This window comes from Harpia harpyja, chromosome 5 (assembly GCF_026419915.1).
Source record: "Harpia harpyja isolate bHarHar1 chromosome 5, bHarHar1 primary haplotype, whole genome shotgun sequence".
Classification (NCBI taxonomy): domain Eukaryota; kingdom Metazoa; phylum Chordata; class Aves; order Accipitriformes; family Accipitridae; genus Harpia; species Harpia harpyja.
In genome coordinates this window covers 79,572,407-79,715,794 of record NC_068944.1, presented here as the reverse complement: position 1 = coordinate 79,715,794, position 143,388 = coordinate 79,572,407, and the positions used below count along the sequence as shown (strand labels likewise).

Here is a 143,388-nt window from a genome sequence, read left to right as displayed (position 1 = left end):
CATATTCAACTCGTAAGTCTGAAGAGTTACACTCACCTCTTAATTTGTCAGAATTTCTCCCTTTTGTAAGTGAGCAGCTTAGATACAAGCCTGTTTTTATTCATCCTTCCATTTAATTTAAACTGAATCAACATTCAAATGGAGATTTTTTTTTTTTATGGTCAGAGTTACAATAAAATCTCTCTTAGCAAAACAAAATTTTAAAGTATATCCCTTTCTACTGGTTCTAGGATTATTCTGTGAGGAAGTTGTTGGTTATCACCTGTGTGTCTGCTTAGACCCAGCCATTGTTACTACCATCTGTTTTCCAATCTGTGTCTGGGAAGTTAAGGATTTTCGTAATTTTCAGTAGCATCATTCCTCTTTTAATACCTCCTGATAATGTATTTATGGATATAAACCTTTTGATGCTCTTTGCAAACTGCTGGTAGGCTCTCAAATTTATGTGCACCTGAAGAGATCACTTTATCCATTATTTGGTTTATTTACATTATGTGGTTGCACATATAATTGCTGCCCTATGATCTTTACCTTCATTTCCATCTTCCTATGCAGAAAATATCTTTTAAAGTCGTGCTCCAGTTACGATTATTATATTTTTATTGTCATCTTACAATGCAGAGTTTTATGCTTAAAGCTTGGCCTGTGACTATTTTTTGTGCTTCTTAGGTCTCCTAGATTACTGAACAGATAACTCCACACTTGAGTTTGGGATACTCATGTCCAAATCTGGCTTTAGGGTGCTTGAAAGCAGACTGGAAGGCTTCAGGTGTGCAACACAGCTTCTGCATAGATTTATTTTGTTTTATTCAGCCACTGTGTCTTCAATTTCTTCTTCTTTGTATTGATCTCCTGCAGGATGCTAGAAAATGGAGATGCATAGACAGTAGGGAAGGAAGAAACTACCTGAAGGCTAACATTCACGGTTGAGGCAGATCTATCAAGGTAATGATTCATCAGTTTCTTGGCTTTGCTTCCTGTGGACGGGGCATTTTTGCTCTCTAATAGAATGTAGAATTTTATTTGATTATTTAAATCTTTGAGATAATGTATCTTTTCTGTTATCAGGAAACTGCAGAGGATCTTTTTTGAGGCCCAAAAAAGTGATGAGATTGCTGGTAGTGTCTTGGTTATGATATGGATGTTTAAGGCAGAATTTACCAGGCTGAACATTGGTGACTGCTACGTAGGTGTCTACATCAGGGCAAGTCATCCCATTCTCATTTGATAGTGTTTGGAGGGCTTGTCAATATGTCTGTGAATTCAATCCAGACCTTCAAAACCAGAAAGATGAACTGCGGCTAAACCCCACTGGGTACAGAGGGAGCCAAACCATCTATCTTGGATATAGACACCTAAATTGAGATCGGATAAACAGCACTCCTAGTCTGAAGATGAGATTCAGAATGAGTTGAACCAAACATGATTGTAAGGAAAGCAAGTTTCAATACGAGTTTGGGGCTTTTCCATGTATGATACTGGAAATATGAATTCTTGAAATCCCCCCAAAAGTCAAATCTAGATTGTTTCACAAAAATTTTCTACAAGATTTCAGTGTGTGGCTTTACAAACCTTTTATTCCTTAAATAATAATGATTTGTAATAGAGCCTAAAATTATCTGTAAAGGAACTTAAAAATCCATGTGAACTTTGGCTCTAGATTCTATCAGCAAGCAAGGTCCTACTTGAATTACTCTTCTTGGATATTTGTTACTTGAGGAAAATCCCAGTATAATGGCATTTGCCTTCATAGAGTTTATGGTCAAAACAAACTCTTCTGTTTCAGCCTTCTATGTCATACCGTACATAGAATTTAATCTAGTTAATTTTGCATTGAGTCTGATAACCTATATTTGACTAAAGTATTTCTCAGTAATGTAACTAAAATAAACATATCACCTTTCAATCTTCTCTTTAATTTATTAAATCTCTTGTTTTCTGTTTCCGCCTATCCTTTAAACTGTATTTGTGGACCTTTTTTGTTCCAGCTTTTCAAAACTAACTTAAAAATCTGATTAGCAAACTCAACACTTACTTTTACTTTTAGGTTCACTGTTGCTGTATACATCACCAAAATTATAGTGCTATTCCAAGGTCTGTAAACTTTATTTGAGTACGTTTGACATCTCCTGAGCCAGTTTCCATTGCACTCTTGAGTGAAAATTATCTAGAATGGCTGATTTCAAGAAGGGTATTCCTGATGGTCTAAAAAGGCCTTCATCATCACACTATAATATGATGATATTACCTACATCTTTCCAATTGGTAATCAGTAATAATGTTTTGCTGCTTTTTTATTCTGAAGGTTGGTTGTGTTTATTTTTCTATATTATTTCCAAGATAATATGGGTTATTTTTAAAGAATCCTCAGCCATTGCATTCACTTGTAAATTTTGTTTGCTTTTTTTACTAATTATAATGTACGTATGCATTGTTATACTGGATTAGTTTAGTAATGCATCTAGGTAATTACTATTTGTAACTAATGTCTTCACCAGGGCTCTTTTATGCTAACTGCCTTCAAACAAAGAGCCAGTACTAAAGAGACATTTGCTGTCCCAGATTGTTTATAATCTGGGTTAATGACATGATGCGACGGGGATAAAACAAAGAGTATGAAATGAATGAACCTAATTTCAGATTGTAGCAGTTGCTACAGCTGTTAGACTTGAGCACTCTAAGAGTAAGCAGCAAATGACACTAACAGTGAACACCTTGAAAAGGCGGGCAGGCCACTGCATTCTGCTCACACCAGTCCAAGAGAGCTTGCTACTCCATCCTAGAGAATTTTTTCTGGATCTGTATTGCAACTTGGTGATACATTGGGCTGAACCCAACACATAGCACAGGCATGTGTGTGATCAGTAGTGGTATATTGGGTTTACGTGGCAAGGTTTTGGTAGCTGGGGGACTGCAGGGTTGGCTTCTGTGGGAAGAGACCAGATGCTGACACCATGTCAGATGGAGCCAGTTCCAGACAGCTCCAAGACAGACCCACTGCTAGCCAAAGCTGAGCCCATCAGTGACATTGGTAGCACCTCTGTAATAACAAATTTAAGAAGGGGTAAAAACTGCTGTGCAACAGCTGGGAGAACTTTGCTGCACTGCTCTTTTAAGGAAGCAACACAGCACACAAGGTTGTTGATCAGGCACACGCTAGAGTATTTCTGTGAACTCCATTGTTGGCAATAGCCTGAACAGAAGTCCTATTAGGGATCCCAGCAGCATTTAGGAGGGTATTGCACAAATTTGTGTTTTGAAGTGCCACAAAATTGACACTTGGATCTTAAAAGTTTGTGCTCATTTGGCAAAAAGTGACTCTTTTTTCCTTTTTGCTTAGGGACATTCAGGCTTCTAATCTGCAAAGGAATAAGTATGCATAGTAAATTGCACACACATTCACCTCAACGAGTTAAATAACAGCAGCGGCGGCAGAAGCATAACCAAAACCGATGCTGTGGCATCAAGTAATTTTGGTGAAGTTACATTGAGTTACTTCTGTTGTAAAATAAATGTATATAAAAACACTCCACTATCTTATGCAAATGAGCCATACAATTAAAGAGTCCATGAAGCCACAAAACTTCCATTGCTGGTTATCGCTGCAGTACATAGGCTTACCAGAGATGGGGAGGATACTGAAAACAAAGAAGAATTTGAATAGCTGAGATGCCAACATTATGCATAAGCTGTAAGTCAATGCAGGAAACCCAGACCAGGGTAATTAGTTGAGAGAGAGAAAGAATTCATCCAAAATTTGAGGAAGCTGCTTGAAATATCATTATTCCATCAAAAATATTACTGGCTTTCCTTGGGTGGTCCACAGTAATAAAGATGCTCTGTATTATTATATACTAGATTGCATCTTGTATTTCATTGGAATTTTTTTGTTTCTAACAAACACCTGCACCTATACATCTGCCACTTCACCTTAAACCTTGTTGAAGTAAAATTTTTGTTTTAAACTTTTTAAAATTTGGAATTGTTTCCTGATCCAGTTCACATAATGGTTCCACAAACTAGTGCATTGGCACAACTGGCAGGAAAGGAAAGAAACATAACATGGGAATGCATGTCCAAGGGTGTCTTGTCCTCAGTCCAATTCTAGATTTTTGTTAGCATAACACGTAGATGAACCTGGCTGTCACGGAGGAGTGATTTAGATCGCTTGAAGAATCACCATCAAAGGTATTAGCAAAAGTGATTTTAATATGATGTTGTAAAAGTGTGACTAACAAGGTTCTTTGGCAAGGTTCACTCTATTACTTACTACATGGAAGAAACATACAAAGGAAAATCAAATTAGAATTGAGCTAGAATGATTTACACAGAGACTGGAGACACAAAAGGGTAAGGGAGACCCACCCATTAAGTCATGAGGTTCAGAGTGGACCACCTTGCTTTCTAAACTCCTGATGGAGCTTAGGTGCAGCTAGGTCCAAACTTAGTCTCAGACTTGGTCAATGGTTTATGCTTAATGGAAGAGATAAAAAGGGTAAGGAAAAACTCCCATTGAGTCACAAGGTTCAGAATGGACCCCCTTGCTTTCTAAACTCCTTCTCAGAGAGGAGTCTAGGTGCAGCTGGATCCAGACTTAGTCCCAGACTTGGTCCATGGTTTCTCTCTAATGGAATTAGCTACATGGATTTCATTAGTGTTGATTCAGCAGGCTATCAGTCACTTACCAAGGCTCTGTTGTGAATAAGGGGTCTCTCTGCCTTGGGTAAGGAAGGATCTTTTAGTCTCTGGTAAGGAATCTCAAACCTTGAGAGGCATCCCTGCATGCAGTCCAGTTGCAATTCAGGGAGAACTCAAACCGACCTCATGCAACAATCCGTCGTTGGTAAAAGGTCTCTCTACCTTGAGGAGCAACCTTGAGAGGCATCCCAGCTCAAGGAGGGATCACCACCATGCACAATGCTAGACAGTGTGTAAAAGACATCGACACCTGCCTCTGGGGTATTACTGTTCATCTTTCTCCTTTGGAAATCACAATGGACTGGAAGAAAATGACAGCCTGTGCTTGGAAGGACTACTGCCTCTTAACTGATCAAGGTGAAATCTGTGGCCAGGAAGCCAGTTGTTCAGAACCATTCTCATCAGTGATTTATTCTGGCTGGATTGCATCATGAAAATCTGGCCTGACAGGAGCTTGTCTTGTACCGTGTCCTCGCTCCCTTAGTATGCCTCTCAAGCTTCAGGAACATAGCAGTTCTCTCATTTTGACCACTGCCTGTCCTGACCGAAAACTGTTGTTAACAAGTTAGGAGGGAAGTAGAAACTGGAAAGGCATTAGTTTTATTCGTAGCACTGTTGTCATTAACTTATCAATCATTTCATTTGTTTTTTTCTTTGTAATTGAATGGTCTTTGTTCTTGTTTGAAGGGATTATCTGTGCCATTGCTCAGAGCAGCTGAGAGGTTAGTGTTTGTTCTTTAGAAAAGACAGTTGCCACTGGTCTTCTACAGCAATATGCTGGCTAGTAGGATGTTTCTAGCTGTGGGGAATTAACAGTTTTCCTAGAGGAGAAACTGGAGAGAAGGAAAGTGTGGAGATTTTCAGTGTTTTAGAGGGTAGGATGGAATAGGCCCTACAGTTTTCTTATTTTGGACTAGCCGAGAAGATCTGTTTTTGTTTTCCGAAACACTGACTAAAGGTGACCTGCAGAAGGGACTTGTGTTTTGCCCTGAACAAAGTGCATTCATTAGTTTGTATTTCTAGATGGTGTGCGATCCCTGTCATGGTTTAACCCCAGCCAGCAACCAAGCACCACGCAGCCACTTGCTCACTCCCCCCCCACCCAGTGGGATGGGGAAAGAATCGAAAAAAAACTTGTGGGTTGAGAAAAAGGCAGTTTAATAGGAAAGAAAGGAAGAAAATAATCATAATAATAGTAATAAAATGATGATAATAATAATGGTAAAAGAACTGGAATATACAAAACAAGTGACACACAATGCAACTGCTCACCACTCGCTGACTGATGCCCAGTTAGTCCCTGAGCGGCGATCCACCCCCACCAGCCCCACTCCCCCCAGTTTATATATTGGGCATGACATCACATGGTACGGAATACCCCTTTGGCCAGTTTGGGTCAGCTGTCCTGGCTTTGTCCCCTCCCAACTTCTTGTGCCCCTCCAGCCTTCTCGCTGGCTGGGCATGAGAAGCTGAAAAATCCTTGACTTAGTATAAACATTACATAGCAACAACTAAAAACATCAACCTTATTCTCATACTAAATCCAAAACATAACACTATACCAGCTACTAGAAAAAAAATTAACTCTATCCCAGCCAAAACTAGGACAGTCCCGCTCTACATGTTGCATCGTGCTTGGCTGCCTTCCTTCCTATCTTTTTCATTTCCCTAAAACTACTTAACCATATCCATATCCGAGTTAGAATCTGAACCTTACAAATCTCATCATTTTATAAATGGAGAGCAGTGACAATGGGATCATTCTCAGATGGGAGGGACATTTTCATGCAATATCCAGAGGAGAAACGCAGGAAGAGAGAGGACTAAACATGAACATCCAGTGTAACCATCAGGGCCCTGAGTGTACAGGTAGGCCTTAATGGCCCCCACCAGTCTCTCCGATGGCCTTTACCCATACCTTCTGCCCATGGGCTCAGGATCTCCCTTCCAGCTCGAACCTGGGCCTTCCGTCCTGCTTGAGCTACATCATAGGAGTACTGGTGTCCAGCCCAGCAACAGCCATGCCTGTGCCTGGGTATGGCCCCCACAGATCTGGGCCCCAACCCATGGCTGCCTACCCAGCTTGATCTCACACTTCCCTTGTCGTTATGGACCTGCCCGGGTATCAGCTGTGTCTGACCCTGGTCACCATCACTGGACCTGACCCTGACCAGTGGATTGACTTCCCAGTTTGCCCTCAGACCTGCCCTGTCACCGCAAGCTTGTCTGGTGGTCTGGACTCTCAGCTGACCATGTCTGCCATCGTCACTGGGCCTGCCCTGCTCCAGTTGCCCGGGCACTGTGGGACGGAGCCCTGGCTGGTGACACCCCGATCCCGGCTGGTCAGACAGTACGATCACACTTGGCCCCTGGCTGTCTGTCCGTGAAAGAGCAGTGGGCCCTCTGTGATCACCAACAGTATAGAAGGAACAGATACAATATCTGCCTCAAAGACACCATAAACAGAGACAAGCCAAGGTGACCTGAGACCTGGAGAACAGTAACTCATCTTGTTCTTTGAGTCGCTTACGTTAGCGTTGCAGATCCCCTGGACTCTGTTATAATGGAACAGAAGATGGTGAATGCTCCTTTTGACTTAACATCTGTGACTAATCATGTCTGTCACTTGCGGTTTTGATCTGTTCCGGACACTTTATTTGTATATATTAGAGCCTCTGGGTTAAGTGCAGCTTCGCTTTCTCCCTTCTATCTATCTAGGCTGAAGTTGTTTAACAAGATCTTCCTGTTTTTATTCCAACTCAGTATCAAGAAGTGACAGGTACTAACTGGCACTCAGCACTGAAATTATTTATCACGCAGTGAATGCATGCTCCATGTATCACTGAAGAATTCCTAAGTCTCCAGTCTTTGATTTCTCAACATTGCTTTGCTGAGATATTGAAGAAGTCTCTTCAGAAGCTTGCCTGTTTCATTCCCCGCCCAGTTCTTCATAGCAATTTTTTATTGTAAAGAACGTTTCCCCCCCACCAAGTGTGACTGTGCAGAAGTCCAAAATTATTATAATGAGCAGGACTGACATCTGAAGAGAATTATGGGAGTGGGAACATGAATGTAGTCTTGCATAGTTTCATTATTATGCTTATAAATTGTTTGTTTTTTTTAATGAAAACTGCCTTAAATTAATGGGCTAGATGGGGAATAAAAGAGGAAAAATCGCTACTGTCAGTATCTTTTGTATAGCAACACTTTTGGGTACCAGCATGGGTGTTTTTTTATTGTGGTGGTTTCTTTTTTTCTTTACCAGAGTGTTCAGCTACTACTGCCATCCTTTCCTTCTGGGGAAAAATGCAGGAGGTGACCTAAGGAATGAGGGTTCCTATGATCAGATAACTTGGCCTTAACCCGTGACTAGACTGGTAAATCCCAAGTGCAGACAAGGAGGCATTCAAGTTCAGTGTGGCTGAACATCCAATATGATCTGATTAAGAGAAAACACATATCTGCTTGACCTGGCCAGTTAAAAGTCTTTCTCCCCACACGAAAAAGGCAGGAGGAACAGATCTCTGCTGCCCAGAGCTCATCACTCCATTTGGCAGAATCTCTATCTTCCGTTACAAAAGTTGCATTTAAATTTCTAATCTAGCCGTTATTTATACAAACCAATATTGTAGCATGTAGAGAAGACGAACAGATTTTAAAGTCAGGAGATGTACTGAGCGTCTCTTCTGTCCTCCCTGAAAAGATGAGAGAAACAGCATCACTTAGCAGTGGATGCCCATTTTAAAAGAATGTTGGCTTAAAATAATTAAATAAGTGAAAAGTCAGCAAAACCGCAGGTAAATAGTTTCTGTAGTTCAAGAACTGCACCTTTTTATTGTCTGAAATTGTCCAGTTTCCAACTGTGTATCTCATCGGGTCTGTTGCAGACCTGTTCCTAGGAGTCTCGGTGCATACCAACACTCAGTTCTCCACCCCGCGAGCTTATTAACTCAAGCTCCCTTTTTTCCTGTGAACACTCCCCCCAGATTTTCCAGTAAGCTTCGAGGAATACTGTACCTTTATTGCAGATGTGCCTTTGTCCTTCACAGAGACGTAACCTGCACTGAGGCCGACTGAAACGCTTTTGTTCCGACACGCCGACGCTACCGGGACTCGGCGGCTGAGCACGAACGTGCCACGGTCGCAGCCCTTCCTCCCCCCCTCGGTTCTGCTCCCTTCGGAACTGCCAGCACCAAGTCCAACCTCGCTGAAAGCAAACGCTGCCCCTGCGCGGCAAGGACCCCCGGCCCCGCGGGCGGGGCGGGCAGGGGAGCGGAGGAGAGCGGAGCGGAGCGGAGCGCAGCGGGGGCCCGCCCGCTCCCCGGGACCCTGGCCGAGGGCGCGGCGACGCGGCGGGCGGGGCGGCCCTGTCGCGTCACCTGACGGCGTCACCTGACGGCGTCGCGCCGTAGCCGGTAGCCGGTAGCCGTTCCCCGTAAGCGCGGCGGGCGCCTCCGGGCTGTGGTTGCGTAGCGGGGCGGCTCCGACCCGACCCGACCCGACCCGACCCTCGCCGCTGGGGCCGGTCACGGTCCGGCTCCGGCGTCTCCTGCCCGCTCTCGAGTCCGCGGCCCGCGTGTCCCAGCCTGGCTGTGGCGGCCGGGAGCGGGTTCGTGGTGCGGAGCCGATGACCCGCGACGCAACGGCGGTGCCCGGCCGGGCGGGGGACATGAAGCCGCCCTGTGCCCCTGCCCGCCCCCCCTCCCCGTTCGGCGTTAGCGGTGAGAGGTGGGATGCTGCGTGCGGGCAGCTTGAGCCTCCACGGGAAGGCTTGATGGCATCAGCATACGAATAGTTTCGTGCCCTTCTGCAGCCAAGGACTCTGGGATCTTTTGAAAACCTGAATCAGCAGTACGGTACTCGCTGTATCAGAGGCCAGTCAGTTCACAGAATCATAGAACATGTCGAGTTGGAAGGGACCCATTCAGGATCATCAAGTCCAACTCCCTGCTCCTCGCAGGACTACCTAAAACTAATCCATACGACTAAGAGCATCATCCGGACACTCCTTGAACTCTGGCAGGCTTGGTGCGGTGACCACTTCCCTGGGGAGCCTGTTCAGTGACCGACCACCCTCTCGGTGAAGAACCTTTACCTGGCGTCCGATTTGAACTTCCCCTGACATGGTTTCACGCCATTCCCTCGTGTCCTATCGCTGGTTGCCAGGGAGAGGAGATCAGCACCTCCCCCTCCGCTGCCCCCCCTTGAGGGAGGTGTAGACTGCGATGAGGTCCCCCCTCAACCGTCTCAAAAATGAGCCAAGTGACAGCTGCCCCTGGTAAGTCTTGCCCTCGAGGCCTTTCATCATCTTGGTCGCCCTCCTCTGGACACAGTCCAGTAGTTTGATGTCCTTATATTGAGGTGCCCAAAACTGCACACAGTGCTCGAGGTGGGGTCACACCAGTGCAGTCTAGAGTGGGACAAGCACCTCCCTTGACCAGCTAGCGATGCTGTGCTTGATGCACCCCAGGACACGGCCCTTCTGGCTGCCAGGGCACACAGTTGACTCACAGTCACCTTGCCATCAACCCACATCCTCAGATCTCTTTCCGCTGGGCTGCTCTCCAGCCTCTTGTCCCCCAATTTCTATGCATAACCAGGATTACCCAGTCCCAGGTGCAGAATCCGGCACTTGCTCTTGTTAAATTACATATGGCTGGTGATTGCCTAGCTCTCTAGTCTATCCAGATATCTCCGTAAGGCTTCTCTACCCTTGAGGGAGTCCACAGCTCCTCCTAATTTAGTTATCATTGGCAAACCTTTAATGTACATTTGATTCCTGCATCCAAATCATAAAGACATTAAAGAGCACTGGCCCTAAAATTGAGCCCTGGGGAACCGCACTGGTGACTGGCTGCCAGCCTGATGTAACCCCATTTACTGTAATTCTTTGAGCCCAACCCATCAGCCAATTGCTCACCCAGCGTATTACGGACTTATCTAGCTGTATGCGGGACATGTTGTCCAGAAGGATGCTGTGAGAACCAATATCAAAAGCTTTGCTAACAATCCAAAAAAACCCACATCTACTGGCTTCCCTTGGTCAACTAGATGGGTGAACTTGTCATGAAAGGAAATTAAGTTAGTTAAACAGGACATTCCCCTCATGAACCCATGTTGGCTATGATTGCATTGCCCCTCCAGTGTTTTTCAATAACTCCCAGAATAACCACCTCCATAATTTTACCAGGCACTGAAGTGAGACTCACAGGCTTGTAATTACCAGGGTCTTCCTTCTTACCCTTCTTGAAAATTGGGACAATTTTCTCTCCAGACTCCCAAGACTGTTGAAAAATAATGGAGTGGGGTCCCACGATAACATCAGCCTGCTCTTTCAGTTCCCTGGGAGGAATCCCATTGGGCCCCATAGACATGCATGTGCAGCTGGAGGAGCAAGTCGCAAACAAGTTCAGGGTCGGCTGGGAGTTTATCGTTCCTCCAGTCACTGTCTTCCAACACGAGGCTCCGGGGGTCCCAGGGCCCATCATCAGTGTTGAAGACGGAGGCGAAGAAGCCATTGAACATCTCTGCTTTGTCTACGTCCCTATTTGTGAGGTGACCGACCTCATCAAGTAACAGACCAATGTTACCTCTGATCCTCCTTTTGCTGTTAATGTATTTTAAAAACCCTTTTTCTTGTCCTTTACAGTACTTGCCACCTTGAATTCTAGTCGAGCTTTGGCCGCACAGATTTTCTCCCTGCAGTGGCGAACAGCATCTTTGTAGTCCGCCCGTGTCACCCGTCCTTGCTTCCAATGTTCATACGCTTTCCTTTTCTGCCTGAGTTCTGGAAGAAGATCCCTGCTCAGCCAGGCCGGCCTTCTGCCCCACTTGCTTGACTTCCGACACTTTGGAATTGCCTGTTCCTGCGCTTTTAAGTTAAACCCCTTAGTGTGTGCCCCTATGCAGATTAGTACCTGATTTTAAGTTCTGAATTAAAGTTGTGACATTTTACCTATGCTTCCTTCCTTTTTGTGATGTTCCTTTAAATTTGTCTCTAATTTTTGTTCTCAGTCTTACCTCTGGATAATGTAGTCTTTCTTGAAGTGCTCATTTAAGGCCTTATCGAGAAGCGTACATGAATACAGTTACTGTCCTCACTGTGACTGCACACATTTGCAGAGCTGTGCCATTGGACCATGAGGTCTTTAAGGCAGGTGTTACGCATGGCTTACAAGGAAAAGAGTAATAAAGCTGTTGACCTGTATTTACTTTCAGGAAAATGAATGTCAGGAAAGCATCAGAAAAGCTGCTACTCATAAAGCTGAAAACTAGCTTTAATAATGGGGAAAAAAAAAAAATCGGGAAAAAAAAAACAACCCAGCTGAAAAATCACTAAAATAGATGGTGCTGAGGTGGGATAGCTGGAAGATGTATTGGTAGAGAATGTTTTTCAATGACTTGCTCCTACATGTAGGCCTCCTTTGGGAGTAAGTTGGAGAACGGATTTTCTTTCTTCAGGAATGGTGCTACAGCAGATAAGGTCAGTAGCCAGTCATTTTAGCTTTGGCAGTATGCACCAGTTGTTTCCTTTTTTTTTTTCCTAAAGAGAAAGAATATGTATGTGCAAGTGGTGCAATTTTGTAGCTGTCTTGGAGATTTGTGTTCTGAATGCCAATGTTGGTTATCACCAGGAACAATGAAAAATGTTTGTGAAAACAGTTTTAAAATTCATTGGAACAAATGTCACAAGGGTATTGGTGATGACAAGTAACAGCAGAAGCTAAAAAGAATTAGTAATTTGTGCTTATTAGGGAAAAGAAAACTAAGATGTACTGAGCATCATGGAAGTACCGAATCCTTTTGTACTATTCAGTGAGGTAATTGCAAAGAAAGTACTTGAAAACATTAATGTGTGTATTAGTAAGACATACAAAACAGACTTTTCAGCTTTCCTGTGAAAAAACAGGAATTGTCAACTATTCCATAGGCAAAAGGATTGTCAGTGGATTTAGTAGGGCAATATTAGCAGCATAGCTGAGTACTTTGTAATAGAATAGAATTCTCCCAGAACATCTCACTAAAAAAAAGGGAATTTTTCCATGTCTTTTAGAAAACTTGCTAATGAAAATAAATGATTTGTCTGAAGTTTTGCCCAGTAAATCTGTAATGGAGCAGAAACTTGAACACAAGATTCCTTAGTTATAGGCCCTTACTTTAACTATTCCTCCATCTCCAAGAAGGTTGAAGTAAAAGCACTCCAAATGACTCTATTCCATTCTTAAAGTCCTATGAATAAAGGGAAGCAAAACCCAAACTACTAGAGATGATTAGCTGTGTGGCTGGTGTAAAACTGCAGGCTCTGTTTTAATGTAGTATTAGGCCGCATTCCTTTGGGAGGGGAATGTGGGAACACTGTACTGCCAGAATAACAGAGCAGGTGACCTTCTCTTCTGAGCTGAAGACTGCTTAGAGAAAATAAAATGATGTTCAGTTAATATGATAAGACAATGCTAAGAATGCAAATATGTTGCAACTTCTTAAAAATGTATGAATGTGATTAAATATGTATGCTATCCCTTTTCACATGACTCAGCAGTCTGTACTGTGACCTCTTGTCCCCTGATCTTTCTTTCTGGCTCTATGCTCAAGGTCCCACTTACAGCGGGAAGGGGCTTTTTTTTTTTTTTGTCTCTTTGCTCAGGTGGTGTACCAGGTAAATTAAAGCTATGGATTCTTACCTGGTGTATTTAAGTTACTTAAACTGCTGGAAGTCTTTCAGACCATTTTTTCCTTGCACGATGAGATAGGTCTTGCCTTGGGTTGTTTTGCTTTTGCATTTCCATACCTCAAAGATGGGTCATATATGAACATACACCTCTGAAGTGCTGTAGGGAAGCCATGTTCTCAGAGGCTTGGATAGTACATTTTAGTAAAATGCTCACTCTTAAACTGATCACTAGCTTTGGGACTTGAAAGGAGTTTTCCTTAGAGTGGGGACCTCGGTAGCCTTTTGTTTTCCTCTCTAGGCTGGAGTATGGCTTTCTCCCTAGGATTCTGTGAATGTGTTTCACCTAATTAATTCTCTTCTGTTGACAACACATGGGTCTTGTTCTCTGCTTGAGGCATCTGGTGGTGTAATATCTGGAGAACGCAAAAGCTTGCAGGTCATTTGGTCCCAAATACAGTTAACAAGGGGAAGTGAAATATGGAGTGCGAGACCACGTTTTCACAGTTTCATAGGCTTTGACTGGATTCTGTGGGAACAGAAGTATGACTTGGACTATAATGTGAGGGGCAGAACGCATCAGGCATAGAATAGAAATCCTCAAATACTTTTAGAATTCTAGGCTTTTATACATTTTCAGTTTGGAGACAGTCATGTCTCTGAAAACTGTGACATTTCTGGTTGTGTCAGCAGGCTGCTAAATTGTTACTCAGGAAAACTTCTAAAAGATGCATTGTATTTTGAATAGAAGCTCTATTTTTTTTCTAGCACAGAAAATTCAGCATGTGATGGAGAATAAAAAGGGATATTATAAATTTAAATGAAAGAAGAATAGATACAGAAGCTAGTATGGAATTTTAGCAACTCTGTTCCTACTTTGGTAGTGCTCCATCAGCCAGTTTTCTGCACCACAGTTGTTTTCTTTATATAAACCAGGTCAGGTGGCCTTGTTTAGCATCCCTCCTGAAAGCAATAACACTCAAAAAGAAAAACTGATTGTTTAACTATCTGGCAAATGAAGCATTGGGTGTCTTACAGTTAGAGGAGGAAAGGCAGGGGATGAGCCCTTCTCTCAGTTTCTGTACTTTCTTTTCCTTCACTTTAACTGAACTTTGTATGCAAGGTGAAATAAAAGAGTAAAATGAGATCAGCGCTCTGCAGTAATTAAATATTGCAGTGAGTGCTTCAGATAAAATTGTTGGATAAAGAGATGATGAGATAATCACAAAGGAATACGGTGAAAACTGGTAATATAAGCCAGGCTGCTTGGTGCTCAGCCTAGTGCCTGTTTCTTTCTTGGAACTGATAGGACTGGTATTGAGTAGCACAGTGCAGCAAGATACTGAAGGGTGATAACCACATGATGAAGGGGAGGAAGGAATTTATTGGGTTGCTTGAAGGAAAAGCAGGAAACTGCTCTGGGGAAGAGGGGAGTTCTCCAGAGTGTGGGAATGGTGCCATATGACTTAAACAGGGGCCAGGGTCAAGTGATTATTGTGCCACTCAAGAGGTAATATGATAAAATTCCAGAACTGTAAGGGGAAAAAAACCCATGATATTCGGAAGAGGACTAGGGGTGAGCAAGCATTTTTAAATAACTTATGTTGTAACACTACACTGGAAAGGTTTCTTAAAATATTTTTTTATATTTGGATTTGTGATTTAGTGTCCCATCCCTTCCAAATTCTGTGGTAAAATTATGCAGAAGCTTATTGGGGATAATAGGATTCTTGAATTTTTCTATACATCCAGCAAGGTAATTCCATTTCCTATTATTCATTCCCATTAGCTGGCTTGTCTTTTTTTTTTTCCACCTTTTGAAAAGCTGAGGCAAGGAGCTTATTTCTTGAGTTACACTTTGCAATGTATAGTAAGTTTGATTTGGGGGGAAGTTTTCACTTTGTGTTTGCTCTTTTTGATCTTCTATATGCATAGCTTGATTTGAGCAGTTTCTTTTTAATTTCTTGTAAATTCTGCTATTTCCCAATAGCTCTCCTGAGAAATAGTCATACAGTTACATTTCAAAATTAACTTTGTACATTTTTCTTGTTTGATTGGGGTACAGATTTGTGGTAGTCTTAGCATTTCTGTTTTGAAGAAGAGCTTCTTTGATATTCAAGTCAGCCAGACTGAAGAACTCAAGAGACAAAGCGCCTAACTGATTTCCTTAAAGTCTTATTTATAGATTTTAAAAAATTTATTCTTTCATTTAATTTATATTGAGTAATTTGATTTATAATAACTAGAATTTGCATATTAGAAATGATACAGATTTGTAGGTAGAGGTCCTACCATTTATTAGACAAATTAATAGAAAAGGTAACTTGAAACATTTAAGGAGCTTTGAAATATTTGCTATACTTGTAGCTTTCCACCCTAAATTAAGATGAATGAACTCAGACCTTTGTCCTTGAGATTGTTTTTGTGTATATCCAAAACTTAATGCCTGCTTGACTGTGTAGATCTAGCAGAGAGAGAAAACTTTCTTCCACAAAGTTGAGTTGCAAATCTCCTGTTCTCCCTGCCCCCACCTCTTTCTATCCTGTTTCTCTTTGTTTATTGCTGTGGTTTCTGATTTAGCGTCACTGGGAAGTTAAAAAGAAAAATCTGCTAAATCAGAGTGGAGCTAACCCAGACAAAGGCTTGGAGGCTTTGCTAGAAAAACGTGACACTTCATTTGATCCTTTGTTGAGGCATGTTTAAGACAAAGTTAAACAAAGTGTTAGAAGAAATATGACTGAAAGAATGAAATTAGTGTTCCTTAAAGTATTACTTTTACCTCTGTTTTTTGTCTTCCTCATATCTTTATGAGAGCCTGCTGCAATTTCCTAACCCCTGTTTCTCTGAACACTCTCTTGTACAGTCTCCTTCTGAGAGGTATTGGAAGGAGCAGGGAAAGGGGAATATCATCCTCTCCTGTCCCATTTCTCCCAAAAGAAGGTTCTGTAGTTCTTGGACTGCTTTGACCAGATAACGATTACCCCATCATTTATTTCAGTTTCTGCAAAATTACTGAGATGGTGTTACTTTCCCATGGTTATGATGTGGATGAATTCATAATACTTGAGGGTTGCTAAGATGAGGAAGCCAATATAGGCAAGCATCGATGTAGGAAAGTCTATTGGTTACCTTGCTAGTGCCCTGGGAATATCGGTATCCACTAAAGACCTTCTAAAACTCTTGTTTGTGGTTGGTTGTTGGTTTTTGGGTTTTTTTCCTTCCAAAACAAGTGAAATTAAATAACTTTGACTCTTGTAAATGTTGTTTCTTCTCTGGGAAATGGCCACAGGCATGTTTGCTTGCTTCTGCCTGTCCTCTCAGAGAGTGGAAAAATGGTTAATACGAAAAAAGAATGCAAAGTTGTGCCAGACCACACTTGTTTGTGCTGGCCTCATGCAGGGGCTCTGAAAATCACTTTTGCTATACCAACGAATAAATCATTCTCAGCTGGATATCGTGGAGTGCAAGAATTGCTCATAAAGCAAAAATTAAGGGGATAAAGCAGCTGAGAGTCTTTAAGATCCAGAACTGTTGCTCTAGTGTGTGTGCTAAGGAGGGGATTTGTTACCAAGTTTTTAAAAAAAATGAAGTGTAGATCATCTGCTATATTACAGCATTGGTCTAAGAAACCTCAAGGGGAGAGACTTGGCTACAATATGAAAGGAGCTTGTATATCTAACCTATTTAGATTACCACGGATGGTGGTGATAGTGAGAGACCACTTTGTTAATAAAGCTTAAGAAATTTCTTCTGACAGAAGCCCTGGGACTGTCCATGTGCCTGCGTCAGTAATTGGTAGTATTTGTTGCTGTTACAGTGTCCACTGACTTTGGGCAATGTACTACCCTTCTGCCTTCCTTTTTGAATTTACATACCTTTTTTTCTTGAGGCTGTAAGATGTGTAAATGGTTTCAGCTTAAGACACAAATTCAGGTATTGCCATGTGAGATGGGTAACTCCTGCTATACTCTAGAGCAATGTACAGTCAGTGGATCAGAGATCAATTTTCAGTGTCAAAATATTTAGCTGAATCATGCTTGGACTTTTGTTACTTCTATTAATATGGCCTAGCATGCTTGTCCTCCATTTTTACTTTTCTTTAGCCAGTTGCTTTAATGAATACAATGACTTAGTTAACTGTCTTTGGACATTTGTACTTCATTGTCTACCTGGACTTCATTAAGGCCTTTGACACGGTCTCCTGTAAGATCCTTGTAGCAAAGCTGATGAGGTATAGACTGGGTGACCGTAGAGTGAGGCGGGTTGAAAACTGGCTGAATGTCTGGGCCCGGAGGGTGGTGATCAGTGGAACCAAGTCTACTTGGAAGCCAGTGACTAGCAGTCTACCCCGGGGTCAATACTGGGCCCAGTCCTGTTCAACAGCTTCATTAACGACCTGCGACAACACCAAACTGAGAGGAGCGGCTGATACGCCAGAGGGTCGTGCTGCCATCCAGAGGGCCCTCCACAGGCTGGAGAAATGGGCCAGCAGGAACTTCTTGCAGTTCAACAAGGGGAGGTGTGAAGTCCTGCGCCTGGGAAGGAATAGCCTCCTGCAGCAGTTTGTGCTGGAGAACCACCAGCCGGAAAGCTGCTGTGCTGGCAAGGGCCTGGGGCTAATGGTGGACACCCAGTTGAACATGAGGCAGCAACGTGCCCTTGCTGCCAAGAAGGCCGGTGGTACCCTTGGCTGCCTTAGGAGGAGTGCTGCCGGCCGTTGGAGGGACGTGAGCTTGGCACTGGTGAGGCCACGGCCGGAGTGCTGCGGCCAGTTCTGGGCCCCTCAGTATGAGAAGGACAGGGACATGCTGGAGAGAGTGCAGGTAAGGGCCACAGGGATAATAACAGGACTGGGGTGCCTCACGCATGAGGAAAGGCCAAGAGAGCTTCCCGCTCCTGATTTTTTTTTTTTAGATTTAGATTTTGGGGGGGGGGGGGGGAAGACTGCTGATTTGTAAATTTTCATTATTGCTTTATATCAGTTATTCATTTCCCGCCTCCTGACGATGCTAGCTAGTAATACCTACCATTTTACATGGGTATACAGATTTTTGTGATATCTTCCATGTCTTCTCTCAAGCAGGTTTTATTTTTGTTTTGATCTGGTGTGATACTAATCCAGTAGTTTTTTTCCTACTACATTTTAAGGCATCAAATAAATTATTCTAAACAACTCACCATTACCTTTCTCTCTTTCTATTTACATATGCTTTTCCTCAGGTGTGGTTTTTTTCAAGTGTTCATGACAAGAGGATTCTTCTCTAAAGAAATTTTTTTCCTAGTAATTGAAGTTTTGTATGATGTGCTGTGTAAAACCTTTCTGAACTAGTATCAGCCTTTCATCTGAAAATGTTTAGATTAAACCGTGAGTCTGTCCAAGCTATATGTCTATGCTAAACTAAATCTTGACAGCTGGAGCCGGCCTTGGCCAAGGTACCATTTTTAAATCTGGTAAAAGCTCTATAGCTTTCCTTAACTCAGTCTCTGCTGAATTCCAGCCATCGAACTGTACGTGGCAGTTCATCTTTCTGTCAGTAGAGGTCACGCTGAGCCGTATTTTTTTTAATGTACACTTTTCAAGTCCTGTGGAAAGATTACCATTATGCCTACAAAACAGGAGAAAAAAACCTTCTGAATATTTCCATTCATGATCATTTAACTCTTATTATTAAAATGTTACTGCAGTAGTTCCCCTTTACAACTGACAGATGTGTTCTTAAGCAAGTTTGTAAATTCACATAAATTAAATTTGGGAACTAATTATTTGAATGGAAACCGAGTATGTTTTCAAGCTTCCTACTGCTCCCATACATACTTTTGTCCATGTTTCCATTACTGATACTTTAAAGTCTTCTATTTTTATATTTACTGCTCTTTAGCAAATTGGTCTAATTAATTTTCCGGTAACTCTTCTTCATTCAGTTCTCTAAGTTCTTGAATATCTGTCTCTTTCATCAAACTCAGCTTTTTCTGCAACATTTACTATTGGAACTACATCATCCTCTCATTTCTCAAACCTTTAAAAATCATGATTATAGTCCTTCCATAGTGCCTTCCAAGACTCATTCATTGTCTTGCTACTTATTAAGTCTCATGAAGCAAGAATGTTTTTCAAGGCAAGTTGCAACTTTTCAAAAATTCACACACTAATTGTTTGATTTGTCATTTCTTTCAAATAATGTGTTTGTAATAAATAAAACATTTTGAAATTAGCACTCTTGTGCTACCTCAGTTTTAGAGCCACTCAACTTAAATGTTTGGAGGCAAATCACAGAGGGGAGCTGGTTGGCTGTTTGCTGAGAATCAGCCAGATGATAAGTGCTAGATTATCTGGGTGACTAGAGCAATTCAGTAACCAATCTTCTATAACATCCAATCATGGATGTGTCTCATGCCTTCTTATCTGAACAGTGGTGACCAGGTAACGTAAGTAGGGTTAAATGTTTCAGCACCCCCAGGTTTCTTGAGTGGTAAGCTAGTAGGGGTTTACATTTGAAGTTGCCACATAAATTACCACATAATATTAAAATGGGGTGGTTTTTTTCATGACCTGAGATTCAGGAGCTTGCTTCTCCAGAGCAGTAAAAGCTTTTGATGGTATGTGTTTCTGAGTTGTGTGTCTTCCATTCTGAACGTGTTGCAAAGCATAGCCTCTGATACCTCTTTCACCTGCTTGGAAAAGCATCTGCAGCCTTGCAATCAACACTTACTCATTCCTTCCTAAACACCATTATAAAGAGATTTGGATTTTGTTTTTTAATTTTCATAGCCATCCTTGATTGGTTTGAAAAGCCTTGACTGTTGAATATTCACCTTATTCTTGAAATGGATATTTATAATTTTTCATTGGGTTTTTTTGCCAGGTAGGACTGGAACTTAACGCATGGAATTCAGTTTTCTGTGCCCTCTGAGAGCATTTTTCAGTCAAAAGGGTTCCATATGTGGCCAGTTATCTTCAGGGATAGATCATTTGGATTTTACACTTATGTTTTTTAATATGATTTGTTGTTATGTTATATTGAACTTATGTTACCTTCTTTCACAGTAAACATGACCAAGGACTGTTGCCATTGCACAGTTCACCAGGCTTTACACTATTTCGGAATTTGTTTCTCATGATACTAACTTTCATGGATTTTTATTAGTATTATCTTTTGGCTTGATCACTATTTTGTGATGCGAGTGCTATTTTCAGGGACACTGTATGGTGAAATAATACTGCAAAGACAGAGCAGTCTCCTAGAAGACACGGATGCAATTCAAGCACTCTGTGTTTACCAGCAAGTTCACATTTTAGCCACAGTCCTTTTTGCACTGTAATTGACATATACAATACATGCTGTCACAGTACAGTAGGACACATTCTACTTTAAAAACAACCTAACAAACAAACAAACACTTTAACATAGACCTGGAAGTAGAATTTCATTGCAAACTGAGATAAATTATATAGACAAATATCTGTGTCTTAGAAGAAAATGCAGCAATTAATTAATCAAACACCTGTCTCTCATATAGGGGTGCAATAAACTAGAAGAAAACAAGATAGTATTTAAACTGCCTCTGATGGGAACTGTTTGATCTGCAAACAGCTGACTAGGCCACTGGCCAGAGACTAAGCTAACTTGAACAGGACATGAGACAGTACTGGACATGATGTGAGAAATTGCTGGATCTAACAGATAACAATGTGAGAAGCTGACAAAAGTTGCAAATAGTGCTGGGAGGGGTGGCTGGATTTCACAGGCAGTTAAAGGAAAACTATGTGAGGAACAGAGGAATGCTGCAGATAACGGGAGTACTGGGGACCTCCTGGAGTAGAATCTTGCTAGGCTGAAAGTCCTTAGGTTACCATATCAGTAATACGATATAAACATATGGTAAGTAGGTAACCTTACCAGAAGTACCAGATTTAGGGATGAATGTAACAAAACTGAGACCAAAGGGGAAGAAGTAATTCAAGGCTGGTTGTTTTTCTGGAAGGAGACCAAAATGAAGAAAAGGAGGGCTAGGCAGAAAAAGGGATGGTAAAGAAATGGTAAAGATGATAATAAGATATGCAAATAATGTAATCAAGGCCATTCAGGGGTACCCATCAGGCAGCCCTGCCTGGTCACTGCAGCCTGGAGCAGGACAATAGACCAAACCTGTTTTTCTGACCACAATGTGTGTCAAACCTGCGTTTGCAATCAGGAAGACTAAGGAAGAGTAGATAGTGCATAACTTGGCTAGCAACGGAACACTTGGGATGGCTGGCTGGCTCAGGCATTCTGGTACCACCATGTCCGTGCCCATTCCAGGCCTGTTGTTGACATTAACATCTTCCTAACTTCCTTAGAAAAATCTCACCAGGATGACATGTCATAGAAATAGTATTCCCAAAACTATTCTGTCACTGAAGTGTAGTGCTTGGTATTGTAAATACCAGTGATAGCTACCCATGCCAGACTTTAACAGATGTTTTCATTGAGCATAATGATTCCTTCTGCTTTTTTTGTCCTGAGTTTTCCTGAATAAACCCAGTGAAAACTTAAATTGTTTCTTTTGGTGAGCATTATCTTGCATTTATATCTGTAAAATTCTATCTGTCAGTGTGCTATTTCATACTCATATTGGGTTATAGTCCATAGTTCTTCAAGCTGTGTTGCCCGCAGAATTCATCTGCCCAAAAAAGGCAGCACTAAAATTACTGTGTGCCTTCTGCCACATCCTGGTGTGGAGAGAGGGGCAGCTGAAAGAGCAGGAGTGCAATAAGGTTCGTAATTTAGCCTCTTTTTTTACTGTTTTGTATGGAATACAGAATTCTAGTTTCTGCATAGAGAGATGTAATCAGAAGATAGATGATGTGCTACTGAAGGTGTTGGAGACAAAAGCCATTTGAATGGACAGTGAGTTTGAAGTCATTGTATCAGTATATGGTGAGCACTCCCGTCAAGCTTGCATCAAGCAGAAAGGTTGCAACAATACTAGTAATATAGAGAAGAAGAGACCTCTGAGATGGACAAAAAAAAAAAAATCTCTCTGACAGCCTACCTTTCAAGCAATCCCAATAAGGAAGACTTTTTGTGTACCATAGTAGAAGAGGTGGGGGAAAAGATCAATCATTTATAAGACTAATTGTTCTATTATTGATTTCTTGTATGTATGAAATTTGAGATAAGATATATGTTCATGTATGAAAGATCTATAGGCTGTTTTGGAGGCTCCTTCCTATAGCAGTATGTTATTACAGTCTGATGTTTTGCTAGTGCTATCTCAGATAAGATACAGGTACTAAATTACATGAACACTTATTTATAGACTGCTTTCAGTTCAAAGTGAAATAGGTTGATTTGAACTAATACTTTAACTATATCCTTCTTATACACTTGTGTGGTTTTCGTACAAGGTGCAAAATTAGTTTGTGCTTTGGTTATCATGCTTGCTAAAAAGAAGAGGAAAACTCAAAGAAGGAGAATGAGGTTGGGGTGAAGGCAGGTGTTGTCTGACTGCAGAAAATAAGGAATTGGCCTTAGAGAGGGGATATATACTTGCTCTTACCAGAAAGGGATGCACCTTTGTGATGCCAGATCTCCATTAGTCAGGAAGGCTGTTTGTGGCCTGTCACAGACTTTGGTATGGGACACTTTATTTCTGGTTTAGGTGGGTAGTTGATTTGTTTCTTTAGACAGACAGTATCTGCTTTTATCCACATGCAGTTGGCCACTGATTATTATCCTTTGGAGAAACTGCAGCTTTCTTGTGGTGTCAAGACACGATTTACCAGAACACACTGTATTCAAAAAGCATGGACCTGGAAGCCAGTAAAGTGGCTTTGTCTAGGGCCCTGAGGTGCGCAAGCCGAACTATAGTGATGGAGTGGCAGTCCCAGCTATAGCATAATGGAAATGCTACATACCTGGAGACAACATGCTGGACTAGATGAAGCTGTAGTTTTAGCTCAGTACCACTTTTGCTGCTGCTACTTGTATTTTTAGTTGACTCTATGTTTACAGATTACATTAGTGACATACATTGTAGATGAAGTAGTGAAAGATCCTAAAGATAGGAGCTCCTTCCCCTAGAGAGTCCATGATAAGTTTTACATAATCCACAATGCTCCTGAAGTATCATCACCATAATCTCCTCCTCCTTCTTCTGTGTATCTGGGTGTTTATTACTTATCCTACTTCTTGTCCTAGTCTTTCATGCTGAAACATGCCCTTAACCATATAGTGTCACAAACCAGATAGCGTCACAAACCAGATAGCATTCCGGTCTACATACTTGTGCCACATTAACAAGTTGCTTTTTAGATTCTTTTTTATATGCATTACTGTGTTTTTTATTTAGCTTGGTGTAGTTCTTTCCCATTGCTGTCTTCCATATTTCAGTATCATTTGCTCCCTTCCATTTGCTTTTAACCAGATACGGTGGTCAGCTATGTGGTAATCTCCAGTAAAACTACAATGCTCAAAAATCAGTGTTATGTAGAGCAGGTTTTACTTCATATCTTGCAAGTTGCACCTAGAGCTATGTTCCAACATGACATTAACTTTGCCTCCACGCTCCCAGTAGCATGTCGATTTACTGTTGCTATACAATGCATTTAGCTGCAAGATTATTTCTTGCAAACCTTCTACCTAACCAGTTGTACTCTATTCTGTATTTGTGCAGCCTTGAAGATCTTTGCATTGTCCCTATAAAATTGAACTCATTTTTTTTTGTTCCTATTTATAGTAAAATCTCCACCCTAAATAAATTTCCTAAGTTAAGTTAATGAAGATGTAAGAGCATCCTTCCAGCACACCTCAAAACCCAGGGAAGCTATAAAGTTCTGAAAAATATTTTTTGGTTGTCTTTCTCTGTCTTTACTCCAATAGCAACACCTTACCAGAGGCAATTGCATGCTAGCCCTGTGGATACTTTGAGTAGCTATCGTAATCAGACACTCTTGCATGAACACCTTTTCTGGACCTTCATCTAGTAGAGCATTTGGAATTAGGCCCTACTCCCTTGCTTCTCATCAACAGGTTCGTCACAGAATCAGCAAAGCAGCTGGACAGATTTTCTAATTCTGAAACTCTTCTGAATATGCTTGCTGTTAAGACTTCTGGGCCACCTTCCATCACAGCAATTATCTCTATCCTCCTGTCCATACCCTAACTGGAAATGGGGCCTGTAACATGGACCCTTTGGGGAAATCTCAATTGCAGATAAATGGGTGTGGATTTCCCATCCTGCCCCTGCCCCCTACAGTGCATATGCAATGGATGGGTACCTTATGTGAGGCTTTCAGGCTTGCATTTTTATGAGGTGTGTATGTTACTATGTGCTTTTGTCTGAGAAAAATTATGCTAATGACCTGCTTCAATTCCTACAAGGACCCTGATTGTGGGATACTTGGAAAGTAATGGGCACACAGTGAACAATCCAGACTCGATAGAATTGATCAATTTGTGAGCCAAGGATGTTTTGTAGGCAGCAGACTTCAAGGATGCTTTGCTTGTGGACACATATTTAGCTAACGGTAGTAAGAGCATTCCAGACGCCTTTAGAAGGCCTTGAACAGAATAAACAAGACGACAAAAAAAGAAAGATACCAATTAGAAGAACACAGGTGCGCATTCCATGATAAAGGGAACTCGGCACAAAGAACCTCAATTCGGCAGCTTATCTTGACCAATTAGACTGAGACAAGTTTCGCATGTTTTAGTTAATACAACCAATTATGCCTTATGTTTATGCGCGTGTACAGTGTTGATATAACCAAGCATTAGGTGTAACTAGGCGCGTGGACAGCTCATGCTAACCAATCTCTAATTTGCTTATGCGTGAACAGTAACTAGAATGAACATATAAACCGAGCTATCTTGGCAATAAAGTGGCATCTGCTTGATCATATTGATTGTATGCAGTGTCCGTGACTTCCGTGTCAACACCTGATGATGTTTACTTTCCTCTAAAGTGATAACTATTGCGTATGTCCTAATCATAGCTCAGTTGTGTTAGGCGATACATATGCATAAAGTAATAAATGTGGCCCAAGAAAACTACAGTCTAAGTGGGGAGAAAAAAGATACATTGAAACAAGATTTTTAAAAATTCCATTTTATAGAAAACCTGTGCAATATATTGAGTCTGTGTAAGTCTACACTTTAGACTCTTGAACTCTCCAAGCTGAACTAAGACAAGACTGTTCCTGTGGTACCATGTGACATGCCAAGGTCCTTTTTCCATCTGTCCCTGCAAGTCAACAGTTGCAAAGGATGGGGAATAAGGCCATGGTCTAGCATGACACTGTCTCCAGAAAAAGGAATTCTGCCCTCTTCCCACTGGGGCTGCTTTTCTTTCACTGTGCTGGCACCTCTTGGTGGCCATCCATTGATCCAGACTAAGGAAAACTTGTTTGGGCTACATGATATGTGTTAGTTTTTTAATATTTAAACTATGTTTTTAAAAGCTTTAATCATGTAAACAAAATAGCATTTATTTTTTTTTAAGCAGGGCCAAGTAAAGAAAGCCAAGAGGCTTAAGATCTTGCTGGTGTCACTGCTTCATATTACATCAGCTGATGAGCAGGGCTCAGGCTGTGCATCGCTTCCAGGCTACTCCTGTAACAGCCACCTACTGACTCATGTGTCCAGGTCTTCCATCATCCACACACACACAGACACACACGCACTCCCCCCCACACTCCTGGCAGCTGGTCAAATGGAGCCAAACCCTTAGGGCTGGTGCTCCATGAGCTCACCCACACCCGTGAAGCAATGGGCCGGAGGAGCAGGCACTGCAGAGCTCAGCAGCGGCAGGAGGAACCAGTCCTCACTGCCACAGACGACAGCATCACGCCAGGCAGCCTTTACTGACAGAGCCCAGCCACGAAGCGCACGGGCACCACAGCACACAGGGACATTTTGTGCCTAATCAGCCCCTTGTATGGATGGAATTAAGAGTCCCTCTGCAGCTAGCATCAGTACTTGTCTTAAAGGCTGTAACACTGAACAGCACGTTAGAGCTCATTTTCTCATTTCTGAATTTACCTCCCTCTTTTGTATGCCATTAAGCAGGATGTTGTTTTTTAAACAGATGTCAGTGATGAACGTGATAATTAAACCACTGTATCGAACATGTATCATCTCACCTGTTTGTCCCCATTTCCTTTCCCGACCACTACAACTTCTCTGGAGCTGAAACCTCTACTCTCCTCCCTGCCCCTCAAGAGTGAATCTGCTCTTCCTCCCCTTTCAGCATAGATGCCAGTTTTCTACGAAATTTACACAAGTAGCATGTGCTCATCTTGACATTCCTGCAGCTGGCATTGATTAATTTCTGCATCCAAAAGCAGGAAAATCACTAGTATGTTTGCTAGACTATAAGGTGGTAAGAACCAAAGTGTTGATATAGAAATTGCAGACCTCACACAGGGCAAACCACATTAACTAAAGGTTCTAAAATGTAAAGTAAACTTTATTATCCTTGAACCACAAAATAGATTTCTTTGGTTGTACAAATTTCACTAGTTACAGTCTTGATGCGCTAATTTTCCCTCAGAGTCTCTCAGGAGAGAACGGGAGAGAACCCAGAGCCTGGCACCAGGTACCGCAAAGGGAAAGAAAAAAAGAATCACAAGTTAGTCACCAAAACCAATCCAGGATTGTTTCCGAAATTGCTGTTGTTAAAAAGCAAATGCTAAAATTAGATTTAAAAAGGAAAAGCTCAAATTGCTGATGATGGAAGCAGCCATAGCTGCAGTTTGAGATTATCAGAGTTCCCCCTTCAAAGCTCTGTAAAATTAAACCATATGAAGTCAGTTAAAATGATCCACTGGATTTTGGCATGAAGGGAGATTCTCAACTAAAAGAAACTGCATCCAGTTCTTTCATTCAGCAAATATACAAGCAGAAGTGCCTGTCGCTCCCAAGCCACTTTGAGTCACTGAAAGGCTTAAGGTCCAACTCTGGTCTTACTGCTGGAGGGGTTCAGCAGAGAGCACCAATGTATCAGGGTAGACAGATCAGATTACTGCCAAGCTCAGATGCCTTTCTCCCTGTTAGAGACATTAAAAAAAAAAAAAGAAGAAAAAAAAAAAAAAGAAAAGGGATGGTTTATTTCAGTAGTCGGCAGCAGAGACTGATTTCAGAGCTATAGGCAGCATCTGTCTCCTCCACATCTGCAGAGCTCACTTGATACAGAATCTGTTCACAGCCCTTGTCCACTCGTGGAAACCATGAATCACACCCCTGCTCCTTTTCCATTTTTTTCCTCTTGCATGGGCAAGCATGTATTTTCCTTGTTCTACATGGAGAGGGGCCTGAAGCCAACAAGTTGGCAGAAAGTAGAATTGTGTAGTTATTGCAAGGCATAGGCCAGACCCATCCTACTTCATTGTGCTCCCTGCCTAGCAGGTGCTCTTTGAAAGCCCCACACTGGGCACCCCAGTAATGTCACATTTCATTTCACCGCTAGTGGGCAACATCATGGCCTCACCCACTAGTATCCTCCTACCTGTAAGACCCCATTACTCCTAACCTGACCCCAGCAATGCAACTTCCTACCCTTCCCCATTTCCTGAATCCTAACGCACTATCTTATCTGCTGTTTACACCTCCTATCTCTGCCACCGTATCCTAATCCCCAACTATTCTGCTCTCTATTGCTGTCACACATGCACACTGCTACACTCTTGCTACAGCTGCTCAGCTCCTTTCTCATTTCTGCCCCAGGTCACCAATTCAGTCATGGTGCTGACAGAAGACAGATACCTGGCCTCCTCTGACACTCAGTACAGTGTGCTTGTAGAGTGGTTCACACTGCACGCATGACATACACACAGTTACGTGTACATCTAGGTAGGTACCTGTCTCCCAGAACAACACAAAATACTAGCAGGAGCAGTTTCCTACATGGGATAGATTGCTGCGCTCACCACCAGAGGCAAGCGGCACAGAGCTGGCACAGGCTCCTGCTTATTCAGTTGTCTTTGCTTGAGCACATAGGTGTCAGTGTCAGAGGGAGGCACTTCACTGAAATTCCTTTTTTCTTTTTTTTTTTTTTTTTTTTTTTTTTTTTTTTTTTTTTTGCCTCCAAGCTACCCATTTCCACATACTCCCAAAAGAAAGTGAGGTGACACAGTGCAGGAGAGTGGAAGGAGATGCTTTTTGGCAAAAGACTGGAAATTAAATAGGAGCAAAGGCAGGCTGGACCTTCCTTCTAACTCATACCGGAGTAGAAGCTCCCATATTAACCACTAAACAAATCCAAGTTGAGGAAATAACAGCTGGAGCCCAACACACTCTCACACTCATATGTTCTCCCTGTCCTACCCTTCCCCCACACACAATATTTACAGGCTAACAAGCTGCAGCTGCCCACTGTCATACCCACACCTCCTCTCAATTGCCATCAATAAGTCTAGTGTTTGTCCCATTTTGTTTAGGACATGCCCCAGTGCATTATTGGGTGAGAAACAAGGGCGGTTCACAGCCTTAAAGGAAGTTAGTTGGCCACAATGCTCCCTGGGGTGCTCAGTTCCCATCCAGAGTCCAGGAGGCAGCAGTGTGGGCAGTCCAGTGCTGTCCCTGGAGCACAGGAAGCTCAAAAGCCCTGTGCTGGGCTATTCCATCGCCCAGGTGCACCAGATCTTCTACGTAGGGACAGCAGCCTCCAAACTGCGCCGGCTGTGTCGGAGTTTGCGTTTGCTGCTGTACAGGGCCATTTCTTCAAGTGCTGATGAAGTAGGTGTTGATGAATCACGTGTTACTAACATTTCCTCTTCCTCTGGCTGCCCATCCTGCTCCTGGGGAACTGTGTAGACAAGAAACATAGTTTTAAAGCGAAAGTGCTAGGTTAAGTATATAGCTGATACAGTTAACGTAGACACAAGGGTATACCCAGGTGCTGAATTTGAGATGGCACTGAAGTCTTAGTGATATACAGCAATCCCGTGCCCAGGACTTTTAGGTGATCTCTGTTTCAATAGAGTAGCACGCACTAGCAAGCAGTGTGACCACCAGCATGGTATGCTGTAGCTAACGAGAGGTGAGTGTTTTGGCCTTGCTTAACGTTGAAGTTACACGACTAAGTCCTTTCTGTAAATTTAGTCTGTGACTTGGCTCCCTCACCAAAGGAACTCACCAGGAAAGATACTCTGGCAGGGCAGACTCTCAGTTAACTTGGTCTCAGGCCTTTTAGGATGTGTTCTGCACCTAAAGTACACTTGCTGTTACAGTGGCTCCTTACCCTCCTGAAAGGACCTAGTAGAGCTTATCTGCTGTGCTTCGACATACACCTGGAACATCTGCCCTTCGCAATAATTTGGCTTGAGCAACTACTGTGACATACTTGTGTAAAAAAAAAAAAAAAGAAAAAGTTCCACAAAACCACAGATTTTTCCCTTCGAGTGCAAACTGGCTCTTGGGAAGCCTCTCTAAAGTCTTTGAACATAGCAGAGAACCTCAAATACAGAAATCTATGAAGATCTATCAGGTCAAAGGTGCACAGTCTGCTGAGCTGTACCTAGTGGCCCACGCTATGCTCTAGAACCAGACTCCAAGATGCAATATTCCCCTTGTTACAGTACCGAAGTATGAGTAGTCATTATAATTCAGAATCCTTCCTGAACTATTAACCATAGCATTAACCTGTTGTTTGAAAAGGCCTCAGAACCAAATGAATGTAGGTGACAAATCTGACATCTTGAAAGGATACTGGGATTGGCAAGCAGATGACTGACTTCCAAACAAGGCAAATAGGTATAAAAGAAAGGCATGGGCACATGCAGATAAAAATCCAGATGGGGGGTGGGATGGGGAAGGAAATCAGTGTGGCTTAGAAGGAAGTCATTCCTTTTAGACCCTCTTAGACTAGAATTAGCCAAAGGAACCATCAAACATGCAAGTTAAGTCATCTCAACACAGCATACTGAACTTTTAAAAAACCTTTTGATTGTTCCTCAGCCAAAGCTATTAATGAAAAAAGCTGCCATGGGATAAGGCAGCACATCCTGTAGTGGGTAAGTAGTTAAAACACAGAAAAAGTGCAGGAGGATATTACCTGCTATCACAACATAAAGCAGCTATCCGTATTAGGGTCAGTATTTGGTAACTAATGAGAAGGAGTAGAAGTGATAAAGACTGTCTTGAGAGAAACTGCTGATGATACCAAGCTGTATCTCAGGGTAGTGAAATGAAACTCAACTACAAAAAAAGGTATTAGGATTTTACCAAGTTGACTGGGCAATGACACGGGAGGTGAAATTTACTGCAAATGTGAATAGATTCAAGAAAGAAATAAAAAACTCTAAAATTAAAGGCCTCTGGCTTAGAAAGTGCTAAAACACAGATTGTTGTAGCCTAGAGTAGTATTTTGGAAAGAATCACTTTATGCTTTTCTTCTTTTATGCTCTTTTCTTGGCATTCCCAGTGGCTTGTATCAGACACAATATCAGACTAGCCAGAACCTCATGCTGACTTAGTAAGTTTATTTTTACACTATTGGATGATGCTTAAGCTCAATAAAAGTAATATAATCCCAATTGCATATAAAATGCAACATCCTTAAAATGAGATTATGATTCTGTAGTCATTAGGGGGAGCTTTCTGAAAACACTGGCACGCTTCTCAGCAATACCATTTCACTTTCGAGGATTAGGTATTGGAAAAGATGGGAGAACATACAAAACACCTTCTGCCACTGCATAAACTCATCATATGCCCACATTTGCAATACTGCATGCAGCCCTGTTCTCCTTCTCTGCCTTAAAAATGGCATAGATGAAATAAAAAAGGTCCAGAGGGGTGTAGGAACAATTCCCACGAAGAAGAACTAGGATTCTTCAGCCTGGAAGAAAGATAACTGATACAATACTGGCCTACATGAATGGTACAGAAAGAGTGAATAAGACATAGTTATTCACTGCATCCCAGAAGACCCAAGGACATTATCAAGAAACAGAATTAAAGTAAACAAAATGCCTCATTATGGAACTCAATGCCACAAAGCATCATGAAAGATTAAAAAAAAAAATCTAGACAATGTTATAGAGGATCATTCCATTCATGATCTAGATACAATACCTGGCTCAAGACATTCCTACTTAACAGGTGATTACAGAAAACCAAGAATATGCATCTATGCAAGCTCATTTTCTCTGTTTCTTACAGTCTTTCTTCAGGAACTCACTTCCAGCCAAACAGGATACTGGTATATTCTGAACCAGTACAAGCCTCCCTTACTTGCTTCCTATCCTATGAGAGAAATCCGAAAATACTGGAAGAGAGCACAGGCATTGCAACTAGTATGAATTCAGAGATTCTAGTTTTGTGACATTTTGGTGGGAAAGAATCTGTAAAATGGAAGTCTGGAGAACAAAAGGGTTGATGCAAGTCTTTGGAGTAGAGATATGGCTAAAAAGGCTGAACGGGGTTAAATTAACAATACAAGAAGGTGAAGAGATCACCTTTCATTCCTATGTGTATATGAGTTGCTGAGCTGAGTTCTAGACAAAACTAATAATAGAGTAGTGATTAGTCCAGTGTAGGATAGAAAGATACCTTTCCTGTATAAGTTGCTGTAGACACTAGACATCCCAGGTGGACAAAGACAGTGAGGACAGAAGTAGTTTCTTACACACCATAAGTAGGTATCCAGTAATAAGTGCAATACAAAGTTATCAAGGGTGTATTTCTGAAACCTGATGGTTGTAAGATTGGAAGGCAAAAGACGCTGGCTCTATGTGATCTGGAAAAGTTATGTCATAAAGCACACACATAGCATGGTTCCACCCTAAAAATGCTATTATGTAGTTCAATAACTTCCTGGCCTCTTGAAAACCTTGGAATAAACATTCTGAAACACATTTAAAAGATGATAACCATGAAGTCAGACCTGAGAAAGGCAAGAAGTATTTCTTAGAGCCCATCTGCAATGGACAAGAAAAAAAAATGGTGCGCTTTGAAAGATGTTCAGAAGAGATATGCTAATGCTTTCCTGCAGTCAGCAGTAAGATATCCTTTGAGGTTCTGTTATAATGCTTTTCTAGCATAAAGTTTAGGAATTGCTTATGAGTTTACTGTATGATCAAAAAGCCATAATTTCATGATCAAGGATAATTCTGATTAAAATCCCAGTGTGTGTAGAGGTGTACAGAGAAAAGGTGTCACTAAATGTAGCAATTAGATCTTTTTAAAGGTGTATTAAATACACACAGAAGTGAAAGGCCTGATAGGATATGTCAAATTGGTGCCTGAAATGCTGGGAGTTGCAAATGAAGGAGGCGGGGCAGTAGAAGAATGCACACGCATAGTGTTGTTTTGAACTAGTTCAGCATATACTCCTTTGATCTTTGGTGACTGGTTTCCCTTCCTTTTCATTTTATGGTAAAGAAAAATGAAGTAAAAATCACTCCAATTCTCAAGTATTTTCCCAGAGAAGTATTTCTTTCCAGATATTTACTCTACGTGTTCTGAGAAGGATATCTGAAAAGAAACAAAAGCAGGCCTAGCAGGAGGCTGGAACTGATGCAGAAAAGGATAATTTTTAAAATTCCTCATACAGATGTTATAACTTGCCAAAATCTACGTAAAAATAAAAATCTATATTCGCTGGAATGCTACACTGCCTGGCAGAATGAGATGGGGGGAGGGGGAAATCTAAAAAAAACCTTGAGCTTTGTCTCATGCCAAAAGAGCTTAGCTGCATCTCCATCTGCTGAAGATTTTGGAAAACCTGCATTTTTTTGGTGCCTCACACACATCAATGCCTCATACAGTGGTGACTCAAGGATTACTTAAAGACTAAGGACTGGCTTAAAAAACTCTTGATACAGCACCATACACTTTTCTTTATGGCTTTTATTCTATTTGAGGGCCCAAGAGACCAACGACAGGCAATGGTGAGGCCTGAAGCCCCTAAGCAGTTGATTATTTCCCGACCCTTCAGTGACCTCCTAGTTATGTACACTGACTGAATGGACTACCTCAAGAGAATAACCCAGGGTTGAGAGGTTTACTCCAAGGGATGAAGAACAGATGTTCTCAGGAAAGTAAGCTTTTCTTGAGTATCTCTGCAGCAGAATCTCCTTCTGGAAATGACCCATAGATGGATCAGCTGTCTGGAGGGCAGCCTTTACTCAGAGAGATTTGCCAAGATAAAATTGAGAGACGAACTGTTCCTTGTGTAAAATAAAGGGGGGGGGGGGGGGAAGCTGCAGAACAGCTAGAAGAAAACCAGCATCAACTGTTGAAGGAAACAGAAGTACTACTAAGGAGCAGGCAGGCCCTGCTGAGCTCCACACTATTACTACAGCCACCTAGAATGAAGTGGGAGATAGTCTGTCCATTACAGCTGGGGACAGAAAGACATACCATAGCTAGGACAGCCGGAAGAGATACAGCAGTCAAAACATTAATTACTCTTTAGTTAAGTAGTTAAGTGACTGTGCACACAGATCCACAAGCATAGACTTGGAGAGTCACCTGGGTACTCAAGCACCCAAATGCTCTCAAGTCTTAAACCAGGATGAATTTATCTGCAGCTGCCTGCTGCAGGCAGCAAGATTCTTTGCTCTAGCAAAAGGGGCACAAAGCAGACCCTGGACAATGGATGTTATCCACTTACAGCAGGTGACAGAGGCCAAAACTTCCCACCCACATTCTACTACTACCCTTTACTCCAGAACATAAAACCAGAAGAAAACTGAGCATGCTTGTTACACACCATTCTCAGCAAATTAGCCATCACTAAAGCACAATGCAAATATCCTACCCAAAACTGAACGTGGCGACTTTGGAGGTTTCATTCTAGAAAGGACAAAATAGGACAATGCTTCAAGCAGCAAGAAGTTGAAGTTCTCAGGGTTGATTCCACAAGCAGGCAAAGGGGAACCCTCTAGAACTGTGGTGGGAAGCAAGTAGTACAAAGACAACTCCTTTGGCTATGAGCTTACCTGAGTTATTTCTGTCATCTATGTATCTGAGGTCATCAGCTGCATCAGGTGACTGGAAGAGAACAGAAGACATGAGCATCCACCTCTGTAACACTAGTGCCAGGTAATTCCCCACCTCCAGCCTTCCAACACACTACAGAGAACCTTTTGCCCTCAAAGGCGCTGATCATACAGCAGCTGGGGCATGACCCTCAGTGAATGCACAATTACAACATTAATCCTTTGTGCTAAAGTCAAGCAGCCCATTGCCTGAATTGCAGGATGAGGTGTGTGTCTGCCCATCAGAGTTCTCCTCCTTTTACTTTGTGTGTATAGGGAGGAGAGGATAGGAAGTGACATGAAAGGCAGAAAGCGTAAAGACTACAGAAAATGAGTAGAAACATGGGAGGAGAGCAAAGACATGAGCTATGTTTCCTTGAGAGTCCTGGATCCTAATTCTGCATCTGCACTGTTCCCAGGCCTAGCTTCTTACGCAAAATCAACTTTCTTCTTTATATTCAGGTATGTATAGAGAACTGATGTGGGATAGGAAGCAGTTACATCCCAACAGGTGGCAAAGACAGCTTTGGAGAAATGGCTAAGTGATAATCATGAAACTCCACCAGTTCCTCCTAATTGTAAAGCCTTCACAAAATGAAGACCATTCCAACAACTGGAGCTGTCTGTAGCTCATCAGACCAGAGTGACAACACCATGAGAAAACAACTTTGTTCATGGTCATGAACTTGAGGTGGCTTGAAAATCTGCACTACTCTGGGGACAGGCATAGATGTCCCAAGCCCTACGTATTTTGCTGAAATAGAGAATTTGATCTAGCTGTATATAGTGCTTCAAGGATAGAACGGTCAAAGTATTCTGTTGAGGTATTCTGTTTACTTCAAAAGTGGCTGCATGTGTTACTTCTACTATTCTTTCTAGGTTTGTACAGAATACTTACACTGAGCTCAATGCTTCTCTGAGCTATACAAATGTAAGGATAGGGTTTCAGAAGAGCTCAGTATTCAGCAAGTTTAATAAAGCCAAACCCATCTCAAAGTTCTGGCTACTACTGATCCAAATCTATCTTTTAGGGGTCTTCTTGCTCAGCTCAAGAGCACAAGTGAGGAGTAGCTTAATTTTTCTTTAGTTGTAGGATAAAGGATGGCAGCTCTATACACTTACATGGAAAGCATTAGGGAAGTTTCACAGCTGTGAGAGTGCAAGAAACCCACATTTCCATATAATCTGGACTATTTTGTGGAAGCAGCAAAATTGGAGGAGGCAGGAAAGAGGGGGAGATGATCTCAGCCTATTTAGTGCTTTAGAAATAAAGCAAATGTATGGTAGAAGTCATGCTCTTCATGAAGAGTAGAGCGCAAAGCACAGGGGGCTGTGATGACTTTGGCATGCATTGCTGAGGAACACAGCCCAGCCAAACAGCACTGCACTGATCCAGAGTGAGTGATGTAGTTGTGACTATGGCCAGGAGGAAATACAGTCTCTTAATTACTGCACTACTGAGAGAGGTCCAGAGGAACTGCCTGATGATTTGGAGGTGTAGCCTCCTTTGGAGGCACCTTCTCTGCTGCATGAAGACCCAGTGCTGCACTGTGGCCTCAGCAGAGGCTTGGGGAAACTTGGGTAGTCCAGAGCTGTCCCTGGAGCTTGAGTGGCCAGCCCTCTAACTCACTTGGTACAGAATCTGGACAGCTGCACACCCCAAAAGGGAAGGGATTCTTAGAGAAAAACATGAGTGACTACCAACAGCTGAGCAATACCACCAGTGAAAGGAGTCAGCCAAGAATATGCACCAAATCATGTATAACAGCCTGAGAATCCTCAAACTGCAACTCTGCTAAAGTAAGCCTGGCTTTGGGGATTACACCTTGGACCTGGGATCTTTGTGTCATGACAGCACATTAAAGCCCAACATGTCAGTACTTGCTAGCTCTCCGTACACAGCACAAACGTAACTGCAGGTATCTGCTTCATTGTCTTTATATAAAAGTAAAAAAATACCTAAAAAAAAAAATATATTACAGACATACAGTATCTGCTCAAATCAGCTGTCACAAATGCAATCAGTTAATGACAAATCCAGACAATATGAGAAAGGCAGTTCACATTCCTGGGCAACTGGTTCTAGGTGGCCCTGCTTGAGCAGGGGGGTCAGACAAGATGACCCCCAGAGGTCCCTTCCAACCTCAAACATTCTTTGATTCTATGACAAAGCAGCTTAAATGAAATGAGGTTTGTTCAGGAAGGAGAAGAACCTCGCCATGGCGCTCACCCTCAAAACTTGGTGTTCTCTTACCACGTGATTACTTCACAGTTCATCTACAGCAGTTACAACATATGAAAATTGTCACCACAGCTGCTTCTTGGGCAGGATGCTGGATACATTCCAGTTTGAAGTTAACATTTGCTCCAGTGTGCAATTTGTTGGCAATCATTTCTATAGGCTTTTCTTCCCTTTTAGTTCTCATCTTTCACTTCAGAATATTTCAGGACCAATTAAGGTGAAGATGTAGCTGCTTTATATTTGCAAAGCTTTTGTCATTAATTTTAAAACCATCCGGACCAACTCTTTCACAGTTCCACTTGATTGAAGTCTCCAATAAACCCTCAGTTATACAGCATGGCTGATTGTCATTGCCTCCCACACAGACAAGGCCTTGGAAGAGGACTTCCTCAAGTCATTCACCCTCTGCTCTGAAGGTCATCACTTCATGTGCAGGCACTTCCAGCAAATCAAGCCCTAACCAATCTAATAGATGGTTCAGCATGCAGTTTATACCTGGATTTCGTAAACAGGTTTGGAGGAAGGAATAGCAGCAAATTCCCGGTAGTCAAACTTCTTTTCAGACATGGACTAGAAGGGACAGCAAAAGAGAAGAAACAGAGAAGAGAGAGTAAGGGGAGAGAAGTGGATGGAAAACCAGCAGGAAGCTAAGCAACCTATGCAGAGATAAAAGCAGAAGCAGAGCACCATTCTCAGTTAGCGCCAAGACTGCCTGAATACAGCCTCTGAAAATGAGGCATCTCTGGGACGTTGTCGTCTTAGTTGTTTTGGTGTCAGGACAGGGGTTCCAAGTTGCAGAGAAAACATGATGTGCTCCACTAAAATGCACATGCACACCAAGTTAGGTAGGAAACCTATTTTCATGGGAAAATTCATGGCAAGATTCCTGATGGCTGTAGCACAGTCAGGATTTCAATCCAGAGTTGGCTGTATTGTGTGACCTTGGGCAAAACCAGTCCCCTCTCTGTGCAGCTGCTCCCACTCTTCTGTTTGTCTTACTAATTTTGACAGTTCTCTGCAACAATGTCCTGCTGCATTTATACAGTACTCAGAAAAAGGAAAATAGGATTTCAGCTGAAGTTCTCAGTTTTATGCTGTTGAGGAAACAAGGGGCCAAAGTCTCTGAAGTGAAAGGCTTTCTGAAGACAGAGATGAAGAACCAAGAAAAGGATGAAATAATAAATCAGGGAAACAGAAAACAGATGTTACATCATAGTGGCAAAAAAGGGGGGATGCCTCTAGCAATGGGCACAGTAGAGTTCAATCCACAGTGCCCTCTTCACAATTCTGTATATCGTGGAGCCAGACCCGGCTTAAGTATTTAAGTAGGGATCCCATGGCCCAGATGCACAGTCCACACCCAAGCTGAATAACCAAGAAATCCCAGGATTATAGGCAAGATAACAAAAGCAAGCAGAAGTATGTCATACCAGCCTTCCCGGTGAAGTGACGTTTCTGGGACTGCAATCTGCAAAAGATGACAGAAAAGCACTATTTAGTGAATGGCTGTATTATATGCAACACTTCCCTGAATCTGCCCCTTCCATTTAGCAGCATTTTTTCTGCTCAGGAAGGACACTGCCTTCTCAGAACAAATGCCTCTCTCCTGTTTTTTTAAAAAGTCATGATGCTGGTTTTATTTCTGCTCTGGTTCCCTGGAACCATACCTCAGATGTTCTCTCATATTTGCTATAGATCAGGCCCATTCCCTATGCTGAGAGATGTCATATGCCCCAAAGGACCTTCCAATCTAGGCTGAAGGAGGAAATTGCTTTCAACAGGTCTGCTTTCAAGCAAGTTAAGCTAGAGAAGCATTAACTGTTTTCCTCAGAGATAGCTATACAGTACCTTCCAGTGGTGTTGGTGATGGGGTAGGAACAGGTGAAGGTGACTCTGCCAGCTGCTCCAGTGTGCTGCGTTTTTTCCCCTCCTTGGACTTGGCAATAACCATTTGGGCTTTAAGAGCATCCTGTTCAAGCGATTTCATCCTGCCTCAGAAATGAGGGAGGGAGAAAAAAGACATCAGACATTGCCTTCTTGATAAGAGATAATGCCACCTTCTGTGCCCAGCAGCTAGACCACAGTCAACAGGCTGAGTGCAGAAAGGCGAAATTAAGCACCTGTGGTTCCCTGAGGCAGACAGACTTTCAAAGCAGGAGAGGAGAACAGCTTGGTTTGCTGTCATCCCGAAACACACATGCCATCATATGTGTTGAACAGACAGAGCCTAGAGCTAAGCATCAACGCACTGAGAAGCTGCAGGCCTTTCCAGAGGTACCATATACGATGGGAGAGCAACCCAAGCTGGGAAAGGAACTGCAGGGGCTCAAATAAATAGGATCAGTTCTCAGGGCTTTACTCTCCTCTGTGCTCTCAGTGTGTTGCATCTTAACCCTCTTCAGCCATCAGGTTATGAAATAGCTAAGCAAAAGTGGGCTCAGCCCTCAGAAATGTCTGCTCCCTTCTCCCAATCAAACAGACCCAGCATCCCCCCTCATTCTCATTGGGACAACTGCCAGTAGTCTGTGGGACCTCAGGGAAATGAACACCAGCAACCACTAAAATTGCCTCCCTACCCCTAGCAGGCCACAGCTGGGAGCACTGCATTAGGATGTAGGGATACAGACAGGGCTGTTGAGCATGCAGCTGGCAGGGAGGGGGCTGTGCACACCTGGATTGGCTTCCTGACCCAGGGATTCTTGAGGCGTGACTCTGCATTGGACTAGACATCTGAGCTGGCCTGGCCCCGGGAGCAGGTGCCCACTGTCGGGACTGGTACAGCTTCCTGGCCAGATCCTGCTCGTACTGTTTAATACTGTCTTCAAGAGCTGAGGATCTGAGGAGGAGGAGGAGGAGGAGGAAGAGGAGGAGGAAGAGGAAGAGGAGATGACGGTGATGAACATCGCAGCGGACAAGCGCAGGGAAAGAAAGAAACAGATACAGGAACATACCCTGGCAAGGAGAAATGTGGGTCTGATATAGGGGTAGCCTCGATTAAAACAGGCTCCTATATCTGATCCTGTCCAACACCAACTGTTGCAGAAGAAGCAGGAACCTTCAGAGGGCAATCTGGGATGATGTGCCCAGAAGCATTAGCTTTCAGAGCCTCAGCATCTAGAGAGTGCCCTCCTCGTAGGCTAGGAGGAGAGGACTAGAAACACCCAGCAGACCAATGGAAAAGGCCTAGGAGGTAGTTACAAAGAAGTGTGTATGTGTGAAGCAGACTGAGGGAGTACAGGGCATGAGTGAGTGTGTGTGCACGCATTTGATAAGTCTCTTAGTGTACATTTGCATACATATATCTGACCACCTGTTACCATGCACCTTTCTTTGACCACGAGAAAAGGGGAAGCAAAATGGACAAGCACATTACGAAAGGTCTGTTTGCCACCAGCCCTGAACACATGCAATTGGAGAGGTGAGTGCATCTGTAAAATAGCGTGTGGCATGGTAGGAAAACTGCCAAGATGCATATAGCACTTGCTGGACACCTGCCCCCCTTGATATGTGCCTGTACCTTCTTAATCACACTCTTCCTACGGCACGAATGCCAGTGGCTGTGTGCGCCCAGAACACTTATGTAGCGTGGGTCCCAGTGTGTTTGTCCCAACAGAGCACAGGGGTGTGTGCTGGGGGGGGTGGGAGGGCTGTGGGCAGGGGAAAGGGGGGGCGCATCACATGTCCTGGCAGAGCACTGATGACACAGAGAGAAAAAGGAAAGCCCAAGAAGGTGCAAACTGATGGGGTCACGAGTGACAGCACACAGACCAGAGAACTGGAAAGAAGCAGAAGATAGAAGATTAGAAAGAAAGTAATAAAATCAGTGGCATGCACTTAAAGAAAATACAGGTTAGTGAGGCTGCAGCACCACGTGCAGGGCAATACAGTCCTCCCTCACACACAGCACATGTAGTGCTGCCTGGGGGCCTCTGGAAATAAGACCTGAGCCCTGGCTGCCATCATGTCGCTGTGCCTGCTCTAGCAGTTATAGAAGAGACATCCTAAGAAGACCAGGTCATCACGGGAGATCTGCAGTAGCAGGGAAGAGTCCGTCCTTGTCTTACAAAAAGGAGCACATTATGGTGACTGACTGATTCCTGCCAATTCCAAAATAAGCATGGCCTTAACCCTACCCAAGGAATCAGCCAGGCACTTCTCCAAGAACTGAATAAAAAGCTACACCTTGGTATCAGAAGTGAAGTAGAGCCGAGGAGCTGGTCTGCAGAACTTAAAAACAGTACACTGGATCTGATAACTAAAAAGCAAGAAGTTGCAAGAAGCTTCTCCTTGTCAAGTATTCTTACCTCTAAAAGGCTCTCCCTTCACTAGTTCATTTTCCATGAACAAAACATGCTTAGAAGAGAAGAGACTGAAGGTTTGGAATGCAGGGAACTGTCTCCTGCCCATAGTGGACAAAACCACTGTACTCAACAATCACTAACCCTTCTACAGCGTAATGTAGAACTTTTACTGTGCCCTAAGTAATTTCAGCAAAATCCTAGATAATCCAAAACTTAGTCAGATGTACAGTAATGTTACAGAAGCAAATCATGTGGTCACCTAAAAAAATCCTGCCCCCACTCCGCCCCAGCATTTTTCAGATTTCTTTATCTGATGGCAACTGCAACAAGTTCACAGAAGAACAGAGTCCTGAGGCAAGTGGCGTACATTCTGTGACGTGAGCAATGTCCTCGTAAGGGTTTTGCTTTCAAAGGTTTGTGCAGGCAATGTCATGTTTCTCCTCTCTACACCCATCTTAAACAAAGCTTTTATTATAGCGTTCCTTGGATATGTTAATGCTTAAGCTTAGGAGGAATCAGAGCTGACATTACCTCATAAAGCCTGCCCCATTGTATGAAGAAATATGCATGGGAAGCAGAGGTATGAGGGAAAGAAAATCCTGCATATCTAATAGGGAAGAGATGACAGATCAGTCCCTACCACCTCTCCAAGCACAGTGATGTTGATTTTCAGGAGGAGAAGCCCGACAGACAACTTCTGTTTTGTTGGATCAAATACAACAGTGGAGCTTTTTTTTTTTTACATGTGAAGACTGAGCAGCAATTCTGTGCAAGATGTCTACTCCTGACAACACTGCGGTGCTTACACAGCATCATACTGACAGTCAGTTTTTAATGTATTCCACACTCATAGCCTTCCTGTGAGACAGAGAAGTGCTATTACAGTCCTCTCTCCATGCATCTGCAGCACAGAGAGACTCGGTGATCTGTCCAATGTCATAAAGAATTATATGCCAGAGCAAGAATTTGGATCTGGTCTTCTCAGTCCCAGCCAGCCTCTTCTAAGTGATGGTTTTGTAAGCACACATTTGGCTCCACAACACCTAGGCAGCTTCTAGCCCTATAACACAAGGGCAAGGTGTCTGTTTTGGCAGGCATTGTTAACAAATTCTCTTCCACTTGTATTTTTGTAAAAGGGTTGTTACTGGCTTAATGTGAAAATACAGAACTTCCACTTGCAAATAATGCCACCTGAAAAGTTGTGACACAGAAACCATGGGAACAGCATCAACTAGAACAGGCATGAGATGCCAAATACAGCAGAACATTCAGTGAATCAGAGCAGCAGACAGAATCCCACAATATTTGGAGCACGAAACAACAGCACAGGGTGGAAACAATCCTGCCAGAGCATACTCTGTTGACATCCTGGTCACCACTGTGCCTGTATGCAGGCATCCTCATTAGGGGGGAGCTGGGGAAGAAGAGATTACTAAGTATAGACTCACAGAGTAATTCATGTTGGAAGGGACCTCTGGAGGTCATCTGATCCAAAAGCCACTCAAAGCAGGGCCAGCATCAAAGGTCTAACAAACATGCTACAAGATGACAGAAATCAATCTCTTCCAAAACAAGGTTCCATATAACAAACAGGATTTCCAGTGACCTGCTCAGCTTTCTGACATTACAGGGCAGTGCAGCAAAACTAAGGCAGTGCTTCAGAAAAAAATTTCCAGCTGAGAAGACCAGGCACAGGACTCATCCAAGGCAAAGAGTTGGAGCATACCAACAAAGTTTTTCTTGAAGGGCAAAAGCCCTGGTACTAGGAACATTAGTCCAGCTCTGAATAAACCACAAGCAGATCTGTTACGTAATCAAGTAACAATAGGAGGCTTTGTACCCTCAAAGCCCTAGATAATTAGCCAGCTCTCATTGAGGATTCCACTATATATTTCTTCATCCTCAGAGCCTCCCCAGAAGATGACAGCACCATTAGCATCCATGTCTAAGCACAAACACTGGAATTGCCAAGTGGTATCACAACTCATGGTAAATCCCTCCAGCTATCTAGCAGGCTGGCAAGGATGAGTCGCTAGCAGCCCTGTTGCTCTAAAAGCTCTCATTCAAATCCCAAAAGAGACTGTTTCAGATTGTCCTTTGAATGTCTCCTAGAGGAACATTACGGGAAAACTGTAACTAGTTATGGGAGCAGCTGGACTAATTTTTGAAAGGAATTATACGACACGGTAAATGCCTGGACTAGCTTCAAGTCTTAAGTTCTGAGCTAGGAAGTTCTCTTTCTTCCAAAACAATTTTTAATCACTCTTTCATAGCTGATGAAACAGCTTGTGTGGATAAGAATGACCTCATCTTGCTAATTTCTTGGCTTCAGCAAGTTTTCCAGTCTAGCAATACTGAATATGTGCAATGCTCTTTCCATTTTTCATTTTGAATACGTCACCTTGCAGTTTCAATAAATATCATCTTTTCACGTGTTACAAAGAAGGTGGGAAGCTGTGTGCTGAGAGGGAAGGAATACATTCATCATCACGTAAAGGTGTTTATTTTTTTTATAAAACTCCACTGCCTTCATGATTGTGCAAGCACTGTTGACATGTAAGAGACATCTCACCCATGTAGCTGTCAGAAGCAGATGAGCTTAGCCAAGCAGCAGATGATTTGCACTGTTTGAACAGATACTATATAATCTCCCCTAACATCTGACTTGGGAAGGCTTGTTTATTCCCTGTTTTTAATAACATGTAATCCAAAAGACATGCAGCAAGTCCCCTTTTCCTGAACTAGCCTAGTAAAGAGAACAGTGAAGGTTCTTCTGTCTCACCGTGCTGCCCTCCACATTGCTCGTTTCTCTGCCTCCAGAGCACGTCGTTCTGCTGGAGAAAGCTCCTTCTCTTGACCACTCGGAAGCTCAGGACTCTGCATTCGCAATCGCTCCTGGTGCCGCCGTTCAGCTTTGGCTGTCCGCACAGGTGCCACTGGATCGCCTGCTCCAAGATATAATGGACTCAACCTGGGCAGAGAAAGAACAGTGAGAGGTAGGCTGGCCTGGTCCACCACAACTCTTACCTGCCTGTTTTAAAGATAAAAGGTGATGACCAAGACCCCCAATCAACTGTTCAGTACCACATCCAAGGACATCACCTTGGGAGATGGAAGGACACATAACAGAGGTGAGTTTCTCTTAAGAAGTTTCCCTTTCTCTGCTAAATCATTCCTTTTACACCTTACGTCTGCCAAAAAGGAGGAGCCACCTGCTCCATCATCTGGCAGCTGCTAGGCAAAGGACATTGCTGATCCACTTACCCAGACATAGAGTTGGTTCTCTGTTCAGGCTTGATTCCCTCTTCCAGTGAATTCCTCTGTGAGCTGCTGTTCTCATTGACCTCAGAGGGCCTAGAGCAAAACAAGCACATCAGCTAACAGTACCACAGGCTGGCACACCCAAGAAAGGTTCGGAACAGATCCAAGCCCCAGAAAGCAACTGTCGTGGTTTAACCCCAGCCAGCAACTAAGCACCACGCAGCCGCTCACTCACTTCCCCCCTCACCCAGTGGGATGGGGGAGAGAATCGGAAGGAAAAAGGTAAAACTCTGTCCTGGTTTTGGCTGGGATAGAGTTAATTGTCTTCCTAGTAGCTGGTATAGTGCTATGTTTTGGGTTCAGTATGAGAACAATGTTGATAACACTGGTGTTTTCAGTTGTTGCTCAGTAGCGTTTAGTCTAAAGTCAAGGATTTTTCAGCTTCTCATGCCCAGCCAGCAAGAAGGCTGGAGGGGCACAAGGAGTTGGGAGGGGACACAGCCAGGGCAGCTGACCCAAACTGGCCAAAGGGGTATTCCACAGCAAGTGACAACATGCCTAGTATATAAACTGGGGGGAGTGGGGCTAGGAAGAATTGCCACTCAGGAACTAACTGGGCATCAGTCAGCGGGTGGTGGGCAATTGCATTGTGCATCACTTGTATATTCCAATCCTTTTTTAAAAATAATAATAATAATAATAATAATAATAAATGTTGTTGTTGTTGTTATTATTGTCATTTTATTATTGTTATTATTATCATTATTAGTTTCTTCCTTTCTGTCCTATTAAACTGTTCTTATCTCAACCCATGAGTTTTACATATTTTTTCCTGATTCTCTCCCCCATCCCACTGTGGGGGCGGCCCCGGAGTGAGTGAGCGTCTGCGTGGTGCTTAGTTGCTGGCTGGGGTTAAATCATGACAAACTCATGGGTTGAAATAAGAAAGGAAAAAAATAGGAAATAAGAAAGGAAAGTTCCCCGAGCAGCGATGTGCTTCCCCCAGCCAACTCCCCCCAGTTTATATACTGGGCACGATGTCACATGGTATGGAATATCCCTTTGGCCAGTTTGGGTCAGCTGTCTTGGCTGTGTCCCCTCCCAACTCCTTGTGCCCCTCCAGCCTTCTTGCTGGCTGGGCATGAGAAGCTGAAAAATCCTTGACTTAATATAAACACTACTTAGCAACAACTGAAAACATCAGTGTTACCAACATTCTTCTCATACTGAACCCAAAACATAACGCTGTACCAGCTACTAGAAAGAAAATTAACTCTATCGTTGCCGAAATCAGGACAGCAACAACTAGTTCCATTTGAAGACACAACCCTTAATGATTTTGCTCAACAGCACCTTCTCCATTGCTGCAAACATTTCCTTGTTGATTTCATAAATGTTCACACTCTCTAACATCAGAGCTCATTTTCTTCATTTGGAGATCAACCATCCACTAACACACACACACACTCTTCAAATGTAAGGCATCGTGTTTGCTGACAAGTTCTTGCACAGTTCTAGCCTGGCTCTTTCCAGCTACCATTACATGATGGGTAGCCTGGCTGCTTCCAGCTTTTTCCTTTGCTGATGTCAGATATGCATGAATGTTAACAAAGGATGACCCTCCCGGGCTGTAAGTGAATGCACATCTGGGCTAGGGACGAATCCTGAGTGATCTCAGAACAGTGATTCTCAATGTAGCCACTGTATGCACAACTGCTTGACACATTGAGGCTTTATGCTCATAACCAAATTACTGCAAAGATCAGCAAAGATCAGATCAGCTGAGCTGTAGTTACCATCTGCACTCTTAAGTTGTGCACATGCAGATACTACTCAGTTTAATCTGTAATGAAAGGAGGTCACGCAAGCCTGTTTTCCACAGGTTAAGAACATGCACACAGTTACTGTGGCTCAGTTGGCAGTGAGAAAGTTTATCATGACTCTGAGCCCTTAGTTTTATGGCTCAAGTTTATTTTGATGAGATTTCAGTTTCTATTCTAGCATGACAAAAAAAATATTTCAAGAAACACGAATTCAGTCTATTCCACTGCCTCGCCTTTGTTCAAGCATAAATAATAAGCAACTGAAAGTCATCTGATGGATCGATCCAGCCTTACTGTTGTCCTACATTTCAATATGAAAACAGAAGGGATAAGTAGGCTTTCACATGAAACCAAGAAGCTGGTCTGCATTTGGCTGCTGTCCTTCCTTAGAGTTGCCCTGTCAGCACAGGAAGTGGAAGGTCTCAGTGCATTCATTATGTGAGAAGTTCCTCAACAAAGACTGGACAGAAACAAGGGAGAGAAATGAGATTCAAAGTGACAGGATAAGTGTTTTCAGCCTCTGTAAGACTGACAATAGAAGCGTTTGTGAAGAGAAGAACATCTGTACCAAAGACTCAGAAGAGAGAGTCAGGTAAGGACAGCTTCAGCTTTATTCTAGTGCAGCCTTATTTTTATCAGAAGTCTTATGAGAAGCCTTTTCTCATTCTATGCCCAAGAATTAGAAAAACAACATCAAGGCAACCTGGAGGACGAGTCCAGGAGAACCAGGAAACAAAAGCCTAAAAAACCCCCAAACCTAGATTCAGCATCAGGGCTTATCTTGAATTAGCTACCTCTAAAAATCAACATCTCTACATACCCAAGTACACAGCTGAAGCAGCTATTCTGAAAAGAAAGAGCTGGAAAAACCTGCCCATTTCTATGCTAAAGAAGAAATTCTGCCCAGCCCTCTTCCCTGAAAATTACTGATACTGGGACACTTCTGACACATGTAGGTGGTACTGAGCTACCAGTCTTGTCTTACCGAGTTGCTGGAGCCTGGATGCTCCTTCCATTTAGTCTCTCAATCTTGTACTCAACTCCTTCAATGATGACACTGGACTGCATGCTCATCTCAGGCACCTGTTTTGCCATCTCATCCTCTTCCGCCTCTTCCTCCAACAGAAGGGTACGTTTCTGCTGCAGTTTTCGAGCTGCCAAAATAAGACAGGCTCATCTTACACCACAAAGCACTTGCTAAACCCCCACAAGGATGCAGCCTCTGGGCAGGTCCTTACGCTCATCATCCCTGCAAATTTGTGCTGTTTTAAGTCCATACCCTCTCCATGGATGACTTTGTTTCTCCTCCACTCCACTAATGCTTCAGATGTAACAAACTCTACACCATTCCCCCAGTCCCTCCTTCCTTATTCACTAAACTTCCACTCCTGGACACTCTGTAGAACAGATGTCCAACAGTTCATCATGCTGAGTGTACTCATCCTCCAACTGGAAGTTGTGTGCAGACTCGCAAACTCTTCTGCCCCATTCCCCAGAGCGGACAGCCCTAGGAATCTGCATACATGTTCGGAGTCTGATCTTCCCACTTGCCTCCTGGAGGGACCAAAGCCTGAAGTGCTGGTGACAGGCCTCCACACATGGCAGTGGAGTGGGGGAACCATTAGGCAGGCAGACATACAGGTCACAAGGGGATCAGGGAGAAAAGGGGCCAGAAATCAGGCTGCTCTCTGCAGGCAGGTATTCTGCAGGTGACCAGTCACCAGTGGTGTTCCTCAGGGTTCAATTCTAGGGCCATTTCTGTTCAGTATTTTTATCAACAATCTGGGTGCAGGAGTTGAATGCACCATTAGCAAGTTTGCTGATGATACTAAGCTGGGAGGTGCTGTTGACTCTCTCAAGGGACATGAGGCCTGGCAGAGGGATTGGGCAATCATCAATGGCATGACATTTAACTACCACAAATGCCGGATTCTGCACCTGGGACAGAGTAATGCCAGGCACAAGTGTAATTTGGGAGAGGAGTGGCTGGAGAGCAGCCCTGCAGAAAGGGATCTGGGGGTGCGGGTCGGCAGCAGGCTCAACAGGATTCAGCAGTGTGCCCTGGCACCAAGAGAGCAAACTGCATCCTGGGGTGCATCAAACACAGCATGAGCAGCAGTCACCTTGAATACTGTGTGCAGTTCTGGGCCCCACCATTTAGGAAGGGTATGAAGGTAGTTGAATGCATCCAGAGGAGGGCAACAAAGCTGGTGACAGGGCTGGAAGGCACATCCTATGAAAAGTGGCTAAGAACTCTGGGTTTGCCTAGTTTGGAGAAAAGGGGGCTGAGGGAGGGGCAACCTCATTGCTCTCTGCAGCTTCCTGAGCAGGGGGAGTAGAGAAGGAGGTGCTGATCTCTTCTCCCTGGGATCCAGGGACAGGACACCTGGGAATGGTTCAAAGTTGCGTCAGGGGAGGTTCACACTTGACATTTGGAAGCATTTCTTTACTGAGAGAGTGGTCAAACAGTGGCACAGGCTTCCTAGAGAGGTGGTCAATGCCTCATGTCTGTCAGTGTTTAAGAGGCATTTGGACAATGCCCTTAATAACACTTAATTATAGAATGGGTTGGGTTGGAAGGGACCTTAAACATCATCTAGTTCCAACCTCGCTGCCATGGGCAGGGACACCTTCCACTAGACCAGGTTGCTCAAAGCCCCATCCAACCTGGCCTTGAACACTGCCAGGGATGGGGCATCCACAACCTCTCTGGGCAACCTGGTCCAGTGCCTCACCACCCTCACAGTGAAGAACTTCCTTACATCTAATCTAAATCTGCCCTCTTTCAGTTTAAAGCCATTACCTCTTGTCCTATCACCACCTGCCCTTGTAAAAAGTCCCTCTCTGGCTTTCTTGTAGGCCCCCTTTAAGTACTGGAAGGCTGCTCGAAGGTCTCCCCTGATCCTTCTCTTCTCCAGGCTGAACAACCCCAACTCTCTCAGCCTGTCTCCATAGGAGAGGTGCTCCAGCCCTCTGATCACATTTGTGTCCCTCCTCTGGACTCGCTCCAACAGGTCCATGTCTGTCTTACGCTGGGGACCCCAGAGCTGGATGCAGTGCTCCAGGTGGGGTCTCACCAGAGTGGAGCAGAGGGGGAGAATCACCTCCCTTGACCTGATGGCCATGCTTCTTTTGATGCAGCCCAGGATACGCTTAGCTTTCTGGGTTGCAAATGCACATTGCTGGGTCACGTTGAGCTTCTTGTCAACCAACACCCCCAAGTCCTCTTCCTCAGGGCTGCTCTCAATCCACTCATTGCCCAGCCTGTATTTGTGCTTGGGATTGCCCTGACCCATGTGTAGGACCTTGCACTTGGCCTTGTTGAACTTCATGCTTTAACTTTTGGTCAGCCCTGAATTGCACAGGCAGTTGGACTAGGTGATTGTTGTAGGTCCCTTCCAGCTGAAATATTCTATTCTATTCTGACCTGCCTACCATAACTGCAAAGTAATAATGCTGCTTGGCCTCTTTTATTAAATATTTTTAAAATTAAAAAATGCAAACAGAACATTTGTGCAAGTAGGTGTGCCTATATGCTGAAATTTCTAATGCTGCAGTTTGCTAGCAGTGGGAGCTCAAAGCAGCAGAAACCTTTGTGTAAGTGCTGGAATTACAAAGATCCAGAGGATGTAACTTATCACTTTGAGATATTTGATTGGGATGTTTCATCCTGAGTGAGCTAAAACTTAATTTATTGTCTGGACAATCTTCACTATGGGATCTCACTTTCCCAGATGGATTTTTTTTTTTTTTTTTAAATTCTAGTACTTGGAGATATCCTGGTTAGAGGTGATGTTCCTCCTCATCTACCCCACTTAAGAAATCTCAAAAAAAGCTGAAATGCAAGCCTGAAACTTGTTATTACTCTACAGTTTCTCCTTCCATACTTTGTATCTTGATCTTTGTGTCTCCTACATCTCTCTCTTAGCCAACAGTTAGAGTCTGATGTACCTAGATAACTTCTTATGTTGGACCTGTAATTCTTTTGGCCACATTGCATTGAAGAAACCCCAAATGACAAGTTGCAATTTCTTTTTCTTACCTTCCTTTCTATCTTTTATGAGCTTACTCTTGTCTTAAAATGTATTCATGTTCCTGAACTACTAAGTGAAATGAGAAGGCTTCTAATGCTCTGGACAAATTCACAAACAGCCTCTGAAGAAGAGTATAGGAGATAAGGTGGGAAAGAGAAGACTAGCTATTTATAAAATGAAAAAACCAACCAAACAAACAAAAAAACAACGCCAAAAAACCCCACCACAAAACAAAAACCCCCAAACCCAACAATTTACAAAAGAAATTCTATGATAATCTTTGCAAGCAACAGAGTCACAGCTCCCAAACCCAGGAGTCCAATTCCAGCTGTATTTTCTTATGGAACAGGACAGGATTTCAGTAGAAGCCCTTTTTTCCACTTAACATCATTCCTCATCACCTTTTAAACCAACTCTCAAGCAGGAGGAAATTACATCAAAAACTATAGCAGTAATTTTCCCTCCTGTTGCAAGCCCTGTGCAAAATCAGAGCACATACTGAGCAATAAAAGCTCTACTGTCAGTTACTATGTAAGGATGCCATGGGGAGCCCCATGTTGCTGCATATCAGCCTGGCCAGTTTACAAAGAAACATCATCATTTGTAGTAGCTTTTTAAAATTTTATTAAGTGTTTACCAACTAAAGGAAACCCTGACACCACAGCACTTCCAGCAGTCCACATAGTAACAGTAGAGCATCCACAAACTCCTTAACATTCAATTATTTTGAGCTGTTACCAGGCCTTATGAATAACCACCCATGGGCTTTTGGAAGTGCTGGATTTCTGGTGTGTGTGCTCTCTTATGCCTCCCATGGAGAAAGAATTCGCTCAACAGGCCGAATTTCCTTGCACAGATTCCAACATACCTTCCTCTTCTTTCATTTTCTTCAGATCATCCTCTCCTACCAAGGAGACACGCTTGGGAGGCTTATCCATCTGCTGTTGCTTCACCTCAATTTCGAAATACTTCTGCCTCTCGCGGAAGGATCTCTGCTCAGGGCTGTGCAGTCCACTGGGGCTGTGCGTGGCCACCTGCGAGAGCCACACTGGCACTGCCCACAGATCGATCGAGCCAGACCTCCCTCCCCACATCACCCCCAGTGCGTGCCCCACACCTGCCCACCCCAGCCACATGCTCCTCACCTTTCTCCTCCTCCCCACCCCTCCCCTGTGTGCCCACGCTGTGATCCTGTCTCCACATCCACAGCCCCGAAAGCCTGAATCCTCTGCGAGTCCCCATCCTACTTCTAGCTCCAGCCACCAGAACTCACCTCCGGGGCAGTTTTGGAATTCTCTGTGCTGGTCTGACCAGGCAATTCCTAAGAATACAGAGAAATGGGCACGTTCTAAAAAGAAAGTTTTCTACCACCGCTCCTGCCCTCCAGCCAAGTGTCACCAATGCCACATAAAAAGCAGCAGTCCCAGACATTAGCTGATAGACTGGTTCACAAAGCAGTCCCAGAATTAACACAAGACGATGCCACTTTAGGCTTAGCAATCATGAGTAATAAGGATTTACGTTAGATTGAGGGCAAAACAGAAACAGATGGTGACAACTTTTAAAAGGGCAGAAACTGAAAAACATGGGGAAATAGGTGAAGAACAGGAGCAGAGGGCTTAGCTTAAGATGGAGAAGGCTTGGACTTTCTTTAAATCAGACACAACTGTCGAAAATTTACTTCTAAGAAGTAGAAATACCGTCAGGAAAGGAAGAAATCTATATTTACCAGAATAAATAACAGAATATTGGATTAGTAGAACTACAGGGGACAGAAAAAGAAACCGATCCACAAAATCCATCTATGAACCAGCAATCAGTAAGGGTAAAGTGAGAACTGCCAAAAAGTTATTAAAAATATGAAAGTTTTTTAATTATACAAATGAAAAGGAACCACAAGAAGAGAGTGAATAGACTATCTTCAACTTCAATTTATTCAAATGCACTCCAAAAACTAACAGAAAGTTTTAATTTTATAAAAGTAAGGAGCACAATAACAGAGAAGGGAAGAAGGGGAAAAAAAAAAGAAAAGAAAAGAAAAAAGAAAAAAGCAGCTTCTATCTAAGAAGCGAATGTCTGGAAATAGAAATTATTGCTGCTAACACGGAAGAAAACCTAAGAGCTCAATACACTCATCTGCAGGGACAAGATAATCACTGTTCAACAATTCTGAATGAAATGACTTGTGAAACTTCAAGTCTGACAAGCATGGATTTTTAATTGACTTGTTTAATTGGGTGGCAGTTCATGTCTAAAAAATAGCTAATATATTCTTAAAAGTCAAGAAGCAGGCAAAAATAATTTGAGCAGCGGAGCTATCAGTCTGTCCAATTTCAACAGGACAAATATTCATGGATGAATATAATTAAAACAAAAATAAATAGAAAAGATTAAAATGGAACAGGTGCAAAGAAGATTAATCTAATATCCTCCTTTGACAATATAAATAATTTTTGAAACAAAGGAACTGCATAGATTTATCTGAGACTTCAAAGATCAGTTTTGTGACCAACCTTGCTTAACATTTTCATTGCCAAATTTGACTCAGAAACCAGGAAGGTGTGAATAGAATTTCTGAACAGCAAAGACCAGAACACAGATTCACAGAAATGCAGAGCTGTCCGAGACCTCTGCAAATTATTTCATTCATCCCACTCCACTGAATGGGGACAAGCATTGTCAAAATTCAAAATAGTTTGGAATATCATCCTGGAATGACCGGTTGATTTGAGGAGGATGAAAAGAATTTAATTTAATAGTGCAGAATACAAGGTGATCTACTGCAGATCAGTAATTGTTTCTTAAACCACAATACATCAGTTAGAGACTACGAAGCTGGAGAAACCATCTGTGTACAAGATACAAGCTGACTTGAACTTAGGTCATCTGGTGGGTCGCAGGTGCCAGAGACAAGTTCCACTTCCTTTTTATCCTGGACTTAGCTAACAACTTCCCTGGGTTTCTACTGACAGTCATCTAACTCTGAGTAGATCAGTCTATAAAGCTAAAACGGCCAGAAATCAACCCTACACACGGTAAAGAACGACCTGTGACCCGTATTAATTTACCAAACCAGATCAATATGAGGCCAGATGAGCACTAATGCAGGACAAGGTAGACAGTGGGAGGACAGGATTAGCTTAGATAACACAAAGTTGCTGTCACAAGTCACTGCAGAATAGCCATAGGTCCCAGTACAGCATGATTACGAAAAAGGTAAGCGTGATCTATGGACATGTAAGGAAAGGTAACTGACAATTAAGATTCAGGAAGAAAGAAAGAAAGAAAGAAAGAAAGAAAGAAAGAAAGAAAGAAAGAAAGAAAGAAAGAAGGAAAGAAAGAAGGAAAGAAAGAAAGAAACAAACAAACAAACAAACAATACCTCAGTAGAAAGAAATCTGTGAAACAGGATATCTCCTTTGCATCAAAGATGTGCCAGCAAGAATTCAGATAGGAACAGGTGAAAAGGAAAGCAGTAAGATGATTAAGAGAACAGTGGGTCCCTCCAAACATGAGGTGTCCAAGGGGACAGTGTCTTGCTGCTTTAGTTTAGTAAATGAAGTGACAGTATGATTGTCTATAAACAGACAGCTCCACGAGATCTCGCGTAATTGGAGCACTGCCATGCACGGATACGAGCTCTTCAAGAAGGACAGGCAGGGAAGACAGCATGGGTGATGCCTCAACAGCACGCTGAACATAGGTCAGGACAATGCCTTTGCAGGGTAAGGGCTGGCCACACACTGGGCTGCTGGAGTGCAGCCAGCAGGTCCAGGGAAGCAATCCTTCCTCTCTATTCAGCACTTACAAGAGCAGTGTGCCCAGTTTGGGGCTCCCCAGTACAAGAATGCCACTAACAAACTGCAGCATGTCAAGTGGAAGACCATCAGAATGATTTAGGGGGCTGCAGGACATGACATTTGAAAAGAGGCTCAGAAGGCTGTGCTTGTTCAGCCTGGAAAAGAGAAGGCTCAGGAGAGTGGGATCTAATTCCTGTACTCAGCTTCCTAGATGGGGGTTACAGAGCACAAGGTCAGACTTCTCAGAGGTGCACAGCAAAAGGATGAGAGGCAACAGACACAAGTTGCACTAAAAGAAATTCTCATAAAACATATAGGAAAAAAAAACTCTTCACAGCAGAGATGGTCATACACTGGAAGAGACTGCCCAGAGTGACCTCAAAATCTCCATTTTTGGAAATTCAGAACTCAAGTGGACTGGGCCTGAACAACCCCATATAACTTCAAAGGTTGCCCTGTGTTGCATGGAGGACCAAGGCAGATGGCCTCCAGAGGCCTCATCTAGCCTGAATGGTTCCATGATTCAAATACATGGAGGGAGAAGGAGTAGTTCCAATTAAGTTAAAGACCAAAATCTAATAAAAAGTTCCTCAGAACAGGTTTAGCCTGGCCCTAGACTCTGGAAGTTCAGAGAGTTTCTTTATATCAGAACAGCACAGTTATACAACAGCATCCTAATGTCCAGGGAGAATAACAGTGACATGAAATTCAATGAGCTTTCAGGATTCGGTATGTTTATGGACAGGACTCTGCAGGGTGACCGTCCGCAACATGAATAGACTCCAACTTTCAAGGCGACCTCAACATGTCCCTCCTTCACAACAGCTTTCTTTGGAGGAAACAAATCACTACCTCCTTCCTGTTCTCACACTTCCTTTGCTCACCTACAGTGATCAATCTTCTGTTTGAACCACTGTTTCTGTAGCATCCCTCCCAGCCAGCACTAGTTACCTGTGTCTCAAGCAGAGGGTGTGACAAGGGCACTGCTGCAAACGTCTTGTATGCTTGCTTGACATTGATGGGGATCTCGTCAGGAGAAGGTGGTGAAGGTGGCTTTTGCTACAGGGTCAAAAACAGAAGGTAAAGATAACCACAGATGTTATAAAAAAACAAACACAGGGGAAACACAGCACAACTCTCAGCCTGCAAAGCCTGAAGAGTGGAATATGTAAGGGACAGCTCCTGCAGCCTTGGGCAGAAACATGAGCAGCATACTGTATACATGCTATATACAGCAGCACACGTATCACAGCCCCATTTTATTTCTTGGATGGTGGAGGAATGATACTTCTGGTGATACAGATTCTCACTGACTTGACCAGAATTTTGTGACTGATCTCTTGGCCAAGGGGCCATACTGCTGTCACACTCCTTGAGGACTTCCACCCAGTTCAGCTAGCACATGCCTACTATCAGTGGGCTTTTGGGGCTGGAATAGGACAGCTATACAGTTGACTCTGACCCCTACTTAGGACTGAACAAGCCACATTTAGTTTATTAGAAAATTAAAGATAAGCCCTGGCCTTATCAGGCATTTCTGACAAAAGGGGCCTTCTTCATGGGAAAGGATCTATTAGTCTCATTTGTTTTTTCCAGTGGCTATTGTACTTCTGTTTTTAAAGTGACCAGTGTGTTCTTCTACATACTTCAAGGCTAACGGTCACAGTCTCCTAATCCAAAGTGGCAACCCACTCAGGGATCTATAATCTGGAGAAGACCTGCCTTTGATCTCAAATTTTCCCTTCACAGAATGCCACTTAGAAACATCTGATGAGGTCCAAGAGGACCCTCCTACTGCTTGTCACTTGTCTTTGCTGGTCTTTTCCTCGCCTATCTTCCCCGTGACCCCTCCTATCACATTCAAGGAGGAAGGAGAGTTGGGATGACCTGCTCAAAGCATCACAGAAATGAATGGGAGCAGGGTAGAAATGACACCACCACCTTCCTTCGTACTAGAAAGCAAATCCCCTTTAGCTGCTTCATTCCTTCAATCCCTCTAGCTGCACTAGTTTCAGGTGTTTGTGGTTTTTCTTTGTCCTGGACTGAGGATAAACTTTGTTGTTTGATGATGTTCCCTTCTGCATAGGCTAAAGAACAGCACAACGAGATCAGAAGAGACTGTAAAATATGTGAATCTTGGCCAATTACATGGATTTTATATAGCTGTTTGTCTGCAAATCAGGTCTCTAACTGTTATCATGTCATACAAACTTCAATAAAGAGAAGGGCTATATTGCAGGTATACAAGTCTTCAGTCATGACAAAGACCAAAATACCTGAATCTTTCTTTCCCATCAACATACAGCCCAGGAAATATGAATCTTTCAAAAACAATCATTTTGCAAATCATAAACTTATTATCAGCAAGATGGTATTGGCTCTTGCTCCAAGATACAAGACATCGATAGACAAAGGTTCTGAAAGATTTATGCCTCAACAGAATGCAACACCTCATAAATAAGGATCTAAAACTCTAACTGCTCTGGGGATTTCAGCCACAATACAGTTTCAACAATGCTAACTTCTTGAATGCGTAAGTGAAGACACAACACAGGCTGGTGAGGCTTATCTATGTTGGAAAAATGAATGGGATGTGTTGACCGTCACACTACTTGTGAAGGGTATGGGTTCTTACCCAGGGCATCCAGACTGATGCATAAACAAGGCCAGCCTTAGCTAAGGCATGTGATCTTTAAACTACAAAATCACCACTGGGAGGGTGTGTTCAGCCTACCCACCAGAAAAAGCGGCACTATAGCAATCTAGGGCAGATAGACATAGCTTAGCAAGAAGGAACTGCAGGCCACTTACAGAGTTCTGGATATTGAAGCATAGCTCAGGTTGCTGGAAGGGATTGGGGCTGTCCCCGTCCTCCGAATTATGCGAGGCAGCATTTTGTCGCACTCGGGAAAGAGGCTGAATGACGCCTGGCTTGGTCTGCTTGTGTCAATACCACACAACAGGGGGAAAGGCAGAGGAAGGGGCAGGGGAGAGACAGAGAGAGAGAAGAGAAATGAGTGGTTAGGGCAGCAAGAAGTCTCTGCCATGCAAGTGAATAAGACAAATCCATGCACCTGAGCGCAATTCCTCAGCTGTGCTGCTGACTCCAGCTACCAGACCAGGAGGGAGAGCTACTGAAGCAAACACCAAACAATGCCTCTGGTGCAAGTATTTTGGACAAAGAGATTCAGACAAGTCAGGGTCACAACGGGACCAATGGGTTACAGAGAAGGCCAGGACACAAGGAAGAATCTGCCATACAAGTAGTAGCTGCAAGGGTCAGAGGGGTATGGCATGAATGCGTCAAAGCTTGGAGAATGTAAGCATCATGAATGGAAGATGCAGGATGGAAACATGAGCCAGGAATGGGTACTGGCAAAAGCTGGGGATGAAAATGAACTGAGACCCAGCTAGGGCTCCAGTTAGAAATACAGACATAAGAGCAGAGACAAGAGTCTGAGATTTGACCTAGATGTCATCACTGTTGGAGGCTGTGTGGAAGTGAACAAAACATCTAATACTAAAGAGAGTAGAAGCAGAAATTGAGTAAGCCAGCAAAAAGCACATGAGTGAAAGCTGCATGGGTAAACAGGAATAAAAGCTCCAAAACCACTTGCATCAAGTTTTCAAATTGACAATATTTAAGACTGTGTGCATTTGTACAAAATTGAGGTATAGTGGAGGACTGGAGAAGACAGAGTAAGAGCTAACCGTGAGACTTGCAGGGATGGAAGTGAGCACACACAGAAGGAAGAGGCAAGCTCTATGTGCTGGAGAATGCACAGGGACACTACAATGAGGTCTCATGGCAGATATACTTACTGATTTACTCTCATCCTGCGACGTAATGAAGTTAATGGAAGCCTGAAAACAGAAATACAGGTGTAAATTTGGAGTCCACACAGGAAGCCTTTAGTTTACCCTGCTCCATACAAAAAGAAATAATAAAATCCCAACCCCAACCCCTCCCCTGCCCCGCCACCCACCCTGTACAGGGAAAAGCCCCCACATTCCAAACTAACCCCCGCCATACCTTCTTCTTCACGTGGGGAGCAGTCCAGAGCCCACCCACAAGAGCTTCTCCCAGTTCCTCTGCTATGTGAGGGGGCACTCACAACTCTCCCTGCACATCTCCGGGCACTGACCCCCACCCTCCCCGTCTCCGCTCCAGCTCAGCTGGCCGTGGCCCTTGTTTACAGCCCTGCCCCTTGCACTTGCTACTGAGCTTGAGCAAAGCCATCACAGCTTCTCTGCCAGGAAGCGTTCACAGATGCATCTCAGCAGTGGCTAGCAGGGAAAAGCCTCTGGTGCCTTGGCCTGCCGCCCTGGGCGCTGCTCTCCGCAGCAAGCCCTCGGTGCGCACCAAGCCCAGGAGCCGGGGAACACAGAGCTGGAGGAAGGGGCGAAGAGCAGCGGTGCCGGGTGAGAGCAGCACAGAGCAGCAGCACACACTGCACACCAACAGGCACTTACAAAGCGAGTCTCCCTGCCTGACAGGTGAGCAGGCCGAGGGGCTGCAGGCGTCTGGAGAGGGGCAATGCCAGGGAGGATCATCGGGGGAGAGAACGGGAGAGAAAACGAAGAGACCGGGTTTTCTGCGTGAGAGGCTGAGACAAGCACGTTTCCCAGCACAGAGACTGCAGTTACCCAGAGCTGTCGATGTCCCCATGCAGCTCCTTGCTGCCTGTCACAGAGAAAGCCCCTCTGCCCTCCTTGCCACGCACACACCAACCCACCACAAACACCTCCTTCATCCCCCCACCTGCTTCCTCCCCCACCAGAAGCTTGCAGAACTCAAGGCCAGGCAAGACCATCATGATGCCAGCCTCAGGACAAAGGATTCAACTTCCCTCAGTAATTCTGAAAGAGCTCTGAAATAAGCCAATAAATTCTGGCTGGACTACAAGATGTCAAAACCAAAGAATTTACATTAAAAATTGATGGTGGCAGAGAATTAGAGATGCAATTCCTTGGAACTTCTACTCCAGAGCAACAACCTGAAGATCAAGTCTCCTGAATCCCCAGAAAATGTACAAGCCACAAGGCTAGTGATTGCCCTGTGTCCTTCAGTATTATCTGTTGGACCTGTTCCATTCTGTATAACCTTCATTGTCCAGAGGGAACTAAATCTACCAGATACAGCCTTACCTGACATGCAGGAGACTGCTGTGGAAGGCTCTGATCCAAAAAGTATTAAATCATGTAAATGTGACAGAAAGCTCATGTACAGAATATGCAGGGTTGAGAATGCCACTAGCAAGACTAATGGCTCAGCATTGTGACACCAAGGCATCTTCAAGAACAACTGCCAGAGTCACTAATTCATAACAGCCGTAGACCAAGGAAAGAAGGCTACCAAAATGACACACAGACTAGCTCTCAGAAATGAAAGCAGTGAGCAAACCTGCTGAGGACCTTGAAAGGCTAAAATAAAGAACAAAATCATGAAATTGGCTATAAATGCTTTAAGAAATTAATGAAATCTCTCATGGCATACGCACCTCTGAACAGAGAGATAAAAGAGAAAAACAAGAAAAAAGCTGTATAGATTATTCAATATGTTGCTCAAGCTACAGAGAATTCATGATACAAAAACCCCAAAGCAATAGAATAGAGTACAAATTACAGCAAGTGCTACATAACAGGGAATTTTAAGACATCCAACTTATAATTGGAAAGGCAAATGCCTGCATCTGCAAAAAATGCTGCTAGGGTACTCTTAACTCCATAGAATGCATTAGTGAGACCTTGTTTATTCTTCTCGGAGCCCACGGAGGAGAGAGTGAACAGTTTCACCTGGAAAGCTTCCCCTGTCAGAGCAGTGACTGCTATGAGAAGACAAAGCAACTGTTGCAACGCGAATTGGTTAATGACAAACCATTAGACTCTGTATAGAAGAGCAGATGACATTATAGCCAGAGGGTTGGTAGTGGCAAGGACATTGGCACTGAGCCTCCAATGCCAAAACACTGATAAAACCATCGGGATAGTATGAAAGTTGCCTATGACAAATTGGAACAAGGGACATTCCATTCAAATACAAGTTTAAAAAAAACCAAAAACAAACAAAAAAACAAACAAAAAACCCCAGCACAATGAGAGCAGTCAAGTATTGGAGCCGGCATCTAGAAAGATGTAGACTTTCCATCTCTAGACGTGTTCAAAATTTAACTGGACATGGCCTTGAGTAACCTGATCTAATTGGACCTGCTGTGAGTGTGGTCTTAAACCAGACCTTCCATCCTAAATCATTTTATGAGCAGCTACATGGCCACCCTTCGGGATGTGGGCTTCTTTTTCAACTGAGAGCTGAGGATCTTTAAAGACAGAGCAAATTAATATCTAGATCTCTTTCTATTGTAGAATGAGGAGTATCAGCCCCAACCCATTCCTTCTAGACAGAAAGAATCAAATTTAAAATAAAACTTGCACTTGTGGTAAACGGAAAACTTACAAACAGCCCCAAATAAACCTCCAATCAGTATGCAATTGCTGTCAGAAAAGCAAGTAAGTAAACATATGCAGCTGGAACAGAAAGCATTGAAATAGTATTACTGTAATGAATAGTATCTTCTTCTAATTCTTATTGTCCCCCTGGCGGTCACTCCATTTCAAAGGATCTAAGAAATAAGGGAGATGCAAGATAGGCCAAGGAAGCAATAGAAGATGGACTGAACTGTTGCTTACTACAGCTCCACTGTCCTATTTGCTGCTCCCAGCCACATGGTCCTGACCCTTCTCCTGCATCAGTGTTAATTGTCACCTCACCCCAAGATGATGCAATTCATCTCACTAAGGTGAACTAACCTAGCAAAAAAGCAGACAGCTTTTGTCCAGCTTTGCGAACTGAAATGACTCAGCTAAAGATTAGGTAAGTGCCAGAGCTAGTGGGACCAAATAGTTGGAGAGCAGCTGCACTCCAGAAGGAATGCAACAGACACGAAATGACTAAGGATAGAGTACGAAGTACAATTTTCAGTTCATTCCAGCCCCTTAATATAAAAAACAATAACATGTAATGACTGTGAAGAAAAAATTTAAAAAATCCATTTAAGAGAAGTTAACTTCAAAAGGCTCAACTAACTTGTGAAACCTACTACCACAGGATGAAAAGTGAAATCAAAGACTTGGCAAGATTTAAAAGAAAAGATCAGAGTTGATATGAGAAATAAGAACTGCTAGTGAGAATAGGTAATGCTTACCCAAAAAAAAAAAAAAAAAAAGTTACAAGAAATAAAGAAACTCCATTTCAGAGTGAAAGCTGGCCTCTAACCTTAGAGTTTTAGAAAATCATTGCCTAAGGGCAGGCTAACCTATAATTGTCTGCTGCAGGATCCTTCAGTTTTCTTCAAACAGCTGATGTGGGTTGCCAGCAGTGTCACAAACAGAACTCAGGATCTGTCTGGGAGACTGAGTAGCACTGGTTTACAGACCTGAGATGATTCTCCAAATCCTGATTTCTCCACTTCTTCTGATGTACCAATTGCCAGAATTAAATAGTCTCTGTATAAGGCATTGGTGAGGCCATTCTCAAAAAAGACAACTACCATTTTGTAGTCACTCTAGGTACTCCCCTGATCATTACCCTGCAAATTAAGTCACCCCTCAGAGCAATTATTTTCCACTTAGTTTATGGCTAGCTAATTATACTCCTGGGTCTCTGAGATATTTTGAAAGAGAAGAGTTCCTTCCCTAGTTCTCTAACTGCCTCCTGTGATGGATACCCCTCCACCTCAAAAGTATCCCTCTCAAGGATGGAAATCATACACAGCTTCCTCTGCCCTTCTGCCCTGGTGCCATCTTGCCCTGGAAGCATGCCTCCCTACCCTTCCCCATATTGCCTGTCCTGGGAGCAGTCTCACCTGCTGATTACTAGGAGAATAGGGGGCTTCACGCCTGGAATTTCCTGTCCCAGACTCGCCTGCAGGAGCCTGAAAGAGAGAAGACAAAGCTAGATAGTTACTGTACAGCAGCAACTTCCATGCCTCTCCCTTAGCAGTGAGACCAGGAGGCAAAGGAGACCACTGACATTCAGCCCGGGGCCAACTATGGGCCACCTCACTGTGAGAGAGCAGAGTTAGCACTGGGCCCAACAGCAGCTGCCACATGGAAGAAACTTGCAAAAAGCACTAGAAACAGCAAGGGAATGACATTAAACATTGGAACTGAGATCATATCCAAACACCCTGCAAGGCCAACTTACAAGCGTTCTGCCTTGTAAGACATCCCCAGGAATCCTCTCCCCCTAACTTCTCTTTAGCCCTCAACAGACTGGGCTACAGTCTAGGCAAACCTCCTGTTGTATAGACACTGAGCAGAAAAGAAGCCACTGCCAACTGAAAGGGGACAAGATTCATTCCCAGCCAGCCACATCCATTGCTGTTGGCCTACTAGTAAGACCTTTACGAGTAGTCCAGAGCATAGGAACGACAGGGCTCTCGCCTCTTCCACAGGAATCCACGATCACCAACGCTCACGATGAGCCAGCCTACAGCCAGCCCCAACACCTACAACAACAGAGCGCAGTCCCAATAATTACCTGCAGTCTGTCCACAGGATTAAGGAGCACGATTTAAAAAGCCTTGGGCAATGGTATTTCTACTGACCAAGCCAGGAGACGGGATCTGAAGTTTATATTGGAGCACAGAAAACATCTGACCCTTCTTAGCACTGTAATGACAGACAATGCGGCAGCAGCAACTGATCTACTTCCATGCCTCCACTGCAGAGTGTTCTTGCTCGCCCTGCTTCTGGCTACTGCTATCCAAGTCTTCCTGTGTGCCAGCACATGCAGCTTACCAATCCCCAGGGAAGGAGCTGTTCTACAATACTGTTTTTCAGGGACTTCAGCTCCCTAACCCAGCTGACACACGACTGCTCCAGTTCTGGTGTCAGCACACAGGACGAGAACATGCAGACAGGGGGAACTGATCCCTTCTGACAGCAACGTGGAATTAGATTAGCTCCAGCTAACTGTGACACCCACCTCCAGACTGATGATAGCTGATCTGGCATAAAGTCTACCTTCAAAAAGGGTCAGTGCTTTGTGACCACTGCTTTTTTGATCTTTTTTGAACTCTCAAGCTGGATGTCTATAATGTCCAAACCACAGCCTTTGACTTTCAATATACCGAGAGGTTACAGATATTCAACTACATGCCTTGCTCTACTGCTTATCTGCCTACACGTCTGTGAAAAACAAATTCTTACGAAGGACTAGGCTAAAAAACACCTAAGAGAACTACAGCTGAGTGTTGTTTTGTTTGTTTGCTTTTTCTTCTCTGCGCGTGGGCTGTTTGTTTGCGGTTGTTTTGCCTCTCTTGCTTTTCAGGCTTCCCAAAAGGCAGAGAAAGGAAGAAGGGGAGAGTGGTGTGGTGCTAATCTAGAACATAGTACGTTTGGGTCTAGTCCTTGCTCTGCCACAGGTTTCCTGTGCAGCAGTGAGAAAGTTAAATACAGATTTCCCAGAGCAGAAAGCAAAGTTCTCCCTTGAAATCTGAAAGTCTAGATATACTGTAACGTGTCACTTCAAGGAACAGCACGCTCCTGGGCTGTAGATTAACTGTCAGCTGCACTGCCTCTTAGTTTTCAGAGGTCTAAAAACGGCTGTTTTCGTTCAGGCCCAGATACACAAGTGTGACACCACCGCCATTCTTCTGCAAGCCCTGCCAACGCCCCACTCACAACCACAGCAGACAGGGAACACTGCTGCTCCAAGCCTGACCCTTGCCCACCCAGAGAGACATTGGGGAAGCCACCTGACATCACTGCCTCCCCTCGAAGAGGGGCTCAGCAGCACGCACACTTGGCAATAACTGGGGTACATTAGTGGCTGGAAGACAACTCACGGACCGTCAGCGACTGACAGCCTCCGCACGCAACACTGGAGAAGCACATGTGTTAGGTGGGACGAGCCCCCGCACAGGCCTCGTGCTGCCTGGCATCTGGGGTCCAGGGCATGCGCAGGGGTTTAGTAGAATGCAGGTGGCCTTAACTGCATGACTGCATGCCACACACAGCATGCGGTGGGACTGCTTGCCTTGGAGTAAAGGTTGGTCTTCAGCACTCCCTCCCTGCCATAGCCCAGGGGTGGGCCCCCCAGGCAAGCCTTGCCTGCTGCTTTCCCCCTGCGGTTAGCCACCACAAAGGGGTTCTCACTGAAGAGGATCGGCTGAGAGTCGATCATACACTCTTGCTCTGGCGTCTTTGGCATCTGGTCCTGGGACAAGGGGCAACCCGTGGGGTCCTGCTTGTCTAGCTGGGGCTTTTCTGCCCCACTCGTGCACTTGTCAGGTGATGCATGGTCCTGAGGAAGGCCAGCCGCGCTTCCGATGATCGGGCCTGCAGCTGTTTCTGTGTATGAATCCCGGCTGTCCTGCGCCACTGGCAGAGACAGCATAGCGCAGTCGCCCTCCATTCTGGAGCTGGCCTTATTATACTGAACAAGCTGAGAGGAAAACAAAAGGATCAGAAAGAAATAAGGAGAACAGAGTAAAGGAGAGGAGGGAGAAAATACAGAGCAGCTGTGGATGCTGAAGGATAGGGGAGAGAATTCCAATACTAATGCCCACACGACTACCCCTTCCCTCTCTTCTACTCTACCACCAAACTTCTGATCCCGAATCCTACTTCCAAGAGAGGACCTTGCTGTCAGCACACAATACATACACCAAATAGTTGACAGGCACAGGCACGCTCCCCGCACTTTTCCAGCTCTCATACACATCCAGTCTGCACTTCAGCAGCTCACCAGTAACACTGCTGCTCTCTAGCAAAACTGATTGCCCAAACCTGCACAAGCACACATCCTCTCCCATCTCGTTGCAGCACATCCTCAATTTAACTCTACCATCACATAGCCAAACATCAACTGTCTGACCCCAGCATACTTTCAAGCAGTTCCAGCACTTTCATGCAGAATAACACCTCTCACCTCACTCCAGTGCATCTCCATACAGATACACAGTCATCACCATATCATCTACCCCATGCATCTCCATCACACCTGCATGGCCAAACACACTTTTATGGCCCCACTTCATCAAAATACACACCAACAAGTAACAGAGAGCTAAGTAACAGCTAACAGAGCACAGATCCCTTTGAGCGCTCTTACTGAAGGCAGGACTGAAACAGAGCTTCAGTTCTGCCTAGGCTCAACTGTACCTATCCAAGATGAAGCACTGACCTTTCCTCTTTTAATACTATAAAAGAGAGTTTGTTACCCCAGCCAAAGCCTTCTTCAGGGAAGCAAAGATAATCAGAGAGCAATGATCAAATCTCCTTCTATCCAAGTGCCTGCCGGGGAGCAGAAAGACCTCTTCTGCTCAGAGCACATTCTCCAACTCCTGTGTCATGGCAGCATTCACAAAAATAGCTCTCAAGGGCTGGGTGGGCTGGTGACTACAATGGCAGCTGAGAGGCTCAGGAATTTCTGAGGCCCTCCCCTAGCCCCTCAACCCCAACCCAACCCAAAGCAGTGGCTGGCAGAGCCCTGGCTCATATCATATTTCTTCAGACAGTGAAGCCTGTGCTACCCTTAAAAATTTTGCTATTGTAGCTATGTGACTTTCCAATGTAAAAAAACCTTACCAAAAAACCTCCGAATTCCAACCTTCTTTTCCCAGAGTGCCATACACTAGCAAGAGCTCTAGTGCACACAAAGTTATGCCAGGCAAAAAGTACTGTCAGGAACTTTATCTGTTCATTGGGGATGCTGTAATGAAAACACTGCCAGCAATCCACCACCGCCAAGTGGGTTTGTTGGTCCTACAGCCAGGCCTGTCCGACACCACTGCCGCTTTGCCTTGCCAAGCAGAAGAGCACAAACACTGACCAACCCGGGTTCCAGGTGAATCCCACCAGCAAGGCCTACTTTGCTTAGCATGAAGGGAAAAAGTAAACAACACTTCTATAGCACTGTGGCAATGGGCATCTCACCAAGACTGCGTGAAGTCTGATAGTCCATGGGGAGCCTCAATCCCTATTTCGTTCATGGACATGACTGGAACTGAGCTTCATCTACCCCTCGCTTTAACCTCCAGCGCTTCTGCTGCAGCAGTGTATTCCAGTGCAGGATGCCTCCCTCCCTCTACTTCACAGCGGGCTATTTTTATCAGACAAGCAACAATTTCTATTTTGGGTAAGCAAAGATTTTGGCAATGCTGTGTGCTTTTCCCAGCCTTGCCTCTGTCACTCCCCAGTCTAGCAGACAGGACAATCATGTTTTACCCTGCATCCTCCAAGGCAAATACAGAAGAAATGCATTTGCAGTTCTGATCCATCACTTTGCCCCAGACATGGAAAGAAATCTAATTTTAAATCTAATGAACAAGTACAGAGAAAGAATCAATGGCTAGAAATTGAAGAGAAATAAATTCAGACTAGAAAGTACAGATTGTTAATTAACTAACCATGGTGACACGCTACTGAGAGATGTAAAATCTTCTCCATTTCTTATAGTCCAGAAAGCAAAACTAGACTTTAAATGTTTTGTTGTGGCTAGATGCAGTCATTCATGGGTATGGTTTCCAAGCCTGTACTATGCAGGAGACAGAGACTATAATAGCTCTTTTATTACTGTGATGGCAGTATTCAGACACTGTAGTGCACTGGGTACTCTGCAGACATCAAGTTACTGACAAGCTGGCACAGCCGGAGGGCATCACTGAGACGAGCATTCTCATGCAGGTTTCAACTGGAATTTTTCAGTTCGGGTTTTAAAAGTATACAAACAAAACAGGCTTGCATCTCATTAAGCCTTTGTTAAATCTTGCTCACAAAAGGACCAATACACAGCAATACTGATTAATCCAAGATACACAACCATCTGCCCCCTTCTTTAGGGGCAATTCTTGGGGAATCCTCATGACAAATTCCACCCACAATCTACAGCAGTCACGACAGAGGTCTGCACCTCCTCCTGTTCGACAGTGTGAAGAACAGCAAGGCCCTGCAACTCCCTTGCAGGGAGCTATACGGCAACAAAAGATCTGTAGGCACTGTTTAGAGGAGAATGTACGTGGTGAGAAAGTTGGCCTAGAGACAGGAAGAGAAGGAAAAATACTATGGGAACTGGGAAATAGCATTAGACATCTTAATTCAGTCAGACTGTCTGGAGATAGACAACCTGTCAGTTGAACCGCGTGCTTTACTGCTGGCCGGACTGATCCGTGTCTGAGTCTTCCAGGCAGTCACCAAATAGGCTCCTGAAGGAACGCCAGAACCTTGCTGTCCTCAAAGCCCATATCTCCCTGTACTCATGATCTAGGCAGACATATTTATTCAAACAGAGCAAAGACAGGGCTGGGCAAATGACAGCTGGAAAAAGATAAACATGGGCACCAATTGGCCCTTCCCCTGAAACAGGACATTTATAGATGCCGCCCATACAGCCCGGCATTCCAGCATGTTCAGCCCCACATTCCAGTGCCAGGCGTTCCTGGGCTGACATGGACTGCTCAGGCACAAGTTCCCAAATGCTGCTCTGCTCTGAACAACACTAGGGCTGTCCAGCAAAGAGGCAGCTGCTTGCGTGGGGCTGGCTCTCTCCTTGTTTCCAGCTACTAAGTTACACTAAGAGATGCTAAAAATACATTAAACCTTTTCCTGATAATACTTTTCTGTGTGAATAGCCAGGAGAGAAAACCCAAAAGCTGGGGAGTATGGGAAGGAACAAAATGAGACAAAGCTGGGCTCTAATCAGTGTGAAAGCAGAAGAGCAAGAGGGCCTGAAGCCAATGAGAGGATAGATGAATAGGAGAGGAGACCTGTCTGGATAGAATGAGATGGAGACGGTAATGGTAAAAGAGATGATCCTGAAACAACAGAATGGGAATGCAGAATCTGATGATGACAGCAATGGGTGGTCTTGCTGCAACAGGAGGAAAGAAATTGACGTGAAGACTGAGGATGTTTGTGAAGGAGCAGGCAGAAACCCAGTGAAATGGGTATGATGCAGGGAAGATAAAACATGACCAAAAAAAGCAAGATGGAGAGGTGAGGCGAGATTTTAAACAACACAGGAGAGACGGATGACTTTGTAATCTGTGAAGTTTCTGAAATCTGGATTTTCTCTTGGCTGAGCCACCACTACATATCAGGGACTGAAATGCAGGTCATGGGCAGGAGTATCCAAGGCCATATCAGGGCTAAGTCATGATATGCAATCACCGCCACTTTGCCTTTTGCAGTCCTAGATGGATCTTGACTTTCTTTTAATACTTTTGGTATCAGCACCCTACATCCCTCCTCCTTTCTAAACACCATCCCACAATAAATTTACACCTAAGCTATGCACACATTGTCAGGAAGAATCTTCCCCTCCCTCCTCTGCAGCTTTCAGTAGGGGCTTCCTTCCATGATAAATCCCCTGCACTCTCCCATTCACATGTGTCCCTCTCTCCTCTTGGGCTATTCTTTCTGCCTTGTTCAAGACACTTCCTTTTGCGTCTTGGCAATTACACAGGCCACTTCCCTTTCCAAAATGGAAAGTGACCTGGCTCTCTGCTCTCCTCATTTTCTTATTCTAATCTTTCTTTTGTAGCTGCCTCCTGTTTCAGACAGTGTCAAAGTCTACCACAGTTCTGCTTCCCAGTTTTCCCCTGCAGAGAGCACTGTCATCTGTCACATCAGGGCACAAGGAGAGGGCAGGTAACAGAACGACCACGGCTTCCCCCACGCAAGGACCCACATCTCAACAGCCCCTCACTTACAGTGCGATTGACTCTCTGTAAGCCACTGCTGGGCAAAGCAGCCAGGGTCCGATAGTCCAGTCTCAAAGGTTCACTGGTGATATTCTGGAGAGGGGCAAGGGGGGGAGCAAGAAAAACACAAACACCAGGAAGAGATCAGGCCAGAAGTCAACTAAATCAACTAGAAAGAGCAATTAAAAGGAAACCACCCCTAGTAATAACCAAGGCCTTATCTCCAAACTCTGCAGAAAATTCCCATTGCCTGGAAATGAACCTGGAATTGTTCCAAACACAACCACGGGGACCCATGACAGAGGCCAGGCTTGAGAAATACTGCAGAGAACAGGTCACTCTGGGCCCTTGGTCACCCACTGGTGCACAGATCCCCACCATTCCTCCTGCCCCCATGGGCACATGTCCACTCCCTTATAGGGGGAGAGGAGAATGTGACATACGTACCAGTTTTCTCCAAATAGCATCCAGAAAGGCTTCCAGTCTGTATTTGGAGACATTTGAGAGTGCAAATCTACAATTCCTGTACAGTATCTTTTCTCAACCTTAAGTCACACTCATTGTATAATTTAATTTGATTTTGCTTCCCATTTGCATGTCTGCCTTTCTAATTCAAGTCGTTGTTTTTAACCATTCCTTCCTCAATCACATTACAGATTTCTTCACTTCTGGTATCTTCTTACACCCAAAAGTCAAGTCTTTGGGGGTGGGGGAGTGGAGAACAGAAGTTACAGGGAATGAGCACTTTTAGAGGTATCGTCAGCCTTCAAGTCCAGCTCAGCCCTTTTCTGCCACTCTCCAACCCTCCCACCATGCTCCTCACCTCTGCCTCCTCCTCAAGTTGCTGTGTGGCTGCCTCCCGCTCCCTACGCATCCACTCCTTCCATGAGACAGGACAGAGTCAGAGCAGCATCCAAGCAGCACAGGCAAAGAGAGAGGGAAAGACATCAGCACCATGCTGTGCAGCAACTCCAAAGCGGGGACAAAGGAGCAGGAACAGCAGTGGCGGCAGGAGAGGGCAAGCAGAAACCCAGTGCACAGGTTGGGCCCAGGGACAGAGGAGCTGGAATTCTGCATGAGCTCGGTTATCACCAGCAAAACAGACAGGAACGGACACCCCGTACAACACAGGCCAGGGTGTCACCAGAGGAGGGGAAGAGAGCAGACATCTCTAAGATCCTCAGCAGGGTCAATCCTGGGGAAAAGCGAAAGGAGCTAAAGCCCCCCCCGCCCCAAGCACAAGGTACGCCGTCACCAAGGGAAAGAAGATTGCTTATTGTGAGAAGAGACATCTTGACAGAGCACAGACTGGAGAGGCTGGAAGGGAATGGAAAAACAAATCTACAGAGCACAGGCCTAGCTGTCACTAAGGAAAAAGACCTAAAAAAATCACGTGCTTGTTTATAGCATCACAGCCAAAAGACTATATATAGAGACAGAAATTGTATAAGCATAAGGCAGGGCTTAAAATCATCTGGTCAGCTCTCTGTCATTCAGCGCAGCACAGGAATATTATAAGAGTGACCAGTGACTAATCTCACAAGCCCCAGCTATGGGCTTGCTTCCAAGCTGCAAGAGGAAGGTAGTAATATGTTACTTGTCTTAAAGAATGATTTCTGTGCATTTATACTGTTGTGACTTTTTGCCCAGCACCTATGCTGCAGAGCGAGGGCTGTGGACAAAAGCAGCATCATTCTTGCATTCTATTGTGCATTGCAACCCTCCTGGCTGCTCCTCCCAAACAGTAGCAACCAGATGGTCCAGAAGTCCCAAGGCTGGAAGGATGGGAGGTGAAAGGCATCCGAGAAATACAGAGGGTGTTAACTGAAAATTCTGCTAAGCACCTAGGCCCTTCTCTTCAAAAGCTTCTGTGCATTACCCACTAGTAAATAATCAGTGTCCCACATAACACCCTCGGATCTCCAAACAATAATGAGCATCATGAGAAAAAACTAATGCTCTGGAGGATCACAAGACCCAAAGGGCTATTTACGGATATTTAAGCTAAAGTCTGTTCTGAATCTGGTTATGCTTATTTTGGACAAGTGTTATCTGTAAGGTGAGTGTTCAAGCTGACATTAATCTTGTATGTGATCTTCCTCTGAGGTCTTAAGTTGAAAAGAGACAAGAGCACCAGCCAGCCCAGATGGAGCTACAGAATGTTCAAAGTTCATCTCTGACAACATCTGGGGAGCCTGGAGAAGCTCTGGATTAAGATTAGAAAAATAAGTACAGCTCTAGAGTTGGCATAGAGAAATGCACTGTGAATCAGTCCATGGTGATTTGGAGTTACTAATACTGCTATTAGAAACTGAATTATCAAAGTACTGAACTTGAGAGATGTATGGAGTGAGGGCAACAGTAGTATCTGAAAACCTCTACAGGACTAACTGTAAGTATAGAAAAGCCAAAATTCTTCCCATTTCTTCCATTCACAAGCTTACTGTAAGGAGGCACATTTGTAAGGAGGCACAGGCAGTTCTGGAGGAGACTCTTGGCCTCTGCTGATCACCAGGCTACAGGCCTACTTCTCAGCTCTTCAGAGGTTGGGACAGACAACACTGTAATTATACTAAGCCACACTATAGCGAGAGAAAAGGCAGTACACAGGAATACAGACCTTAGAAGTCCCTAAATACACGTCACTGCAACCTCAAAATATTGCTTTAAAAATCTATCAAAAATCAAACATCCAAGAAAGATGAACCATGATTACTGTGTATTGTTCAGCCTCCAGGAAGAATAATGATATTTGTTATGAGATGTCCACTGTTGTTTTGAAATATTGCTGATAGCTGAATGACTAGCTATTGCTAAGTTTTTTTTCTTTTACATTAACCATTTTAATAAAATTTCAAGTTCAAGTTTTCCATAAAAAGCTATCATAATACCATCAGCACTTTTTGAAATGAGATATGGCCAAGGCTGCATCACCAATCATAAAGGTTTTTCTGTTTTTTTGACAAAGTCTCTGGAGTGTTTTTAAGTAATTTCAGCATAAATTTTGGAAAAGCCTTATCCACCTAAGACTGAGCTAATGCAACCTGCTCAGACAGAGCAGCATGGTTTTGGAGCCAGACTTGCTCTTCTTGGTTTATCCAGAGGTGTTAGAAATGCTGATAATGACTCATAGTAGCTGAAGTCTCCTAGAGAATATTCAAATCCACATGCTACCAACATAAAACTGGTAGGAACACCCTTTGCTGTAACAGTAACACTACAAAATCAGTTTTTCTGAAACCACAACAAACCACCCTCAGTTCCTTCCTAGGCAAGGAACAAGATATTTTATAGGAAAAACCTAAATCTGATCTAAATTGGCTCTGCTCTGAGCTGAACCAAGTGACCTGTAGAGGTCCCTTCCTACCCAAATTATTCATAGAATCACAGAATAGTTTGGGTTGGAAGGGACCTTTAAAGGTCATCTAGTCCAACCCCCCTGCAATGAGCAGGGACATCTTCAACTAATCAGGTTGAAGATTATTCTAGAAGGTCATTCCACTGGAAGAATTCCCATCTAAGTATAGATCTCAAACACCATCAGAACACCTTGCAGATACTTAGGACAGAAATCCCTTGTCTTATTCTCGCACATGCTGACACCGATCTAAGCTGTAGGCCAGCAAAGATAAATCAAAGCTTCCAAAGGGAGTCTGCAACACACTGAACCCCTTTTGTCTCTCTACCCCAGTCTTTTGTAAAATTGTACCCTGCGTAGCCCATTGCAGTCACTGACAGAAGGCAGAGTAGGATTATATAAATATGAAATATATGTGTGTATTTAATGATTATACATATCGCACACCTGGAAGGTCATACAGCCATTTTCTTGTTCATTTTCCTGTTCATGGACTGTAGTCTGTGCCATTGTCTATTCAAAACCTTGACTGTTTTTTCCAAAACAAGTAAAATCTCAAGCGATAACTAAATTATAAAGCTCACCTCCATCCAGAATTGCCAACATAACTACAACCTTGTGGGGTAGCAAATGTAAAAAAACCTGAGTGATTACAACTACAGAAAGAACCTACAGAAATATTAGGTATATCTAAATTGGAAGCCTGAAGAAACACCTGCAAAACGTACACATACTGATCTGCCAGGAGAGCAGATTCCTAAGTGACAATACTGAAAAATTCAATTTTCCCTCATCTTCCAAAAGAATCTGACTGAATAAATTACAGTTTTAAGTGGGATAACTAGAAAACCCAAGTCCCCAGGGGGCTTGACTCTGCTAATCTATTTCTGTGAAAGGCTGAAATAGTGGGCAGAAATACAAAATTCTCATAATAAATTAGAAAAATGATCATGTAAACTGAAGAGCACAAACTTGTGATTGATTAACAGTGCCACTTCTTCAATTCGGGGCAATTTTGAGCTGTGTGTTCTCATCTTTGCTCATAAAAGCTCTGTCAGGTCATGGAGTGCTGTACCGAGAGAACTGTGGGACTTCCAAGCTAATAGGCCATTTTTCTCAAAGTTGCAGCTTGGCCAGAATGTACCAGCAAGTAACAAAGATGAACTCTGCAAATAACAGAAGAGTACCACCAAAGAGGTACATTGGAAGATATGGCAAAGCCAAAAAGCAGCTAGAATAACTGAGCGGTGCACTATGAAGAGAGAAGGCCCAAAGCCCCCCATGGCATTAACAATAGGATAGAGATAATCTGTGGCATTTTCCTTAGGGCTCACAGGCTTGGCAGAACCACTGTCAGAACAGATTCTGCTATGTGAAAAATCTCTCACCACTTTCTCCATTTCTTCTCTCTCCCACTGAGTTGCTTCTCTCACCATTTCCATCTCCTAGGAGAGACCAAAGTTAGAGCCGCTTCACCCAGTGCTCTCTCCTCACTCGGAGCACCTGTAACCTCATGAAGATTTCAGAGTCCCGTCCTAGCGCGTTCCTGATGAAAGTGCTGGGACCTGCTCATCCCATAAAAAGGAAGTCCACTACCCATTATGTTGCAGATTCCATGCACCAAGGGAGACACTAGAGTTTTTCATACATTTTTTCCACTGCCTAACATTCTCCCAGTTGTAGCCTGAATACCCACCTTCTGTAGGATCTCCAGTTCTTCAGGGCTTAAATCCCGATCAATGGAAGAGATACTTTCCAGGCTATTCTTGCGTCCGATACCAGCAGCAAAAGGGTTTGCAATAATTCCTGGGGACATCTACAAAGCAAAAAGGCAAAAAACATGGTGGAAGCCCTCAGCATGCCATACAAAAAATTCCATATCCTGGGCTCACAGATACAGAGTACCAAGATGATCCTAATTAAGTCAGAACTCTTTCACAACTTGAAACATTATTTCAGCTGTCAATTACTCAAGGAACTTCAGGTATAAGAAAGACGAATTTAAACTGAAACAGGTACAGAAAGGGGATAAGGTGACCAGGGATTGGGTACATATTCTAGCGGAGAATAAAAAAGCTTACTTAGTAAGCCTTGAAAAAAGAAAGCTGAGAAAGCACAGGATCACTATGGGTAAGTGTTACCCTGTGGGGAAAGGCAAACACCAATAAACAGACAGGCAATTTACTGTAAATATAACATTGGCACAAGAAAAAATAGGCATAAATAGCCCGGAGAAAATTAGCTTGAAAACTACATTTCTAACCAGTGCAGTGATATTGTGAAACAGTTCTGCAATCAGCAGAAGAGAGACAGTCTTTAGAGACTATTGCTTTTATGAACTGCCAACCACCTGCAGTTCATATAGCAGGAGACCAGACTTTGAAATCTGGGACTTCAAAAAATAAAACCAACAAGAAAACCCCAAACCCCACAACAAAAAAACCAACTACAGCAAAAGGTTGGAAAAAACCAGCAATCTTCTATGAAGAAAGAGGTGGGATCCTCTTGTGGTACTGGTCAGTACAAGGGCACCCTGCACTTCAGTTCTCACCTCAATAGCAGCTGCAGCCTTGGGATCAAAGCCATCACACACTAGCACAAGGAGCGCGTCACCCACACTTCGGAGTATCTGTACTGCTTCTGTATGCGTCATTCCCAGCAAACTCTGATGATTCACCTCCAGGATCCGCATTCCCACTTTCAGACGGCCATCCCGGGCTGCAGCCCCAGAGGAGCTCACCTATAACAAATTGGGTGAATCAAGATATCATGTAAGGAGGTAAGAGAAGATTATAGAGCGTGGGAAGCATCAGGAAGAAGGAATGAGAGAGGACAGCATACAAAGGAAACAGGGAGAAAAGGCTGCGGCTACATGTCAGGGAAAGTGTCTGGAAGTACTCACATATACTTTACGGAGAGGGTAGAAAAGGAAGAACATGTACAGTTTGGTAGAGGAAACAGGTGTGAAAAAAACCTCTTATGGGAGATAAAAAGAATCTGTATTTGAAACGTGTTGTCCCTAGGAAAGAAACTGCTTTTGTTTTGCCAATGAAGCAGGTGAGAAAGAAAGCTCTCGCATCTACGATTTATCTTATCTTCACAGAAAGGAAAGCCTAGTAGTTTTTTGTTGGGAGAGGGACAGAAAATGCAAGCATAAGGATAATTTTTGTGGATAAAGATAAATGAGGCATAAAGACTTTTCACTGTCTTTGTGGTAAACAGGTGTAACAAGTTACGCATGTCTGTCATTTTCCATCCTCTCTTTCAGAGAAATAATGTGTAACTCCTATTTTCTTTCCTCAGCATGTCACAAGAACTCATACTTGCCTCATGTACACAAGCTGTCACCAGGGGAAACAACTGCATGCAGCATATTGATAAGACACATGAAAGCCAGAGTTTGTCTTAAACAGTGCAAGCACCCATATATGTTTGAGGAGAGAATGAATGTGCATGCTTTGCCACCAGAACAAAGGCAGTAAAAGCAAAGAGTTTTATTCCTTTTTTTCCCCTTCAGAACAGGGAAAAGAGACTGCAGGACTTGCTGTAGGTACAAAGTGAAAGAAAAGAAAAAAAACCAAAAAACCCCCCCACAAAAACCCAAACACATGCAAACATGAGGCTCAGGAGAAATATGCAAGCTGGGGAAGTGAGAAAAAAATTGAACAATGGCAATAGGAGAAGCTACTATCAGGAACCAGACAGAAATAAAGGATACAACTTAAAGTGCCTTAGGGAAAGGAACAGAATCACCAAATGGGCATTGCTTTTTCCTAAGAAACCAAAAGGCCTGGAACAAAATGGGACGTACACACAGTCAACCTAGATCAAATGAAGACCTTGGTACATTTGGTATACAGAAAGACCTCACTGGGAACACCAGAGACAAATGAACAGCTTCAATTCAAAGGCCCAGTCTCAAAGCAAAAGAACCAACATGACTACACTTTACAAAGAGAATTGTGACCAGTGCTACACAAGGGCTTCGCAGAAAGAATACGTCAATGTCAGGGATCTCAAGCAAAGCCCATAGATGTATGACGAACACAAGGAGAGCACAAGGGCACACAAAGTTGGTTGCTGGGTGGGGGAAATGCAAGGACATGCATGACTGGTTGTCAAGGTAGGATGGAGGCACAAGTAACATCAGAGGAAGGAAGGAAAGAAAAAACTACTGCACACCACATATTACTGGGATCAGAGAGTGAAAAAAACCCCAAACAAACCAACTGTATGGGTGTTTATTTGATTTATAGAGCTGTTCTGGAGAAAAAATGACAGATATATGTTTAATAAAGTACCTGTAAAAAGAGGAGAAAAAATGCTGCATGCTTTTTTTTTTTTTTTAAAAAAGGTTTGGAGGGAGGGAAAGGAGCCATGCATGCCTACACATAATTTCTTCAGGGTTGTAAAGGAAAACATGTAAGTGTGTGTGAGTGCGTGTGCATGCACAAAAGTGGTAACATGCAGCTGAATGGAAAAAGACCGAATACTCACAATTTCTTTTCCAGGGAGAGCAAGTGCATAAGTGTGACAGTAGAACACCCAGAAATAATGGGAGGAGGTGAAGTTAATGTAGAAAAATGTCCTTAATGCCAACTGTCATCTGTATTATTGAAATGTCACTGAGGGACACTGAGTTATCCCCATTGAGACAGATCATGAATTTCAAATTGTAGATATAATTTATACTTCTCATGGTATTCAACTTGTAACACTTCATCAAGAAGGTTTTAAAAAGGAAGAACCAGATTACAAGTTTTAAAAAAATGACAATTAAGGGACTCAATGGAAATGCAAATTAAGAAAAACTAATGAGAAAGAAGGTAGTAATCAGATGTCCAAAGAGGAGGAAGAAGAAAAAGCACTACTTTGTCTCTCAGTTACTGGAAATACACAGACAAAATAAGAGAAGCAGGAAGAACACTGGTTAGGACCGGGAAGAGATATCAAGCTGAAGTAACACAGTTGAAGGGAGAGCAGACAAGTTCAGTACTATTTAAAAAAAAAAAAAGGGGGGGGGGGGTGTAAACTAACCCTGCAATGGGACTAAAATGTAAGCCTTCCAAACCCCTAAATGCTGTAACACTGAAGGAGATAAAACCAAACTTAATCATTAAAAATAATTGTAGGTTACAATAATCTTGGGTTTTATTTTACAGCTATTACAAATATTGCAGTTGAATGTGCAACTATTACTTTGATAGAGTGAATTTACTCTTTTAACTTTAGAACTCAGATAAAGAAGTTATATCCAAGTAGTAACAAATGTTAAGTATTCCCTTTCTTTGAAAGTAGCCACCATCCAGCAAGGATTAAGACCTCTAGAGCTAGAGCCGAGTTTCTACCCTACCATACCAGCTAAAGAGGGAACCAGTGACACTAACATGAACATCCAGAATTCCCCTTTGGTCAGCAGCAAGACCAAAAATTACACCACTTATCACTATGCTCTGTTGCTAACAAGAAAGAGGCGGCAATACTTTTTGGTAAGGGTCAGGAGGAGCATAAGCTTATACACAGTATACTGTTGAAAAGAAAACATGTTACTTCTTGGGGAAAAGTGACATGACAAATAAATACGCACACAAGCAATCATTTACAAAGGAAAGGGAACAAAATTACAGACACGGTGTGTGGCACAGGAGGAAAGGTAAGCAATTCATAATGCTTTCAATGAAAGGAGGAAAGAGCATGCATGTTTGGGTGGGCAGGAAGGCCACAATCACTTGGCGAAGCAATAGGAGCGGAGGGGAAAAGGAAAGATGTATGGGTTTATGTCACAGAAAAAAAGGCAAGAGAAGAAATGCAAAGCAAAATAAAAGCAAACATAGAAAATGAAAGAAGAAATTTTGTAGCTGTTCTAGAGAAGGAAATACGAAACAGGTGCGCCTCCTTCAGTGGATGGAGAATACTCCGGGAGAATTGATGTACCCAGTGAAAAGTGGAGAGAGTATATCGAACAAATTCCACAGGAATCACCCTTTTCCCTAGCAGTCCTTGCATGCAACCAAGTTGCAGAGTTAGTGGTCTGGTACCTTAGAAATGAAGATGCCTTCATCAGTGGGATCAAATGGATTTCCAGCATGACCTTTTGCTCCACCCCGGATGCTGATGCCCAGCTTTTCTCCTGGAGCCTTTTCAATGCATATTTCCTGTAAACACAGAAAAGGTATCCTTGTTTCTGGGTCAAGTTCAGACTGGAATTGTTAGGGAAACACTCCTAGTAGCTGGCCATATTCTAAATACCCTGAAAACGGCCTGAATTAGACCTTTCACTCATTTGGCACAGTTTATTCCTTCTGATGAGGCTCTGCCCTTTTCTGTATTTGTCTCCTGTTCAGGTCTGGTCTTCATGAAATCTGATCATTCTCTGATCACAGTTATCACCATGGGCATGGCAAGAGACCCTCCACAGTCCTCAACTGGATATATACTTACGAGAGACTGGATTCTACCAAAAGAGAAGGAAATTTCAACCAGAAGTTTGGTTGTACCCTAGTCCCAGATTTCCAGCTAGATAAGAAATTGCCTTCAAAAGTGATCCTTCTATAAAAGAAGAGTGTGATTCCCCCCAGTTCTCTTACTCAGAACCTACCTGCATACCAGGTGGTGGCGGATCTCGCCTTACTAACATAGTCAGCTCCTGAGTGTTGGAGAGCAGGGCATTCACTGCTTCCTGGTGGGTAGCATGGCGCAGGTCAATGCTATTTACCTCCAGGATCCTGTCCCCTACACGGAGACCGCTGCGAGATGCCAGTCCACGGGGAATGACCTACAAAGAATCATTAATGTTACAACTAGAGAAGGAAATTCCATTTGTCCTTGGAGAGACACTGATTGCGTGCCTAGGCTATCCTTCAACATCCTCTGAGGCCTGTTTTGACTTCTCTCTCTGCAACCAAAGTTCTCCAAGAGGTAACATATCTGTGAACAGTGACAAAGAATGAAGTAAGATTTGCTTTAAAGTGTCACTCAATATGTTCTTATATTCTCATATTATCACTTTCACCTGTAACAATCCTTTGTCAGCTTTTCCATTATTTTGCCTGTGACTGTAACCAGAAGACAGCTTTCTCACAAGAACTCTGAAGGAACTCAAATGTTAAACTGCAGAGCCATTGTCAGAAGTGCATCATCTACCACTACAAATGGCCACTGTACCAGGACTGACAGTGTCAGTACAACTCCAGTCGTCAAGAATTGCTCTAGAGGGGATCTTGAGAACTACAGTTACTAACCAAGAAACCTAACTTCTATTCCTGGTAAAACAATAGAGTCAACAAAGAAAGAGTAAGATCTGTGAGCATGTGGATAAGCAGGGTTTGTTGGGAATGAGTTAGTCTGGCTTTGGTAAAAGCAAATCCTGCCTCACTGGCCTGCTGAAGCACTGAGAAAAACAATGAACACACGAAGGAAGGAGTCTGGTAGGCATAACTTCTAGATTTCCAAATGGCCCTTGACAAGGTCTGAACCTAAAGGCTATTAGAGAAGCCATATCCACTGGATGGGAGGAAAGGCCATCTTAATGCACTGAAAGCTGGTTAAAGGAGAGGAAACAAAGGGCAGGCCTGGACAGCTGCTGCTCAGGACACAAAAGATTCACTGGTGGGGTTCCTGAGGGATTGGTGCAGGACTGGTGTTATTCAGCATGTCCATCTGTGACCTGGAAAAGGTAGTGAACAGTGAAATCTCCAGGTCTGCAGATGATACTGTGCTGTTCTAAGCAGCCAAATACCACCCTGGTGGTGGTGAACTTCAAAAGGAGTCAAGAAAACTGGACAAAAGGACATGGCATGAGCTTCAGCACAGACAACAAGTCTACGGAAAAACACCTAAAACCATGCACACACAACACTGAACTCAGAAACAGTAACTCAGGAAAGTTCCTAGAGACTTTGTCACATGTTCTCTGAAATCATGGGCTCCACATGCAGGAAGAGGCAACAAAAAGCCAACAAAATTTTGGGCATCATCAGAAAGGGTACTGAGACCAAGACAGACAGAATCACCCACACATCCAGGACTGTTCAGTTCTCTGCTCACAAAAAGGCAGAGCAGAAGGGGACCCAGAAACTGTGCCGAGGACTGTGCAAGGATGATGGTGATATGCCACAGGGTAAGGTCCCCAGCACCAGCCAGAGTATCCCATGCGCTTTAGAGGAAGGATGCAGCTTTCAGGGTCTTGGGCTACAGGGAGTGTCTGGGACCTCTCCCTGAGGCTGGTGGTGGCCTCACCAGTGGAAGGTGTGCTCCGCTCAAGGTGCTGAGCTGGCCGGTGAAGAAGCTACAGGATGAGATGAGCATAATGCATAGTGTCAGTGAAAATGAACAGGACAGCAACAGGCTCTTTGCAGAAACCCTGCAGAAAGGAGAGTCCAAATCCCACGTTGTACAGAAGAAGGGTCAGCTAGGGGCTATGCTTAAACAAATGGCAGAGGGTCCCAAGCTGAGGAAGGCTGGGAGCTTGAGATTGCTGGCAACAGAGCAAAGAGCCTTTCTCTCTACTGACATGCATCTAAAAATAGGTATAGTGCTTTGTAGCAGATGAGGACAAACTACACAAAAGGAAGCACCAGAGCCATCCCAGAATGAACCACGTGTCCTGGTTTCAGCTGGGATAGAGTTAATTTTCTTCATAGAACCTAGTGTGGGGCTGTGTTTTGGATTTAGTATGAGAATAATGTGGATAATACACTGATGTTTTCAGTTGTTGCTAAGTAGTGTTTATATTAAGTCAAGGATTTTTCAGCTTCTCGTGCCCAGCCAGCAAGAAGGCTGGAGGGGCACAAGAAGTTGGGAGGGGACACAGCCAGGGCAGCTGACCCAAACTGGCCAAAGGGGTATTCCGTACCATGTGATGTCATGCCCAGTATATAAGCTGGGGGGAGTTGGCTTGGGGGGATCGCTGCTTGGGGACTAACTGGGCATCGTTTGGCAGGTGGTGAGCAATTGCATTGTGCATCACTTGTTTTGTATATTCCAATTCTTTTTTTATTATTATTATTATTATTATTGTCATTTTATTTTTTTTTTTTTTTTCCTTTCTGTCCTATTAAACTGCTCTTACCTCAACCCACGAGTTTTACTTTTTTTTTTCCCAATTCTCTCCCCTATCCCACTGGGTGGGAGGGAAGTGAGCAAGCGGCTGCATGGTGCTTAGTTGCTGGCTGGGGTTAAACCACAACAACATGTCAGCACCAAAAGGAAGCGTCAGGTAAAACCTACTGGAAACCACTACTGCAAGGAACAGAGGCACACATCTGTCAAACAAACTTGCTGTTTCAGGAGGCTTGTTGCTGGCCAGAGGCTTGGATCCTGTGTACTGCGAAAGACAGCTAAGTCAGCAGTGTGCCCTTGCAACAGTGGAGGGTGTAACCAGTGAGTTTAGGGAAGTGATCATTCCCCATTAATCAGTGCTTGTGACATTACAGCTGGAGTACAAGACAGACACTGATAAACTGGAACGAGTGCAGCGGAGGGCCAAGAAGATGAACAGGGATGTAGAGAATACATTGTACAAAGAGAGGCAGGGAGACCTGGGGTTTTTCATTCTTGAGAACAGAAAGCTAAAGGCAATGTTGCTGCTGTCTTCAACTACCTAACACAATGGTACAGAGAAAACAGAGGCCAGGCTCTTCTCAAAGGTACACAGCAGTATAGGGAAAGAGGCACAGGATCCAAGTTGGAGCAAGGAAAATTCTGACTAGATATTCGGAAGAAAATGTTCACCATAATAGTAGTTATTGGAAGAGGAGCCCAGAGAGGCTGTGAGATCTCCATCTCTGATGATACTCAGAACCTGACTAGACAAGACCCTCAGCAAGCTGATCCAGGTTGGCCCTGTGCTTTCAGTGAGGTCAAACCACCTCCGCAGGTCCCTTCCAACTTGAATGATCCTGTGATGTCACATCTTGAGAAGGACATAGTGGGGTTAGAGAAGGTCCAGAGAGAAAGGCAACTAAAATAATGAGGGGATGGAGCAGCACCTTGCAAGGAGAAATGAAGGCCACAACTCTTGAGTTTGGAGAGAAACCTGAGGAAGGAGAATGAATGAGGTTTACAGCACTGAAGGTGGTGAATAAGCTGAATACAGGACTTCTGTTTACCTAATGGGCAATACAAGAATGGAGGAGCGCTCAGTGTAACCAGTGAGGCATTGGTTCAGAGCAGATCAAAGAGTGCTTCTTCAGGTGACAGGTAATGATGTTCTGGGACTTGCAGCCATAGGTTTAGAGGAGACAGATTCAGCATGTTCAAGGGACAAGAGACGTATGGATGCAGAAGGGGCTGGGCAGGGATGTCCTCTCTAACATCCCTAATCCAACGAGTGCGGATGTGTGGGACTGCGAAGGGAATGAGCTGCAGCAAGTTGCCAGCTTGTGTGCTGTCTCTAAATAGCATCAGCTAATGCCACCACTGGAAAGAGAATGTGGGGTCGAAGGACACTGGCCTGAATGCAGAAGAGCACTTCTGTTTTTCTGTACAGTTACACATTCATCCCGCTAACACTTTGAGTAATGACTGGTTTTCTGAAACGCCTGCATCTTTCCAGCATTCATTAAAATCTAACATAAGCTCAGCAGTTTCAAAAGCTAACTCTCCCCAAACAGTTCAGCATGAATTATACAGGTTTGCAGGCTTTTACATGCCATTTAGATTTCTACAACAGCAGCAGTATGTCTAGTATAAGCTAACTCTTTACATATGCACACATCCCTCTCCCCCCCCCCCCCCTTTTTTTTTTAAATTTATACTGTACTTCTCAGTCTCTTGCATCAAAATCCTTCATCTTAACCCCAATAATTAAACAGCTCAGGAAAGTCCACTGTTACGCTGCTCACACAGGACTCTACCTTTGAAATGAAGACACCTGGTTCGTGAATCCCAAATGGATGGCTTGAATGGTCACTGCCTCCTACGATGCTGAGTCCCAGGGGACCACCTGCTTTTACAAGGTGAATTTCCTTGAGGGAAGAAGCAGCAAAGTCAAAGGGAATAAGGGATATCACAAAAGAACCACAAACACTTAAAAACATGGAGTCAGGGATGTTTTGCATGAGTGAGCACAAGGTAAGCACCCACAGGACAAGGGGGTTCCCCATTACTTCTCAATGCCCTGATAACACAGTGGGCCAGCCCTCATCAGACTACCAATTTTTCAAATGAAAACCGCCCAAGATTACACTATCCCATATTGCAACAGACAGACTCACCTCAATGGGATATTGATCCTCCAGGCCTTTAGACAGATGGTTCCTTTGCAGCGAAGGCGTCTCCTCCGGTGGGCTCTCCCCATGGCTGGGAGGCGGCGGTGGGGAGTGCATGCGCACTCGTGGCACGCCTGGCGAGTCTCCCTCGCTGAGCTGCTCTGCACCCTCTCTCTCTACCAGCAGCACGATGGTGGGGGAGGATGCGGTAAGCAGCGCTACTGCCTGATCATGCCTGGCTTCTGTCATGTCTACCCCATTGATCTAGAACAACCCGCAAACTCAGTGTCAGACCATCACCCAAGTACACCCTGTCATTTTAAGCACTTTGCCAAGCACCCTAAGGGACCCCATTCTGCTGGAACACTGCCCCTTCTCAAAAGCCTGTTCCCCAAAGCACTTTGTAACTTACCCCATTCCTTCCTATCTGGTAAAGGGACACAGGCACCTGCTCATTCCTACCTGACCACAATCCTCCTTCTAGACAGCTTACCAGCCCTTTTCCCACCTTCCCTGTACACCTCCAAGCCCTAACAGCATCAGTGATGCTCCAGGGGACCATGAAGATCAAGTACAATGCTCCACACCTCCTGGAGCACTACAAACCTAGCTATTGCCCGGACTATGCTGTGGCTCACTTGTTACCAGGAGAGTACCTGTCACTCCTTCTTGGCTTTGCATTTCAGCTTTCCTACCGGGTCACAACAAAAGAAGCCCAAGAGGTTGCATTAAAGGAATGGGTCCAAAGATCTCAGTGTGGGAAGACGACAAAACAGTGACTCCCAGAAGCGATGCCACAACACACTAATGTGCCACAGCATCAGCAGCCTTTGAACTAGGCCATTTGCCCTTATCAATCACTCTCAAAGCCCAGGCACGGGCACTGAAGAGCACGATCTGATGTGTGACAGGACCTGTCACTGGCCACTGGGCTGCTGTCCGCCCATGCTGGGCAAGGTCATGGCAGTCTGGGGAAGATGTCAGTTTTAAGCCCTAAGAAGTGTACCCCAGGTACAAAAAGACTTGGAAGCACTGAGAAAGAGACTCTGCTAGTCCACAGTGACTGACTGGCTGACACAAAAGGAAAACTAGAATTCTTTTGGACAAGAGAACTTTATGCAATATGCTACACCAAATAATTTGAAGAATACAACTACAGTTGTTTTGCGATATCAGTGAAAGATACAACGCTTCAGACAAAGAGGTACTTCCAGTACATACAGGGAAGCAGCAATGTCATTCATACAAGGCATCCAAGAGAACTCATCTGAAAAACTGTATACTATTCTCATCCTTCACACACAAAAAAATTATCTAACATAAGTTAACAAGATGTGCAGAGAAAAGCTGCTACAACAGGCAGGGGAACAGAGAGCCTTTACTACAAAATTAAGATTTGAAACAGCTTGCCTAGAAACTCAAAGGACCAGAAAGGATGTGACTATTCTCCATGAATGTATGAGGGACAAACTATTGAGAGGAGAGCTAAGCTAGAATAACACTGCCAAAAGGACATAACTTGCCATGACAAAGTTGAAGCTGAAAATTAAAAGGTTTCTAGTCCTTAGGTTCTGGAAAAGCTTTCCAAAACGAACAATGAGGATGCGAAAATAACAGCTGTCAAGATGGAGTTTGATCAACTTACGAAATAATAACGTGACTTTGTAACAGCCACAGCAACTGGATTTTGTAGCCCGATTCCTCACTGTCTGATTCCTAGAAGTATTGTAGTTACTCCCCAGCTCCTTCCAAGAAAGCAGTTTCTGGACAAAGCTGACTGCATACAGTCTGACAAGGCTTTGTCCAGAACCTCCATAAACACCACCACCACCCTCACCCAACCTCCCCCATCCCATTCACAGTCAAGTGTGCTACTCCCCTTACAACACGGAAGACGACAGGAAAGACAGCCCTATGCTGCATTGGACACAAACAGAAAACTCAGCCCCGCAGCATCTCCTCTACTCAGAGGATTGTCCCCAAAGGGACACCTTTAGCACTGACTATAGAGGACAAACAGAAGGATGCGAAGGCATGCCAGCCTGCACATGCATGCAGGAAGAGGAAGGATATAAAGGTACCTGGGTAATGGCTGCTGAGCATAAGAGACAAGGCAATAAGCAGAAAAGATAATAAATTAAACACACAGGTGTCCAAACCTTAATAACAGATAACAGAGACAAGACTCCAGACGCTCATGGACGGATCATGAAAGGAATCACTCAAATGGTAAAGTTAATGTTAAAGAAGTGTGACCAAAAACTTGGTAATCAATATGTGGAGGAAATCAAGATTACCATGGGTTACCAGAACAGCTCTCACAGGAAAGAGCAAACTTGCTACGGGAAGTTGTAAGGGGGATTGTGGGAATGTGCAAAACTTATTATGGGATTTTTAGCAGAAGGATCACAGATGGGAAAGGGGAGTGGCCAAGGAGGAGAGGGGAGGAACAAGCATGGGAAAATGGAGAGGATGGAAAATAAAAGAGGCTGATCACACACAAGCAGGTTGCTGGTCAGTATGCTTGTCTGGCCAAGCCCTGTACCTGATCACCATAGCCTGCTCTATCTTTTTATCAAACTCTGTATTTACTGTATGAGTTTGCTCTCTATTCTGGGTATGTGTGCTAGATCTACTAGTAAAATTAAAGTTGGACTAGCCAGCAAGTAGGAATGCAAAATGTGGAAAGACCCAACAGCTGGCCCAGAAACTGGATAAAAGGCTCAGGGTCTGACCAAAGAGCCTTGAAGAACTTGATGCTTGGGCTAGAGACTGAAGAGACCTGCAAACATGAATATTTATGTGATTTGAGTGCACATTCTACTAGCAAACCTTAAACCTGATTAGCCAGAAGGGAGAAACAGGATTAAGTTGTCTGTGATGTTCATGCCCTATGAGGACTGTTTGTGTTTATGTGTGCGCCTGTAAAGGTACTGCCCCCTTCTTGTCTGTGTAAATCTGTGGCCAGCCATGTTTGCTGTGTGTTTGTCTTTGGAATCTGCACTTAGCCTTCCTAATGACTGGACCTGGGAATGGGGAAAAGCAGCAGCCTTGTGTCCAGTGGACTGGGAAGGGAGCATGCCTTTGGGTTCTCCCATCTGCCAGATACACCAATTTTTAACAAAGATGACATGCAGAAGAGACTTGGCCCTTAGGTTCTTATCACCAGATCAAGGCCCGACATACTCCACAGACAGACCTGCTGTAGCAGCATGCACTCTTGACTTCACGCATTCCCCTCTGTCATTTTTCTGCCACTGACAAGAAGATGAGAATGGTCAGACCAAAAGTATACAGTGGCACTTCCATGGACTAGTGAACAGGGACACAGGAACTCCCCGAGTCAGAAGTATATCACATATAACAGCCCGTGATGGCATTTTACTCATTAACTTCTCCATTACCAGGCAATCATGATGCCTTCCCAGCTTTTGGACAGCTAGCTTTCAGTTGCCTTTATTGCTATGTCTCTGCTTAGCAAGAGAACAAGGCCAGCCAGTGCAGTTTGACTAACTAAGTGCCCAGAGGAAGGGAAAGAGTGTCATCTGTCCTTTCCTAGCTCCACACATTTTTCTGTGTGCCAGGGAGTTACATTATTCTGCCAAATTTCTTAGTGATCAGACTGCTCTCAGTAGGACCCCCATGTGTCGCCTGGTGCTACTACTGTTCTAAATCTCCCACAGAATCAGTTTCCTTCAGTCTACTCCCAGTCCCACCCCAAAAAACTAGCTGCCCTTAACCACTGCTCACAATCCTGCACCCTCCCTGCTAGGTTCCCATCCCACGATTCAAACTCTCCAACATTCCCCCCTTGGAGCTCCCTGCCCCATGTCTTCCACTACCAAAATGACTCTCAAGACACTAGAATATGGGGAAAGCTGAAGAGTTAGTAGTCAATCACTGGTGAGTTTTGTGGGGTGTTAACTTTGGAGAGAGATCTAGGCTGGGCTCTTCAATCCATGTACTCAAAGCTCCCTTAAGAAAGTAAAAGGAGCTATCCCAGTCCTTCCCCTGCAGAGAAGTCCAGGACGATTTAGAGCACAGGGGAAGAGTATGAAGCTGTGCTGTATTTCTTTTCCTAAGAAAACAAAAATTCTTTGGCGAAGTGAGAACTGAGGCATGACTATGGCTTTGGAAATGGGCCTCTGCCTGCTGGACCTATGAAACCACCTGTATGCTAACAAGGGCCCTCCTGCTTTCCCCATGCAGATACAGGGGAACACAGGCAACCGGCACTGCACATCCCAGGAATCACCACATCCTGAAAAGCTTTCCAATAAAAATGGGCAATCACTGCTTCAAGAGAGTCATTGTAAAGAGGGAATTTACAGGATGCTATGTGGGCATTGCTTTGAAGTGAACAGATACTCTCCCAACGTCCAGTATCATTGGACCAGGGCAGCCCCACAGCTCTAAGCTGGCACCAGATTTCACCAGAGACAGAGTGAAACTCACACAGCTGCTTATGCATCTCTTACAGCAAGCAGATATTCTCGAGGACAAATATCACCGAGAAGATATGAGAGGCCTCAGGATGTAACACTACCACTATGTGGATATCACACTTAGCAGTGAACCCCACAAGTAGGAAAGGCAAAATGGCAACTGCTGCCAGGAGGCATGGCTGCTGGAGAAGCAACAGTCAGACACTTGCTGGAAGGCACGGAAGTTATGCGAATAGTCCAGACTGGGTAAGTGTTCTCCCAGGAGATAATAATTTGTTCCTGTTTTCATCATAACTGAGCACAAGGTTTGAGCTGCAGCTGATGCTCAGCACCAAACCTTTTATGACTACACACTTCAGCACAGGTAACATCCTTGAGAGCAGAGGACCATGGTCTCAAGCATAGACATATTTCCTACCTATGCAATAATACTGCACTCATCATTGCAGCGGGGTGTGTCAGAGGACTAATGACAGCACAGCCTTCATCCACATTAAAACCTAACAAAGGCCCTGAGTTCTATAAGCCCTGAGCCCATACACTGCAGTCTGAAGACACTGCAAGCTACTACTAGGGAATTAGATCTGATTTTCCTATGAAGCTGCCCACAGATATAAATAGAGCTGCTAATGGGGGATGGAGACAGGTTTGACTTTTGACTCTGTTCTGAGATCTTGTGTTTCCTTCTTGCCACAGGTAGAGCAAATCAACACCACATGATAGGCTGTGTGCCTGCAATTGCACCTCTCAGTCATGCCTCTGTACCAGTGGAGCATCAAAAGATGAGCAAAACCAAAATAATTTAGGCTATCTAGCAACAATCAGGGTAAGGGGTTGATTTTGGGAGGAGGGGGGAGCACTAGCAAGGAGAGATGCTGTACCAGTTCAAGTCTCCTGCCAAGATACGAATGTCAGACCTGGGCCAGAGCTCCACTAAAATTTTGTGCCAGAGCAAATACAACACAGCCCCCAGCCTAGGGATAGAGCAGACAGAAGCCAGCACTGACAAGGCTGTATCAGTGTTTACTCACACCAGCTCTGTGGTAACACGTGCTCTTACCACAACAGCTGGATCAGAAACCCACCACCAGCACCAGGATGCAGGAGCTTTCACTCGGAGGCAGCATGCGAGCTTAGGAAGAGGGTCAGGAGACTCAGCAGACTCTCCCCACAGGAGGGGAAGCAAGTGACACATTAGGCAGAGAGACTTGAGGTTAGAGGCAGCAGTGAGATCCATACTACTGGCACAAATAGGAAGGGAAACTGGGGCTGGAGTTTCAAATGAAAGCAGGGGGAAGCACTGCAGTACACCCTGCCCCGCTCCACACCACCCTCAGGTAGCCTCCCTCCGCTTCAGCACACACTGATCCCTGCCACCCCGCTCTCTGCGGGGAGCCGGTCAGCTGTGCCCCAAAGGGCTTCCCTCCCCACATGCCATGCTGCGGCAGAGCCCTCCGAGGCTGTGCTACAAGGCTCTGGAGGGACACCAGGCTAGGGCAGTGCCGTTGTATCATCTCTCTCCAGTACAGCCTGGACTGCCACATGCTGTTCCTGTGGGGAAGCGCTCACACGCAACGCTTGGGGAAAGGGGAGGCATTAACTGCACCCACCACCAGTCAGAGGCAGGGGTAGAACCACCAAGACTAAATGCTCTCCCAGAAGGCTCAGGAGCTGATAAAAGGACCCCCAAAATCCAGCCTCAGTGACAGAAAAACAGTCCCTGTATGAGGAAGGGCAGGGAGCTGAGTCAGACCCCTTCCTGCACGCCCACACTCACCGAGATGACCCGATCTCCTACATGCAGGATCCCGTCCCGATGGGCTGCACCACCCTCTGCAATCCGTGAGATAAAGATCCCCTGAAACACAGTCAGAAGGGTCAGAGCAGCCTGTGCTTCCCCTCGCCAGGGCTTGGCTTTCCGAAATCGTTCCTGGACACCAGGCCTGGTCTCAGCCCTTTACCCTTCGCAGACCCCTCCCCTGCCCTGGCACTTCCCACTTGTTCCTCACTCCACACAAACCCTCTTCTGCTTCTAGAGTCACTAGCAAAACCTCCAGCTGCTGCAAAGCCTCCATGTGGCCGAGAGCCCAGAATACATGTCAAGAGGACAGCAGCAAGATTAAATGTCACTGACAGGGACTGTAAGCCCCAGCCCCACCTCCTTATAAACTTCTCTCCTTCCCTGACTTAAGAGTAGATTCTGGCTCTCAGAGCCCACCTGGCCCACCAGCTCAGGGCCATGCTGCCCTGCTGCGTGCCCATGGGTGAGGAAGACCCCGCGCTGCCCCCACAAGTAGTGCCAAGACTCGGGAATCAAGCACCTTCCTTCCCAGGGAATCATTACTGACCGTGTCACCAGCCCGGTAGGGTGTGGAGCCTTTGCCACCAGCAATGCTGAAGCCCAGGCCCTTCTCATTGCGCATGAGGCAGGTGGAATATCTCTCTGTGGGAGGTGCCCCCTCGGGTCGCTCTGGGAAGCGTAGACCACCTCGCCTCTCACGAGGGCTGTAATCATCCTCAGGGCGCAGCGGTGTGACGGTGATGGCGTTCTCCGGCTCCACCATCCGCTCCCGCAGAACTGTCATGGAGACGGAGCTTCCTGATCCACGCAGAGCTTCCACCGCCACGTGATGCTCAGCACAGTGCAGGGACACACCGTTCACCTGGGGACAGACAGAGCCAGGCACAACCCTTACCTCCGTGGGGAGTTCTTCCAACAGCTGCACAGACAACTCCAGCCTTAGCAACTGCTGCCCAGCAGAAGCACAGCTCATCCCTTGCAGAGCTGGGTCGACACCTTGTTCCTGCAGGGGTACCCAGACCTCACCTGCTGCCCACAAGGGAGTTTCTCTGCACTCGCACAGCAGCACAGGAGGCTCCCACAACACGTGCCGCCTGTCTGAGACCAGGGCAGCCCTTGCCAAGCACAGTAAAGGCCCTTTCAGAGGAACTCTCCCCCCACAGGGAGCTCCAACCTCCATATCACCTGTATCATCCCCACAGGCAACAAACTCCCAGACAGATAACCACTCACACAGAACTATCTCCCCCAACAAATCTCAGTACAACTCAGGTGGACACAACTTCTTGTTCACCTTTAAGAAGGACATCTACTTCCTCATACCCTGAAACACCCATTTCCTTCCCCTCCATTCAAAACTAGTAAAGTACTTGCAGGTTCTGCAGCTCTCGGGGAAGCAACCTGATTCCTGACACTCTTGCTTCCCTGATTTCAGAAAAAAAAAAGTCCTACCACATCACAAGACTGAGGAAATGTAAAGCAGGGGCCTGTGAAGCTGAAGAATCTTCTTTTCATAGCAGCTACCTCACTTCATATTAACACACACTTACAGGAAAGATTGTCTGGCACTCAGCCTGAAAACTAGATGTTCAAATCTATTTCCTCCAGTTCATGGCATTTAGGCTTTCTTCCCATCACAGCATTCATTATTGAGCAACGCTCTGTATCCCTAGTCTAGGCATAAAGAGGTATTCCTTACAATTCATAGCCAATGAGAACAGAACCCAAGTCTGATGTGCCTCAGCCATGTAACAGTCTTTTAGAAAGAGTATGACAAATCTCTGAGTTATATTGTGAGGGTACATCCACTTTTGCAGGAGGCATAGATGAATGGGAATCATGAGAAGTCAATCAGAAGTGCAAAAAAATAGTCTTTTCCCAAAGCTGTAACTGAAGAGGGATCTACTTTAAATGAAATGGTAGGGTGCCATGAATTTAACTGTTGGGAAAGGGAATAATCATTCATCTCAAAATCTTCAGGATCTGACTCCCTTTTGGAAGTCATTCTGCAGCAAAATGCAGTATGATGCACGCAGCACAAGTATGCTTGGTGGCACTTAAGGCCCTAAAACATACAAGAGACCAGGCTACATGAAGCACTTATTTCTTTTTGGACTTGAACTTCATGGAATTATCAAGACAAACCTATGATAACTGCAGAAGTGAACATGGTAACTTCTGAAATTCCAGAATCAAGCTTTTCTCATGAAGCAATATAAAAACTTCTTATTACAGAACCACATAGCACTTTGACTTCTACCATGGTCATTGCCATGTAAGTGGTGGGAAAGACTGGAACATCTATCTACTCAGGCAAATGCCCAGGCCTCTACTGCTAATATGTAGGCGGCAGTGAGTAGGAGTGCATAAGATACCTAGAGACACCACACCAGATGGCAAAAACACAGGCCAGTGCCCCAGATACAGAGCACTTATTCCTCTGATCTCTGTCCAGCACTATAGTGACAACTATTCCCCCCCTAATGCATCAATCCTTCCCTCAAGTGCATCTCAATCCTTTATGATTAATAATGTTTTTAAATAATTTGAAGACAGGCAAGTATGGCATATGGCTGGCTCCCTGGTTAAGAAGTTATCCTACAAGGTCTGCTTTTGTCCCACACGGGAAAGCAGCTGTGTAGAGGCCAGCTGGTCAGCCTGTTGGGGACGTGGGCACACACTGCTGAGTACTTCTTCCCACCTGGTTTACACTTCAGAGTTGGGGGAGAGTGAATGCAGGAGCAATTTCTGTCCTTATAAAGCAGCAGAAGATTAGCAGTAATGTTAATTAAACAACTAACTCTTTGAGTTAGGGGAATTTTGCTTTGCTCTTGCATAGCTCCTGATGCTTAATTTGGCCAACAAACTAGCACAATGCAAATAAATACCAAACCATACTTCTCCCTCCACTCTCATTAGAAGCATTTACTTCTTCACAGTATTTAGGTTCTTACCTCCAGAAGCTTGTCCCCAACACGAACCCCTGCACGAGCTGCAGGACCCTCTTCTGACACACGGGAAATAAAGATGCCCTGGAAACAAAACTACTTGTTAGAAGAGGTGGAGCCCATTCCTCAACCCCCTAAAGTATAGAGAGACCACTCCACCCTGTTCAACTTAAGGGAAAGGGGAAATCCCTCGCCAGGCCCGTACCCTGGATGTGGGGACAGGACAGCCACATCACCCCATTCAGGAGTTGGTAGAAAGGGGAATGAAATACCATTGCAAGTGACAAGGGGGAAAAGGAATGACACTAATCATTTTCCAGTGGGACAAGAACGTGGCAGCTGATGCCACCACAGGTGTGGAAGACAACCCCATACTCTTTGCCTTGCAAGTCCTGTACATCAGGACACAGATGGGAAAGGAACAGCCGTTCTCATTGCTGCTCTCTGCGGTCAGTAGCAGGAAGGTACAACAAGTGCTCCAGAGGCAAGAGCCTGCTCAGCCCCCGCCAGCCTCCTGCTTCGCGGTGGGCCGAGGGCTGCTCCCACCTTGCTCTGAAAGCTAAGCCCAGCCCAGCCACAAAGCCGATACATATGGACATCCAACCTCCACCTACGGAGAACTAGTCCCTGAAAGTGGGTGCTTCAATAATTATACAGTCCAGGGTCTTACCTCGTCATCACCCTTATAGGGGGTGGAGCCCTTGCCCCCTGCGATGCTGATGCCCAGCCCCCCCGTCTGCCGCACGATAGTCAGTGTCAACTGGAAGTAGAATGGACACAGGTTACAGGTCAGTGCAGACCGGGAGAATGCCCAAAGCATCTTGAAGAGAAAGGGACAACAACTTAAAGAATAAGCACAAGAGTATAAACTTTATCTGCATGCATCTGCTCACGTATTTGTGTAAGCTGCGGTATCCGTGCCTCAAAGGCACCAAAGTCACAATATATTTAAACAAACAAATCATTTTTCACAGTTGAGTCCTGAACCATATCTCAAGACCAAGAGTCAGTTTGCCTGTAATGAGCACATCAAAACGAGATGTCCACCACAAAGTAAACTGAGCAGCAGTGGGATGGAACTGGATAAAGAAGCAGGGGTAGTGTTCACATCACAGCCCAGCTCTACCACGTGGCTCCCTTTGGGGTGTAATTCCATACAACTAGTGGGAGACTAAGGGTCAGCCCAACATAGTGTGCACTAACAAGAATGGCACCTCTTCCAGAATACTCTGGACAGATACTTGACTTTGCTCTGTTGATGGAAATCAATGCATGATTCCAGAAAAGCCATCTGCTTTGTCCAGCTGGCTCCTTCCTCTTCTCCCCTCTGCACAGGCAGGCTCAGGACTGTAGTTGTGCAATCCAGAAGCCTCATCTCTCCTTCCTATCTCCCACCTCTACATATGAAATTATGCCCACTTCCAATAGCAAAACTTGGTCAAACTTGAACTGAAATTGCTTATATTCAGGACACCAGCATAAACTGTTCATGTTGCCCCAGTCATGAGAAGGAAGACAGGGAGCATGTGGTAGGATATAGGGAAAGGAATGGGATAGATAGGACTCTCTCAGGGATCTGTCAGGGCCAAGGACCAAGGAGCTGGAGAGGTTAAGTGACAGAAATGTACATAGACTCCTGGAGAGAACCAAATTTGCTGTCCTCCAGATGTCACTTATCTGGAAACAAAGTCCCGAACAGAGAGCGGCTGCTGCAGAGGTGTCTAGCTTCAACATCAGGTCCGCTTGGCCTAGGTTGGGCCACAGTGTGGGCAGCAAGAGAAGCAGGAGACTCACTTTCCTTAACCCCTCCCTTCACTTTCTACAATGACAGAAGCAACAGCCTATGGGGCTTTACATTCTGCTAAGTTTAAAACAAAACCAAAACACCACCACAGGAAATGCAGAACTAAAATGAGGTTCCTTGCCATTTCCTTTGGTGCCCAGACAACAGCACAGCAAAAGCTGCTGGCAACTTCACAAGGAAATCCCTGATTCTAGACAGACCATAAGTACATCGTCTCTGGTGCAAGACCTAGAGACTGAGTAAAATCCAAGTATTGAAAGACAAGGATTATTCAGGTGAGACAGAGAAATGTGGTATTGATGAGATAGCATTGCATGTCATTGATAGCACACTTTAAAACCAGTTATAATTAGTCTAATGCTTCTTGCGTGAAGAAGTCTGTTAGGATCCAACTACAAATACCACTTTTTTTTCTTCCAGCTTCACTGGATTTTAGTAATGCTCTAAAGACTTATATCTATATTCAGCACAAAAACTTCTAAAGGCAATGGAAACTAGGTCTCCAGACAAGAACTAGAAAGGATCCAGGTATTTCCAAGTAAGATAGCTGATGGTTTTGTTCAGTGTCTGATTCAATAGGACCGGATTGCTATTTTTGACAATGAACGAGGAATGTACAACGTCACTGGTTACAGAAAGTCACTTTCAGTTGCACAGTAAGTTCATTGTGTAAACTAACTGAAAGATAAACAACGAAACCCATGTATTTCACAAATTCATAGAAACCAGACTGAAAATATGGGGAAATCTGCCAGAAAAGTCAACTGGACTGAGGGTTAAGAACCTTATGTCTATCAACATACACTGAAAAACCAAAACACCAAGGAGGAACCAGACCTAATTCAACTTAAAGACACTGCTGGAACAACAGCAAATGGGCTTGAACTGGACAGAAATACATTTAGGCTGGAAAGAAGATTTCAAACTCCCAAAGCAAATTAGTAGTCCCATAAAAACAGTGTGGTAAGAAAGTTTGTGTGAAGTCTGTGAAAAGAATAATTGACATGAATATGAACCTGAGAAAGAAGGAACTGGATCCAGTAGCCTATAATGGCCTTTCAGTTTCATATTCAATATTTCACATTACAGCTCAGACACTGCTTTTCACACTAAACCAGTAAGTTATTTCTTCCCAAAAGCGTACTTGTCCTAAGGCTGCTTCAGACCTGCCTTAACTTCCATGATGTCTAGACTGATAGTCTGGAAGCACAGCAAACAGCTGCCCTAACAGCAGCAACAGCACAGCTTCCACACCTGCAATCGCTCTTGCTAGTGACTTTCCTGGGTATTTTCCTCTTCTTGCATTTTTTTCCCCTAGAAGCAGGGATCCACCCACTGCCCAGCAATAGCTCATCTCAGACCTAACAACTGATCTGTGATATTCCCCACCTAGAAACATGCTGCTCAACTGATTCTGGCTCCCTCCTTTGCAGAAAGGGCAAACCTTCATCAAGTGGGCAACATATCCAGAGTTTCTTCCTAATTCCTCCCAGACAGACAAACATCCATGCCCTCCACAGAAAAGTGCTACTGGGGAGGGAGAAAAGTGGGGAAAATTGAAAAAGCTGCTACTTCAGCCTAAACTTGTCATCTCCCTGAACTCCCACTGGAGACTAGGGGGAAACCCATTTATCATCGATGGCACCAAAGCACAAGCCAAGGAAGCAGTTATACCTCCCTCCCCTCTCCTCTATCCCCCTCAGTCCCATTTGTGTTTCTGCCTCTAAGTCTCTGGGGAACACTCTCAAACAAGGACTGATTCCATCTCAACCTATTTTTTCATACATTTTTAATATAGCTATCTTTTAACAGATTCATTTGATCCTGTGAGATTTTCTGACTTGCGGTGAGTAAACATATACCATTTGGAGAAACAAGAAATGTTGCATACATGGACAGGCTTACTTTTCAGTTGCAGCTAGGGATATCTGGCTGAGTATTGCCCAATGGACTTGAAACAGTATTCAATGCTGTGCCTTCCAATGGCTAGCTGAGGATTTTTGCAACCTGCTCTTGGTAGGGGCACAGCAGACACAGAGGTAGCAAACTAGACATTCACAGGATTCAACTGCCAAAGCATGGAGCTGTTGTACTTCAGAACCTGCTGAAAGACCAAGTTGTTCCGCCAGACATACTCAGGGGAGTGGGGATTTAAGGGCTTTATTTCCAGAAGGCAGCAAGTTCCTGCATGCACAGGCATTTTTTTATAACTTGTTATACATCTGAAGGCAAATAGTGTCTAATCCCTGCATCTACATCACTTGAAACTTCAAATGAGACTGGATTGTCAACGTCACAGAAAACGCAAACATGCGATAAATACTTCTGATTTGTATTTGGACAGAAGCTTGATGATGTACATGCATCACATGAAGGTGATGAATCACTTCACTCCAACTGCAGCTGAAGAATCCATTTAGTATCATCAATAAGGAATAACCATTTTAAAAGTCAAAAGGACTGGATAACTTGTACCCAAGAGTTCTAACAACTGGCTGAGATCTCTGATATGCTTACAGAGCATTTATAAAATTCTGGAATCTTGATACCCTGAAATAGCATTTACATTGTCCTGTTAGACTAACATTACACATGATGATGCCTGTAACTACCAGCTCCTCCTCCCAGCACCAATTCCAGAAAAGTAACTGAAGAACACGCATGCCTCTTACCAGGCACACAGAAATAGCACTCATGCCAAACAGCTGAATTTTATGAAAATTAGGTCTCTCAAAAAACAAACACCTCTCTCTCTCATTCTTTGACAAGACTCCAAACTTGGCTGATAAAGTAATAGTAAAGATTTAATAAGCAGACTTTCGTAAAACACGAAACTTGTTATCACAAGACATTCTTACTGACATCATATGATGCTGGTTTTAGGTCTATATTATAAAAGCTAAGAACTAGCAGAGGTCAAATACTACTTATCGGTGAAGAACCAGGAAGCAGGGTTCTGCCAAGACCTGCGTCAGGGCTGATCTTATTCCAAATCACTGACAGTAAAAACATTAACAGTTCCCTATGAGGGGAGGCTAGGAGCCTTCAAATACAGGAAGGGCAGGGATAGACATCTTTTTATCTTTTCATGCCATTAATATCTTTACAGGAAATAATTATTCCATGTTTGTAACAACAAACAAATTGGGGATACCCAATGAAATTCCAACAGCAGGCTTAAAAAAGTGCTTTTTAATATAAAGCACAAGTAAATTACACAATTTATTACCACTGAATACTGTGGAACTAAAACAAATAAAAGGCATTGGAGAGATCAGACAATTTCATAGACAGCAGCTCCACTGTGTCTAGTACAACAGTATGAACGGTCCAGAAATCCTGACCTACAGATTGCAAGCACCTGGGAAAATAGCAGTGAAAGCATCACCATGTCTCACTAAGGTCTGTGCTTCCTAATCCCCAAAGAAAGCCCCTTACACCCACCATTAGAGACATCTTTACACATTCAACTCTGTCTCTCCTTTTTCCAGGAAGACCTTAACAAAAGAGAGGTAAAAAGAGCACGTAAATGTGAGAGACACAGGAGTTCAGGAGCCAGAGGCACTGACTCACCAGGAAAGATTAGAAGAGCTAAATCTGTCTGGCTTCAGTAAGCAATAACTCGTGAGGACAAGGGGATAGGCTGAAAATATCAATGACCAAATGGAAGGTGGGAGATTACTGCATGAGCTGTTGAGAACTAAATTAAAAACAAACGATGGAAAAAGGAACATGACGGCAAGATCCTGCCCTGGCAGAGGAGCAGCCTGCTGGGTATGAGCTGAAGATTTTCTGGCTCTGATGTTATTTCTTTCTCCATGCAGATGGTTTTTTAGTTACCAGGGGAATGGATACTTGCAAGGCAGAGACGGTAGGGTACAGATCAAGAGGAGTCAAGAACTTTACGGCCTTCTTACTAAACATCTCTCCAGCCAGTTTAGTACTAACCAGAGAGAGTGCCAAATAAGAGAAGTTTGCAAGCCCCAGTGACTGACAGCAACATTAAAAGCAGACAGGACAGGCGACTTGCTATGCTAAATGCTGGTGTACTCCTTCCCCAAAGAGATTCCAAGACAGTGAACAGCATTTCATTAAGCGAAGATGAAGAAAGGATGCATAGGATTCATTTTTTAAAATATTAAATATGATGACTTTTGAACCATACATAAAAAACTAGGTTCATACAGATGTGATTAGTCTTGATATGAATATATATAGATATGAATACTAGCTATCCTACACCTATGAATCATATATCATGAGATATATATGATAATTTGTATCTATACATGTGTGTCTATATAGAGATACAATTTCATCTTGATATAAGAAAAAAAACGTTTACAGTGAGAACAATCATTCACTGGAACAAACTCCCCAGGGACATGGTAGAGTCCCCATCAGTGGAGGTTTTCAAGATGCAATCGGTCAGGGTGCTAGATAATTTCATCTGGGCTCTCTTTCCCACAAAAAGTTGGATCTTTCGAGGTCCCTTCCAACCTGGGCTGTTTTATGATTCAATGATTAGTTCTTTCATTAATGAATTCCAGAAATAGGGATTTAAGAAGGTAGTACTTCCTCCTCATCATGATGGGTGCCCAGGTTTGCCACAGGCATGGAAATGCCAACAGCAAAAGAGGGGATCCTGAAAGGAACTGGGCTGGCTAAACTATGGAATGCAACAGGACAGAGTCTCTCTGGAAATGAAAACGTTCAACTTCTTAGATGAAGAGAAACAAAATGAGAATTGGACAAAGCTACTGAGCCTTGAACCATTCCCAGAACTGGAAACAGGACAAAAACCTAGACATGGAAGTCCTGTGGATTCAGCTGCAATGAGTGCACTGAAACATGGTATGTTTCTTCCTCTCTTCAGCAGTACAGAGCTTTTATCCTATTGTTTCTTTTTGTGTGGTAAAATCACTGGTATAGTCATTCATCCTGCATCATTCTGACTACAAAATTTCACTTAGAAACTCTTCTCAGCCCAATAATTTCTTACTGTTCTAAAGGTCCATTTCAGCCCATCATGTAATATACTATTAAAAGACTGAAAGGACTCTCTTCTAAAATCTGTGCTGCTAAGGGCAGACAGCACAGTAGGAGAGCATTTGTCCAAGGTGACAGTGAGATAAATGGAAAGTCCTTGCACTAAACCTGGCATCACTCATTTTAAAACATACAAGCAGAGACATCTTTAAGTACACCAACAGTCTGGAGGACAAAACTCACTGAGGACCTTGATGTTGAATGCAGGGACAAAAGCTAGGTAAATAAAGAGAATTCCCATACATGAACAGAAACTACCACATTTGAAGTGGAAGAAGAACTCTGGAATTCAGTGAACTAAAGTCTGAATAAATTCTGTCATGTTACCCACAGTCAACAAACCTGAATTCAAGTAGAACAGGTGAATGAAAAGGCAGTGAGAAAGACAAGGAATGGAAATCTATCTTACAAAGAGAACACTATAAGAATTTGGTTTCTTCAGTCTAGCAAAATGAAGGCTAGAAGGAGTTGTTACTGATGTCCATAAGAACATACCAAGGACAAGCAAAGGGTCAGGCAGCAGGAAAGAGATTTTTCAAGATAAAATATAACAAAAACAATTAACAAATGCAAGTTCAGCTTGAAAGTAAGTTTTCTAATCATTCAAGAAGTAGAAATCTGGGGAAGTTTTTGGTTTCTCCCAGTAGGAGGAACCTGACTGTGTGTGCACACATGTTGAGTAACAGGAGGAAACAACCTATATTTAATAAAAAGTTTGACTGACTTAGGAAATACAGTATAGTATCTGGTTGCTAGTGGTGGCAGGAGACTTGACGTCATGATTTCTTCCAAATAATCTATGTTATCTTCGTTGTAAATTTAGGTTCTTGCTCCTGAATTGAGCACAGTGCTTTTTTGGCTAAAGCGTTATCTTTCAGAAATGGCAACCTATCCCAATCTTGCCTCATTTCAGTGCCTGGATCCAAGCTGGTGATTGTCTTCCATCACAAGGTCTCGAAACTGTTCCAGGAGTTACCTTTCTCCTCTATTGACACAGCCAGAAAATACTACTGAGCTTGCAAATAGGGACCAGTTTTTAGAGGCATGCAAATGCTTAAGCCCCATTCATTTCTACAGGGGTTATTTTAATGCCTAAATTTTTTGTATAATCCTTGTCCTAAGCAGCAAGACCCATATCTGTTACATACACTGCGTTTTCCTATTTCAAAACCAAAAATCAGATTCGCAGTGTTTTGTTTAAAACTGGTATCTTCTCTCTCTCTGTTAAAAACACTCCTCTATTGCTTTCTGTTCTTTCTATTTGAGAAAGCAAATCAGATAATTGTGCCATACTCTTAGAGCAGGAAAAGGAAACTCTGCAGATAGTTCTGCATTTGTGTGAGAAATCATTCCACAGTTTGCTACTTGGTCCTTAAGAAAGCTCCAGATCAGATAAAATTTGCAGTTGACACAGAGTGATGTATTATGATGAAAGCAGCAATCACACAAGTCATCTCTGTCACTTCGCAGGTGAATCGTATTCAAACTGTGCCTTAATAGACCTGAATGCGAAGTTGTACATCTACAAGAAAAGATTACAATCCCTACCTCCAAACTGTTGGAGGGTCACAGCATAAGAAAGAATACCAAGGGCCCTTTGACCCAGTAGGAGAAGGTCATAAAACTTTCCTCTAGCAATAAATTAAAAGCCAAATTCAGGCAGAAAATCTGGCATATTTTTCCTTGCTCAATGGGAACTTTAGTCATTTAAAAAATGAGAGAAAGCAGAGCTTTGTATCTTTTCACAACTTCAAGAGGACTCTGCTCTGTCAGAACGTGTATTCCAGTCAAGCCAGCTGAGCAAACACAAGTGACGTGATCTTTCTTGCATTATACAAGAGAGGTTTATTAATCTTTTCAGGGTTTAAAATTTACAGGTCACATTGCAGGGAAACCAATTTGCTACATAAGAATTCTGACAATATCCCGATGAGTATGCCAAACTGGGTATTGTTTACCCAGTAAACAATAAAAACAGACCAAGGCACAGAGGTTCAAGTGTAAAGGGAGCATTGCAGCAGCACCCCCGAGATGAACAGGACTGCTCATGACGGCAGGGCACCCCGATGCTATGCACTAAGCGGGCCAACCTTTTCAAAGTTGAACCCCCCCTTAACACTGGATGCTTCAGGACCAAGCTGTGCTGTCACCATCTGCCTCTACCAAACAATGACTGTGGACCCAAGCATGAGGCCTGCATTCAAACACAAACAGTAATACTTCTGAGCAATTTCCACAGGACAAGACTCCTTTAAGGAGAAGACTTGACTCGCTTCTGACTCCAGAGCGACAGGATATGACACCTAAGCAGAAGCACCTGACAGGATCTTTTCCACCCTCCAGCAAGGAAGTCAAGGTGTTTTGAACATCTAACATCAGCCTATCTTTTTCCTAGGGAGGGAAATTAGTGGCATATACTTTCTAGGTAGCCTTGTGCAGCTGGGAGAGAGCATCATGGGAGAAAAAAAAACCTGTAAAGCTCCTCAGTCAGCACAAGTTTTGCCAGTGCAGAGCCCTTCATGACTCCTATATTTTCAGGTGCTCTGCATAAGATGGGTTAAGCCTGGGCAAACACAGAAGGATGACATCAGCCATTATTGCAAAGAAGCATCAGTCACTTAAACAGATTTTGGGACCCTCTTTCCACTTATCTTCAACCTGCATAGCAGCTTTTTCTGGACTATTTCTTCAAAAATTATCTGAAAACAAACAGACTTCAGGTGCAACCTCATGCCTTCAAATAGCAGCTTGATACGCTTCTTTTATCCTCCAAAAGCCTCCCTACAATCCAGATACAGCCATTTCTGCAGTGCAGATGGAGACTAAAACATTGGGAACAGAGTCAGCAGTGGAATCCAGATATCCACTATCAGATATCATGTGCTTTAACAGAATTATTTCTCTCACTGTAGTAGAGTCCCATTGGCACTAACAACTAAAGGAGCTCTAGAAGTACCAGCTGCATACATAGCACCTACACCCTGATGCTGGGCTGCTGACAGAAGTTAGGCAGATGTCTCCAGCTCTACTCTGGCAAGGTTACTCTTTGTCTCAGGATTATGGTTTAGGCTTAAAGAACACACAATCAGTAGTCTTCTCTCTAAGAGCTGTATAAAATTATACAAGGAATGCAACAGCAGCATTATGAACTTAAACTGTGTTGCTCAAGGGGCACCAGGCTCTCCACTCTGCAATGGTCTTGCTCAGTTTCATCAGCCACTGGTTTAGCTATAATAGGCTCTTCTCAAGGACATGAAATCATCCCTGGAAACAGCAGGTAGATGCCATTTCTGGGATCAGTCACTTCCCAAGCTAATTCTCTACTCAGAGGCTAAGTAGTCTTTAAGGCACTGAATATTTCTCCTGTTGTCCTCCACCTATTCACTGAGAGGCATGTGCTTTTCACAGCCGACATGCTAGAAAAGATGGCAAGGGCACCCCTCTCTATGTGAGTGAGGGGTCCCAACTGCGCAGTGCCCAAGTTCAGCTCTCACTTACAGCACTCTCAGCCTGAATCCCACAGTTTGTTGTCACTGATGTTTCTGGAGACTGAATCTTCCACACGAGCTGCAGTCCTGGTAGGTGCCCGGCATGATTCCACTAAAATGACAGAGTATCACTGACTGGAGAGGTCAGCAACCATCCACTGAGCTGAGCATTCCCCCAGAGCTGTAGGACAATCAACTGCTTCCCAAAGCTGGTCTTCTCTGAGGCGACTTCAGCTATCACCACCCATCTGGTGGATCTCTAGTATGCTTGTCCTTGGGAGCTGCACTACCACGTTGCTCTTTACAGTGAGGGAACAGACCTGCACAAAGGAGACTGCACTGCAGGGACACCAGAGCAAACCTGGGGCCTCTAACCAGCTACCCTCTCCAGCCATCACGGAGAAGTTCTGGGCACTTCCATCAGATGCAGGTGGAGCACGGGCAGGAGCTGAGGAAGAGGCAGGCAGACTGTTTCCCAAGACAAGACTACAAGACTGAGGTTTCCTGGGCCACTGCACCTCGAGGAGCAAGAAAACTCTGCAAATGGAACATGATGTCTAACAGCTGGAAAGACGACCAAGAGCAGCGATTTCCCAAATGAGGGATCAGGAAGCACCTGGCTATACTCAGTTTTGCCTCTGAGTGACAGAAGAGCTATGCAAGAGAGAAATGCAAGAAATATTAATATGTTTTTCAGTGATCTAGAGCTAAGATGGAGAAATCTTCAGGACACACTAACAGGTTTCGCTCGAAGTGGAAAGTATTCGTCACCTCCCTCCCAGAAAGTCTTACTCCAAAACCAAGTAAGAAAAGCCTCCATTTTACATCTGAAGGAGTAGCAAAGAGCCAAGTTCACAGACACAACTAGGCCAGCACTGGTACCATTGTACTGTCCTGAGGGAAGAAACCTTCACGCAAGCCATTAGTACTGACAACAGTTTCTGCCTCTTGCCAGTGGCAGTAGCACTCTGCTTCCAACCGTTCCTTGGAAACACTGCCTGCAGAAAAGCCCACTGACCTACAGAATCAGGCAAGCCTACTGAAAACTTGGAAACAAATTCAGGAAGTTAATCGTAGTCAGAGGATGAGCTAAGGCAGCAAGACATGGGACTTTAAACTTTGGCATAGAACACCATACGTGTGCCAGGGGCTTTATGGACCCTCTAGTGCTACCTGCCCCTTTCTGACATCCCACAGTGCTGCATCTGAAGACTTGAGGGGATTCTACAGGGGGGCTGCGTGAAATGCACAAATCATTAGCTCCAGTCCACCTTTCTCATGCAATGGCACAGCGTCCTGAGTTAGATCCTCCTCCCTCTCCCAAAGGGTCATACACAGCACTCCGCAGGTTCCTGAAGCCTCTACTCCTTCAGGGTTACCCACCACTCCCAGAAATATGCATTTATTTTCTTCCACCTTCTCTTTCCTCAGTGCACAGCAAATAGGAACTGAACTTTCCACCTCAGCCCACTTTTGTTTTTTTAAATTTCTTCCATCTCACTCCTGATCTGCAGCAGCCATTCTCACCTCAGGTATGGAAAAGTAGGGAAAGGAGGTGAAAGCAGGGGAAGAAACAATCATCGTGTGTTTGTGATCAGTCAGGTCCAGAAGCCACTTGACCCAGAGAGATCAGAGTTTCCCCTACAACAATGGGTGAGCCTGGGAAGCAAATCAAGCAGACTGAATGATTTTTGGCAGAGAGAGAACAGTAGGAGTGGTACAGACCTCTTCCTCCTCAATGCGAGCAGGTTCAATCAGCAGATTATTGGCTTGATCAAACGACACCCCCTGTTAGGACAGGAACCAGCAAAGAGGCATGCGGATTAGTGGAGCATAAACCAAACCCGCCACCACTACCACCACCACCCAACACACAAATGCACACCACTCTGATAGGTCTGCCACACAGCACCAGAGCAGACCCCACTCACGCCACTCCTGATTACCACCTACCACCAAGTACCAGCGACAGGGCTGCTCCCAGGGCTCACAACATGCAGAGTGTCAGCGCTCTGTGGCCCAGCTAACTGGAAGCTGCATCTTTAAGGCCATATTTTGTCTGTGTTGGCACTCTGAGGCTGTGACCACCAAGCTCACAAGCTGAGCACTATTAACTGATTTTGTCCTCTCTGTACCAAGACATTCAGTGAAGAAGGATTAAACAACACAGGAGAAAAGCACAAAGGGACCTCTGGTGCCACCCAGCTGCTGCACAGGAATGAAGCAATCCCAAATCAAACTGCATTGGTCCTTCCTGCAAAGGGAAGAGCCTCCGGTGGAACAGTGCATCCTGCCAGACAGCCAGGGATCCTGCTCCCAAATGAAGGAAACCTTAGAATTTCTCTTGAAAACCAACTGTCTCTGCAAAAAACCCCTCTGGTTTGAGGATTCAGCCTCCTGCACACCCTGTCCTACCTTCTTCTTCAATGCATGCATGCAACACCTCTTACTTGAATCTCCACTGCACAGGGACACTGCTCCCCACATTCTCACTTCTCGAAGGCAGCTCAGGAGGCAAGCTAATAAATCTCCCTTCATGGAGCAGGCATCCAACCCAGCCCCACAAAAGGAAAACTGTGATTTCCAGGCAGAAGGCTTAGCCAATAACAAAGGTAACTTTCTGACAGATAACACCAAACCTGTGGTCTCAACATCTATGTAGACTTTACAGGTTTTACCAATGGGTCAGTGCATCCACAGCTTTGAGGCCCTGACTAAAATAAGCTTTTTGGGTGAGGGCATTTCCCAAGTATGGCAGGTCTTGGATGAAGGGGACTCAAGATGGCTTCACACATTCTTACAAGCAGCAGCAACTCCTTTTCATTCTGAAGAACTTCACAAACAGTAAGGAAACTACATGCCTCATCCCTAGGGAGCAAGGGACAAGCTTTATCAGCTTAGATACAGCAAGGCAAGCATCCACTGAGAGAAAGGCTCCAAAGCTAACTTCAGTGCAAGAACCTTCCCCTAAGCAATCTGAACTCCAGTGTGGGGTGGAAACGATCCCAACAGTCTGGAGTGTATGCGGTAACAGCAAGAACAGATTTGACTCCAGCATCTTCCACCAGTTCAGAGACTCACATCTCACTGATGAGATCTGTCGGTGTCAGACTATGATGAAGATTCAGCTACATCCTAATCCCTGCCTGGCAAATACACCTCACAAAATCATCACACCAACTTCAGTAAGAACTGGTCTAACCTCATGCAGTGTCCCTCATCAGTATATTCTTATTCCACTGAGAGGATCTTCCTCAAGCAAGAATCAATGTGTGTCCCTAACCAAACATGGTGATTCAGCTGAGTAGAGCCAAGGACCTCGTATCTCATCAGCTCCCAGCATAACCAGAAAGGCCCATCGTGGCCCCATGGCAATGGCAAAACTCCAGAGCACAAGTTCCCCTAAATCCCAATGCACACTTCATCAGACTGCATCTGCGCTGGGGCAGGCAGAGGGTGGAACCAACGGGAAGGGCATGCTCCTGTCTGCTCTCACTATCCACTCCTCTCCAGGAAGCACTGTGACAGAAAAACAAGTGTAAGCAGCCTGAACATAAGCCTGAGATTAGATCCATCCAGGGATAAAGCTCATCCTGTTGCAAATGAGGTGCAACAACCAGCAAGCAAGGAGGTGACTGAAAGGAATGGAAGAACCTGTCAGTGACGGGACAAAAGAACTGTTCCTGCAGCACAGAACACAACATCACACATAATGGGGAGGGTGCAAGAATCTGGATACAGCGCAAGGAGTCAGACATAAGCAACATAGCACAGCTCATGGACAATTATATGAGCCCCAGAATGAACTTCAGCTCTCCCACCCTCAGCATATCTCTCCTGAAGTGCTGGAGCCTCCTGCCAACGTTTTTGTTGGTACCACATCAACCTGGTCGGTAGTTCAAATTAGCAGAAGGGAGGTCTGGCACCCCTCTGACCTTCCCCAATCCCCACAAGACCTTACCTTCACTGATGGCTGAGCAGATAAAGCTCCATTCTTTCTGTCATCCTCATCCCATGCTTCCTCCTGATCCTCAGGTTCTGTGTTGTTATTGCAGCCTCCTAACTCCTCTTCCTCTTTGGGGACTCCATCACTGTTCAGTCCCTGCAGGAGTGCCACCACTGCCTCTGGCTTGGGCAGTTTAGTTATCTTAAAGTGTTTCTTATAATGGGGTGTGTCCTTGCGGATAAGCCTCTGTTTCTCCACTGGGAACGGTCGCTCTTCATCTTCATCCTCATCCTCACTCCGTATTAGTGTGTCCTCAGCAAAGTGCACAGTGGGCTACAATGGCAAAGCCCCAGAAAGGTCGTGAACCTCAGGTAGTGCAGAACCTGCTGTTCCCCCACTACCAATACAGGCAAAGCCAATGTTGCTGCTTTTATGCTAAAGAAGATGCAGGAATACATGTTAAAATTTCACCATACTTGCCTTTTTCCATATTGACTCCTTCACCCAGACACATCTTCTGTCAGCTCCAGGGATTTAGGGCACTCAAACCTGTAACCCTGATATTCCCATAGTCCCTGTCTGGCTCCCACTGTCCTTCCTAGTCTCCCATGGACCCAGCTCCCACAGGCTGCCTGAATCTCTACTTGCACTTGGCTTCCACAGCCTGTATTTGCCTCCAGTGATGCCCAAATCACACTCTGTACATCCATTTACCATTTTCTCTGAAACTTTCAAGTCCTTCTGCTTTTTATCACAACCCTGCTGCAGTTTCTAGGCTCCTACCTCATTGTATTCCACTTCCACATCTTCCTCCTCTTGGTCAGCAGCTTCCTTATGCTCCTCTTCAGCTCTGGGCTTTGCCTCCTTCTCCAGCTCCTGCATCTCAGGCACCTGCCCATTTGGCCAGCTCCTCTCTCCCTCCTCTCCCTGCTCCTCTCCCCTAAAGTCAGCAGAGGCAGTGCTGTTGGAAAGGTGGGAGTCCTCACTGCGATTTGACATGGCGCTCAGCCTCTTCTCCTAAGAAGATGATTGTAAAAGTCAAGATGGAAACCAAAGCAGCAGATGGAGCAATGTAGAGTGACTGGTGCGAGGTGGGGCATGAACCAGTACCAACAGAACCAGCTTTTTCTTCAGGCTGCCCGCTGTTTTCCCTGACAAGCCTGCTGCATCTCACCTAGGTCCACCCCTGTTTCACCATCTGTGTACGCATTTATTCTTAGTATCACACACCTGGGCAGCAAGATGCCTCCTCTGAGCACTCCGTTCCCATCATTCTTTACTGGGAATATCAGAGCCTTCTTTTCCTCTCCCTGTATTATGACAAAAGCAGTACCAATGCACACAATTCCCCTTACGCCGTTCTCTGTCTCCTGGTTACATCTCCTGCTCTATCTCAGTGGTCCCAGCTGACACCACAATGCAGATTCCAACCCTTGGAATCCAGGCAATCCATGCTCAATCCCTTCCAATCTTTCCCCAAAGTAAGTTCTTTCTGCCCAGCTTACACACGCTGCCTCCCCATTCCCCAAGTCCACTACATGTTCTCTATGGTTATCCACTTAGTGAACAGCACTCACTGAACAGCACTCACTTCTGAGTTAGGAGAATTCAGGTCTGCGTCAGGCTTTGCAGCATACACCTCATTGCGCCGAACTTCAATCACTTTCTTCATAACCTTCAGTTCACTGGGATGAGGAGTTGCTCTGCGCTGTAAGCCCTGCCAAAGAAAAACACTCAGAGCAGGAGATTCAACAGTCAGAGCAGCATGTGCCATGCCTCAAGACTGAGCCACTTCAAATAACATGTTTTATCAGAGTGCTAGAGCCCCAGCTGGACATGACCTAAATGTCACATTGCAGGATCTGGTTTGGGCATCTCCACTACTATAGCCTGCAACTGGGAAGAGGGAAGAAATGGAGGCAGAGAACACTTATCAGAGTTCTCTCTCGGATATTATCCTGCTCTCCATCTGATAGAGGGATTGGGAGGAATTATAGAGATGGGAAGTTTTAAATTGTGCTTCAGGCTTAGTAAACATGAAACTGTCAACACAGAAACCCCTGAAGGAACACACGGGTGGAACATCTTCTTAATCCCTCTGGTGTTTCTTAACATGTCTGACAAGCCCGTATGCTACCAGAATTTGTGATGCTTACCTAGTTTCAGCCCAGCTAAGAGTCAAGAAAAACAGTATTCTAAAATTAATAAAAATGTTAAAAAACAATAAAAAAAAACCCCACAAAACCTCCAAACACCAGCAGCATACACATGCTGCAAGGACAGATGCAAACACAATTTATCAGAAAGATTCAGATCTCCAGAGAATCTCTCTCCACAACATAAAAAGGGGAGAAAGTCCTGCAGGAGATCTAAACCAATAGAGTACTTGCTGAAAACTGAAACTTTTATCCTACCCTTTGCATCTGCAATCTTCCACAGTTTTTGAGGCTGGCTGTCTACAATGTTTAGCTACTTTAGTAATACGATACTCCACAACATGGGCTTGCATCTGGCTCCATGCTTGGAGGGGTGGAGATTGCCTGGCTCGAGTTTGGCTGTGCAGCTCTTCCTCATGAGGGGGGTCAACTAAAATCCAGTCCTGACAGTGCTCTGACTATTAGTATCTCTGGACCACCCAAATGCTCCATGGACAGGTTAGCAGGTACAGCTCAACTCCCACGGGACAGCAGTCAAAATGAGAATCTGCACAAAGGCTCTCAGGGAATTATCTTTCATACCTGCTTGTCTCCTCAGGGCACCAAATGCCCTCTGGACTGCAAAAGTATTGTACATGTCTGCAGCTGTATTACAAGGTGAAACACGAATGGCTCCCCATCTTATGAAAAAAAGTTTAGATTGTGTCTATGTTTCCATAGGGAGCTAACAAGCCTCCAGAAACTCTTCTTACCCGTCTCTCAGCTCCAGACTCCTCTTCATCATCTACTTTTGGTTCATCCAGGAACTGAATCACACTGACTCTATTTAAATTGGTGTCCGTCCAGCTCTCATCCACACTGTTCTGCAAAAGATTCTCTGCGGAGAAAGATAACCCAGTGGGAGCTACCTTCTGAAGGAGCAGGGTTTTAGGCTTGGATGAAAGACAGTTCTCAACCCACTAAGGCACTTCTGTTATATCTGCCCATGGCATCAAACCATAGAGGCCTTGAGGACAAAGGATGTAGCTTCCAGATCTTGTCCCCTCTTGTACGTCTCCCACCATTTCTATAGCAGCCTCTACAAAAGGACCTGAATGCTTCAGCTCTAGCACTCCTTACTCAAGAGCTAAGAAAAAAGGATTAAGGCACGAATCAGAAGTATTGACACAAGAATATCATCATGACAGAAAGAAAACTTCGCAGACAATGAATGAACTACTCGGTCAATAGATCAAAGCAGAAGACTTGAAGACTAGGCTGCAGCTTCTTTACCACTTGGCAGAGAAGCAATTTCTCAGTTTTAACAATCTCTGCCTTGGAAAGTTGCCACCAGCCATTCAGGAGCCTAGGTCTGCTACAGGTATCACAGTAAAGAAGAACAGTCCAACCAAGCAGACAAGAAGGTTCAGGGCCTCTTCCCTACCGCACTCTCCAGAGTACACAGTACTGCAAACGGCATTCATAATGCAGTCTCTTACCTAGGCTAGGAGAGGGCTGCTGGGGAAGCAGGTAACAAGTGAGAACTTTTTCTCCTGTCTTTTCATCATCCTCTGTTTGGAATTTCAGCATGGGCTGGGACTGATTTTCTGCCAGCCATAGGGCTTTCAGGTTAAGATTTGTCAAAGCAAATGGCAAGTTCTGCAGTCTGCAAAAGAAAAGAAGAACTGCTGGTTAAACTTACTTGGTAACGAAGGAACTTCAACTCAGCTGCAGCCTCACCTGCACTGGAGAAGGACAGAGCCAAGCCACTGCAGGATCCCTCACTCTTACACTGAAGGAGCTGGCTCATGCTGCATATGGCTCTGCTACAGCCACAGACTGGACTCCAGTAATCCATCCTCACCAGTTTTTAGCAGAGGACAACTCCCATCAACTATGTGAAAATGGTGAACTTCGAAGAGGGGTTTGAAGACAGAAAAATTATGCTTTCACAGACCAGTATACAGGGAGTGTTCCAAACAGAAGCTCTGGTCAGCTTCCAACTGCTACAAAAAATACCAGCCTCAGCTAACAGAACTGCAGCTAAAACGTGCAGAATCTTTCAGAACAGATCACAGATATTTGCACACTGTGGGGTTGTGCACATCATAAACAAGGCTTTGGCACCAATCACCTGAGGACTGACGACACAAACTACAAAATCTGCAGGAAGGCAGACAGTGGACCAGGGATTTCCCCTGATCTTTATTCCACAAATGGCAAAATGCCTCCCTGCTTCTGCACTAGTTCTACCCTGTATTCAAGAAACACAGAGAAGGGCTTAACGGGCAAAGCTTGATAGAGACATGTCCTCTTTCCAGAGCCCTAAGCAGCCGGTCTGGGCTTTTCCAAACAGCGGATCCTGGGATGAGCACAGATCCAGTGTCTCCCAAAACACACCAGGGCCCAGCCCATGCTGCTCCTTCACAGCAGCCTCCTTCAGAACATGCCTACAAGCCTGTTTACCCTTCCTGCTGCTGACCTGTTCCCGGCCACATCCAGGACGTGAAGCTCAGTGGTGTTGGCAAGCTCTGGTGGCAGGAGGGCCAGGCGATTGTCTCGCAAGGACAGCACGTTCAGATTGGCACAGCCTCCAATCTCAGCTGGAAGGGACGTTAGCCGGTTCCGATCCACGTTCAGGTTCGTCAGCTTGGCCAGCTTGCCAAGGGACTTTGGTAAGGCCTAGGAAGCAGATGAATCAGCAGTTGCAAAAGAGCAGAGCAGTAGAATAAAGGTATAAAGGCATAAAGCCCTCTATCTGGGGAAAAAAAGCTGCATTCTGTCCTAACAGACACATTGTTAATAAAGTTCTCACTACAACTTTGGGACAGATTTTTCCCTCAGGTTTACAGACTGCTACACACCAACTCCTCACCTCAGCACAGCACACTCAGAACACCACTAATCAGGTTTTTTTCCTGTTCTTCTGTCCATTCCCAATGCTTGGGTTTTAACAATCAAATCATGAGCAGTTTGGAGCAGGGCCATTTTAAATTACACTACTCCATGGCCCCTCGCCAAACACAGCTTTTGATGTAGTCCTGCTCCCATCAGATTGGATGGGCTTCAGGACTGGCTATCCTAGAGCCAGCATCCTAGCTATCCTAGAGAACTTTTCAGAGAAAAAAAAAAACAGTAGGAGAAAGCAGCTTCCACCAGGGTCTTCTCAAGAGCCTGTGAGCTAGGTGAAACCCTGTGCATCAAAGCAGCTGAAGGGAGAGCAGCTGGAGCACGCTCAGGAATACGGCTCAGAGGCCAGAAGATGGGAAAAGATCCCTAGCATGTGGCTAAACTGAACAGCACAGGAGAGGCAGCATGGCTGCTGGTGTACTTACCGTCAGCATGTTCTCTGTCAAGATGAGTTCTGACAGATTTTCGCAGTCCCCAATTGACTCTGTCACCTCTGTCAGCCGATTCTGGTCCACCTTGAGGATGGAGAGCTGCTTCAGCTGACCTGGCCAGGGCAACAAGCTAGGTGTGAACTATGCCGCAAAGAAAATGATGCTGGTCTATGTTCATCTGGCCTCCCATCGGGGATTATGTAACCTAACAATACAGGCACTACCTTTCTTCCCCACCAGGCTTGTTCACAGGTTTCACCTGGGCATTATGCAGATCAAGGACCTGAACTCGTCCCGTAGAGTTCTGCTCACCAGTATCATCTACTACTTCTGCACTCAACTATTGCGACTATGTCCATCAAGCCTTAATACCTTGTTACACACACTCCTGCCTGAAGCCCCCCTGCCAGGAGCACTGCCAAGGCGGTGAAGTCCTGCACTGCTCCCCATCCTGCAATACTCACCAATCCCATCCGGAATGCATTCCAACAGGTTCTGTGACAGGAGCAAGTCTGTCAGTGCTACTAGCCCACTGACCTCGTTGGGCAACTGCTCCAGTTTGTTCTCTGACACATCCAGACAGACCAAGCGGCGGAGATTGCCCAGCTCCTAGAATCAGAAAGGAGACACTATGGCTCAAGGGAGCAGCTGAGGAAGGGAGCAAAGTGGTGAATCAATGGCTCTGAACAGGTACTCACTGGAGGCAGGGCTGAGAGCTGGTTCCGGTCTAACCAAAGCTCACGCAGGTTTGGTAGCGCTCCCAGAGTATCTGGCTGTAACAGAGCAGGACAGTAATAGCATCACTCCCTTCCACAGGGGAGAACCCGCTCTAGGATGCTACAAATCACACCACACCTCTGCAAAGCTAGACATTGTTATTGCTTTCACACCTCCTAGAACCATTCACCAAATGGTTTATGAAGCTAACGTGTTGGTGTGCCACAATATAGCAGCACATATGTTTGGAAATGTCTGGGGTGGCATACTGGCTGCAGAAGGTCCCAACAGGAAACATGGAAGACAACAGCAAGGACTGTCCGGTAGCAGGCAAGACAAGAACTAAACAGGGTTTTGGAAATTCTGGCCTTACGGAAGAAATGAGTCTTTCTCCTCTTCCTCCTCTCAGACATGAAAACAAACATTTGGATAACACTGGCCAACTCAACATGATATAGCAGCACCATCAGCAATGGTATACATACATTCATAGCATCACTCCACAAACACCACACACACTGATTAGCATTTGGGTTTGGAGTTAATGCACCACTGGAGTGTGGTTCACGTGTCAGACAACTGTTCTCACAAGTAAGCTGCAGCCTTGTGCGTAGCAAGCTGCACAAACTCCTTTGCCTCCCAGTTTAGATGGGTTTCTGCCAAAAAGCATTCCAGAACATTAAGAGCAGGATTCAGTAACAGCTTAATCCATAGCTGCAAAATTAAAGAATATCACCAGAGGTCCCTGAATGTCAAGACAAGCTGGATTTCGAGACTGTGCACTGGCTCTCAGCATACTTACACTCAGAGCCCTCCATGGATGCACCCCAGTCCAGAGGGCACACACCCCATGTTTGGCTGAGTTCACTGCCAGGAACAACGTGGAATGGTCCTGCACTTTGCAGTAGACAAATCAAATCACAAAGGAGAAAGGCAGAAAGTTGGCCTAGCAGAAGTGAAAAACAACAGCTGGGGGCAGTGCAACACAGAAGAGAAAGGAAGTACTGGAGAGTCTCACTGGAAAGGGAAGATCCTTAGGCAGCTAGATAGCAAGAATTAACATCCAGAGCAAAAGTGCTTGGAAAGAGCAGAGGAAGCTGTGCATGAGGACAGCAGGAAGCAAGACAAGAGCCAACACATGAAGAGAACATTATTCTGGGAACAATGACTAGGCCATGGTGGGCAGATCAGAATCTTCCCAAACAACCTGCGGGTCTATTTCTTTGCATTTCAGATGAAAACCCACTTGCTTCCACAGAGGTAATGGTTCTGCCCCTACCAACCACCCATATTCCCTCCCCACCATCCCTCACCTACCAGTACTTCCAGGTCATTGCCACCAAGATCCAACTGTTCTAACTTGACAAGGAAGGACAGTGAACTGCAAGATACACGGAGTAGAGAGGGGAAGAGAGGAAAAAAAAAAAAAAAAAAAAGAAAGAACAAACAGAAGGTTAGCATCTGGGACACACATCTCACAAATTACATAGTTTTTAATAACTCCTGAAACAGGTGGGGCAATTCTGACCTTTTTTGTAGTCCCTCTGAGCCAAGCGGTTTAGGGGAGTGGGTACCTTTCCCCAAGCCAGACCACCTGCACCGGGGAATTGGGTTCAGTAGCACCAGCACTCCCAAAGTGGCCAGTTTCCACGCTGTCACCAATTTGCCTTCTCCCCCTCCCACCGTAAAATACTCTTTGAGCAAAAACATGACAGATGACAAGCCACACCTTAACATTGCTGCCCATTTTTGTAGCAAGGATGGGGACCTAGGCACAGACTAACAGATAGAGAGTCAGCAGAGGACAATACATATTTGGGGGGTAAGGGAAGCATAGCTGCAGGGAGAGGCAGGAATGACAAATTCAACAGCCTCAGTTTCCCTGAATGGGATGCCCATGCTGCTTAAGAGAAAGGGAAAGACAACACTGGCATGACATCTCAGAAGAGGTCAAGACATACAGACAAGAAGCTCACTAGGCAAGATACTGCAAGAAGCTTTCATGGGAACCAAAGCCTGTCAACACTGGTGGTCCAAGGATGTGCCCCGAGTATCCAAACACATTACGACCTGGTGATATAAAAGCCTGCAGTCTACAGCCCCACAAAACCAGGATTCAGTTCTTCTGACATAGCCCAGGTGTTCATGTGTCCTCAGCTCTCAGTCCTACTCCATCAACTCCAACTCCCACTACCCCGAACAGGGGTTGCTGTCTCTCACTTTACACTAGGGCAGAACTGCCATCCCAGCCCTGACCACTTCCCCAGTAGGGAGGGTCTTCAGTTCTTTTTATTCTCTTCATAAGAAATTGTCCTAATATAGAAATCACTATATTTCTCTGGAAATAGAGCGATACATCTCAACACCATCCAAACTAAGGAAGCTGGGAGCTGCGAATCTGTGAGAAAGCAACAAAAGAGATCTGTCTTAACTGGGCCAGGCTATAAAAATATTTGGGCTACACAGGAAAACCAAGTTTTTACCTTATGCAGTGGTGGATTTTGAGATACTGTATTAACTCAAGCAAAGGTTTATCAACAGGATCATCAAAAGGATTCTGTTGTATAGCAGTCTCTCATTATGAGTGTACATTTGCTCTTTGACTTCTCTGAAGGATGAAGCAGCCTTGACCGTCCCTTCACACCTTCACGGTTTGAATTCCCAAAATAGGGACAAGTGAGCTGTGGAATCCATGTTGATATATGAGGTCTTGCAAAATGCCTCAGTATAGATCACCCTCCGCTATTCCGTGAGAATACATCAAGACCTAGCCTTCCCAAATTATTGGCAAGCTGCATCCCATCTGCGTGGGAGAGATGAGGAGTGATAATCAGCTGTACAAGATGAACTGTTTCAGAACTCAGGTGACAACAGAAGACTAACCAATTAAATTAAATTTTGACAAGTAAAGGTCATTGCAAGCTGGATCTTTTAAGGAGCTCAACAACAACAAAAATCAAAAGGACACTGATGCATTATGTAGTCACAAATTCACAGTATTGAAGCCCATCCACCTACTGGGCTCAGTAACCTTGAAAAATGAAAGCATTATCCATTTTGATAAGTCATGCTACTCTTTGACAAGATTACCTGGACTTGTTTGGAGCCATTCTTGGGCACAATTTGCAACCAGACGAAGTACAAGAGCTTCAGACCTGGGTAAAGTACCTGACAGTACCACTGAAATTTCTTTAGCTATTGATTCTGATCTCATATTTGACTGGCCTATCTGATGAAATTGCCTTGGTCTTCAAGATCCTCTTCTACTTTTGGAAATCATCCAAAAGTAGAATTTGGGGAATTAGGGAAAGATGAAAAGAAGCTGGAATTGTACTGCAGAACGATTATCAAGCCTGGACTTATCTTTCAGAGGAAAAAAACCCAAATTCATAGCATGCTACAAGTATCTTGCTGGATGGCATACAAATCTAACATAGGGAAACAAGGGAGCACTAGGCATGAGAGATCTCCCCAGAAACCATACGGGTTTGGTCACAGACTGAATTCTCAAACTCCAGATACTTGCTGGTTCCTAGGTGGTGAAAAGCCATTGGGACAACTCTTCATTGCAGTTTGAAAGGCCAACATTGGATGTAGCTATTGCACCTCTTCGTTTATATGGTGTATCACAGTGGTGGTACCTGTCTGTATGAACACAAAGAACACAAGGAACAGAGAGCGGTGGGTCCCAACACCAGGACCCAAACTTCTCCTGCTTGCCTGTTCTCAACGTGGCATAAGAAGCTTTGGCTCTCAGGTTCTCCCTTGTGGCTATATTCCATGTGGGGCCACCTCAGCTGGTCTCTTAATATCGCCTTTCTGTGACAGGGTGTTAATGCTGACAAATTCTGTGCAGAAAAGATCCAGTGACTTTGGCATCAGAGACAAGATGACAGTGTTAATTTGAACTATGCTTCTACATTGTGTAATCACCAGATGTGAAGCCTGGGAACTGCGCAGTGCAGACTCTTTCAGCTCCTTTTTGGAAGTGTCTTGTCCTCTGGGTCAAAGCTGACACATGAATTCTACAAGCAGATATAACTGATGTCATATAAAGCCTGGACTTGCAGGTCCCAGAGGAAAATAACCATCAGGAAGAGCATATGCCTGAGTCAAAGCAACATCTCACAGTGAGGGAGGCAAGGCCATCACAGAAGAAGCAAGACTAAAGCCCTAGCTGCTTAGAGTCTCAAACCCTTGCTTGAACACTGTATCATCAGATGCTCCTTTGCCCTCTTTTTTAAATAAAGCACAGGAGCAACGGGGGTAAGTACAGGTAGCCAAATTGAATACTTGCCATGAACAGTAAAGAGGGCACTGGGGAAGGTGACAATAGTTGCATGCTTCACATATTCACTGAGGAGTTTGTGTGGCCCCAAAACACACTGCTATTCAAAAAGAAGTCAGGTAGAATCCCTTCCAACATATATTCAAGGAAGACTGGGGAAATCATCAGTTGGATGGATAAGCAGGCAGAAAAAAGCTGACAGCACTAATGTAGGTTAGAAAACTCAATAAACAACTCTTATGGGCTTCAAACCAGAGATTAACGTACAGACTCATTAGTTCTCCACATCCTATCTACCTGATAGCATCAGCTGTACCAACCAGATCCTCTACCAGGAATTCATCTCTGTCCCTAACTCTCTGAAACTTTTAACAAGACTTACCTCTTCTCTCTTGCTGGCTTATTTTTTGTCTGCTGCAGGAAAGCCAGTTATCCCACCCATTCCCACAAACTGCTCGACCAGAACAACCAGAAGGGGTACCCAAGAAAACAGAGATGTCAGAAGCAAAATGTATCTTCAGCCGTATTCTGCTGCTCTTCAAATTATGAACGTCACTGTATACAGAGTTCTTCCTATACCCACATCAGTACATTTTTCTCTCTTTTTCCAGAGGAATCCATCATCTCCTCCACCTCTCCAGGAAAAATGGTTCTCACCATTTCCAGCAGCCTTCTTGTGGAACCCTGTCTATTCCAAATCAATCCTGACACAGAGGCTGAGTGCAGACTGAACATCCTTCTAAGCCCCGTACCATCTCTCTCCCTCCTCACCCCAATTTACAGAAATCCAGCAAGATGCAGCTAATTTATGCAAAGCCTTGAGCCCTCCCAAGCAAAGCGCTAGAGCCTGTACTACAGAAACAGCAAGTCCCTGAGGAATCAGCAAGAATGATCAGGCAGGAGACTCCTTGAAGCCAACAAACAGACACTCACGTGGGGAGAGACTTTAGAAGGTTCTCACGTAGCTCCAAAGTCACCAGGTTTGCTAAACTGCAAGAGAAAAGGGAGCAAGAAAGACAGATTCACTGAACGGGGCTTCAGGGATACAAGGAGATGCTCATATCCCTTCCCATGGAACCACCCCTCATGACCTGCACGAATGCATATACATGAGTATGTGTGTACACATGAATGGAGATGACAGGGGAAAACAAAAAACAAAGAGGACCTTAAATGACTTCTTATGAAGGTGACTGCTTATTGCAATATCATGGGGAAACAACACTGTGCCCAAACTCAGGACAAGGAAACATGGTATCACATACAGGACTGTTTGTCCAAAAAGATAAAATCCCTCATGTGTAGAAAGCCAAATCCCATAGCGGGGGCACTGCAGCCCATGGGCTTTGCCTTGGCCATTTGCTAGCAGCATAAATCATTTCAACATCATCAGACAGACCACACCTGTTTGGAAAGCAGCAAATGGGCACTCATAAAATAAGGAAAGATAGAGGATTTGGGAAGCCTGGATGCACTCCTTGCCTGTGCCACAGACCACAGAGGAGGAGAAGCAGCTGAGACCAGGAAAGGAACCTTTTTAGAAAGGTTGTCTTTTAACAAGAATAATGCTTAGAGGTACTTACACAGTATGTTCAGTACAGTGGCAAGCTATAACTGGGATGGCACGCTCTTTCCCTCCAAGTTCTGCTAGTGTCAACACCCAAACAGCATGGTGTCCCCACCCCACCCCTCCTCCCCATTATGAGGAACGGCATACTCACTTGCCAATGTCATTGGGGAGGCTCTGCAGGGACACATCATTCAGGGCCAAATGGCCGAGGCTCCGAAGCTGTGTGAAGCCCTCTGGAAGCCTGTGAAAACATGACAGAACAAAACACCATTAATTCTGCGCACAAAACAAGCCCTAAATTCCTCACTTAAAACCCCCAAATGCCAGTCTTATCCCAATTGGTATCAACATGTGGAAAGTAGAAGAGCAGCAACCAACTCTGACCCTGGCTCCTGATCCAGGATATGCCCCATTTCCAAGACAACAATACCCCCTTGCACTGAAGTCACTACAAGTGTGCAAACTTGGCTCTGCAGTATTCAAATACGAATCCCAGACTAAATTATGCCATGTGATCATTCAAACTTGCAAGCAGGGAAGGCTACCAAGTAATCCAAATGCCCATCCAAGGATATTTCTGCAGATGACACGGCAGCATTCCCCAGGACCAAGTAGTATCATCATAACAGCTCCAAGGTGCAATAGAACAGGGAAAGACTGTGAAAATGAGAAATCCTTTGCTGTTCACAGGCAGTTCCTGGAGCTTCCTTGCCCCATTGCTCACAACACACATCTTACAGCTCTGGGACGCAAAAAGACTCTGACAAATAACTTCTAGTGTAGAAGTGGTGGTCATTCCTGTGGTACAGGGATTGTCACCGACTGGAAAGCTTGCCCCATTCTGGCAGTGTCTGGCACCACAAGAGGGAAGCAGAGAGTTAAATCTATTTAAAGGGTGACTTGCGCAGTGCTTGCCCAGAAGCACAAAGGGCAGCAGGCATCTGGAGTCAGACAGGCATCTACAGGGACCCTGGCCGACAATGCATCAAGACACCACTGCCTGAAAGCATGGTTCACCAAGGCAGAGGAGCCACACTTAAATTCCCAAAACATTAGGTATTAAGAGCTGTAGAGACAGAAGACTGAAGAGACAAGGCAGAGAGCCCTGTTCTTGGACATAGCTCTGAGCACTGGGATACCAGGGAAACCGACCAAACACAGAGTTCAAAGGACGGCCATCCTAAGTTATAAATAAGAAAGAGAGCAAAAAGGACTGACTGACTGACAGAGAGCAGAAGATAGCATGCAGGCCTTTCTCTATTCCTCTGTAGTACAATGAGTCCACATCCATTCTGGTTTGTGTACCAGGGTGAAGGGCTGGGGAAGGAGTAACAAACTTATTCCAAGAGGACAAAAGTCCTCACCATTCACACCAGTGGCAACAGTATGACTAAAGGCTCATCAATCCAAGTCATAGGCTCTGCAGAAGAGGGAGCACACACCAGCTCTTCCCTATGCTGAGCGTTCCACCTGTCAGGAGAGCAGGCATCTTGGCAAAGGCAGGGTGATCCTAGACCTTGACTTCAAGGGAAGACAATTACAAGGTGAAGACCAGAGAAAGCTAGGGAGAATGAGGAACTTCAACTCTCATACTCAGCTGGACAAAAGGGTTGCATATGCCTTCCTACCTGGAGAGAGGATTCCCACTGAAGTCTGCGATTTCCAAGGATTTGCAGAATTTGATGCTTTCAGGAATTTCTGGAATGTCTGGAAAAAATACATGAAAGAAAAAAAGAGGCTTGAGAAGAGCCTATCATGTGGAAAATGGGTCACCAGGTACTGGTGGCAGCCTAAGACACAGTAAGACAAACATATTTTCTTAGCTCCGGACCCACAAGAGCACTCTGCAGGACTGTGAAAGGGTACTGCCTCTTCTAGAACATGAGTGCACAAGGTAGTACTGCTACACTGAGAGAAGCAGGGCTGTGCGGCACCCACTCCCCATTGAGCTTTGACCTTACCGTTACGGGAGATGTCCAGTTCCACCAGTTGCATGAAGTTGGCAACCTCAGGGGGAAGTCTCTGGATTTCATTGTCACTCAGACCCAGCTTGCGCAGGTTCAGAAGCCTAAAGAACGGCTATGACAGGAGACAACAAAACTGGGTCAGCAGAAGTTCTGTGGAAAACCTGTCTTCTCACCTCAGGGCAAACCTGAGCATCCATCCCTGGAGAAGACAACTGCCTTCTCTCATAACCTCTGTCCTGGTGAGGTCCTCAGAGTGCAGTTGCTGCACAGATTAGAACCACGATTAAGGTCTACAAGAGACGAGGGTGAAAGAAGAAAGGCATTTAATGAGTTCACCTTGACGATTCATTTAACTTCTCTATCATCTCACTGCTCTTCTCCCTCCCTTGTAGGATACAAAATGGATGTTCCTTGTTTCCTAAGGTAACAGTTCATCTTAGCCATTCAAATACTATCATCATGAGGAAGTCACTATAAAGCAGCTTGCCCGCAGACACTACAGTGTTTATGAGTCTGGTCCACAGAAGCCAACAAAGGAGAAACATAAGGGGACTTCCAGACCAAAGTCCTGTCCCTGCTGTCATACACGTCTGCCGTACAGTACGTTTTGTCAGAACATCAGTGACAGGTGCCTACGCCAACAGGGAAAGTGTTTGTGCCACTTGTACCAGAAAAGAAAAGGAGCAGGCAAACTATCTGTAGGGCCCAAGTAACAAAGAATTAGAGAAGGAAAGAAAATTCCTTTCTAGAAACACCACAGTCATAGAAATACTGACTGGAAGGGACCTCTAGAGGTCTCGTAGTCTAACAACATCCAACTTTTCTTCACACCTATCCTTATTCTCAGAAGTCAATTATATTAGATATAAATGGTAAATTACAAGATTCATCAATCATACTCTTTCTAGACACCAACATCCTCTCAGTAAGTTTAATAAACACAACATACTATAATTATCAACTGAACAAATCTTGCAGATGTTTCTAAGTATTGTCAGACATCGGATACTAGACAGGATGGAAACCAAGGCTGTGGTGTTTGCTCCATTTCCTGGATCATTTCAGGGTGCCTGGGAATAACACACAGACAATATTGGGCCACTGCAGAAAATAAGACAGTTTTAAGAAGTCTACCCATAATCCACAAATAGATAAAGGCAGAGACTGTTGCACACACACATAGTAAGACTGTGTCTCCGATTGTGTGCTTGGGTTCTGCCACAGCACAGACAAGTCCTCTAAGTCACCTCTAACACTTTATGAGTTTTAGATGGCCAAACCTTAAGCAGCTAATAACTCAACCCGTGATGCAAAAGAAAGTAGCAATGAAGCTAGGAACAAGCTCAGGTCTACGAAGTGACACACAGAAGCCACTTCTAATCCATGTAATCATCCTGTCTGTCCTACACCAGAGGCAGAGAGGGAGTTACAGTAAGCAACAGAAGATGTAATCGCAGGATTACTTACAGATCAGAAAACATGTCCAAAGAGTCAGGGATACTTACACAGACCACACTGAGAAGGACCAAACAAGAACGTGAGGTCTGAATCTTCTTTCTCAGTTGCTTTTCTGGTAATCCATCTGCATAAAAGGTTGCTGAAATGTACCTCCCCAGGCACGGTTGTGGGGTTATTGAGATTTGTTCAGGTTCAGGGTCGTGGGACACCCACAACTATCACCCATAACATTGCAAAGAACGATAATACAGACCAGACAAGGGAGGGGTAGGGAAAGAAAAGTGATACACAACATAACCATGAAAAGATACACAGACCATAAAGAGAGCTGCTTGCCCCACTAGAAGTGATGAAGATGAGGTCTAATAATGTAACTTGAGAAGTTTCTCTGCTGTACATCAAAACCTCTGCAGTTTCCCATACAGATGTCTCAGTCAGGAAGCGCTGCTGGGTGCAAGTGCATGTTTGAGGGACTGCAAAACACAACACGGCCCTTGCTACATGGAGGTTGTTGTGCTTCCACATCACTCCCCATACTGAAAGGGAGAAGTGCTCTGGGACGAACAGCAGTGATATGAAATTCATACTCCTGAGGTCCTAAAGTAGTACAGGAGACCATAATAAGTAAAAAAAGAAGGAAAAAAAAAAAAGTCCTCTTGACACTGAACAGCATAAGTTCTTTTTAATTCAGTTTATCTAATGCAAATCAGTGTAGTAAGAAAGGAAGTAGGTGAAAGTCTAAATGACAACAAAGGTTCAAGCCAGAGCAGGAGGTTTAGAGACTTGATTTGCTATTGTTTCCTAGATCCTTCTCCTAATTTTAGAATGCAAGGAAATTCCAGGCAAGACATTGTGTTGACCTGCTAGAGTCTACAAGCTGGAAAATAACAAAGGGAACAGAACATCTAAAGTCCAAACTTTTAGCACTTCTGCCTACAGATTTCAGGCAGTCTCAAAATAGATGTGCACACTTAAAAAAAAAACAAACCCAAACTAGAATAAACTAGAATAAAATCATGCTATATGTTGCAGTGCAACATATATGGGAAGCATTTATTGACACAATAGAGATTTAGGAGCTAACTATCTGTGGGGCAAACTGGTAGCTGTGAACATTGACTTCGGTTTTACCTACAGTTAAGTTTTACTTTCTTAGCTAGGTCATCAAAATCAAAACAACGTAACACTTCTTTGGCACAGCAGTTGTATCCATACAGTTTATTGCAATTTAACAGAACAAACTGTGTAACAGGCCTTTTACGAGCGTAACTACCTTACTGAAAATAATCAGAATCTACATGCACACAGACATGCCTGTGAAGCCAAGTGCAGACCAAGCCTCAAAATTAGGCTGTCATGACAATTTCACAATGCTTCCCATCCAACTAACTTTGCTTCACGGAGACATCGACTAAATATTCCAAAATACCTTGCTTTGTGTGCTACTTTTTTATATCAGTTAAACAGCATTTTTTTCTCCCCCAGCTTTTTCTTTTAAAAAAAAAAAAAAAAAAAAAAGGTAAAACAAACCCTCCAAAAACAAAACCTCACAGTGCTGACAGACTATTATCAGATCTGTACACAATTTTCCATTCAGCAAACCGCAAGACAGCAAGAGTAGTACATCCTACTTCTTAAGATTCAGTTAAGCTGGACTTTAATAAAATATTTTGACGTGACAAAAATTCAAACTAGTAAAAAGTCATCAGTGGACCTCACAGAAAACAAATGCAGAACTACAGTACTCCCATGCAAGAATTAAGATTTTATATTTGGGGGGAAAAAAAAAAAAAAAAAGAAAGTTAAGCAGAATCCAAGTAAGCCACCACGTCTACTCTGACTAGCAAAACCTTCTTGTTAATTGTTAGGTACCAGCAACTCACTCATCATTAACCCCTTACCAACAGGATTGTGTCAGTGAAATACTGCTAGCTGAAGCACAGATACACCAGCAAGTCTGTATTTTCCCTTGACAGACTGCTTTGCTCATGAATGTCTTTACTATAGTCACACAAACAGTTTTGCCAACAGAGCATACTGATGTTTCCATAACCAGTCTAGTAGACTTAACCACCATTGCATCATAGAAATGCAAAGGTAGACCAGCACTGCTGAAGCAAATAAACAGATGCTGGTTGTTCAGCTGCTGTTCAGAGGTGGGACCGTCTTCAGGAGCAAGCACGTAAAAGCACAGAACAGATGTGCTTCCCAATTATGCTAGCAAACCTTTTAGAAAACTAGCAAGCAGTCAAACTTTGCTTTTATGTCTACTGGAACTACAGCTAATATGATGTAAAATATGGCAACATGATGTAATCAAGAACTGATAAGACTGCAAACACTGTATCTAACACACACGACGCATATAATTTTCAGCTCAGTATTTTGTGAACTGGGTACTTCAACTTTTAAGTCCAACAGTCAAATTTACAAAGTAGGACTGCACAAGAGATTCATTTGTGACACTGGAAATGGAGAACAAATTAATTTTAAAATTGTTACTGGAACTAAGAGTGAAAACTTAAGCAAATGTTTCTTTGGAGTCTGGCAATTATCCCTTTTTCTAATCAATGTTAACCCTGTTTCATACAGCTGGCAAAAAAAAAAAATCACAAATTTAGCACTATACCAAATGTCTCTGTGAAGATGAAACATACACAACTTGAAGATTTTCTGAATATTAAAAAAAAAAAAAACAAACACCAAATCTGCATGACCTAGATCTTTCAGTGTCCAAACTAGACTGATACAAGATCAAAAATAGTAGTTTGAAGAAAAAAACAAGCAGCAATTTTTCACTGTTTCCTGGCATACCAGAAGCCTAAAGACCACAAAGAGCAAACATGGATTAGTACAAATGGACTCCAGTGCACAGGAATTTGGCCAGCTCAGAGTATGATGAAAGTTATCACAAATAAAAAAAAAAGGCTCAAGACAAAGATCGGGGGGTGTATTAATATATTAACAGCATCGTTGGGTAACTAGGGGCGAGAAAACCTTTGTAAATTAGAATATACTACAAACATATTCTACTGTTGAAGTGTGTGAACGGTTACAGGATGGCTAAGATGGAAAACAACTACAAAATTGTCTTGCAAATAAGATTCAGAGAGCATAAACTCTTACACTATCCAGAGCAGAGCAACTGCAACATAACGGATTGGAAATACATAGGCCATTGCTCTCATTAATGTACTGATTGGCTGAAAATTAGTGAAAGGTATAAAGAGCCTGTAAAGCACTACAAGCCAAAAGATAAGAAATACTCCACAAAATTATAACATTGCAAAAAAGACAGAAAAATGTGGAATACAGGCTCTGCAGCATGTTTTCAGATGCAACATCCTCATTCCGCAGCCCCTCTAAAGACGAAAGCAAATGTATGAGAAGTCATTCAAGAGCTATCTATAATTTCTAAACCAAAATTCAATTACTTCCATCTCTTTAAAAAAAAAACCAAAGCCACCTAGATCCATGGATTTTTCAGTCAAAAGGGACAAGGAAGTAATATCCTTCTAATCCTTTGTATATCACAGACCTTTATGACAGAGTCATGAAATAATTCAGGTGGGAAGGAGCCTCGGGAGATCTCTAGTCCCACCTCTTGCTCAAAGCAGGGTCAGCCATGAAGTCAGACCAGGTTGCTCAGGCCTTTGTCTAGTCAAGTCTTTCAAAACCTCCAGCGATGAGGATCGAAAAATCCTCTGGGCCCCTGGGCCCGCCGATTACTTATCCTCACAGTGAAAAAAGCTTCCTTGTACCCAGAGGGAACCACCTCGTTCAACGCCGCCCTGTGCTTCTCGTCCTCCCCCACGCACCGCCGGCCCTCGTCTCCTTGATAACCTTCCTGCACGCACCGGCACGCTGCTATGAAGTCACTCCGAAGCCGTGTCTTCTCCAGGCTGAAGAAGTCCCGTTCCTGCGGCCCGTCCTCTCAGGGCAAGCGCTTCAGCCCCCAGCCACCCTACAGACCCCCTCCTGAACTCACACCAGTTTGGCAACGCCGTTCTCGTACTGCGGGCCCCACAATGGATGCGGTATCGAGGTGCGGTCTGTGGAGTGCTGATTAGAGGGGAATAATCGCTCCCCCAGTCTCTGGGTGCGCTCCTGTCAGTACGTCCAGTATGCTGTTGGCCCTCCACGATGCCAGGGCACCCTCCTAGACCCCGCAAGGAGCTGAACTCTGAATACACGGAGCAAGGATGGAAGCCGAGCACCTTTAGCACATCGTCCGACGGGAAGAGCGGAGAGGAGGTGGCCATGTACAATACGCAACGAACGTTGCCAACAACAGTACATGCAACACGAAGTCAAATTCACAGGTCCGTTTGCATAACCAAATAAAAAGCCTCAAATGTCCCTTTTTGCTGTTGCCAGGCAAACACTGAAGTGTGCAACCAATATAAACAAAGGAAGAGAACCATCAAAACTTTACGAGACCCCTGACTGTGACGAACCTTTCACAATCAAACCACACCAGTCACTTGGAAGCTACACTTACGTGAGTTACACTGCTAGCCGCTATAAATGGTTGGGTTCCCAAGAAACTCCAGGTAAGCTAATGGACCACCCTGAGCTATTTATTCTACTCCTGTGAGAGTACACGACACTTGCTTGTCAGCTAGGTCCAGCTACCCACAATTAAACTGGAAAGGCTTTACTTCTGCCTTAACAACGACTGATGCCTCAGCAACTTTGGAAGACCTACTTCAATACTGAAATATGATGATATATGCAGAAGTGAGAAAGGATGAAACCCCAGTGCAATTATTAATGAACCTCTTGATTCAGACCACTGCCTTGGGTGTAATTTTATAAAAGAAAAATATTAGGCTAATAGAGCAGAATTACTGCTATGACAGTCAAAACTATCGTCATTGCAAAGGGAAAGAAATGTCAGCTTCAAATTGAAATATTACAACCAGCCAAGCAGAGAGCCATCCTGACCACACAGCACTCATCTTCAATGGTTAGGTCAGTCCTACTTAAGGAACATTTCCAAACAGCACACTGTGGTTTTATTTGAGGTTATCCAGAGAAACAATAACAGGCTCAGCCAGTTTATGAAAACAAGAAACACTGGTAGCAGCACATACAGGCTCCATTTGGCAGACTCACCTTTGGCTTCTGCTGAGGAACTGAAATACCTGTGTATTGAGAAAGTCCTGAGCCTCACGTACTGATGCCGAGGCCCAGTGATCTAGGACACATTTCTTACTGATAATGCAAGGGTGCCCAACACCCTACTTTGCAGAGCTTCTCACTGAGTGAGACGCAAAAGCACAAAAGTCCCCGATCCCATGGAGTTCAGTATACATACATGAAGTGTTTTGCCTGCACTTAATTTACAAGCCAGGTTAGCCCACGGCTCCAGCTTTGGTCGCTCTTACATGGGAAAGCAGACTGAGCCCAGGAAGGAGGAAATACCCACCTGATTTAGAAATGAGCTTCTGGCCTCATAGCCTCAACATGTCATGACTGCTCCCCAGCAATGCAGATGGGTGGCACTAGAGGTGGCGCTGGCCAAAATTGAGAGGGGGATGCCTAACTCCTGAGTAGAGAGAAAAGTCTGACAGTCCCCTGTACCCCTTCCTCATTCATTATGTGAGGAACTCTGACTGTCCAACTCCAGAACTGGCTGCATCAGCCGCCTCCTGTTCTGCAAGAGTGAATGGAGCCAGCCGCCACTGCCTTCACACACGGCCTCGATCAGCATGAGGCAGGCATCTCACTGCCTAGGAACACTAGCACAGAACTTCCAGCTAAACTAAGAGAGCAGGGTAAGTTTCTAGAAAGCCAATGTCTGCAAAACTGCAAAAGAGTAGGTAGCAGAACAGTGAGTGAGGGATGCAGATTTCCAAATACAGCAGTTCACTCAAAAAGGTAATTTGCATCACGGAGGCAGGTCCAGCAGAAACACAGAAAGGCTGAGGTTGGAAGGGACCTCTCAAGATCAGCTAGTCCAACCGCTGCTCAAAGCACGGTCAGCTAAAGCAGGTTATCCAGGGCTGTGTCCACAAGGGTTTTGAATATCTCTAAGGATGAACATTCTGCAACCTCACCAGGCAACATGTTCCAGTGTTCGACCAGCCCTCCAGCATAACAAAAAAAAAAAAAAAAAAAAAAAAAAAAAAAAAGCGTTTCCTCATGTTTGAACAGGATTTCCTCTATTTCACTCTGTGCCTATTACCTCTTGTCAGTAGTGTCCAATGGCAGGGACAAGAGTCTGGCTCCATCTCCTTTGCTCCCTGACATCATATATACATTGCTAAAATCCCTCTAAGCCTTCTCTTCTCCAGGCTGAACACTCCCAATGCTCTCAGCCTCTCCCCATATTACAGATGCCCCAGTCTCTTAATCATTTTTGTGGCCCTTCACTGGACACACTCCTGTATGTCCATGTCTCCCCTGCACTGTGGAGCCCAGCACTGGACACAGTCCTCCAGAGCAGAACAGAGGGGAAGAATCACCTCCCTTGACCAGCTGGCAATACTCTTCCTAACTGCTGGTCAACCTGTGGTCTACCAGGACCCCCAGAGTTTCTGCAAAGCTGCTTTTCGGGTTGTCAGTCCCCTGCTTGTACTGCTACATGAGGTTATTCCTCCCCAGGTGCAGAAATTGGCATTTCCCTTTGTTGGACTCCATGAAACTCCTGTTGGTCCGTTATTCCAGACTGTAAAGATCCCTCTGAACAGCAGCACAACAATCTGGTAGATGCAAAGTCGCACACTGCAAGTATACACACAGCAAAGTCATAAAAGGCCCTTGTAAGCCCAGTCTTTTGCCTTTCAGAGGCCCTAGAAAGCATCTGAAGGAGGTTCCATCCTCCCCTCTGCAATTAGCATGCCTCCAACTAAGTTGTGTTTCTTCAGCTTGCTGACGAGAGGTACTTTCTCCAAACCTCAATCCTGCCTCTTTGACTGTCAATGTTCGTATCTGTGAAGCTCCCAGCATTAGTACTGAGGCTGCAGCAAAGCCCCAGGACATGAAAAAAAGGTTAATGGAGCTATTAGGTTAGCCTAGAGAACCACAGTATTCAGATAGTGATGCTGGGAATTTGGGCACCACCCCCAAGGCCTTCCTTTCTGCTGCAGAATAATGCTTAGCAGAGCCTTGCCTCCTCCCCCTGCTCACTTACTCAGATCAAGAGGTGGAAAACGAAAAAAGGAGAAAGGACAATGGATAAAAGGATCAGAACAAACCCTCTGAGCTACCACTCAACTATGCCGTTTTCCAGAAACAACAAAATCCTGAGGGCAGGCCTGGAAAGCCAACCATTCCCCAAATGGGATCAATGATCAAGGAGCCAGCACGGCTCAGTGGGGCAGACAGCACCAGGTAACCCCAGCCACCCCCACGCCGCCACTGCTGGCTGCTTGGAAGAGGCACGGTGGAGCTGGCCCAGTGCTCTGGCAGGAGGGAGGGAAAGGGCTTCGGTCCTGGAGCGACCCGAGCAGTCTGATGATGCGCGGCAGGGTCAGGGATGCAGATCTACCGGGCCCGTCGAGCTTCCCATGCAGACTGCCGGTGCCCACGACACCGGCATCCAACCTGCGGCAACCATGGCCACAGCGTCCCTGCAACAAGGCCAGAGCCCTGCGCCCATCCACGATTCACATGATGGCAGCACAAGCCTGTATGTCCTACAGCTCCCATCCCATCTGCAGAAAGACGCATCTTCACAGCCAAGCAAGCAGAGAAAGCTGTCTGGGTGCTGAAGCCTGGGACTTGGAAAACATTGACTACTTCTGCATACAGACTGCTCCCCCCTTCCAGGTCAGCCCCAGGCCCAGGTTAGCTTCATGACTTCTGAATCTCTGTTTTTTCGAGGCCATAGCAGCAAAAGGGCTTCTGGCCTACCCAAGGTTGAACGCCAGCCCTCCCCTCACCCACCACTGCTTCAGCAAGGAGATCCCCTCCGCACTCCCCACACTAAGGCACAACACCAAGAGAAACGTGAAGCAGTCCCACGCATCTGGGCAGTGGCATTTGTCCCGTTCCACACCCCAAACGTCAGTCCTGCCAAAGGCACCGTGCCTAATCCCAGGGGAAGGGGACTAGGACACGGGGGTCTTTGCTCCCCAGCATCACCTTGCTGCTCTCCTCCGACAGCCAGCCCCCACGCTCCCACCTGTACCTGGACAAGAGCCATCTCCACGGTGGCCAAGAGGGACAGAGGAGGGCAAACAGATGCCCGGGCTCCTCTACCAGTTTCTCCAGAGGAGAAGCCATGCGGTTCTGCAGCACAGACAGCTGGAGGGGGCTGCCTTGGTGCCAGGACCCCTGCTGCAAACAGCAGGCAGGACGGGAGTGGCTGTCAAGGGCCATCGGGCTGTAGGGACGTTTCTCCCCTCAACCAAGCATGCTTTAAGCAGGCTTCACTGAAATACCTCATAAAGATGGGGCATTTCTCAAGGTGAGATGGCTGCAGCACTGCTGAAGGGGAGCAGGACGTGTGCCAGGGGAAGAGTCGTCAGACACCCAACTTGCACAACCATAGAGTCATAATGATCTTACACATAGGCCAACGTCTTTGAAATAAGGCAGTGACAATTTATATGGAGACCAGGAACTGGGTCTACACTGTAAACACGGTCTTTACACTGGAATTGCACAAAACCTTTTTCCTTCTGCAGCTGAAACTATCAAGGCGTTCCCAAGCTCTGCTAGCCAAACAGCGGGTCTCAGACATCTCCTTTTCCTCAAAAACAACCTATGACAGTCCAGGCTGCCTCTGAGACAAAGGCCCAGGGCCAGAGGTGTTTGGACCAGGTGATTTTGCTGCAGGGATCGGGCATACCAACAGTACCTGCTGCGTTACTTCTCCTCTAACACAGGCTAAGGGGATCCAAGGCAGAGGTTTTGCTAACCTTTCCGATCCTGGAAGTGCCAGTGATAAGGAGAGGTCCTCCTTACATCTCATTACTCTTAAGAGAATTTCAAGTCCAACTGTCAAACCCTGCTGGTACAGTCCCGCTGCCTTCAGCAGGACAGCACATGTTTAATTAAAGGCAGGATCAGACTGTGTAGTAGGAAAATAATGACAATTCTCCTGGTGATTCATGAGCAAGAAGAGGGCCTGGTTTCCCATGCCACCATGGGCTGGGCTCGCAGCAGCATGGAGCAGAGCTCCGTGTGTTGGTCCCCAACCAGAACAAATGCACGCGACTCTGCCACCGTGGGCAGGAGGTGTCTGTCAGCAGTGAAATGCAGCAGCTCGAGCAGCTCCTCGAAATGCTCGCAGCAAAACAAGATCACATATTTGAGCCTTGTGTTTCATTCACATTTTTCTGATTAAACACGGGCTTGACATCTTAACAATTGCCCACAGAGGAAGCAGAGACTCTGCTGTGTGGTCCGCAGCCAAGGCATCAGGACACAGGAGCACGCGTATCTGCCTTTCCAGTCTCAGAGACCTACAGGTAGGAGAAGTGTGAACAGAACTGAGGTCCCTCCTTTTACATCTGTGATGAAAGAAAGAGCTGGCCTTTGACGACTGTGCCAGTGGGATTGCCTTTGGAGAAAGCCAGCTGTATGAGAGAGATTCAAGCAGAGCTGGAAGCCAAAACTGCAAAGGAAAACACCTGGGAGTTGATCAGTTCTCTAAGGTTAAACTCAGTCCTTCCAAGTCAAAGCCAACACCTTACAGGTGAGGCCACAGAACCAGAAAGTCTTCTATCCCACAGCTGGGCAGCTTGGGCAAGACGCCAATCCCAGAGGCTGCCCAGCTCCCTTAGCAGAGCAGGAGTCAGTCCACTTCCAGCAGAGCCAACCGCCTCCAGCTAGCACCAGGTTGCATCACCAGAGCAGTGAACCCAAGACACACCTTTCCCTATATTGAGAGAAATATATCTTCCCAGGATAGCTAGATTCATGAAGAATCACTCCACCTGAAATCTAGGGAGCATAACGGAGTTAATGGTAGCAGAGGTCAAAAACGTGATCAGCGCTGCTGAGAGATGAGACCATCAGTTTGGAGCTCCAGCGGAGAGGCCGCACCTCAGTCCCCATCGGGCAGCCCTGCTGCCACGGGGAGGGCACCACTACCTCCATCCAGGTAGACCCTCGCACCAGGGCGTTCCTCAGAGAGCCTCCTGCCGGTTACCCAGAGACTCAGTCTGACCCACCTGAGCAGGCATGGGACAAGACCATGGCCAGTGGATACAGACCGCTTGCCAGCCCAAACAAGGGATCTCCCCAAATAACTGACTGCAACTATAGCGGTGTTTCATTCTCCACTCCTCGCAGCATTTGCCATGGATACGAAACTGGCTTCAGCCTTTTCTGGCCACAAGCACGTAATCACAAACACCTGGAAGGCGGCAACTCAGCAGAGTCCCAAAGAGGACTCGGCCCAACTGCAGCGGCCGAACAGCACGCTGAATACGGGCGGCTACGCATGCTCCCCCTCACACACAGGAGCTCAGAGCCGGCGAGGAGACCAACCCTACACACGCACAGGCTGCTCCCTGGCTGCAGGACGCAGCCCTCCCCAACGCAGGCTGGCCGGATTTCCGACTATTTAACCCCACGGATCAGGCCCTGAGGAATGTGCTTCAAATATATAAAAGTACTTAAGCATCGGGAATACATTCCAGCTAAGACAAAGCAAGCTGTCTCCAAGCCAAAGGCTCACCAGCTGCTTCTTCCCAGGCATTTAAGCGGGGACTGAGGAATGCAGTCCCCTCTGGGGCCGGACGCAGCAACTGTTCCCCTGCAGACAGCACGCTGCTGCCCGAGGACAGCACGCGGGAGCAGAGTGGAATCTCTGGTCCAAACGAAATGACAAACCAATTCAGGGCCACGGAAAGGAAATCCCCAAGCCAGAATTAGATCACATCACGACACCACAATTAACACACCTCTCTAGCGCTTGCATAGAGCTGGGCGGAGGAGGGGGGTTTACTGACGGGACCAATTCATGGTCTCAGACTGCATCTTAAACACGAAAGCAGCAGCGTACAACTGCGTAAACAGAGGGCCCCCCTACTGAAACCAGAGCACAAGGGACCTCCACCTCACTCCTGTACAGTGGGCTGGGAGGAGTCCAAAGGACGATTGCCACCGACACATCGGCACTCCCTGTGGCAGACACAGAGCATCCAGTGGCATTTTCCATTGAAATATGACAAAAGCATTCATCTGGAGAGACCTGTTGAGATTATTGCACGGGACAGTGTTCTGGCTACGGGTGAAGAAGCAAAACCTAATATACTCCAAGTACTATCCAAAGACCTCTCCCCCCTTCTTATCTATTCTACGATTTATCTCTTCCCACTCAACCCCCTCCCTGGCATACCAGCACCTCAGGAATGGTCTCCAGTGCAATAAAGGGACCCGATCTACCAATCTAGTTTTCTTCTAAACCATCTTCTGACCAAAGAAGGGTCAACTAGCAATTACAAAAAAGTAATTTACTTATCTGTAATGCCACAAACATTAGCAACAGCGAAAAATGCCAAGAGTTATACAATAACCTGTTCCAATTGTTTCAAATGGAATTGTATTTTCTTGAGGCAGAAATCATATCACCCTGTAAGTTTATACAACAGATGCATCTCCAGCACCAAGAGGCACCATAAAACAAACAAAAAAACCCCAACAAATAAGCTCTAACCCTGAAACTGGGAAACCAAGACAAGGCAGACGAGATCAAGTTTATTAATCGGTACAGAGCAGAATACTCAGACTACAGCAGACTGTACACTGGGGAGTTCATAGAAGCACATTTGGGGGACTGGAAAAGTCTTAAAGAAGAGTTAAGTGTCCCTGTGTGGAAGGAGACAGCAGGAGATTCTCAGACACAAAAGACACAAACAACTCCTCTGAACAGGAAGAGTACAAAGAATAGGAAGGTGCCAAAGCAGCTCTCAGGGGAACAGCTCAGACATACACCATTAAATACCCTGAACTAGAAATGAAAAAAGGAGGAGTCAGAAACCGCAGAGAACCTTGCAATGCAAGAGCTCTGCGGGCCGTCACATCCCTCTGCCTTAGCACACTGCACGTCTTGTCATCCACAACGCTCTTTCACCACTGTTCCATGCCTCATCCAAGTTTCTATCAGGGAGACAGTGAAACAAGGTTAGGAAATCCAGGAATATTCAGGGGAACATACGTAACAGGTCAGAGGAGACCTAAAGAGGTTAACCTAGTCTTGCCTTTACCTCTAACCATCAGTGAAACACCACCTAAATCATTCCCAGCAGATACTCAGACAATAGCCAAAGGGAATAAGGAGAAATCTTAAGAGGTCCAAGCAGATCAGGTAATGAGCAAATGCTCTGTAGTGCCACTGTGATAATCGTGTTTATGCTTTAGAGACAGCGTCCTGGAACATGAGCAAGGGAAGGTGAACCTATGCCTGTAATTGTCACTGAGGAACACGAGGAATCCCAAAGGTGCCAACTCGTTCCAAGCAGCCAACTTAGCAGTCGATGCACCCAAAGACATGGAAGATGTTATTAACCACATGACAAGAGACATATCTAGAAGTTTACAATAACTAGGTCAGCTGAACCCAGGGGAAAGACTGAGTGGGTGCTTTCACTGATGACATCCCTACATTGTACAAGAACAGTGCAAAGGCAGATTTGGTGAGAGGCAGCACCATTTAGGCCATAGCCACCTAAGTCTTCATTAACTCTTTGCTTCACTGAACTTCTTTGCCACCCAGTATGCCTTTTTACCTCACTGCTACACTTATTTGAACTTTCTCCAAGACCTGAGCTCCTTCTGAGATCCACACAGGGCAGCACACCCACACGCTGTCCAACAACAAAGCTGACTACACACCTTGGAGCTCACAAGAGAAGTGAGTATTAATAGTCAATTCTTATTTGCAGACCTTAAAGCATAAAATCACTTCCGTGCTCCTCCTTCCTGTTCCCTTGTTTGTATGTCCAAGGATTGTGTGTCCAAGAGTTCTACCAGCTCTTTTTTCCACAACTAAGCCTATACCCAGCTATTACCACTTCAGCAGAAATCCTAAATCCCTCTAGTCACCACGCCAGGATTTATAAGACAGACAGTTCCTGCACAGAGAGAAAACTATGAGGGTGAAATGGCCTGCACTTATTTCAACTTCTGGGCAGCAGCACATCCAGAATACCTGGCTTTTGGAGAAACAAGACCACATCCATTTGTACACATTAACTCATACAGCTTCTGAACTCCTGGAAGGAATAGAGAGGCATGCCAACTCTGTGCACAGGTCTCATAACAATCAAGTGAAACCAGTTTCTTGACTGGTTTTGTTAAACAAATGCAGCTTGCAGTTTTGACAAAGCCTGTGATGCAAACAATTCGCATGTAGAAGAGAAGGTGCCCACCACACACTCAAGCCTTAACGGGCACCAAAGCTCAGTCTCATTACAGCTTGGTGAAACACCGAGGAGTCCAGTCACTGATGATTCGTGGTTCCCTGACTTTCTCAGGGAAGGGCTATTAGCATGGAGAGATTAAAAGGAGCAGCTTTACTCCTCCATGGAAGTAAATAAAACCCAAGATCCTCCTTGCAGGCCCCAGATGCCAGGAAATTAAAAGCTGCTCTTAATTAGCTTTGCAAGGCCCCACCTTGCCTTGGGAAAGTGACAAACACCGCTCTCAGGTTTCACCCTGCTCGATGCAGCAGGATCCCAAGCTCTGGACAAAGGACACCGATGCTCTTGCCCCAGGCCAAGGGCAGCCAAACAGGAGGAACTGCTGAAGCCCAGACTGCTTCTACCAGCCTAGAAATGGCCTTGCCAAGATGCAAACAGCAACAAGCAAGAACAGGAAGGAATCTGCACTGGACCCAAAAGGCCTCCTCTCCCTGGTGCTCTAGCCAGGTGTCCCCCTCTCATAATTTTCAGTACAAGCTACTAACAGCTCACCGGGCAGTAGGAAAAAAAAAAAAAAAAAAGTTTTCTGCACTGGGCCCAATCTGTCACGGGAGCTTTAGTAAGGAAAAAGCAAAGCAGAGAAAGAGCAAACCTTCCATTAGACATCCCTAGGGCTTGCCTCTTCAGCACCACCACTATTCAAAAACTGGGAATCAAAGCTAGCTCTTTAATTTCCTCCTTTCCCCCCCTCTATCTGCACAATCCCTCTGCCTGCTCCCCCAACCTCACTTTCCTGCCCAGGTACCCTTCCAGCAGAAGGTCTCCAGCAGCCTGCCCCCCTGCACACTCCTGCTGACACAGAGGAGAGGTCTCCTCCCTCCTCCACATTGACTTGTTCATAATTTTCATTCCCTACTCAGCTCCACCCTCCCTTCCTCCTACACCAGGTCCTACGGGCCCTGCTCCACCCAGGTTTCTTCCGACCTCTCCCTTTTGCCTTCCCATACTCCAAACTGGAGCACTCCCCTGAAAGCACACCAAGAGCCTCTGGATCCCTGTTGATCACGCTCCGCTGCTGAGCTGTGACCGGCGACGTCCGCCACCTCCAAATTCCTCCTCCAAATTCCAGACTGCGTTCATTCCTTTCTGGTGAGACCTGCACCTCTGAAGTGCTCACAGAGAGTGGACTAAATGAGTCAGGTGGTTTTTGAAGCTCTAATGTAATGATTTAGCAGGCTGTATCCTTGAAACCTATACCCCTAGCTGAAGGACCTGCTATTTATCCTGCTGCTGTAGTGTGCTACACGCTCACAGTCCTGCAGAAATCACTTCATGCAAGCCAGGTAGAGCAGAAGTCAGCACACAGCAAGATGTTTCCTCCTCTGGAATTCAGACACCCTCATGAAGAGCATGGGGAATGTATCAAATGGAATTTATCATTTTCCATTAAATCACGCTGTATCACCCTGGCAGCAAATCCCTGCAACAAGGCAGCAGATGCTCCTAACACAGATTTAATCTATCACTTCAAACGACCAGAGTATAGCCACCATAATGAAAAATCTGGACTCAAGACCGGCAAGATTCCACATGGGCCAAATAAAAAAGAAGCAAGAGCAGACAGAAGAGTATTCAGCACTGCAGGACAGAGAGAAACAAGTGTTCACTTCTACAGCTTGGAAGAGAGAGTTCAGGAAAGCGTGGTGGTGTCTGTCATTCAGAAATGCCAGGAGGCAGGCAGATCATCTAATCAGATCAAGAGCAAAGCAGCAGCAGGAAGGGGATATGGGAAGCTCTGGTACAGAAGAAAATGGTGCCACAGAAAGAGCAAGAGATTGCCAGGGTTTCTGGACTCTGGAACAAGCTGAATAAAGATGAAAAAAAGCATGTCAGATGGAGGCGGCCTGGTAGTGGGCTCCATGTAAGAAAACCCACAGAAGAGGAGTCAGATAAATTCAAACATTTTCAAAGGAAGTTTTTTTCTAACTGTAAAACAAGACAACCCTTCCAAAAGCCAGCCACCCCTCCATTCCTTTGCTTCAAAAATCACCTCCACATGGAAGCCTTCCCCAAAAATCCTGCTCGAGCCCTGAAAAACAAACTTGCTGTGGTCAAACTTGCTACCAAAGACTGTATATACTCGCTCACTTACGTTTTTCTAACTGATCTCCGTTTGCTGCTCTCCTCTTCCGCCCCTACACGCACATCTCCGTAGTCCTTTAAACTCTTCTCCCAAGGAATGGGCACACGCAGCCCTATTCTGTGAAACAAGCACACTTCCCTTTCCCCCCATCTTCGTTGGTGGTACGCACAAATCCTCCTCTCAGTCTGTCTCTCACACAAAAGGCATGTTTCCATGAAGCACTCCTCAACTGGAAAGTGTCCCCCCCAACCCGAACCAAAGACCTCTCCCATTGCCCTCCCTCAGGGAAAACACGTGCCCAAATCGAGTATTGCTGTCCTGTCTTTCCCTGGTGGAAGGGCAATTTATTTTCCAATTTTCATCCCATATCCACCTGGTATAACATGGGGATTCTTACCCCTATGTTAGGTATCTGTCCCTACCCACATGGCCCCCAACAGAAATATCCTTAAATAATGCCCTTCCTGCACGTGATTTGTGTGCCTGGGACTAAAAAGTGCACCTCTTCACTGCTCAAGTTGTATTAGCACAAGCCATTAGGACACATATTGGGTCAAACCTTAGGTGGACCTAACCTCCCACCCTCGTTCCATCAAAATGCAGACCTCCTTATCAACTGACTGCGGGCCACCTGTGGCACCAGCTGGAGGAAACTTGGTGGGGGGGCTGGAAAGGGGGAAGACCATGGGGCCTAATTCTGCTCACTCTTCCTGATGTGTCTCCAGGGCACAGCATCTCTAGGCAGCATCCACCAGCTCCTTGGCTTTTTTTCAGGAGCAGTTAGCACTCAGGGGTGCTCTGCTTGCTTTTCCTTCTGTTCCCCAGCTGTACGTATTTGATGCTCACCTTGCTTGTGAGGGAGAGGGCATTTAGGTTTTGCTAGGGATGGGCTGATACCTGTCACGACTGGAGAAAGCCTGTAGCAGCTGCAGACAGCACTTGATATGGAAGAGTGCGAGCACAGCAAGTCCAAAACAATACTTCCTCTAAGTCTCTCCTGGGATATGCAGCACAACCAAGATGGTGTCTTTGCACATACTCATTTTGGGTCGTTTTCTCTTCCATGAACCGGTCCACTTCTTTCCTGAGCTCATGTAAACTTTGAGCATCCATTACGTCATATGGCAAGTAGTTCCACACTTCAACTTAAGTACATTTTGCAAGAAAAATTATTTCGTTTGTTCTGAACAGAGCCCTCTTTGGTTTCACTTAATGCCCTGCAGTCCTCACGCAGGAAGAAACAGTGGTCAGTTGCTCCCTGTTCATTCCCTCCAGGCCATTTGTGATACTCCATACCTCTGTCATCTTATAGAGGAACAGCACTATCATTTTCAGATGGACTGAAGAAATCTTGTAAACGTTTATCTTCCTTGTGCAAAAGCTGTCGCGTATTGAGTCCGATCACGCCATTTTCTGCTCCCCGTTCTCTGTACCTCTTCTGACTTTACTACATCTCTTTTGAGACTAAAGGACCAGAATCTCATCTGCCTGTTCTCTATTGTTTTTCTACTAATTCTTTGCCAGAAGAGTCTAAAAATTTGGGGGAACTCGAACACCAGAGAGGAACCCATGATCCCAGGATAGGTCACGGCAAGAGGTCTGATGCTCCCAAGCCAAACTGACATAACAGCTGGAGTTAAACTACAGCATTCACAAATACAAGCTCTTTGGGTGACAACAGGAAGGAGACGCAGTGCTTAGGACAGCTACACAGTACCTGCTTTCAGGGGCAGGATAGTAGCTATCTGATCACAGACTAAATAAAACATCCATATAAAATTTGCATTTATAATCCAAAAGATGCTCTTCAAAAGCTAACCAAAACCCAGTAATATCTCAGTCCAAAGGGGTTCCATGTAAACACAAAGTAGGACTGTGACTATTCAGCAGGGTACGAAGGAGTATGAGCAGTGCAAGGATCGGCAAGTTCACCGCAGATCGGTCACAATTAGCCTCCTCTGCAGAAAAGACTTCCACTCATTCATAAGTCCTAACCTGCCTGTAACACACATTTTCCAGTAGGTTGAGAAATATCCCCACCTAAAGTATAATAAGATCCCAAGCTACACGATGGAAGAGAGCCGATAAAAGTGTCACACTAGTGTCTCCATACCTGAACAATGCACCCTCACAACTGAAGCCCACAGGCAGCCTGGCTCACAGTAATTCAAAGGAAGACAAGCAGGAAAGACAAAGAGAATGCAAAAATATTAGAGACATCAAGAGAGCAAGAATCTGCCATTTGTATACAAGAGAATCTGCTTAGGTAGGGACGCGTAAATTATACAGTTTAACAAAACCAAACCAAGTTATTTTGGCCTGAATCAAAGACAAGTTTTTGGTTTGCATGCTGGTTTTTGGTTTTCTTTCCAGATTTCACAGCAAATTTCGTAACATGTCAGTAATTCAACAAGAAACTTTAAAACAAAAAAATAATGACCTGTTTCTCAATTTTTAAATAAAAAGGTGACTTAATCTATACTCACTGACGAGCACCTATCCAAACAAGCTACAGTCAAATGCTTTGTCTCTCTGGCACAAGTAATACTTCACTAACTTTCTAAAAATGGTACAATTTCCACAGGGGCTATGTGGTAAAGCTTCCTCCAGAACATCCTATAGCCCAGTAACGTTTTAAGGCCTCCTCCTCCCTGAGTGGCAGGTTCAAATTCCAGTTCTCGTTTGCAGTGTCCTACGCTCCAGATTACCCAGCAGAATAGGAACATCATCGTTTCAGTTCCTGCTGAATGGTACATTAGGGCCCGAACATGAGAGCTCGGCCGGTACCCAAGACTCCTGCCTTGCGAAAGCAAAACCTTTGGGAGTCGGAGACGTCTGGGTCGAGCTGGCAGCTGTCTGCTGAGCAGATCTCCAGCCCTCTGCTTCTACAGAGAAGTCACGTCGGCATGGTGTGTGGCAGCACGCTAAGGATTTATCACCAGCGTTACCTGAGCAGGGAGCTCTGTGGCTAAGCAGAACTGCGGAAGAAGTTGCACGCGCAGGCTGAAGTCCCAGACAATAAGCATAAAGCACCTCTATCGCTTTTAATAAACACATTTGATACCTTCCGCGGTTTACGGATTAAACCGGAGTTTTTAAGTTCCCGTTGCGCGTTGCTCCCCAGTAAGCGCGGCGCACAGGACCGCTGGTTCGGGCAAAGCGTGTCTCCCCCGCGGGCAGGAGACCCCTTTACCGGGCAGAGGAGCTCCCCTTCCCGCGGCAAGCCGCAACGAGCCTGCGGCTCCGTGGGAGCACGAAACCCACCCGGGAGTCCCCCTCCCGCACCGGAGGCGCTTGAGCCCGGCCGGTTCCGGCTGCTCCGCCGCCCGGCCCCGGTCTCGGCGAGAAGCACGGGGAAGCCGGCCGGCGCTCGGACAGACCGAAGCCGCGCTCCCCACCGGGGGAGCGGGCCGGGGCGGGGAGAAGGAAAGCGGCGCGGCCGGGAGGAGGCCGCTCCCGGGAGCGGGGCCGCGTAGGCCGGGGCAGCGCCCGCCCGCTCCGCTCAGGGGCCGGCGAGAGGCGGCCGAGGGGAGAAGGCGCCGCCGGCCTCGGGCGGCCCCGGCAGGACGGCGGAAAGGGGCGGCCTCCCGCCAGGCCGGGCCGGGCCGGGCCGGGCAGGGCTCCGCCGGCCTCCAGCCCCGCCAGGCCGGGCCGGGCCGGGCCGGGCCCGCGGCGCCGGGCGGCGGCCGCGCTCCCCGGACCGCAGCGGACCGAGACCTCTACCGGGGACCCGCGGCCGGGCGAGGCCCGCGGCGGGCCGCGGCCTCACCTTGGGCAGCTCCCGGAGCTGGTTGGCGTCCAGCAGCAGCTCCTCCAGCGAACGGCTGTAGCGGTAGATCTCCTCGGGCACGGCCTGCAGCGAGCAGTGCCGCCGGTCCAGCGCCTCCACGTGCCGGTTGCAGCGCCAGAGCGGCGGCATGCACCGCAGCATCGCGCCGGGGATCGGCCGCGATCGGCTGCGGCCGCGCAGGGGCGGACCCGGGCGGGCAGCCGCCGCCGCCGCGCCGGGAAGGGGCCTGGCCCGAGGGAGGGCCCGGATGTGCGGGCGGGCGGGCGCTGCGGCAGGGCAGGGCCGGGCCGGGCCGGGCCGAGCGGCGGTCCCGGTTCCGCTCTCCGCCTGGCGCCCAGCTCCGCGCCGACCCCTCGGGCTTGGCCGCCGCCGCCGCTCGGGCCCCGCCGCTCCACCGCCCGGGCCCGGTCGGTTCCTGGGGCCGCGCCGCCCCCCCCCCCCCCCCCGCGAGCGTCCCTGGGAAACGGAGTCCGCTCCCGCCCTGCCCCGCGCCCGCCCCGGCCCCTCCTCAGGCCGGAGCGCGGAGCCGGGGGGGGGACGACGGACGAGGGGGTCCGCCCGCCGCTGAGGCGGAGCGGGGCGGCCCCGTCAGGCCCGGGCAGCCCCGGCCGGCAGCCCTGGGTACCAGGGGAACGGAGCGGAGGCGGCTCCGGGAGCTGTGGGCGGCGTTCTATGGTTCTACGGCTGATGGCGGCGTCGCAGCTGCGGCCGGGTCGGTGCGGTCAGCCTCCGCCCCGGCAGCGCTCCGGGTTCAGCCGGGAGAAGTAACGTCCCAAGGGAAAAGCAGCCCCAACTTTATTTGTAGGGCGAGAGCTGTGATGGTTTCCGTCGTCGTTTACGTGCACGCGCTCTCTCGGCGGCTGGACTTCGCGTTCGGAGTGCGAGATGGCATTAGGAAAACACTTTGAAAAAAGCCTGTGCCGCTGTGTAAAGTTGTGGGAGGCATCAACGTTTCTTTTTCAAAAGAGTAGTTAGGCTCAAGACGGTATACGAAGGCAATCGGAAGTACAAAAGAGCTCCACTAGGAAGAGAGCTTGAACAATGCCCACACGCAGCAGAACATGAGTCAAGGGGGCACAGCGGAGGCTTGTAAAACAAGTGCTGCGTGAGGAGAAATGGAGGACATTTAATTACCATCTCCATCTCCCACACACGCACAGCAAGGCACAATCATGACAGACTAGGTTTAAAATCTACACGTGCATTCAGTTCTGGGACACGCTGCCGAGGATGTTGCTTTGCGACAAAAGCGTGAAGTCCAAAGCGAGTCGTTACCTCCAAGTTGCCCACAGGACAATGCACCACCCTCCTTGTTATCATCTCATATTGCTTCCATGGTTTCCTGGTCTCTTTATCACTCTTTATCTTTCTTGCACAGTTATTTTTGCACATTTAAGTTTACCACCTCTTCATTTCCCACCTCCAGCCCAGCTGCATCACCCAGTCATTATGCTCATCTCCTCTCCAAACAAGATTCTGGGTCCCAGCTATTTTCTACCTTGCACACAGGTCTCCAGCTCCACACCAGTTCTTAGAGTGGACATTCTTCTCACAGATAAAACTTTCAGAGATAAATTGTTCATTCCTCAGTGTTTGAAGGTGGCATCTCATCACACACGCACTTGTGCGATGCTGGGCAGAGCCCGGCACCCCAGGAACAGCCTCGGACACCAACCAACCCAAGGCAGTACACAAGCTCCTTCTATATAATCTGCTTTCCTCATACTGCAAAAAAGTCAGAAATATTTCTGCAACAAATAGAAAAGTGACTAATAAATGAGTGAGGCACTGGTGCTTGTGAAAAGCAGAAGGTGGTGAGAGTTATCCAAGCAACTGCAGGGCCTTTCAGCTTCACTGTTAGTAACAGGCAACGGCTGTGAAATTCTGAAGGAAGGAATTTTTAAACATTTGGGTTTATTAATATTTCATTTGCCTCCATTGCAGGGTAGTCTATAATAGAGAAATCATACCACATTAACCTATGACTTAACACAAGTTATTTTTTTTTCTGGGCAAAATTACTAACTCATGTAATGCATCAGTTGTAGTAGCCCACCTGAAATCACAAAGGTAGCTAGGAAAAAAATGGGGGTCACTACAGAAACTGTAAG

General features: G+C 45.1%; 1 protein-coding gene and 1 long non-coding RNA gene across 51 annotated transcripts; one reads left to right on the top strand and one right to left on the bottom strand.

The window, feature by feature from the left end:
• Window positions 1-9,194: 9,194 nt before the first annotated feature.
• On the top strand, window positions 9,195-11,905 carry LOC128142507 (uncharacterized). Its single transcript, XR_008235433.1, has 2 exons — window positions 9,195-9,976; window positions 11,348-11,905. It is a non-coding gene; the product is annotated as an uncharacterized LOC128142507 (long non-coding RNA).
• A 14,883-nt stretch (window positions 11,906-26,788) lies between these two features.
• SCRIB (scribble planar cell polarity protein) lies at window positions 26,789-141,686 on the bottom strand. Of its 50 annotated transcripts, XM_052787993.1 has the most exons (47): window positions 141,257-141,686; window positions 120,559-120,676; window positions 120,226-120,304; window positions 118,749-118,838; window positions 117,961-118,017; window positions 114,057-114,120; window positions 112,721-112,795; window positions 112,487-112,631; window positions 112,017-112,135; window positions 111,164-111,363; window positions 110,181-110,347; window positions 109,455-109,579; window positions 108,138-108,263; window positions 107,330-107,563; window positions 106,562-106,879; window positions 104,326-104,388; window positions 92,930-93,019; window positions 92,266-92,343; window positions 89,859-90,173; window positions 89,288-89,368; window positions 83,072-83,329; window positions 82,712-82,822; window positions 78,454-78,630; window positions 77,894-78,010; window positions 74,407-74,595; window positions 73,552-73,671; window positions 73,244-73,300; window positions 69,321-69,377; window positions 68,507-68,590; window positions 63,832-64,239; window positions 61,655-61,723; window positions 58,266-58,316; window positions 57,615-57,656; window positions 56,604-56,732; window positions 54,744-54,851; window positions 51,266-51,313; window positions 50,861-51,026; window positions 46,944-47,112; window positions 44,139-44,228; window positions 43,657-43,845; window positions 39,245-39,409; window positions 38,422-38,561; window positions 38,004-38,041; window positions 37,069-37,143; window positions 34,293-34,344; window positions 34,112-34,146; window positions 26,789-29,152 (listed from the first exon to the last, which is right to left on the bottom strand). In XM_052787993.1, exons 1-46 carry the CDS (start codon window positions 141,416-141,418, stop codon window positions 34,142-34,144), a joined length of 5,820 nt encoding a protein of 1,939 aa, XP_052643953.1. In that variant the 5' UTR covers window positions 141,419-141,686; the 3' UTR covers window positions 26,789-29,152; window positions 34,112-34,141. The 50 variants fall into 50 exon arrangements, with proteins under 50 accessions (XP_052643953.1, XP_052643942.1, XP_052643958.1 ...); XM_052787982.1 differs by lacking the exon at window positions 34,112-34,146; XM_052787998.1 differs by lacking the exon at window positions 37,069-37,143.
• Window positions 141,687-143,388: the final 1,702 nt, after the last annotated feature.

Bases quoted from the DNA above. Each gene is read 5' to 3' on its own strand.
- SCRIB (XM_052787982.1), bottom strand. From the start codon at position 141,418: ATGCTGCGGTGCATGCCGCCGCTCTGGCGCTGCAACCGGCACGTGGAG. The intron at 82,823-83,071 runs GTGAGTCTGTCT...TCTTCCCTCAAG, and splicing joins AGGATCAATATCCCATTGAG to GAAATTCACCTTGTAAAAGC. The intron at 34,345-37,068 runs GTATAAACTGCA...GTTCTCTTCCAG, and splicing joins AACCTGTTTACGAAATCCAG to TCACCTGATGCAGCTGATGA.